Source organism: Engystomops pustulosus, chromosome 2 (assembly GCF_040894005.1).
Source record: "Engystomops pustulosus chromosome 2, aEngPut4.maternal, whole genome shotgun sequence".
In the NCBI taxonomy this organism is placed as follows: Eukaryota; Metazoa; Chordata; class Amphibia; order Anura; family Leptodactylidae; genus Engystomops; species Engystomops pustulosus.
In genome coordinates, this window is record NC_092412.1 from 47620386 (window position 1) to 47764564 (window position 144179).

The window sequence follows — 144179 nt, forward strand, 5'->3', positions numbered from 1 at the left end:
CAGTCTTGTGGTGCTATGAACTACAGAACCGCAGATACAGGCAGTTAATGAGAAAGGCAGGAATTGGAATTGCCATAGGTTCGCCACCACTGATATATGGTCACCTTAAAGGGGTGTTCCCATCTCATTGTTACATGATTGAGATCTGCATGCAGTGGCCTAGTTCATCATTTTCTAAATGCAATGATTGCGCAGATTGTGGTAGGTTTTCATTTGGAACCAAGAACACTGTTGACACTCCAATAAACAAATGTCTATATATTGTATTTTATAGAATAGCACATGATGTATTTTTGTATTATTTACTATGCACTTTAATAACAGAAGTGTATTATCTGCTGTTTATGAAAAGTTACAATAAATATGACCGCCAGGAAACGTGTCTGTGTTATTTCTCTTCAAGGTAAAAATATACAGTGTACAGTGTACAAGGTATACAATGTGCAGTGTATATAAAATTTCAATGCACACATTATATCTGCCATAAAATAATATTTGCTAACCTTAAAGTGGTTGGCCTTAATCCCAAACTTTAACAGGGTATGATTTGTTTTTACAAAAATGTCTCCACACAATTTAGTTTTTGAGCTCTACAGGTTTATGTTTCCTCCTCATGGCTTGGTTGTTGCTCCAATATGCATTGCCCGCTGTGAGACCTTAAAGGAAATCCTCTGCAGAGGGCGGCTCTGCAGAGGGGCATGGACAAGCCTAAGGGTGCTTTGAACCCGTTTTTGGGCCGTTTTTGAGCAGTCCATTTAAAAACGAATGCGTTAAAAACCAATTATCTTAATTCAAACTGGTCAAAAACGGCCTGCTCAAAAATGGGTTCAAAACGCCACGTGTGACATTTACACTGCCGCAAAGGGGACGTATAGACAGCAATGGGCGCTCCATACCCGGGAAAAAGATACATCCCTATGGAGAGGGGGTGGGGTGAGCAGCACTCACCCCCTCCTCCTCTCCCCGCACGCTGCCGTTGCCGGCCGTGCTACGGTACGGTGGGCAACGGCAGTGTGAATGTAGCCTAAGGGTGATGCCACACGTGGCATTTTTGGTCTGTTCAATAGCTAAATAACATAAAAGTAAAATAAAGTATTAAAACACAGGTTAGGTTTTAGAAAATCATTAGGGAAAATAATTAGGGATAATTTATATTTGGGAATTCAATATTGTGAGGATGTACAAAGTAAATAGATTTCTCACAGTAGATATAAGGGCAGATTGACTTACCTGGCCCATTCGCGATCCAGCGGCACGTTCTCTGCGGTGGATTCGGGTCTTCCAGCGATTCACTAAGGTAGTTCCTCCGATGTCCACCAGGTGGCGCTGCTGCGCTAAAGTTCCCCAAGGCCCGCCGGAATGCCCTGAAATTCACCGGCCTATTCCTAGTGAAGGTAAGCGCGAGTCCCGCGACACTTTTTTTTTTTTTAAATGCAGCGTTTTTTCCGAATCCGTCGGGTTTTCGCTCGGCCACGCCCCCCCATTTCCGTTATGTGCGCCCAAATCCCGGGGCAATACAGGGAAAATCGGCGCAAAACGGAAATATTCGGGTAACACGTCGGGAAAACGCAAATCGAGCCCTTAGTAAATGACCCCATAGACAGGGAGTTGTCTTTCCAGGTCATGCCCAATCCACTTAATTTATGGACTTTATTCAAAGTGTAGAAACATCTCAAAGTCTAAATACTTATGCCTAGGATTAATTGTAATATGTTTTAGTTATAAATAAGCACAGACTTATAAATAAGCACAAGCAGTTGGCTTTTACTTTATAATTTTGGAAAATTTTGAGCGGATTGATAGGGGGGTTAACAATTGGATTGAATGTATGAGGGGAAGGGTTGGAGGAGATGTTGAGGTCTATTATCTCATGTTTGGTATCAATCAGTGACTTGCTACATGTATCTGCTGAATGGCCGGCTTAATACTGTTTGAGTAACAGAGCCCAGCAACTAATTGACCCTTGACCTCATCCTTGTTGCCTAATATCTACAATTGCATCTATTCACCATTGCTTGCAAAATAGTTGTCTAGATAAGACCCAATGACTGTTATCTTCCATGTATCATATGAGGATACATAGAAGTGGATTTGTGCTTTGTAACATGCTCGGACTTGTTTTTAAATTGGGGGAGGACAATCATCACCAAATCTTCTGTTCCTGACAAGATCTTTATATGTCTGGGATCTCCCGAATCATTCCAATATGATGAAGAAAGATGCTGCATGCCAGTAGGACATTATATACAATCTACCCATCTCATCCTGTTCTATAAAATGCTTTCTACACATAAAAGAGTATAAACAGAATGATCAGTTCCTCCTGCTCTATAACATGTTGCCTGCATTATGTACGTTCTTCACAGCTCCTCCTGCTATATAACATGCTGCATGCCAATAGGACATTATATACAATCTACCCTGCTCATCCTGCTCTATAAAATGCTTTCTGGACATACAAGACTATAAACAGAATGATCAGTTCCTCCTGCTCTATAACATGTTGCCTGCACTATGTACATTCTTCACTGTTCCTCCTGCTCTATAACATGAACAAAGTGCACTTCCTGAGCCAGATTTATGAAGAGCGTGTAATCTGCCGCATGCAGCACACTACACAGGCAAACTGTGCATAGTACAGACTGCATTAGTTGTGATCAATGTGCGCCACTTGCACAAACTGCAATGGCCAACATTTATCAGAAAGTGCAAACTGTACTACCGTATGTGCAGTTTACCTGTGTAGTGTGCAGGGGGCGCCAGATTCATGAATTGTGGCGCCCATTCTTCATGAATCTGTCGCCCCTTGTTCTGCTCCGACAGAGTGCACCAACTTTATTGGTGCACCTTCAACATATATACACATTTCTGTCCGACTCTGCATGATAAATGTGTCACACGGTCTGACTGCACCGGAACACCCCTTTATGTGCAGAATTTTGTGTTGCATCAGGTGTAGTGCAGCCACATCAAAAGTGTGTTGTGGACACTTTATAAATACATGTGCAACCAGTTTGCACTGTAAAGAATGTGCAAAGTTAGACAAAAAATTGGTACATGGGCTTTAATAAATGTGGGCCACTATGTACAATCTGCACTTCCTTCTGCTGTATAACATGCTGTCTGCTAACAGTAGACTATAAACATTCTGCTCAGCTCAACCTGCTCTACAACATGCTGCCTGCAGATTGGACACTGTACAATCTGCCTAGCTCATCCTGCTCTATAACATGCTCCCTGCAGATAGGACACAACAGGCAGTCCCCGGGTTACATACAAGATAGGGTCTGTAGGTTTTTTCTCAAGTTGAATTTGTATGTAAGTCGGAACTGTATATTTTATCATTGTAATCCCAGCCAGAACTTTTTTGGTCTCTGTGACAATTGGATTTTAAAAATGTTGGGTTGTCATAAGAATCAGGATTAACAATAAATCTTCATTACAGACACAATTAATAACTGTTACAGCTGATCATTGTAGCCTAGGACTAAAGTACAATAAATTACCAATATCCAGTGGTCCGTTTGTAACTAGGGGTCATATGTAAGACGAGTGTTCTTAAGTAGGGGACCGCCTGTGTGCACAATCTGCTCAGCTCCTCCTGCTCTATAACATGCTGCGTGCAAGTTCAACGGCTTTTTCACATTGAAACCTTGTTCATAAACCATCTAGTGTGTAAAGCGTAATGCACATTTTGCATTGAAACCATTATGATATTGAAAAAGCTCTACAATTGCATTAATTGGAAATTATATTTTTAGGGGGGGGGTAGTCTGTAATAAAAAAAAGTCTTACAAAAGAAAACAGCTTTTCTGCAAATTAGCTTTAAAAGCCGTCGTATTAAAGTCACCAATGGCGGATCATGTACAAGAAGCTATAAATGTGCTCAGTCCTCAATAATTCCCCCTAATGATCAGGAGTCACATCTGCTCCTTGGCTCCGGACTGCAATGTGCCGCCCAGGTATAAATACAGGTTTGTCTTTCCCGGAGAACACCCTGTCCTGATTTCAGTTTGCTGTAATTTTATTAGCAAGAATCAGCTAGAACATTTCAGATACAGCAACCAATGTCTGATTACAGTGTTTGCTCAGCACTTGTATATACAAACCAGATCCTTCTAGTCTCTGGACCTGTGCGTTTTCCAGCCCAATGCTTAAGTCATATTCTGGGAGAACATTTAGTTCTGGCCTATTTGTGTACTGTAACATCAGTGACTGTATAAACACTACTCACCCAGAAGACACAGATATATCATAGATATCCTCCATTCATACAGTGAGTTCTTGGGTCCAGTCTGGTTCGGTTCCTTTCCTTTTCTCTGGTAGAAACTTATGTCTCCTCTCTACAGGCCATGTATACAACCAATATAATACATACTGCCTATGATGTTCAGCATGATGGACTCTCATTTTTTTAATTTCTAATTTCTACCCATTTTCATATAATTCAACAGCTACGGTGCCATAAGAACCAAAATGTGTTGTTGTTACAAAATTCTTAAAGTTTTACCCTTTGAACACTCTGGCGTTGTTTTTCACATCCGTGGTTCAGTGATTTTCACGGATACTTTACTGAGCCCTTGATTTCTATGGGTGTTTTTACATTGGCTTTTTTTTTCCATTGTCCGTGGAAAACATTTTGAAACCTGTACTATTTTTTTCAATAGAAGTCTATGGGCACGTTCACACGATGCATTGGGTCGCGTTTTTTTATGCGTTTTTGACACAATCAAAAGCCTTAATCACATGCTAAGGTTACATGGCGTTTAGCAAATGCAGTTGAAACGCAATGTAACCTTAGCATGTGATCAAGGCTAAAACCTTTTGAATGCGTCAAAAACGTGACGCATCATGTGAACGCGCACTATGGATCCGCACTGAGTCTGCACTAATGAGGCTGATGAGTTTGGTAAATATTTCGGCTGTTACACATGGCAGATAATTGGGTCAATTCCATGATTTCTTTATATACATGAACAAGCAGCCTGATCTATATTCCCCACAATACCTGCCATCGGACCAAACAGAGTTGTGAGTGGGCAATGGCTCAAACCCTGTGAAATTCAGTGGATATGGACTGATTTCATAAAATGTTAAAGGGTCTAACCCCACTCCTAGTGATTACGTAACTATTGCCATCATGTTACAGAGACCCCCCTCCTGCATTTCATTTACACCCACTTACATTTATCTTCATAAAGAATAAGTCCATTTTTTGAGTTGTATGCAAATTAACTACTTTCTACGTAAGGGACACTGATTTTGCTCCTAGTGTACTGCGTTGTAACCCCCATCACATCCATGTGTATTTGATGGAGTCCCCAGCCTTTAGGCTTCTTAACTTGTCCACAGCTAAGACATTATACACAAAGGACTGAAAAAGCTTAGTCACTTTGAGCAATTATCAACATTATCCAAATGTCCTGAAACTACAGATAGAAAGCAGGCAGAAGGGTCACATCCAGATCCTTCTAGTCTCTGGACCTGTGCGTTTTCCAGCCCAATGCTTAAGTCATATTCTGGGAGAACATTTAGTTCTGGCCTATTTGTGTACTGTAACATCAGTGACTGTATAAACACTACTCACCCAGAAGACACAGATATATCATAGATATCCTCCATTCATACAGTGAGTTCTTGGGTCCAGTCTGGTTCGGTTCCTTTCCTTTTCTCTGGTAGAAACTTATGTCTCCTCTCTACAGGCCATGTATACAACCAATATAATACATACTGCCTATGATGTTCAGCATGATGGACTCTCATTTTTTTAATTTCTAATTTCTACCCATTTTCATATAATTCAACAGCTACGGTGCCATAAGAACCAAAATGTGTTGTTGTTACAAAATTCTTAAAGTTTTACCCTTTGAACACTCTGGCGTTGTTTTTCACATCCGTGGTTCAGTGATTTTCACGGATACTTTACTGAGCCCTTGATTTCTATGGGTGTTTTTACATTGGCTTTTTTTTTCCATTGTCCGTGGAAAACATTTTGAAACCTGTACTATTTTTTTCAATAGAAGTCTATGGGCACGTTCACACGATGCATTGGGTCGCGTTTTTTTATGCGTTTTTGACACAATCAAAAGCCTTAATCACATGCTAAGGTTACATGGCGTTTAGCAAATGCAGTTGAAACGCAATGTAACCTTAGCATGTGATCAAGGCTAAAACCTTTTGAATGCGTCAAAAACGTGACGCATCATGTGAACGCGCACTATGGATCCGCACTGAGTCTGCACTAATGAGGCTGATGAGTTTGGTAAATATTTCGGCTGTTACACATGGCAGATAATTGGGTCAATTCCATGATTTCTTTATATACATGAACAAGCAGCCTGATCTATATTCCCCACAATACCTGCCATCGGACCAAACAGAGTTGTGAGTGGGCAATGGCTCAAACCCTGTGAAATTCAGTGGATATGGACTGATTTCATAAAATGTTAAAGGGTCTAACCCCACTCCTAGTGATTACGTAACTATTGCCATCATGTTACAGAGACCCCCCTCCTGCATTTCATTTACACCCACTTACATTTATCTTCATAAAGAATAAGTCCATTTTTTGAGTTGTATGCAAATTAACTACTTTCTACGTAAGGGACACTGATTTTGCTCCTAGTGTACTGCGTTGTAACCCCCATCACATCCATGTGTATTTGATGGAGTCCCCAGCCTTTAGGCTTCTTAACTTGTCCACAGCTAAGACATTATACACAAAGGACTGAAAAAGCTTAGTCACTTTGAGCAATTATCAACATTATCCAAATGTCCTGAAACTACAGATAGAAAGCAGGCAGAAGGGTCACATCCTCCATTCCCCAAGAAACCTGATTCTAGTACAGTGATGGCAAACCTTTTATACACCGGGTGCCCAAACTACAACCAAAACCCAGGTGCCAGTGCGACAATTTATGCAGTAACTTATTACTCGCTGCTCTTTCACAGGTTTAAATTGTATAGGCATCTGAGGACACCAATATGGTAGAAAGAAGGAGAAGTAGTTTGGATTACCAGTGTATCTTCCTTTTAGGGTCTTGGGCTGCCTGGGACTGCAAGAGGACTTGAGTCCTGTCTGGCGAACCCTGCCCTGGGGTGATGGCAAGGGTGCCCATATAGAGGGCTCTGAGTGCCACCTCTGGCACCTGTGCCATAGGTTCGCCACCACTGTCCTAGTATCATATGTAGGAAGTGAATTCCATACTTGGAGGGGCTATAATATTCATACAGCCCAGAGCCCATGGCGGTCTTCATCCGCCCCGGTTGTATTTTTGCAGGGCAGAGTGGACCCACCTCGCACCAGGCCTGGGTACCCCTGCTACATCTGCACTTTATACAGCATTATTACTGACTCACAATAGCCCATTATATGTACAGTCTCTGTTGTAGCTTGACATTTATAGAGCATTTGTCATATAGCGTGCTGCTTCATATGGAAACTGTAGACGATTATTGACGCCTCGCTGCTCCATTAGGTTCATAACATTACATAAATCAGCCTCATGCACATTGCACTGCCCTGGAGTCTTCTCACCAATAAACAAGAACAATTGCCTTGAGGAAGGTTGAGCCTTTGTCGGGCCTTGAAAAATGCTGTAACTAAGGTTTTTCACAAGACCTTGTCATGTTAGAATGCTTTGACGACAATCATATTTCCTGAAAAGATGACATATTGGAATTGTATGTGGAGACACAGATTATGACTTCTTCAAAGACCAAAACAAAATTCAGTTTTGCACAATTGATGAGAAATACACGAAGAATTCAACATAAACAGAACGTTTTACAGACACAGGTTTGGTGGTTGTAGTATGTGGGTGCAATAAGGGATCCGCATTAGTGTTCAATGCTGTTAAAAGTCATATATTTACCATTACTGGGGTTAGTCATGACCAGCCTTAGACCTGAAAGCCAAGACCTGACGGCAACGGTCGTAGTTTGCATACTCGGTCCCCTGTGTCTCCAAGCAAGTCTACATCCTTGACATCCATTATACCTATTCCTAAGATTCAGTTACCTATGATCCTGGCATCTGAATGGAGTTAGTATTTGGTTTCCTCCCACACACCAAAAATGAGACTAAGCCCTGTGAGAGTCAGTCAGAAATGCAATTTTTTTATTAAAGGATTTAATTATGTTGACAGGGCCAGCGATAGGGGGTGGCAAACTGGGCATTTGCCCAGGGCCCCTGTCCTAAACGGACCTCTTGCATGTGGACTTTTGTGGGCAGAGGATGCATTGCTCTTTTAATACCCCTTGGTTGAATGCCTGGTTGAAGATGCTTATCATCTATTTGTCTAGTTATCTATCTCCTATAATTTGTCTATTTCCTATCTATATATCTATCTACCTATCTCCTAGCTATTCTCTATCTATCTATCTATCAATCAATCAATCTCCTATCTCTCTTCTACTATATTTCTAATATCTATCCTCTATCTACCTATCTATATATAATCTACTTTATATTTCTGCATCTATAATTTATCTATAAATCTATATCATCTTTCATATTTATCTTCTATCTTCCATCTCTCTATCTCCTATAACATTCTCCTCCTACCAGTCCCATATTAGATGCTTACCTATTACTGTGTGTAACTACAAAGTGTTATTATTGTGCAGGGGTAAAGGAGCCCCTTACTGACTGTAACTGTTCATAAAATAGTTTTATTTTGGGGCCCCACATTTATTTTCGGAAAAACCGCCGCATTTAAAAAAAGAAATGTGTCGCTTGGGACGCGCTTACCTTCACTTGGTCCGGCCCGGTGAACTCCAGTCCGTTCAGATGCTTTTCAGCGTAGCAGCGCCACCTGGTGGACGGTGGAGTTACTACCTTGATGAATCCCGGCCGGACCCGAATCCAGCGCAGAGAACGCGCCGCTGGATCGTGAACGGACCGGGTAAGTAAATCTGCCCCAATGTGTATATTTCAAGCGGAATCCATCCAATCTGTGTTGACAGCGGTTTTCAGCTCTGTATTTGACATGGACAAAGTTCTGGTGAGTGACCCCTATTTTCCACCAAATACTGCCACGGGAACATACAATAAGATGGCATGTTTACTCCTATTTACTTCCATTTTCTTAACTTTGATTTATGCTTTTGGTCTTTTGGCTATTTTTTTGTTTGTCAGCCTTCCCCTTCCTCATGTAACTGGGTATAGGAGATAGTTAAATTTTAACAGCCATTATTAGTTATCTCGGCCGGAGCTAACATTTTGTCACAGGGTCACTCGGGCCTCTGCCCCTGCTGTTTTCTTATTTCTCTCTCTCTATGGCTCCATGGAGGAAATTATCACTTTTAGAACCATGCACCAGCGCTAGATGTAAACCATGCTCCTACTGCCGGCTGCAAATATATTTAGAGGCGCCAGCCTTCTGATATATCTGACGGGTGGCATTCATAGAGCCTTTTTTACGCCAGGTCCTGCACTATAACCTGTGCCAAAATTGCGCTTTAGCTTCACGTCCAGGACAGTCCATCCCACTCCCACTTTCCATAGATGTGGTGTAAGGGATGGAAAAAGTCACAATTCCTGGCTTTGTGCCAGGAATTGTAACTATTTCAAGGCTTGTCCAGCAGAAAACTGGTGGACAAGCAACCCCTCCTTCAGAACAATCAGGTAAGACTGCATTTCTACGGCAAATGATAGCATTTTAATATAGTTTCGAAAGATATATCACAAATTTCATATATTTCTGTACATGTGCTGTAACGAATAATAAATTAAATAAAAAGAGAAACTGGAGTGATTTATGGAACAGAACCTGTTCTTTAGTGTTACTGTCTATCAGGGGGATGCTTTATCTGGTTTTTAAGCAGTATTTGTGCTTTTCTTGCCACTACAATAATAAATTCCAGTACTTTCCACAAAAATGTCATGTAACTTTTTCAGAAGGCATCAGGTTAAAGGGAACCTGTCATCAGGAGACCTTTTTCTGGCTCCCCCATGTCCCCATAGAGAATTCTGTATGGGGACATGGGGGAGCCAGAAAAAAGGTTCCTGATGACCCTTTAAGGAAACTGAGGACAGCACATTTACTAAGGTGTTTGCACAATTTTTCTGTCGGACTTTGCAAGTTCTTTCATGTGCTAACTGCTTGCACAGGTATTTAAAAAGTGTCTCTGTGTCACGGCTGCATTATTCTTCTCGCAAAACAAATTTCGTCACTTAAATGGGCGTTCCAGTGCACAGTCGGACCGTGCAAAGCCCGAGAGAAATGTGTTGCATGCCCCATGTTAAACCAAAAAGAGTGGTGCACTCTGTCGGAGCAGTGCAGGGGGCGCCAGATTAATGAAGAATGTGCGCCACAAATCCTGAATCTGGCGCCCTCTGCACTCTACAAAGTGCAGTTTGCACTGTTTTTAGTAAATGTGTCCCATAATGTCTGAATACAGTCTAAACTCCCCTGACCTTACGTACGTACCTCTCAGATTGTTTTGCCTATTAACAAGTAGTGATCAACGACATAGTGTAAGGGTCTAACACTTCCGAGGCATTCTTACTACAAGAGTGACAAAAACACAGAGCAGTGTTAAAAAACTGCACTATACTGCATTGGCCTAGCTAAAAACAAATGCTATATGTGTACATCATCAACACAACCTCAATATAATATCTAACCAAAGTTCAAAAGACAAAATATCACACATGCAGCGATCAATACAATATTTGTACTATATACATATTAACAGCTGTATAAAAAGTTTTTAAAAAAATTATAAAAAATATGGCACTTCAATGCGCTTCAGACTCTCCAGTACATATCACAGTATGGTGCAGATGTCTGGAACGTGACAATTTGTCAAGATTCAAAGTTTAATTCCACGGCAAAAGCATCACTGTAGAGCTTTCCAGATTTGTCCTTGTGAGGGTTGTCCAACTCGTTTCTTGAAAGATAAAGCCTAAAAAAAAAGATAAGCAATAAGTGCAAAGACAACCCCAAAACTATGGAAGCATTGTGACAAGAAGTCTTAATTAGCAGACTACAGTATACTATTAGGAACACAACTGGATTTGGTCTTTGAGTCACAGATCATTTCGTGGCCGCATTACACGGACTGAACACCATCTCTGAGATGGGACTCCACACACCAAGTATGATGCTAGGAGTCCCTGCGTCGGCCTACCACAGGTAATTGTGTTTTCGGGACCGTGCTGTAGTCTCATGGAGATATAGGGAGTCCTAGCACGATACATAACTATGGTCCGTGGAGCTCTAACATACGATGTAGTATATGGGCCATGGTACAGAGGCAGTTCCCATATGACCACTTAATAATGTGATGTAAATCCACTAAATGATAGAGAAATAGGGGCACATTTACTTACCCGGGTCCTGCGCGATCCCCGAGGTGCATTGACCAAAGAGGATGAAGTTTACCTTCTTCCTGGTGTATGTGAGTGCATGTCTTGCGACACAATCCTGCGCTCAGTCCGAATCAGTCAGGTTATCCAACGGCCACGCCCCCGATTTGTGTTGCATGAAAGTCGTCAAGATTGCTCCAAAATCCGATTGCGCGCGCCAAAAACCCCTGTTGAATGTGGCGCAAATCGGAAAATCGCGGGAAACCCGATGGAAATGTGGTCCGCAGACCCTTAGTAAATGTGCCCCATAGTGTTTGGCCAATGGCAATCCCAGCAATCAGAAGAACAGTGAGAATTGTGATCGGGAGATTGGGGGATAGCTCCTGGGAAATGGAGCACCAGTAGGCATGACCAGTGCTACACTCACTACTGTGGGGATCTCTTCTTTGAGGTCACGCTGGTGCTTCATTCCCACAGAGGTTTCTGAGGGCCTTCCAGTCCCCAAATCTGGTGCTCACAGGACAGGGTATAAATGTCTTTAATAGGACAATACCTTTTAAATGTTGATCCTTCCTTACTTGGGAATTAGGCAATAGAGGTTTGTGATTGCAGCCAAAAACAATTTTGGTGTTACCAGTATTATAAAATAATGCACTTTCACTGTGAAACATCTCATGGTGGTAATGTGAAGGCTAACATAAATTCCTTACCTGTTACTTTCTATGAATGAAGTATTAAACCAGAAGTAAAATGGACAGTCATCATAGCCCTTTGGTAGACCCTAAAGAAAATAGAGCATGAATCAATAAAATGATGGAAGTTATTAGAGATGAGTGAGCATACTCGTCCGAGCTTGATGCTCGTTCGAGCATTAGCGTACTCGAAACGGCTCGTTGCTCGGACGAGTATTTTGCCTGTTCGAGAACGAGCTTTTACTTAAGGATCATTTATTGTCAATACACCATCAGTCAATGTCTTCTGATAAGTTAGCAGATGTATGGAAACATCTGCAATGTGTTCTTCACACATATTGTTCTTCACATACTATTGTGATGAACACCTTCATGGAACATGTTCCGTCTCCTTTTTGAAGTTCCACGAATATTCCATTGAATAAAAAAAACTAAGAAACAGGAGTGACTTCCTTATTTCTCAATAAAATAACACATTTTATTGGTCCCCTTGAAAAATGCTCGAGTCTCCCATTGACTTCAATGGGGTTCGTTATTCGAAACGAGCACTCTAGCATTGGAAAAAGTTTGATTCGAGTAACGAGTACCCGAGCATTTTAGTGCTCTCTCATCTCTAGAAGTTATCTAATAATGGATGCAGTAGTTATCCGTAATGATATCATCAACAGTTGGGATCAGAGGCTTCTCCAGTGCCATCCATTACAGTGTGAAACAAGCTGTGATCCCAAAGGTAGTCATACTGCATGTGATATAATATTGCACGTGTCATGCTGTAAAAAGTATTTGCCCCTCTAATTATTATTTTTATTCCCATGCACCTAACTCTGTTTCTTACCCCTTGATTTCCGTGACTTCCCTTCCCTCCCTTTGTGTAATTCTTTCTCCATACTCTATTGATTTAGTACATTTCTGATGCTTTTGGTTGATTATCTTTTTGATAACTACATGGATACCAGGGGGATATGTTTTAATGCCAAAATACCACATGATATAAAGTCATTAGGGCTTAACAACGTCCCTGGTATCCCGCAAGATACCTACTCAGTCCACAGTATGAGGAAAGGACACCCGACATCTGGACCCATCAAATCCACAGCCGACCTGGAATCCTTTCCTCAAACTTAATATACGGGTTTACCCTCCACTGCCCATTCACAAATCTGTTACCTCACGGTTTAGCTATGGGGTACACCTGACTCCATAGGGGGCAAGTATTCTTCCGTGATTCTAACTCATTCAGGACCATAAAATGGAGCTAAGGATGGAACATGTAGACCCTCCCTTAAATTACAACATCTACTACAGAATCGAAATTGTACTTATCTACCCTTGTGTATTGACATGTTTATGTTGTAATATTTTATACCTTTTTTGTCTATTTTGATCCAATAAACTTAATTGAAACATAATTATTATTTTTATTATGTATTTGTGACACTACCATAAAATGTTCATCTTCTGACAGATCTTGTCCTACAACCTTGTCCATACACGAAAAATATGCCGCCAGATCTGTTTTGTATATTGTATTGTATATTGGAAGTCATACATTTGTGTTTTGTATTGAAATATTTTCTCCAAACAGTCAAAGTCCTCTAAGTCAATCATAGAAAAGGCACATCATCATCACATCCTCCTGCTATAACGCAATATTAAAGTACTATCTCTTTGCGTGGGAAAGCAACACTTTTTAGGACCTCTTAGGGTCCTGGGCCTTGGTGTAACCACAGCCTTTTCCCCCTGTTATGCCTCTTGTGCACCTTCATTCACTGAAAGTGTTCAATGAAATTAAAAATTAGGGTGACAGCAGATAGAAGAGGTATATAAATAGGTTGTAGACTCGAAGCATCTGGTGCATAGGGGCAGGTGATATGTCCCCTCAAAATGAGCATCCAAATACATATAGCCGAGTCACACCGAGTGGAGGTGGCCTGAGATGAGATGTAGTTAGTTGTATCATCAATACGGTACAAAGAAGATGTATGGAAATAACTGTAGAGCAAAACAATCATTTTCATCTATATGGGATTTTCTGAGCTATATTTTTGCATTTGTAGGGGATCACCCACAACACAAATACAAAGAAACAAATCCATTACAAAGTAAAAGCTCTATAGCAAAGCCTACATGGTCTATGAGCCACATTTCATCATATTATATTAGTACAACGTATGTGTTTAAAGGGAACCTGCCACAAAGTACCTCATTTTCACTAAAGACATGCTGCATTTCAAGAACTGAACACTATCTCTGAGGTGGGACTCCACACACCACATATATGATGCTAGTAGTCCCTGCATTGGCCTACCGGTAATCATGTTTTCAGGACCGTGCTGTAGTCTTATAGGGAGTGCTAACATCATACATAACTATGTTGTGTGGAGCTCTATCCCCGATGTAGTGTATGGGCCATGGTACAGAGGCAATACCCATATGACCACTTAATAATGTGATATAAATTCACGAAATGATAGAGGATTAGTGTTTGACCGATGGCAGAAGCTCATTACAGAAGCTCATTACAGCTGGAGTGCAACTATGTTTTTTTGATTTCTCTAAGCATTTGCCTTAGAATATAATTGTGTGTTATAACTTACCTTGCACCCTGACAGAACCCTCTGTGTAGTCCCGGGGGTCTGGCTTTGGTTTGGATGCATTTCAGAAAAAACAACAAGTGCTAAGTCCTCAACTCTCAGCCCCTACCTTTGTGCTCCTGTACAGCTCCTCCCTCCCCCCACTCGGTTCACCAGGCTGTGACCTCTGTGAAGGAGCAGGGGGGAGGAGGTATAAAGGAGCACAGAGGTGGAGGCTGAGAGCAGAGAAGGGAGTAACACAGACAAGGCACATGTTGTTTTTTGAAACGCATCAAAACCAAAGCCCGACCCTATGACTATACAGAGGATTCTGTCAGGTTGGCAAGTAAGTTATTGCACACAATTATAATGTAATGCAAATGCTTACTGTAATGGGCTTCTGCAACCTGTCTTTAGTCAAAATGAGGTCTCTGGCAACAGGTTCCCTTTCATACGTGTATATATATATACATTTATATTGTATGTATATTTATATGTGTGTTTGTGTTATTGTAATGATAAGGAAGATTACTACAGTTAATCAATGCTAGTGTAAATGACACAAAATATAAGGTATACCGTATATACAGTATGTGTACATCTACTTACAGCACTAGATTCAAATCTGACTTTGACATCTCCGGAGATGAAGGGACAGTCCTCCAAGCTGATAACTACTGAATTGTTTCCAGCATCAGAAAACAACTGAGGAAGAAATAAAAATCCTAAATAAATCTTAATCATATTTTATTGCTGTGTACATAGACACATAACACCACCACCTCACCTCTCTCACTAATCTAGTATGCCACTCTCCAGGGCCGCCATCAGGGGGGGATACTGAGAATCTAGTCAGGGGCCGGCTTGTATTCATAATGAAGGAGGGACCCAGACCCTGGAGTGATCCTTCAGTGGGCCCTCCAAATACATATATTTTAGTACATCTTCTAAACAGAGAAAGGAGCCTTATCTATTAGAATTGAGGCCCTATCCACCAGTCCTGGCCTCCGGTGTAACAGTAATGAGCTTTATCCTCTTCCTCTGCCTGGGCCTCATGTGTGTGCTGTGTAATTTACCATATATCTAAAAGGGTCATTTGAGATTAATACATTTTGGAGCATTGACTAGAGGCTGATCTAATATACCAAATAAGTTCTACTTGTGTCTCCCCTGGGCTCTGTGGTGTATTCTATGTACACAGGACACATTGATGGTACATGACCATTACAGCCTGTCACTGGCCCATGCCGGGTTACTGCCAATGGGGTTGTGTCATCAATGTAACGTCACTGGCGCAGCATGTGTACAAACAGAGAACGCAGCAGATGAGAGAGGTAAGTAGATTTCCCCTGCTATTTTTGATCATATCCTGCTTTTTTTTTTTCAAACTGTATCAATCCCGAATAACGCCTGAAGTATCAATGCCGTTTTTTTTTAGCTCAGTGATAATTTTGTGATAATTATTATGTGATAGCCCATGGAACAATTATGGAGATATTCCAGCATTACTCAGCGGGTTTGCCTTATTTTGGTGGTTCTAGAGAAATATCATTTTGTGAATACTGGCACTGCAGACTATTACTGTGCATTTTATTTTGGAGAGTTATGCACAGACATTAGGGCACAGAATATTGTGGCCTTTGACCTGTGATGCGTATGTCCCTTCGATGGTTGCATCACGCTGCTGCAGGTCTGACGGCAGGATCAAGGATGAAGACACCTGCAGCAGAGAGATGAGTATTTACTTTTTTTTTGGCTACCATGGAGCACTGTGACTATTGGCTACTTTGTGGTCTTGTGACTATTAGCTACTGGGGGTACTTTGACTATTGGCTACAGGGGTGCTGTTTCTATTGGCTACTCTAGAACACTGTGACTACGGGCTACTCTGATGCACTGTGACTTTAGTGGCTACTGTGGGGGCACTGTGACTATATTGGCTACTGCGTGGGCACTGTTACTATATTGGCTACTGTTTTTCACTTTACTATTTTGGGCTATTAATAGAGATCTCTAAGGGAACAATAGAATAGTATTATACTTGTGATAAGAAGGTGGAGGAGATGATGATAAGTAAGGAACTTAAAATGTTGTGTTGCTAAATTTGCAGAGACATATTGTGGCTGGAAGAAGCTGACATGGCCAGATTGAAGAACGGAATAAAGAGACTCCTCCGATCAAAACCATGAGTTAGTGCTTGTACTACACATACAACTGTAGCATCTCTCTTTGTTGTGACTCTGTTATCTTCTCCTATGAGGGTTACCTACATGGAGACAGTATTATACTACATCCAGTTTATGATCCTGCATCAAACAGATAAAGCTTGTGCAGTATATAGCTGTCTGTCTCACCTTTGTCTTCTAACTAATGTACATGGGGGGCACACAAAATTTGCCAGTCGGGTGCCCTGACATTTCGGGTGGCAGCCCTGTCGCTGCCTTCCCATCTTGCACTCATCTGCCATACCCTTCCTCCACTTCATACCTTGCACTTTTGTTGAGTTTCACAAACACACTGGAAAACCAATTCTTTCTTCACTATTATCTGGACTTTCAGATCACTTCCATTGTTTTTTCCTATTCCTATAATAAAGTATAAAGTGTGGATAATTAAACATGAAGACTATTGTGAGGAATATGAGAACACATAGGATATAAATAACCTTATCATAATGATACTAATACTGTTACATGTTATATGTTTCATATTAACAAGCCATAAGGAGACTTATACAGAATGTATTTGACTTGTTTTATATAATATTTGTGGTTGAAGTTATATATGAAGAACATGTATGAATATGAAGTGGTTTGGCATATTAACTAATGAAGTAAACCTCTACCTATGAAAACGTCTTCCACTATGACATGTGAAATCTTTAATGAAATGACAGGTACATTGAGCATTTAATACATTGTTTTAGTGGGTCAAATCTCGCCACATACAGAACCTCTGCACAGTGTGCTTTCTTCACAGAGTTGTTTTATAATAATTTATTATCTATAATCTTATATATAAAGCTGAGATTACTTCTCCTTGTAACTTAGGGAAGGTCATAGAATCGGTTTTGAGTCAAAGTTTTCATATGCCATATACAGGAGCCATTGTCTGATGGCTGTTGTGGCTGTTGAGAACCAATCATAGCTTAGCTTCTATTTTGTCACAGGTCATTAACACAGATTATGTGAGAGGTAAGATGTATAGAGATAAAGAGAGAAACAGACAGACAGAGAGAGACAGAAAGAGAGACAGACTGACAGAGAGAGATAGATAGACATATAGATACATAGATATAAAATATTTTTGTTAACCCATTCTATTTTGTTATAGCTAAGAGTAGTTATTTACTATCTTGGGGCATGCCGGGGGCTACAGCTAGTAACATATAATAATGTACAGGCGGTCCCCTACTTAGGAACACCCGACTTACATACCACCCCTAGTTACAAACCTCTGAATTTGGTCATTTTGCCTTAGGCTACAATAAACAGCGGTAACATTATCTATGGTGTCTGTAATAAAGCTTTATTGTTAATCCTGGTTCTGATGACAAAAGACCAAAAACATTTAGACTGGGGTTACAATTGTAAAATATACAGTTCCTACTTACATACATATTCAACTTAAGAAAGAACAAACCTACAGACCCTTTCTTGTATGTAACCCTGGGACTGCCTGTATTCTAGTAGCCCATGGTTGATATTTATGGAAGCATATTGCATACTTATTTGAACCCTACATCATCATGTGGTTTGGTATTAATACTCTGACATACTAATGGAGGATTAGAGAGTAACAGAAAAACAGCTGGGAGGACTCCACATGATGATCCCTAATAACATGATGTCAGCTGTCATGGAGGTCATCTATCACATGATTTTACACAGTTACCTTCAATGGAGTGAATTCTAATACTTCGTATCCTGAGTGATTTCTCTGGTGGCATCTGTAAACCGTACTTGTTCTTCAAAATTTCATAGTAACATACATATCTACTCTGAAATACCAAGTAGGGACATGTCAGATCATGGTATTCATACGGAGGATAAGCTCTGGTACTTTTCCACTTCAGTCATATTAAACAAGTCTTTTCCTAACAGAAAAAGTAGTCACAAGCTACGTCCATACCTTCTTTTTGCCGTCCATTGTAAAGATATGTTGGGAGGATTCCTGACATATCTTTACAAAGGAGTTCAGCATCGTATCCCAGCATGTTGTGTGCTCATACAGTGGGATTCGTTGTCGGATTCTGCTGAAAGTAAGAGGAGGAGTGTATATTGTGTGACGTTTTTGGTCATATTTGGACAGTTACAGAGTGTACGATAAGCAAAGGATGGGGATGGGTGCCATACAGTAGCATCCGTCCCCATAGCCTCTTATGGTGTCCGCTGAGAGTGTACTGCACTCTCCACCAGGAAGCAGGATGATACAGTGCATTGTTTTTATCCAGTGTTTCCTTCTGGACAACACATATATTGAGATGAGAAAGGCAGAAATGCTGCCTCATCTGCAAGTACAAGTCTATGGACACATTCATCGCATATACCAGGAATTTTCCTGACGTATGAGCTGAACATGTCCAAAAATCAAGGTGTTCATGTAGCCAGATCTGGACATGTCTAGCGAAGAACAAAAGACACATCTCTTTGTTTAATACACAAGACTGGATGTAACAAGCCTTAGATGTACACTAATAATATCTTCCATACCACTCCTATAAAGTAACTAAGACCAGAAGACTCACCTGGGAGGGTGTTTCCACACCTTGAAACTTAGTGCTGACAGATGTGTCGGTCCTGCGTTCTCCAAAATAATCCAGACTTTCCTAAACAAACACATGACACGTCATTTGTGGCGCTGTCGGCAGAAATGTGTTTTAGTTCCTGAAAGTGAGATGATAATGTGTCCACGATGGATTCGGGGGAGTAATCAGTTTTTTGTAGGAAAGTGGTCTGGTTATGGCAAAGAAGGATTTCCTACATTTATTACCATCCACCACCCACCATGATAAACCTAGTATGTACCCAGGATAGTACAATGCACATTCACTCTATATACCTTTGCACTCTCAAACTGGTCTGAGTCAACAAGATATGTGCAAACCATGGTGCCGGTCCTCCCTATAATACAAAGGGTTAAATAATAAGTATATTATGACTTACATGCATGGATCTCCCACATGTCAAGGGATTGTCCAAAAGTTGAAAAACATGGCTGTTTACTACCAAAAACAGCTCCTTTCATTTATAAACTATTTATATACTACATTCATTTCTATACGGCTGAGGTCCAATACCAGAACAAACCATCATCCAGTTTTTGGAAGAAAGCAGCCATGTTTTTCCACCTCAGGACACCCTATTTAACTTACAAAGCCATAAAACACAACCGACCCCCAAAAAATGTAGAAGGAAGGATCTTTGATTAACACTTTTTACAAAGCTTAGTATATTTATGTACTACTAGTCATGTCCATATAAGAAAACATGACTATGTGCAAATGCTGGATATAAAAAGTATAAAACAGGATTCAGTACTCCTAATATGACAGATAATGTTACTTCTTACCTTTCCCTCCTTTACAGTGAATGGCTATAACATTCTTCGGGTCTTCAGCCATCCAGGAGCGTACACTGGCCGTGAACTTCAGCATGTCCCTAAATATGAAGGAAGGTGAATTTAGTTTGAGGAATATGTGTATATTCACAGCTGACTTCATCTGAGGGATATTCTTGCAGCAATGTGTGCTGGATGTATACACAGCCTTATCTGAGCACAGTACAGTACAGAAATCTGTTTACATGGGAGTAGATTTATCAGAAGTGATCTAATGTTCTAATTGCCCATGGAAACCAATCAGAGCTCAGCATTCATTTAATGAACAGCTGTGGAAAAATGAAAACTGATCTCTCATAGGGCCGATGTCGGCACTGGGCATACCTGGGCAAGTGCCGGGTCCCGGAGCTGCTGGGGGGCCCCACATAAGACTGTACATTAGGAATCTATGTTGGTAAGAGGGGCTTATATAAAATAATCATGAGGGGGCTGATTGTTATGATAAACTTGGGAATATTTTAGTTTCTGAATGTTTAATGCCGCCATGTGAGTTCACTGGTAAGGGGCCCAATGAAGCTCTGTCGCCCAGGGGCCTACTGAAACCTGGAGCCGACCCTGGCAACAAGAATAGTTCTGCTTTCAGACACTTCTGATAAAAAGGACTGAGAATAACACAGGTTATCCAAGGAAATAGCGTAAAGGTGCAAGAACACAAGATAAATGGTCTTAAAGGGGTCCTATCTTAACTATTTATGACATATCCACAGTATATGTCAATAATTGATGATATCTGTTGGCCCCACTCCTGGACTGACCTCCTTTCCACAGTTGGGCTGGATGTAGAGAGTGTCACTAATACGCAGCCACTCTCCATTGATCTCTATGGGAGCGCCAAGTGTATAGTCATGGCTCTTGAGTCAAAGTGAGAATGCCTGCGCATGCGCGGCATTGTCTCCAATCAGCCTAGCCACGGGAAGGAAGACCTCTGCCCTTGAGAGAGGTGTTGGTCCCACATAACCCATGTCATGAATTGAATTAAAGGACATCTACCATAGGATGATCAGGTCGATGTCCAGCATGCCTTGTTTCTTTATGCACTAATCAGAACTGTTTTAATTGCATAAAGAAAGGGCATATTTTCTCCTAAAATGACTTTTAGAAATATATAAATTACCCACAGTGGCTCAGGCTGACGTCTCCTGAGTGTTTCTTGGCTTCCCCGTCACCGGCTGGCTTCTAGCTCCTCCGCCGGGAGCAGGAGGTAGAATTACACCGGGCAGAGGGGGGGTGCATAAATTAAACTGGGGAAGCCGGGAGGTCCGGGTCATTTACATATTTTTTAAGTCATTTTAGAAGCAAATATGCTTTCTTTATGCACTAAAAATTGTTCAATTTAATGCATAAATTCTCTAATGCTGGACATTTACCATCCATCAAACTGATGTCCTTTAAGTGCTGTTAATCTCTGCTCATTATTAGGGATGAGCGGATATTTTTTTAATCTTGTGCTTGAATTTTGGCCTTGCATCCAACCAGAAATCTGTTTTGCATTAAAGCTGCTTTTTATCATAGTTCTAAGTATACATATACCCTTAATATATTTATATATACACTGATTTTGAGTCTCTCATATACAAAAAAATGGAGAGAAATGGAACATATGCAGCATTAAAAACTTGCAATCTTCTATTTATTGACATATGACTGAACAATCCCACTAATTTTCCATGAGTAGTAGACTTACGCTAGAGCTGGCACATTGTGATCATCGATAAAGAATCGCTCCACTCTGTAATGGAAGATCTCTGGATCATAGCCCTTTTCACCTGTAAAAAAGACCTGATGATCTAAAAACTGCAAAGCAGGTTAATTTCTGAAGGGGTTCGTGTTCTGTTTTCATAGTATTTTGGGGGTTGATTAAGAATCTTAATGAATAAAAAGCAAAAAAAAACATGAAATCTGAATTATGACAACTTAATGAAAAAAAACCCCCATAAAATCTGACCACATTGGTAATTCTGTAACCTTATGACATGTGCACTAGCCAAATGGGTGTGGGAATTGGATATTATTTAACTTAAAAGTAACCTTTCAACACATTTTCGACAAATGTAATTAGTTAATAGGGCTCTATGGTAGCCTGCCACTAACTTACACCCTGTTTTCAACTGAAAAGTGGTCTGGGGTTATGACAATCACAGCAGTCTGCATGGACTTCTACTCCTTTCCGTGCCTCCTTGCAGGCTGCTGTGATTTCATGTGATCAGATATATGCATGGTGTACAGTTTGCTAATGTTAGGAGGCAAAAGGACCTGAGGACCTGAGAGCTTCTGGATACAGCTCGAGGATGCCCCCTCGACTCGCAATAGATATCCCTAGATACCAGGTAAAGTTATAAAAATGATTTATGGGGATCTGAGGGGAAAAAATTTTAGCTAAAAGAAGGATCTCAGTTAGGTACTAGGGCTCTATAGGAAACTGCCACTAGCTGTATTTGTGAAAAATGTAGTGAAAGGTTCCCTTTACTTATATTTTGGGACAGGATTGGGAACCCACTTTCTGCATTCCATTCTCATCTAATATTATGACATATATATTATGAGCAACTTTCCTTAGAGCTTTGTATTTTGTCAGTGCTCTATTATTCTCCATGAATATTTAGGATTGAAATGAAAAAATAAGTGTTTACCAGAAGGAAACTTAGTCAAGGTGTAGTGTCCCTCTACAGTCTGGTGCTGTCAACTCAAAACGTGTTTCGCCAGGACAATTTTTTATACAAAAATTTCTATGAGGAATAACAGTACAACATATAGTTCCTAAAAAAGATGCTCCACATAATGTAGAAAACAGGCATTGAATAAACCAGACATGAAAGCAGATGCTCAATTTCCTGTTCCAGCACCAATGCTCTGGTGCTCCCTGACTGTTGACAAAAGCAGATTGTAGAGATCATTTACTAAGGGTCCGCAGACCGCATTTTCGTCGAGTTTCCTGACAATTTCCGTGTTGCGCCGCATTTAACTGGGGTTTTTTGTGCAAACGATCGGATTTTGGAACAATCGGGGCCGTGGCTGTCGGACAACCCGACTGATTCGGACTACGCGCGGGATTTAAAATTCCTATTTTGTCGCAAGACACGCACTTACAAGCACCGGAAAGAAGAAGGTGAACTCCGGCGGACCTCAGCGGGGAAGCGACACATGCAGCATATCGGGCGCACGAGCTAAGTGAATTGCTCCGGACTTCATCTTTGTCGGACCGTCCGGATCGCGACAGGACCAGGTAAGTAAATTTGCCCCAATATGTGTCATTGTCTCCTGCGTGCATTCACACCTCATATGCTGATAGTCTCCCATTACTTACTGCACAAGTTGTAAATCTTGTAATGGTCTTTGTGCTTGGAATCCAAAAACCGTGCAACTTCCTAAAGAAAAATGAAAAATTCCGACATAAACTTTTTGAAATCATTGGCATTAAAGGGGTTTGCCCATGAAAGAAAGTTCTCAAATTTGAATCCCTTAATGATGTGTACACAATAAAGATCATTGGGCGGGGACTCTATAAGCAGACAAAGGTCAGTATTAGTTTTTTGGGGTTTTGTTACACCAACTGAGACCATAAATTAAAAACCTTAAAGAGTTATTCCCAAGAAGACAAGATTCTTAACCGCTTATTGACCGCCATATCAGGTTTTCACGGCAGTCATTAAGGGTACTTCTTCTGACGTGCTGCCTTTCTATGTCGCTGTGTCAGAAGAATACTGCAGGTGATCGCATCCTGCAAGTGCCGCGACATGTAAGTGTATCCCCACGGGTCGGAGCTTACTGGGGGATCCAATCTAACCTGCTGCATTGGGATTCTCACCAATATTGGTTTTGCTCAGTAAAATTAAACAAAGATAAGAAAAACTATATAAATGAGGAATCACTGTAAGCAGTGAACTAGAGAATAAAGATAAAATCTTATTTTTATGTTACGGGGAGTGGCCAAAAAAATCCAAAATTAAAAAAATTGATGATTTAGTTTGTCTCCCCCTTGAAATAGTGATAAAATCCCATGAATAAGCTATAGACCCCCAAAATAGTGTATACATTGTATCTCATCCCACAAAAAATAAACCCTAATATGCTCGCATTAACAAAAAAAAAAAAACATTTTATAGCCTGTACAATGTGACAATACAAATCTACTCTGAATAGCGCTGCTTCCATTCCATGCCCGGCCGTGCGCCCATACAGCAGTTTACCACCACATATGGGGTATCAGTACAATCGGGAGAAATTGGGTAACAAACTTTGCAGAGCATTTTATCATTTAATTTATTGTGAAAGTGTAATTTTTGCTAATTGAATGTATTTTCCCCAAAAAATTCTGGAATTTTACACTGACAATCACTAAGTTGTAGGAGCTACAACAGTAATAAAACTGAGTAAAATTGTAAAGTTAGGGGTTAAAATGATCTCCATTGTGTAAATATCACTAGTGGAAAATAATTTGAGAACTTTCTTTCATTGGCAAACCCCTTTAAGATAGAAGATAAAAGAAAAGATCCGGATTTACCAGAAAAGAAGGCATCAAACAGTAAAGCAGAAGACCTTAGAAGAGTTCCCTATTGAAAAAGATAGACAGAGGATAGAAAATTGAGTAACTGGTTGAGGACAGCGTTTGTAAGAAATTAATTTGTATCAGCATTTGGTGATATGAACACAAAATCATCATTAAATGCGTACCTTTATAGGATTTCGATAAAATGACTGTTTTCCAGAGGATGGAAATGACATAGCAATGATCCTGTCTATAAAAATCAATGAGAAAATACACAATATTCATCAACAAAAGGTGAGTCAAATAAGATATTACTGCATGTACAGACGGTTATTGGGGCTCATTTACTAAGGGTCGCGGATCGCTCTTTTGTCAGACTGTGTCGTTTTTGGGGATTGCACGGCTTGGACAGGTATTTAGCAGGTGTCTGCACTGAGACTGTTTTGCACGCGATTGGATTTTGGTGCAGCTGTGCTGGCTTTCATGCAGCACAAATTGGGGGGGCGTGCCATCAGAAGATCCGACTGATTCGGACTGACCGCGGGATTTAACTTTCAAATTGTATCGCAAGAAAATGCACTTACATGCACCAGGAGGAAGAAGGTGAACTCTTAGTGAATCGTGGCACAGTGCATTATCATCGGACAATGCACTTTCGGTGAACTCCAGCGGCCGGGTAAGTAAATTTGCCCCATTATGTTAGGACAGGTTCATAGCTGCGGCAGAAGTTCTGTTAGGAGCCGCAATCACAGATTGACCAAGATTTATCACATTGCAGTTTGATTGAGTTTGAATGTGCAGTATGCCTTACGAATGTGCAGATTATTGAACACTGGGCATGGTCTTCATTAATCTGGTGCACCCTCAGTGCTTGGGGAGTATGCACCAGCTTTTTTTTGGTGCACCTTTTACATACAGCTTGCGACACAATGCTGTCAAGTCACTGTAATAAATGTGGCGCACGGTCTGAATTTTTGTATCTTTACCATGCGTTTGGTGTGTTTGAATCTATTTATCTTCATTTCTAGAAGTGTAGGCCGCCACCATAATCATGTAGAAAAATAGAGTAAAAAAATTCAAGAGTATGGGGGGACATTTATTATTGACTTTCAGATCTTTTTTTTGTTAGTGTTTTTTTAAATTTTGCCTTGCTGTGTCCTGTGTAAATTATCGCCTGCTTCGAATGCCAAAAACAGGGGCTTTGCACCAAAATTGATAAATGCCCCCTTCTGTTTCTATCTCTAGTATGTGTTTTATTGCATTCTGAAGGATAGATTGCTATTGACCAATTACCACTATAATTTCATTGGTTATGTATATCATTACATGACACCTACCTGTGACATAAGTAAGATCCAGGTCAAATCCATCCTTCTGATATCTTCTTTTGTTCTCAGAGACCTGCATAAAGAAATACTTTACTCTCATAACCCATGATTTTTTATTCTGTCAATTCATGACCTGATTCATGATCGGTCAACTAGGCAAATATCCAAATAGACAGTCACATTATACCATCTATCATCTATCCGAGTATTATTAATAGACTTGGTGTCCAACGCTGAGATCAGGCCCAAAAATTAATTTGACAAAGGGAGGCAAAACATTGGAAATACAGTATTTAATCCTAAACATCACATTTCCCGCTAACATTTATTTGCATACAGAATGCCTGCAGTAGTTGTATATTATAAACCAGTAACTGTTGATAGGTGACATAACTTTTTTTTGCTGTAGGCAATAAATTGTTATTTGGAGTTTCTGACGTTTACTGTTATATGTGGGTCAGTGAACTTGTATTCAGGGTTATTGCACAAACACTTTGTGAGAGTTTTTACAGTTTTTGCTTAAGTATTAAATAATCCACTATAACAACTTTTAGCTCGTGCCTCCTTAAAACAAAAGCAACATGGGAGGGACAACTGCTGGTTGTTGATTGCACAACATATATTGGCACATTAGATCAATGACACCTCAAGGCTGTATCCAGAGCCAGCGTTAGGGGGCGGCAAACTGGGCATTTGCCCAGGGACCCCTGTATATGGACTTTTGTGGGCAGAAGATGTATTGCTATTTTAATACCCCCTCGGCTGATATATAATCTACTTTATATTTCTGCATCTATAAATCTATGTCATCTTTTTTATATTTATTTTCTATCATCCATCCATCTATCTCCTATAACATTCTCCTACAGTCCCATATTACAGATTGCCTTACCTTACTGCTATTTGTAACTACAAAGTGTTATTATTGTGCAGAGATAAAGGAGCCGCTTACTGAATGTGACTGTTCACAAAATAGTTTTATTTTGGGTCCCTACTTTTAGTTTCACTCAGGGCCCCACTTTGTCTATAACCAGCCCTGGTTGTATCAAGTCCTGGCATAAAGGTGCCCAGACACTTTTGGGAGCATTTACTATGTGTCTTTACTGGCACCAGATTCCTTTCTTATTCTTTCTCCGTCACATGCACCAGATTTATTACATATCATGCTACAAAAATTAACCAAAAAAACTTATAATGCTCTTTATGAACGTGCTCTGTCATTTCTAACGCTCATTAGTTCTTCTTACGGTGCGCCAAATACATTAAGGCAGTGCGCCGATGTGCAAAACGGGCTCCAAATAACATCTAGCACCAAAAATAATAAATGAACCCCATTACATCTTGTCTAAAGTGACAGTGCATACCAATTACGGGACAAAAGGAATGGAGGAGCTAGTAGATTGGAGATATATGATCCCCTCAAGATCTACTTAGATCATAAAATCAAAGAGCAGACTACATAAATCAACAAAATAACAGCAAACTTGTACAACCAAATTACAACACTATAGCACCTGATAACAAGTAACTCAGAGCCAAAACTCACCATCCTACGAGTAACCTTCTCAAGTTGTTTTTTCTGAGATGCCAGGCGGAATATTCTGACCAGGATAATTATTCTCAAGGCTCGGAAGAAGTTTACAAGTCTAAAGAAGAAGTGTATTTGAATAGTTAATAGATGTATACTTGCATGCATATTGTATGGGGTTGTCCGTTACTCTAGATAATGGGGTTGTCTGTGACCCTAGATATAAAGTGGCACACTAAGTCAGTAGTTTCTTCCTCCTGTACTATACACTAAAACTATCAATAAGGTGTTGCCTACATATCTGCTCCTCCTGCTCTATAACATGCTGCCTGAAGATAGGACAATTCTGTCACAACACGTACACCGGGAAGAAGAAGGTGAACTCCGGCGGACCTGAGCGAGGAAGTGGCACATGCAGGATATCGGGCGCACAATCTTAGTGAATCGCGCCGGACTTCATCCTCGTCTGACAACGCACCTCGGGGATCGAGATCGGGCCGGATAAGTAACTGTGCCCCAATATGTAAAATCTGATCTGCTCATCCTGCTCTAAAACATGCTACCTGCAAATAGGACACTATGTACAATCTTTACAGCTCCTCCTGCTCTATAACATGCTGCATGCAGATTGCAGATATATGATTGCAGATCTATAACTAAAATGTAATAATACTAATAATATAATACAAAACAAAAATCTATGTATACTGCAGCTCCACGTAAGTTGACTGATGTCTTTTAAAAAGCCCTTTTGCATAAAAAACATAACAATTTAACCCTTTTGATAGTCCTTATTTTACTCTACATCTTGGAATATAACATTATACCTGGGAATATTGGTAGCGCCACTGAAATCTGTAAATGCGTATACCAGTGTGACTATAAAAGTGATCACAACTATTGCAGCATCAAAGATGTTCAGCTTATCACTAAAATACTTCTGAAATCTGTAAAAAAAAAAAAAAAAAAAAGAAATGATTAAAAAAAACAGATAAGTGCATGCTGTGCTTAAAAGAATTAGATCCCAAACAGAGTAGGAAGAAAGAAGCTCAGGACCATGAGTGACAACTAGAGATGAGCGAACACTAAAATGCTCGGGTACTCGTTATTCGAGACGAACTTTTCCCGATGCTCGAGTGCTCGTCTCGAATAACGAGCCCCATTGAAGTCAATGGGAGACTCGAGCATTTTTCAAGGGGACCAAGGCTCTGCACAGGGAAGCTTGGCCAAACACCTGGGAACCTCAGAAAAGGATGGAAACACCACGGAAATGGACAGGAAACAGCAGGGGCAGCATGCATGGATGCCTCTGAGGCTGCTTAATCGCACCATTATGCCAAAATTATGGGCAACAGCATGGCCATGACAGAGTGACAGAATGAAGCTAGATAGCATCTAAAACATCCAATAATTGACCCTGACACTATAGGGGACGGCATGCAGAGGCAGAGGCAGCGGCAGCAGGCTAGAGAGTGGCATGGCGACATACCCTAATTGGACTCAGGCTTCAAACCAATGGGTGTCAGAGAGGAACCAAAGGAGGTGAGCAAGAAGCGCTCAAATAATATCGGTACATGATAAAAGTTTGCCAGTATATTTTGTGGATTACACAGCAGGGTGGCGACAAAGTTAACATGGAAGCCATGAAAACAACCCAAAATTCTGCCTGACACAGCTCGTTTGATAAGGGGACCATGTATGCTTACAGTTCATGCCAGTCGCTGCACTGGCTGCCAGTCTCCTTTCGAATACAGTTTAAAATAATAATAACCCTCATCCATAAAGCTCTGTATAATGCTGCACCCCCTACCTCTCCTCTCTTATCTCAGTCTATCGCCCAACCCGTGCTCTTAGATCCGCCAGTGATCTTAGATTAACCTCTACCCTAGTGCGGACCTCCCACTCGCGTCTCCAAGACTTCTCTAGAGCTGCACCAATTCTATGGAATGCTCTGCCCCGGACTATCAGACTAATACCTAACCTCCAAAGTTTCAAACGTGCTCTTAAAACCCATTTTTTTAGGCAAGCCTATAACACTCATTAACTGCATGAAGTTTTAACTCTTCTACTAACCCGTCCTGTGTCGTCCTCCCATCTGTTATCCAGCAACCAACAGGCACCAGACTTCTCTGCAGTCCCATTCACCCTGGACCTGGTATATAAGATGACGGCTGAGTGGTTCAAGCGACAGCAATTCCATTTATTATATTTTTTTCTATTCCCTAAGAAGAATGGCTTGACCATTAAATATTCTTTTACCTCGTGTTACCCCATCATCTTCATAAACCGTAAGCTCTGGCGAGCAGGGACCTCACTCCTGTTGTTCCATACAAATGTTGTGCTCTGTTACATTACATTTGTATTTGTTTCCTATGATTTGTAAAGCGCTACAGAATATGATGACGCTATATAAATAAAGATTATTATTATTATTATTATGGAGGCAGTGAACTAGTAGTAGATTAAAGGTGCTGCAACTATGTTAGTTGGATCTTGGGATGGAGCTGGCGCTCTGCAGCCAGGCGAGCTTTTGCCAATCCAAGCCCCTGTCTCTAGGCTACTCCCCAAACAGCACTTCTAAGAACCTTTTGTATAAGATCAAGTGTAGTAGCGTTCTTATAAGTTTAGGATATGGCGGGTGAGGGGAATGTAAACAGATGCGCAAGAAGCGCTGAAATAATATCCCTAAATGGTAAAAGTTTGCAAGTATATTTTGTGGATTACACAGCAGGGTGGCGACAAAGTTAACAACTTTGATGTGGAATGCCCTGTAATAGCTCTTGGGCGGTGTGCCTTTTATCGCCTAGGCTCAGCAGTTTCAGCACCGCCTGCTGTCGCTTAGCGACGGCACTGCTGCTGTGCCTAGAGCTACCGACTGATGGCGCCATGCCCACGGATGGTAATTCGGAGGAGGAGGAGGTGGAGGAGGGGTGGGAGGAGGTATAGTAGGCCTTTGAGACCTGGACCGAGGTAGGCCCCGCAATTCTCTGCGTCGGCAGTATATGACCAGCCCCAGGGTCAGACTCGGTCCCAGCCTGCACCAAGTTAAGTGTAGTAGCGTTCTTATAAGTTTGGGATATGGCGGGTGAGGGGAATGTAAACAGATGCGCAAGAAGCGCATGATGCGCATGGAGCTGGCGCTCCGCTGCCAGGCGAGCTTTCGCCAATTCAAGCCCCTGTCTCTAGGCTACTCCCCAAACAGCACTTCTAAGAACCTTTTGTATAAGATCAAGTGTAGTAGCGTTCTTATAAGTTTAGGATATGCCGGGTGAGGGGAATGTAAACAGATGCGCAAGAAGCGCTGAAATAATATCCCTAAATGGTAAAAGTTTGCCAGTATATTTTGTGGATAATACAGCAGGGTGGCGACAAAGTTAACAACTTTGATGTGGAATCCATGAAAACAACCCAAATTTCTGCCTGACACACCTCGTTTGATAAAGGGACGATGTATGGAGGCAGCTATATGGACGACTTTTGGAGGTAGCAATGGAGACAACGTGTGGAGGCTGCTATGGAGACAATTTAATTTGGATAGTGCCTGTATGTGGCAGTCCCAAACATTTTTCAAACCAGAGGAGCAGGTAGGTGGCCCTGCAGTAAAATGGAATAGATTGAGTGCCTGTATGTGGCAGTCCCAAAAATGTTTCAAACCAGAGGAGCAGGTAGGTGGCCCTGCAGTAAAATGGAATAGATTGAGTGCCTGTATGTGGCAGTCCCAAAAATGTTTCAAACCAGAGGAGCAGGTAGGTGGCCCTCCAGTAAAATGGAATAGATTGAGTGCCTGTATGTGGCAGTCCCAAAAATGTTTCAAACCAGAGGAGCAGGTAGGTGGCCCTGCAGTAAAATGGAATAGATTGAGTGCCTGTATGTGGCAGTCCCAAAAATTTTTCAAACCAGAGGAGCAGGTAGGTGGCCCTCCAGTAAAATGGAATAGATTGAGTGCCTGTATGTGGCAGTCCCAAAAATGTTTCAAACCAGAGGAGCAGGTAGGTGGCCCTGCAGTAAAATGGAATAGATTGAGTGCCTGTATGTGGCAGTCCCAAAAATTTTTCAAACCAGAGGAGCAGGTAGGTGGCCCTCCAGTAAAATGGAATAGATTGAGTGCCTGTATGTGGCAGTCCCAAAAATGTTTCAAACCAGAGGAGCAGGTAGGTGGCCCTGCAGTAAAATGGAATAGATTGAGTGCCTGTATGTGGCAGTCCCAAAAATTTTTCAAACCAGAGGAGCAGGTAGGTGGCCCTCCAGTAAAATGGAATAGATTGAGTGCCTGTATGTGGCAGTCCCAAAAATGTTTCAAACCAGAGGAGCAGGTAGGTGGCCCTGCAGTAAAATGGAATAGATTGAGTGCCTGTATGTGGCACTCACAAAAATTGTTTCAAACAGAGGACCGGGTAGGTGGCCCTCCAGAAAAATTAAATGCATGAAGTACTATAGCAAGAGCCAGTGGGCCCTGTCAAAAAATAGCCATTTTCCTCTGCTTTACTGTACAAAGAGGAGGAGAAGGAGGAAAATGAGGAGGAGGAGGAGTGGATCAATTATTCAGGTTGAGCTTCCTTCACCTGGTGGAGATTGGAAATTCTGAGAAATCCAGCCTTTATTCATTTTAATAAGCGTCAGCCTGTCAGCGCTGTCAGTCGACAGGCGTGTACGCTTATCGGTGATGATGCCACCAGCTGCACTGAAAACCCGCTCGGACAAGACGCTAGCGGCAGGGCAGGCAAGAACCTCCAAGGCGTACAGCGCCAGTTCGTGCCACATGTCCAGCTTTGAAACCCAGTAGTTGTAGGGAGCTGTGTGATCATTTAGGACGATGGTATGGTCAGCTACGTACTCCCTCACCATCTTTCTGTAAAGATCAGCCCTACTCTGCCGAGACTGGGGACAGGTGACAGTGTCTTGCTGGGGTGACATAAAGCTGGCAAAAGCCTTGTAAAGCGTACCCTTGCCAGTGCTGGACAAGCTGCCTGCTCGCCTACTCTCCCTCGCTACTTGTCCCGCAGAACTACGCACTCTGCCGCTAGCGCTGTCAGAAGGGAAATACTGTTTCAGCTTGTGCACCAGGGCCTGCTGGTATTCATGCATTCTCACACTCCTTTCCTCTGCAGGGATGAGAGTGGAAAGATTTTGCTTGTACCGTGGGTCCAGGAGAGTGAACACCCAGTAATCGGTGCTGGAATAAATTCTTTGAACGCGAGGGTCACGGGATAGGCAGCCTAGCATGAAATCTGCCATATGCGCCAGAGTACCAACGCGTAAGAATTCACTCCCCTCACTGGCCTGACTGTCCATTTCCTCCTCCTCCAACTCCTCCAACTCCTCTTCTTCTGCCCATACACGCTGAACAGTAAAGGACTCAACAATGGTCCCCTCTTGTGTCTCGCCAACATTCTCCTCCTCTTCCTCCTCATCCTCCTCCACCTCCACCTCCTCCGATATGCGCTGAGAAACAGACCTGAGGGTGCTTTGGCTATCAACAAGGGAATATTCTTCCCCTGTCTCTTGTGACGAGCGCAAAGCTTCCGACTTCATGCTGACCAGAGAGTTTTTCAACAGGCCAAGCAGCGGGATGGTGAGGCTGATGATGGCGGCATCGCCACTGACCATCTGTGTTGACTCCTCAAAGTTACTCAGCACCTGACAGATATCAGACATCCACGTCCACTCCTCATTGTAGACTTGAGGAAGCTGACTGACCTGACTACCAGTTCTGGTGGAAGTTGACATCTGGCAGTCTACAATCGCTCTGCGCTGCTGGTAAACTCTGGATAACATGGTCAGTGTTGAATTCCACCTCGTGGGCACGTCGCACAACAGTCGGTGAGCGGGCAGTTGGAGGCGGCGCTGCGCTGCCCTGAGAGTGGCAGCATCTGGGCTGGACTTCCTGAAATGCGCACAGATGCGGCGCACCTTCGTGAGCAAATCAGACAGATTGGGGTATGTCTTGAGGAAACGCTGAACTATCAGATTTAACACATGGGCCAGGCATGGCACATGTGTCAGTCTGCCGAGTTGCAGAGCCGCCACCAGGTTACGGCCGTTGTCACACACAACCATTCCCGGCTTGAGGTTCAGCGGTGCCAGCCACAGATCAGTCTGCGCCGTGATGCCCTGTAATAGCTCTTGGGCGGTGTGCCTTTTGTCGCCTAGGCTCAGCAGTTTGAGCACCGCCTGCTGTCGCTTAGCGACGGCACTGCTGCTGTGCCTAGAGCTACCGACTAATGGCGCCGTGCCCACGGATGGTAGTTCGGAGGAGGAGGTGGAGGAGGGGTGGGAGGAGGAGGAGGCATAGTAGGCCTGAAACACCTGGACCGAGGTAGGCCCCGCAATCCTCGGCGTCGGCAGTATATGAGCAGCCCCAGGGTCAGACTCGGTCCCAGCCTCCACCAAGTTAACCCAATGTGCCGTCAGCGATATATAGTGGCCCTGCCCGGCAGCACTCGTCCACGTGTCCGTGGTCAGGTGGACCTTGTCAGAAACGGCGTTGGTCAGGGCACGGATGATGTTGTCTGACACGTGCTGGTGCAGGGCTGGGACGGCACATCGGGAAAAGTAGTGGCGGCTGGGGACCGAATACCGAGGGGCGGCCGCCGCCATGAGGTTGCGAAAGGCCTCGGTCTCTACTAGCCTATAGGGCAGCATCTCCAGGCTAAGCAATCTGGAGATGTGCACATTAAGGGCTTGGGCGTGCGGGTGGGTTGCACTATATTTGCGTTTCCGCTCCAGCGTCTGGGGTATGGAGAGCTGAACGCTGGTGGATGCTGTGGAGGATCGTGGAGGCGACGATGGGGTTTTTGTGGCAGGGTCCTGGGCAGGGGGCTGACTAGCAGCTGACACAGGGGAAGGAGCAGTGGTGTGCACGGCCGGAGGTGAACGGGCTTGTTGCCACTGAGTGGGGTGTTTAGCATTCATATGCCTGCGCATACTGGTGGTAGTTAAGCTAGTAGTGGTGGAACCCCTGCTGAGCCTGGTTTGACAAATGTTGCACACCACAGTCCGTCGGTCATCCGGTGTTTCCTTAAAGAACCTCCAGACTTCTGAAGATTTAGCCCTCGCCGCAAGAGCCCTCGCCACGGGAGCTTCACTAGTTGACACATTTGGCGCTGATGCACCAGCTCTGGCCCTGCCTCTCCGTCTGGCCCCACCACTGCCTCTTCCAACCTGTTCTGGTCGAGGACTCTCCTCCGTCTCAGAAGCACTGTGTTCACCCGGCCTCTCAACCCAGCTTGGGTCTGTCACCTCATCATCCTCCGATCCCTCAGTCTGCTCCCCCCTCGGACTTCCTGCCCTGACAACAACTTCCCCACTGTCTGACAACCGTGTCTCCTCATCGTCGGACACCTCTTTACACACTTCCACTACGTCAAGAAGGTCATCATCACCCACAGACTGTGACTGGTGGAAAACCTGGGCATCGGAAAATTGCTCAGCAGCAACCGGACAAGTGGTTTGTGACTGTGGGAAGGGTCCAGAAAACAGTTCCTCAGAGTATGCCGGTTCAAATGCCAAATTTTCCTGGGAGGGGGCAGACTGGGGGGGAGGAGGCTGAGGTGCAGGAGCTGGAGGAGTGGCGATTTCGGTGACATGGGTGGACTGCGTGGAAGACTGACTGGTGGTGGACAAATTGCTCGAAGCATTGTCAGCAATCCACGACACCACCTGTTCGCACTGTTCTGGCCTCAACAGTGCTCTACCACGAGTCCCAGTAACTTCAGACATGAACCTAGGGAGTGTAGCTCTGCGGCGTTCCCCTGCTCCCTCATCAGCAGGTGGTGTCTCACCCCGCCCAGGACCACGGCCTCTGACCCCTGCAGTAGTTGGACGCCCACGTCCCCGCCCTCGTCCTCTACCCCTAGCCCTCGGGTTAAACATTTTTAAAATGAGAGTTATAACTTTATTTTTTTTTTAACTTTTTTTTGTTTTTTTTTGTGTTTTTTGTTTTTTTTTGTGTTTTTTGTTTTTTTTTGAGTTTTTAAAACCAAACAATGCTATCCTATTGCTATGGCTATTTTCTAGCCAAGTATCAAAGCACACTACTATGCCAGATGAGATGACACTGAGTTAGTGCCTAATTGAAATCCAACCCCTACTAAATTTTCCCACTTCGGTCTTTGCTATGGATATGTGCGTCACTAAGCGCAGAACACAGCGGTCGCAAGTCTCACTACAAATTGCTCAGAATTGGCTAGTACATGCACTGCAGAAAGTACAGCCACCAGCAGATCAACCAGAAATCAAATATATAGAACGCTACTGTAGGCGTAAGTAAGCTCTTTGTATTCTCCTATGGCTATTTTCTAGCCAAGTATCAAAGCACACTACTATGCCAGATGAGATGACACTGAGTTAGTGCCTAATTGAAATCCAACCCCTACTAAATTTTCCCACTTCGGTCTATGCTATGGATATGTGCGTCACTAAGCGCAGAACACAGCGGTCGCAAGTCTCACTACAAATTGCTCAGAATTGGCTAGTACATGCACTGCAGAAAGTACAGCCACCAGCAGATCAACCAGAAATCAAATATATAGAACGCTACTGTAGGCGTAAGTAAGCTCTTTGTATTCTCCTATGGCTATTTTCTAGCCAAGTATCAAAGCACACTACTATGCCAGATGAGATGACACTGAGTTAGTGCCTAATTGAAATCCAACCCCTACTAAATTTTCCCACTTCGGTCTTTGCTATGGATATGTGCGTCACTAAGCGCAGAACACAGCGGTCGCAAGTCTCACTACAAATTGCTCAGAATTGGCTAGTACATGCACTGCAGAAAGTACAGCCACCAGCAGATCAACCAGAAATCAAATATATAGAACGCTACTGTATGCGTAAGTAAGCTCTTTGTATTCTCCTATGGCTATTTTCTAGCCAAGTATCAAAGCACACTACTATGCCAGATGAGATGACACTGAGTTAGTGCCTAATTGAAATCCAACCCCTACTAAATTTTCCCACTTCGGTCTTTGCTATGGATATGTGCGTCACTAAGCGCAGAACACAGCGGTCGCAAGTCTCACTACAAATTGCTCAGAATTGGCTTGTACATGCACTGCAGAAAGTACAGCCACCAGCAGATCAACCAGAAATCAAATATATAGAAAGGTACTGTATGCGTAAGTAAGCTCTTTGTATTCTCCTATGGCTATTTTCTAGCCAAGTATCAAAGCACACTACTATGCCAGATGAGATGACACTGAGTTAGTGCCTAATTGAAATCCAACCCCTACTAAATTTTCCCACTTCGGTCTTTGCTATGGATATGTGCGTCACTAAGCGCAGAACACAGCGGTCGCAAGTCTCACTACAAATTGCTCAGAATTGGCTAGTACATGCACTGCAGAAAGTACAGCCACCAGCAGATCAACCAGAAATCAAATATATAGAACGCTACTGTATGCGTAAGTAAGCTCTTTGTATTCTCCTATGGCTATTTTCTAGCCAAGTATCAAAGCACACTACTATGCCAGATGAGATGACACTGAGTTAGTGCCTAATTGAAATCCAACCCCTACTAAATTTTCCCACTTCGGTCTTTGCTATGGATATGTGCGTCACTAAGCGCAGAACACAGCGGTCGCAAGTCTCACTACAAATTGCTCAGAATTGGCTAGTACATGCACTGCAGAAAGTACAGCCACCAGCAGATCAACCAGAAATCAAATATATAGAACGCTACTGTATGCGTAAGTAAGCTCTTTGTATTCTCCTATGGCTATTTTCTAGCCAAGTATCAAAGCACACTACTATGCCAGATGAGATGACACTGAGTTAGTGCCTAATTGAAATCCAACCCCTACTAAATTTTCCCACTTCGGTCTTTGCTATGGATATGTGCGTCACTAAGCGCAGAACACAGCGGTCGCAAGTCTCACTACAAATTGCTCAGAATTGGCTAGTACATGCACTGCAGAAAGTACAGCCACCAGCAGATCAACCAGAAAACAAATATATAGAACGCTACTGTATGCGTAAGTAAGCTCTTTGTATTCTCCTATGGCTATTTTCTAGCCAAGTATCAAAGCACACTACTATGCCAGATGAGATGACACTGAGTTAGTGCCTAATTGAAATCCAACCCCTACTAAATTTTCCCACTTCGGTCTTTGCTATGGATATGTGCGTCACTAAGCGCAGAACACAGCGGTCGCAAGTCTCACTACAAATTGCTCAGAATTGGCTAGTACATGCACTGCAGAAAGTACAGCCACCAGCAGATCAACCAGAAATCAAATATATAGAACGCTACTGTATGCGTAAGTAAGCTCTTTGTATTCTCCTATGGCTATTTTCTAGCCAAGTATCAAAGCACACTACTATGCCAGATGAGATGACACTGAGTTAGTGCCTAATTGAAATCCAACCCCTACTAAATTTTCCCACTTCGGTCTTTGCTATGGATATGTGTGCCACTAAGAGCTAAACACAACGGTAGCAAGTCCCCCTGCTAATTCCTCACAAAATGGTACTAGATGCAAATTAAAATAAAAAAAGTAGAACGTTATTGTAGCCCTAAGAAGGGCTGTTGGGTTCTTTGAGAATCACTCCTGCCTAACAGTAAGCTAATAGAACACCCTAACGCTTTCCCTGACCAGCAGCAGCTCTCTCCCTAGCGGCATCCAGACACAGAATGATCCGAGCAGCGCGGGCAGCGGCTAGTCTATCCCAGGGTCACCTGATCTGGCCAGCCAACCACTGCTATCGACGTGTAAGGGTACCACGTCATGCTGGGTGGAGTGCAGAGTCTCCTGGCTTGTGATTGGCTCTGTTTCTGGCCGCCAAAAAGCAAAACGGCGGGAGCTGCCATTTTCTCGAGCGGGCGAAGTATTGTCCGAGCAACGAGCAGTTTCGAGTACCCTAATGCTCGACCGAGCATCAAGCTCGGACGAGCATGTTCGCTCATCTCTAGTGACAACCTGATACGTGATCACAGCGAGCCAGACACAATGAGGAAATTTGAGAAAATGGAAAAAGTCTCTGCAGGTCATCACCTAAATAATTCATAGTGATCTCATGACACCGGTCTGAGGATAAACTCTCCTGTCTTCCCTCCAATTTTTACATCTTGATTTTTAAGATACATTCAAAAGTAGTAATAGGTGCACATGTTGTTTTAACCACATTTTTTATTTTACTTAAATTGGCTTGAATTTTGAGGAGAGCATTGTGGCTGAAATGCACCAAAAGTGAAAAAAAATGTATTTATATTTTTATGTAAAATTCCACCCCAAGGCAAGAAAATGAATGGATGGTTTAAATTTACACTGGACGGTTTAAAGGTGTAAAGATATCTGGTAAATGTTGTTAATTTAATTAGCAACTGTAAAGGTTTATTTTATTTTTCACAAATGAATATCTCTTGGGATGTAAAACAACTTTACCTATTATCTTTATTACCTATATTCAGTAGTTTCCTTGATATAGCCCTCAGATTACCTTACTGCTGCAATGGCTGCCTCCTGTCCATGTGCTGATAAGCCCTGGAATCCGTCACAGAAACAAAGTGTAAACAAACTACGGATTCATGAGAGGGGAGGAGCTTCTGCACCCTGCTCACAGAGGTGGAGGCCATGTTTCAGTGAACTTAGCAGGGCTGAAGGTGTTCTGAACAGTGAATGCAGCAGAGCTGGATGTGTAAATGCAGATGTCTCCTGCTTAGAATAGTGAGGTACAAGATCTCCCTGATCCCTATCGGTCCCTCCATCCCAGTCTGTGATTCTACAGAAGTTTTTCTGTCTGTCTCTGCTCTTCTCACTTCCTCCACCTTGTCATCGGCAGTATCAGCTCTGTCCAGATAAGCTATTAACCCTTAGTGCTCACACAGAACACAGGCTATAGACTGCATGTAACTGGGTTACTTATGATTTCTCCCACGTATTACATATTCCCTGCTCCTCCATGTGATGGAAGCTGCCAGGCTGTAACCATATACATCCTGTATGTGCACTGTTCAGTGTTCAGGAGATTTACTTGTGGAAAACTAATTGGATTTAATGCTAAATTACTTTGAGAGAGAACATAGGCATCATGGGATCTCTGGGCAAGCTAACTGGCCTCAGCTTGAGGGCATAGACTGACAGATATTAGTCTCCGCCCACTTCACCTCTGGTGAGAAATATTCTTGTCAAACACTTTCAGAACAGAAAATGCCATAACTTTGGAAAGAAAAGGACGAGCAGCACAAAGTATGCATCTTTCTGTTCGTTTTCGAAGGGGGAACCATACATAATAATTCGGTAAGATCACTAAAGCTTTAGAATTACGCTTTAAATGGTCAATTTAAAGGATATGTATCATTAAAAACAATCATGATAAACCAGGGGCACCTACTCATAGATCCAGGCAGCATGACTGTGGTAATCGTCTTATATTTGTTATATATGGCTTCCTTCCTTTTAAAAGCAACTTTTAAAATTATGCCAATGAGCCAGAAATGCTCTAGGAGGAAGGGGCATTTCTAGAGTCCCTCAGTGCTATGGCATAACAGGCTGGTACACTGTGTAGGATCTATGAGTAAGTGCCCCTGGTTTATCCTGCTTGATTTTCATGGCAGATTTCCAAAGAGTCTCCATCTGGTAGTACAATTGTCCCACTCTCACCGTTATACAAATGCATACTCGACACTGAGCAGTAAGTACGTATCTATTCAGAAGGTGAGTTGTAAACTATTTGACCGCGCTTCATTCTGAAATCTCCAATTGAAGTGGGAAGAGCAGCTCTGAAGTACAAACTGCGGCTGCGACAGAAACACAAGTTGAGCTTCTTGCATTGATGCTTTAGCTAAATAATGAGAATCTATACATTATTCTCATCAAATTGCTACATGATCATTCTGTGATCTGAGTATAGTCACAACTGAACTGGTCAAGGTTAGGCATAACATTATTACTGACAGTTGTCACATACCCTTCCACAAAGACATGCAGCAGGACATCCACCAGGAAGAAGATGGAAATAGCTAAGGAAATGCCGGATACGATCGATGCTGTCTCTTTGCTCTTGTCCACAACAGAGAAATCCACAATTACAAACACAAAATCCACAAAGATAAGGATAACCCCAAACACCCTATAATAGAAAAAAAGATAGAATGTTAAGAACAGAGTCCTCAAATTCAGTCCACATACTATATACTGCTACGAGGTTCAAGCTTCTATTATCACTTTTGTGAACAAGGATTAAATGGATTGTCAGAGTTGGCTGTATAAATCTAAAGTTTCACATTTTCTTGATATATTTCCAATATATGGGCAGTTTATAGTCATAGTTCTAAAGTGAAAAAATCGCAGACAGTGATGTCAGTCAGTACTTTAAAAACATCAATATTGGCCATTTTATTGTCCTCTGATTACTGTTCTGACGTGGTGTCACGGAAATCCCTGCTCCGCCTAGGTCTACACTTATGTGTTTAGTAAATGGAAATGTCTCCCTCACCGGCAAAATGTTGTTCAGTGTGGCTGAAACTGAACACAGAATAAGGACAGACTCCTACTTGGTATTTGTCGGCATTGAACTTACTTGAGGGGAAATTATGATATGACTTATGTTAAATGTGTAACTCAACGTTTATGTTTGTCTTTTCTTCACTTATCAGATATAACTCAGATCAGAGAGAAACACAAATGTAGAATGAAGAGTTCAATGAAGAGGACAGAAATTTACATAATCCAAAACAGGTCAGAAATACAGGGGGAGATTCATCACAGCTTCTACACCAGTTTCTGGCATAGAAGAAGTGAAATAATCACTGCGCAGTGCAAAAATTTGTGATTAAAAAATGAATACGCCACCTCCATGCCATTTGGGTGTGAGGGGACGTAGAAGGGCATTGATTTATCCAAAATGTGCTCTTAAAGAGAACATGTGACCAGGTTTTACCCCACTAAACTACTAGTCCCCTCAAGTAGGGTATAAAATGTCCTTCCTTGTACCTAGAAATAAGCTTTTTGTGTCATATTAAAGGATCTCATTTTATGGCTGTATGAGTTATAGAACCAGAGATACAGGAAATTGAATACAATACATATCCTCTCCCCGACCCTGTGTTTGCCCGGTATCCATACCTTAATACTTGCATTCCGCCTCTTCTCCGATTTAGCTCAGTGCTCTCTGTCACCGGTGGCCTCTGTTGTCAAACAGATTCAATGATGACATTGGGGGTCATTTACTAAGGGCCCGATTCGCGTTTTTCCAACGTGTTACCCGAATATTTCCGATTTGCGCCGATTGTACCGGAATTGCCCCGGGTTTTTGGCGCACGAGATCGGAATTTGGCACATCGGCGCTGGTATGAACGCGACGGAAATCGGGGGGCGTGGCCGAACGAAAACCCGACGTATTCGGAAAAACTGCCGCATTTAAAAAAAAAATTGTGTCGCGAAAATTTCACTCACCTTCATCCTGGATAGGCCGGTGTATTTCGAGGCATTCCAGCGGACTTCAGCGCAGCAGCGCCACCTGGTGGACGGCGGAGGAACTGCTTTGATGAATCCCGGCCGGACCCGAATCCAGCGCAGAGAACACGGCGCTGGATCGCGAACGGACCGGGTAAGTAAATCTGCCCCATTGTATCCATAGTGCACACTTACTACAGCCTTCAGTCACGGCTTCTATAAGGCTGTTACGGGAGTACGTTGTCGATGGGATGTCACCGTTGAGCTTCTGTATACCAACAGAGACCGAACGTAGTAAAAGCAACCACAATGAACGGGGTGGAAGTGAAAGGTAAGTATTAGTTCTTCAATTCCTGATGGTTTTTAAGCTTTTTAATATGTTTCGGAACCTTGCTGCTTTAAATCCCTTTTAATGAATGTGAGGTTAGTTCCATAATCTCCTACCTGAATCCAAATGACATGACCAGGGGAGCGATCAATTTCCTCAACCTGCTGAAGATCAAGAAATGGTAAAGTCAGACATATCTATGATTTAACACTTTTTTATGTACTGTTTAACAGAGTTTTTACAGTTTGGATGTATCCCCAACCCACAATCTGATCGGTGGGATCCAACTGCTGGGACCCTTACCGATCACAAGAACATATCCCCGCCGATCACAAGAACAGTGGTCCCATTCTTAATAATTGAATGGAGCGGCAGGTCCAGTATGTGTCCTAATGCTCTTTTCAATACTATAGGAGCATCAGAAATGGGCAAGCACATCACTCATGCATCTCCAACACTCACAATTTACTATCTTTATAATAATATATAAAATTTGTGCTTTTAGATTTTAACCTGCCATTCACTATATCTCCTGTCTATAGAAATAATTACAAAAGCCTTTACCTGAGATGCTCTGAAATAGATATGTTTCTCATTCAGTTTGTTCCATGTATCACTTACTGGGCTTGTGTTACCCAGGACCTCTTATAATAATACATGTGAGTATGTAATATATAATGTATACTATAATGTCAAAGCTTCTTTGCCATCATTCGACACTTACTTGCTCCATGTTGGCGGCTCATCTGTTTCATTCTTCCCATCATCAATCTGCACTTTCTCTTCTGTTTTTGTAAACCTGTACAAGATGAAGGAAACATGCATTATTTATAGTAATATCTCTTGCTTTTTACATTATCAGTAGCCAGTAATGTCAATGACACATATGACATAATAGGACAATTTAACAAGACCCTCTTACTCCCATTCTGAAATCTGAAAGTGGAGGTGGACATATAGAAAAAGTTCTGTACGACTCTTGATTTGATATATGTATAGCTCCCGGGTTTATACCATGGGTATGTGTATGGTTTCCGTTTTTATAATGTTACTTTTCGCAGACCCGTTACTAACAACATACAGAAAGGTATTGTTACACTGATCTCCAGGACTGCTACCTACCACTGTATTTGTATTGTCAAATTAGCTGAAAGATACCAATGGACGCAAGGAGGAAGATTTATCACAAGTTGGCGGTTGTGCACTTGTGTAGAATGAAATCCCCGCCCCTCCGGCACCGATGAATACATCATTTAGGCCTCCTGATGTATCTGGAAGTCTGATCTCACAGCGTATATATTTCTAAGCCAGGTCCTACCTGGCGTAGAACTATGCGCAGGATGCAAACTTTCACACTCCCCTCCCCCGCCAGCCGCACCCCTTCACACCGCTCCTCACCCCCTTGGCTTGGAGATGGCATAAAGGGAATAATAATCGGTTTGCTAGCAAATGTGATTGTTTTAAAGTTTCTTCACCACGTTTCTGTCATAGAAGCCCTGATAAATCACCTCCAAGATGTGTACCAGCCTACAAAAGTGTCCATGTGGAATAGGTTTATGTTCCCTAAGTATGAAAGGATTTTCAAACAAGGAGGACCATTGATGGTGAAGGCTGCATTATAGAGATGTAAGTCTTAAAGGAAATCCAGCATCAAAATCCATCATGATAAACCAGGGACACGTACTCATAGACCCAGGCACCGTGACTGTGGTAATCTTCTTATATTTGTTATCCATTGCCTCCTTCCTTCTAAAATCAACTTTAAACATTATGCTAATGAGCCTGAAGAGCCCCTCAATGCTGCAGATTACATCAGGCAAAAGGAAAGGGAAAATGCTGAGGGATCAGAGGAGAATGAGGGAGACAGTCTAACAGCCCGTGAAGCTTCACCACGGAGGGACCTTCAGGCTCTACTAATAAACGTCCCTGGATTATCATGCTGGATTTTGCTGGTAGTTTTCCTTTAAGTAATACACAGACCTGATCACCCATATTATGTACAAGAAAACATATGGGGGTACATTTATAAGAACATTGCAAACAGCACCATATGTAGTTTGCCTGTGCAGAGGGCGCCAGATTCAAGATTTCTGGCACCTGGGATACCATGTCCCTGTCATTAAGCTAACACAATTAGGACTTTGTCTGAATGACTTGTCCATTGTTAATGCTTTTAACAAAGCTTAACTGACTGGTACCTTGCTCCCCGATGTATTACCACCTCATCCATATGGAAAGAGAATTTCCATGTTGTGTAGGGTACATTTGTAGCCTGTATAACTTGCCCTATGTAAGCACAAAGGAGAGCGGATCTGTCACTTTGCTAAAGGGTTTGTACCAAGTTTATAAGTGTTCGGGACCTTCGGAGGGCACGGAAGTCGTTCTCACTAATGGGCGGAGCAGCAGGATGAGCATGCGGCCTGCCGCACCATTTATTGACTATCCGAGTGTTGTAGATAACTGAGCACAGAACTCCGCTATCTCCGGCACTCCCATAGTATAGACTTCTCCACCCATAGGTAAGAATGGGAATCCCTGTTCTCTGGATTGCAGGGATCCCATCTCATTGATCACCTTGTTATAATTTAAAAACTTAGGACAAACCCTTTAAATGTCATCACTACCTAAAGATATGTCCACTTTAACAAAGGGGTTGTCACGGATTCCCCAATTTTTACAAACAGAATGGTGAGTTATAAAAATAATAATAATGAAAACTTTCTTCAATCTAGGATCAGTAACTTCTTTTTGTATAACGAGACTGCAGCACTTGACCGTGTGAAAACGGCCTTATATATGGATAGCATGCGGCCGTCCATTACAATAACCGTATTGCGCGCTCTACTGTACCATACCGTTTTTGAGAAAATATAGAGCATGTCCTATTTTCTTGTGTATTTCAGTTCCCTATGCCCCATAGAAGTCTATGGGAACTTATAAAATACGGATTGCATATGTGCTGAATACGGTTGTGCACCGGATGCTGCATATATATACGTGTAGTATCCAGAACCAGTGGGACACCAGAACCAGTGGGAGGGTCCGTGTTCCTATAGTTTCTTCTGACCATGTTATTACTCTGTAATGTCTTTTTGTCTGTATGTGTACCCTACAATTTGGGATTCGCTGCAGAATATTAAGATAATTATTATTATGTGTTGGGGACTTTGTTGGCAACAATTGGCTTCCAAGCTGTCTCAGACGGTGGCACCAAAGAGATTGGTGAGGAAGGTAAATTGTTTTCAATGTATGAACCATAGGTGACAATTAGAGATGAGCGAGCACTAAAATGCTCGGGTACTCGTTATTCGAGACGAACTTTTCCCGATGCTCGAGTGCTCGTTTCGAGTAACGAGCCCCATTGAAGTCAATGGGAGACTCGAGCATTTTTCAAGGGGACCAAGGCTCTGCACAGGGAAGCTTGGCCAAACACCTGGGAACCTCAGAAAAGGATGGAAACACCACGGAAATGGACAGGAAACAGCAGGGGCAGCATGCATGGATGCCTCTGAGGCTGCTTAATCGCACCATTATGCCAAAATTATGGGCAACAGCATGGCCATGACAGAGTGACCGAATGAGGCTAGATAGCATCTAAAACATCAAATAATTGACCCTGACACTATAGGGGACGGCATGCAGAGGCAGCGGCAGCGGCAGCAGCGGCAGGCTAGAGAGTGTCATGGCAACATACCCTAAATGGACTCAGGCTTCAAACCAATGGGTGGCAGAGAGGAACCAAAGGAGGTGAGCAAGAAGCGCTCAAATTATATCGGTACATGATAAAAGTTTGCCAGTATATTTTGTGGATTACACAGCAGGGTGGCGACAAAGTTAACATGGAAGCCATGAAAACAATCCAAAATTCTGCCTGACACAGCTCGTTTGATAAGGGGACCATGTATGGAGGCAGTGAACTAGTAGTAGATTAAAGGTGCTGCAGTTAAAACTATGTTAGTTGGATCTTGGCATGGAGCTGACGCTCCGCTGCCAGGCGAGCTTTCGCCAATCCAAGCCCCTGTCTCTAGGCTACTCCCCAAACAGCACTTCTAAGAACCTTTTGTATAAGATCAAGTGTAGTAGCGTTCTTATAAGTTTGGGATATGGCGGGTGAGGGGAATGTAAACATCTGTGCAAGAAGCGCTGAAATAATATCCGTAAATGAAAAAAGTTTTCCAGTATATTTTGTGGCTTACACAGCACGGTGGCGACAAAGTTAACAAGTTTGATGTGGAATGCCCTGTAATAGCTCTTGGGCGGTGTGCCTTTTATCACCTAGGCTCAGAAGTTTGAGCACCGCCTGCTGTCGCTTAGCGACGGCACTGCTGCTGTGCCTAGAGCTACCGACTGATGGCGCCATGCCCACGGATGGTAATTCGGAGGAGGAGGAGGTGGAGGAGGGGTGGGAGGAGGAGGAGGCATAGTAGGCCTGAAACACCTGGACCGAGGTAGGCCCCGCAATCCTCGGCGTCGGCAGTATATGACCAGCCGCAGGGTCAGACTCGGTCCCAGCCTCCACCAAGTTAACCCAATGTGCCGTCAGCGATATATAGTGGCCCTGCCCGGCAGCACTCGTCCACGTGTCCGTGGTCAGGTGGACCTTGTCAGAAACGGCGTTGGTCAGGGCACGGATTATGTTGTCTGACACGTGCTGGTGCAGGGCTGGGACGGCACATCGGGAAAAGTAGTGGCGGCTGGGTACCGAATACCGAGGGGCGGCCGCCGCCATGAGGCTGCGAAAGGCCTCGGTCTCTACTAGCCTATAGGGCAGCATCTCCAGGCTTAGCAATCTGGAGATGTGCACATTAAGGGCTTGGGCGTGCGGGTGGGTTGCACTATATTTGCGTTTCCGCTCCAGCGTCTGGGGTATGGAGAGCTGAACGCTGGTGGATGCTGTGGAGGATCGTGGAGGCGACGATGGGGTTTTTGTGGCAGGGTCCTGGGCAGGGGGCTGACTATCAGCTGACACAGGGGAAGGAGCAGTGGTGTGCACGGCCGGAGGTGAACGCGCTTGTTGCCACTGAGTGGGGTGTTTAGCATTCATATGCCTGCGCATACTGGTGGTAGTTAAGCTATTAGTGGTGGAACCCCTGCTGATCCTGGTTTGGCAAATGTGGCACACCACAGTCCGTCGGTCATCCGGTGTTTCCTTAAAGAACCTCCAGACTTCTGAAAATCTAGCCCTCGCCGCAGGAGCCCTCGCCACGGGAGCTTCACTAGTTGACACATTTGGCGCTGATGCACCAGCTCTGGCCCTGCCTCTCCGTCTGGCCCCACCACTGCCTCTTCCAACCTGTTCTGGTCGAGGACTCTCCTCCGTCTCAGAAGCACTGTGTTCACCCGGCCTCTCAACCCAGCTTGGGTCTGTCACCTCATCATCCTCCGATCCCTCAGTCTGCTCCCCCCTCGGACTTCCTGCCCTGACAACAACTTCCCCAGTGTCTGACAACCGTGTCTCCTCATCGTCGGACACCTCTTTACACACTTCTTCCAGTACGTCAACAAGGTCATCATCACCCACAGACTGCGACTGGTGGAAAACCTGGGCATCGGAAAATTGCTCATCAGCAACCGGACAAGTGGTTTGTGACTGTGGGAAGGGTCCAGAAAACAGTTCCTCAGAGTATGCCGGTTCAAATGGCAAATTTTGCTGGGAGGGGGCAGACTGGGGGGGAGGAGGCTGAGGTGCAGGAGCTGGAGGAGTGCCGATTTCGGTGACATGGGTGGACTGCGTGGAAGACTGACTGGTGGACAAATTGCTCGAAGCATTGTCGGCAATCCACGACATCACCTGTTCGCACTGTTCTGGCCTCAACAGTGCTCTACCACGAGTCCCAGTAACTTCAGACATGAACCTAGGGAGTGTAGCTCTGCGGCGTTCCCCTGCTCCCTCATAAGCAGGTGGTGTCTCACCCCGCCCAGGACCACGGCCTCTGACCCCTGCAGTAGTTGGACGCCCACGTCCCCGCCCTCGTCCTCTACCCCTAGGTTAAACATTTTGAAAATGAGAGTTATAACTTTAATTTTTTTTTTAACTTTTTTTTGTGTTTTTTTTTTTTTGTGTGTTTTTTAGTTTTTAAAACCAAACAATGCTATCCTATTGCTATGGCTATTTTCTAGCCAAGTATTAAAGCACACTACTATGCCAGATGAGATGACGCTGAGTTATGAAAAAAATAAACGTAAAATAAAAAAGGAAATGGCAGACTGTGCCTAATTGAAATCCAACCCCGGGCCCTAATAAATTTTCCCACTTCGGTCTTTGCGATGGATATGTGCGTCACTAAGCGCAAAACACAGTGGTCGCAAGTCTCACTCCAAATTGCTCACAATTTGCTAGTAGATGCACTGCAGCAACTACAGCCACCAGCAGATCAACCAGAAATCAAATATATATAACGCTACTGTAGGCGTAAGTAAGCCGTTTGGATTCTCCTATGGCTATTTTCTAGCCAAGTATTAAAGCACACTACTATGCCAGATGAGATGACGCTGAGTTATGAAAAAAATAAACGTAAAATAAAAAAGGAAATGGCAGACTGTGCCTAATTGAAATCCAACCCCGGGCCCTAATAAATTTTCCCACTTCCGTCTTTGCGATGGATATGTGCGTCACTAAGCGCAAAACACAGTGGTCGCAAGTCTCACTCCAAATAGCTCACAATTTGCTAGTAGATGCACTGCAGCAACTACAGCCACCAGCAGATCAACCAGAAATCAAATATATATAACGCTACTGTAGGCGTAAGTAAGCCGTTTGGATTCTCCTATGGCTATTTTCTAGCCAAGTATTAAAGCACACTACTATGCCAGATGAGATGACACTGAGTTATGAAAAAAATAAACGTAAAATAAAAAGAAACTGGCAGACTGTGCCTAATTGAAATCAAACCCCTAATAAATTTTCCCACTTTGGTGTTTGAGGTGGATATGTGTGTCACTAAGAGCTAAACACAACGGTAGCAAGTCCCCCTGCTAATTCCTCACAATATGGTACTAGCTGCACTACTAGTGCCAGCAAGCCCAGCCACAAGCAAATAAAAAAAAAAATATAACGTTATTGTAGCCCTAAGAAGGGCTGTTGGGTTCTTTGAGAATCACTCCTGCCTAACAGTAAGCTAATAGAACACCCTAACGCTTTCCCTGACCAGCAGCAGCTCTCTCCCTAGCGGCATCCAGACAGAGAATGATCCGAGCAGCGCGGGCAGCGGCTAGTCTATCCCAGGGTCACCTGATCTGGCCAGCCAACCACTGCTATCGACGTGTAAGGGTACCACGTCATGCTGGGTGGAGTGCAGAGTCTCCTGGCTTGTGATTGGCTCTGTTTCTGGCCGCCAAAAAGCAAAACGGCGGGAGCTGCCATTTTCTCGAGCGGGCGAAATACTCGTCCGAGCAACAAGCAGTTACGAGTACGCTAATGCTCGATCGAGCATCAAGCTCGGACGAGTATGTTCGCTCATCTCTAGTGACAATATGTAGCAGGGCTGACTTTGTAGGTGACAATATGTAGCAGAGCTGACTTTGTCATTTTACTTCCTTGTGCTGCATAACCAACGCCACTACACTGTTTCCTATGTTTGAATCCATCATGGGAAAGGTTGAATTGTATTATGAAACTGTCCCTATATGCTAATGAGTGTGCTGGAAATACATCTATTATTAAATGAGATAATAATAATGTTAATCCTTGAGTTGCTAAGCCGTTACAGCCACCCTGTGAGTCAATTACTATGAGAAATATGTCAGTAGAAATCCAGTGACTCATTTCACGTGAACATCTAACATAGTTAAGAAATCCAAAAGGTTAAACTTCCCTGGAATTTTACATCAGGTGATTGCTTTTTCTGAGCAGATTCCTAGGATAATAAGACATATTTCTCTATGGGCTTTTCTGCCTTTCTACACAATAAATAAAACATAACATTACAGCAAAAAATAAAAGATAGGAATCTACAAAGGGTAGAGGATTTTTTTTTTTTAAAATATTTTTCCCGCTCCATTTAGTGCTGACTGTGAATTGGTCACACCCACTTGACCAGCTATTCATAAATTACTGTGGACTGACAAAGGAACGGCACAACTAAGAAAAGGTAATCCAGAATTGTTATAATACAATTATTTACCAAAATATATGCAACATCCCCCACCGGGGCATATCCTTTTCTTGGGGCCTGGAGACAGCCGGGGCCCGGAATACCAGAGTGGCTAGTGGTTGCAGACTAGGCACGCTGTGGTCACGGTGCTTGGTATCGTGACCGGAGGGATGTCCTACAGCCTGGCAGGTCTCCAGCAGGTGGTGTGTGCAAGAAAGATGGAGGGAGAGGCTGAATCTCCCTGGGGCAACCCCTTAATGTCTGTAATATATGTCACTGGGTAATGAATGGGGTGCCCTTGGTGTTACAGCCGTATCCAGGGAAAAGACGGAGGCAACGTTGTGCAAAATAACTCACGGTTCTTTATTAGAACAACTGCAGGAAACGGGACAAACAATCTTGCTTACAGATGCCGGATTGTTGGAGATTCCGGAGCTTTGTCCAGATATGGAAGCTGCAGCTTTGTCCTGGGTGTTCTGTGTGTAGCACTAAAGGTGTGTGTCACACGGTATCTCTGGTCACTGACAATCAGCAAGGTGTGCTCTCTACGGAGAGCTGGGGCCTAAGAGCTGCTCATGTGGTGAGAGCATGTGCTCAGACGCAAGGCTCAGGCATAAGAGACCTTCCCCCTTCCTGTCAAGGGGTTTTGTTATTCCCTGGTCAGGTGGTGGCTCGCTCTCCAATCACACTCCATTTCACTTGAAGGAATATAATTGGATGATAACTTTAACATAGTTAACCCTTGCCTGCACAGGCAGGATCTACCGCTGTTAACCCCTGATGAGCAAGTCTAGAACCTTCCTGAAGGGTTCGCAACTCCCTCTGTCAGCTCCTTACCTGGAAAGGGCACTGTTCGCAACTACCGCTCTGACCATGTATTGGCAGGGGTGTTGCATATACAAGTCGAAGAGATGACAAGTCCTATATAAAGGGGTAGTCCAGCCACTCACATGAAAAAAAATGTTTTCCTCTTTCCACAGGATAGGGGATAACTTGCTGTTAAGTGGGGGTCCCAATGGAGGGATCCTTACGGATCCATAGAATGGAAGTCCGTTGTACCCCAAATTAAAAGAGCAGCCGGTCGCACCTGCTCCTTGCTGCTTTATTCAGTTCTTTGGTATTGGATAGTAGCACACATGTCTAACCTGCCGCTCCATTCGTTTGGGGTAGAACTGGGATAAAACAGACCCATATTCTTGTGATCCTTGGATGTTACACTACTGGAACCCCCTTGATATACAGGTTATCCCTTATTCTGTGGATAGGGATAACGTGTTGTGACTGGACAACCCCTGAAAGGAAACAAGTAATTATTCAATAGTGCACCTTTCACAACAGAAGGACTATTAGTGAAGGACTGCCTGACAGTGTGAAAGCATAAGTTCCCTTTATACAACCTAATGCAAGGGATAATGAGGATATCCAAAGTAAGAGACAATGGGGGAGATTTATCATACAATAAACATATGATGAAATCTTCGCCCCTCTGGCGCTAATAGTACATAGGCTTAGGACTCCTGAAATATCTGGCAGGGCATCTGCAAAGTGTATATTTCTACACCAGATTCTCCTTTCATAGGAAAACAAACCTAAGATTCTAGGTGCCAGGGATCCAATGTTAAGGCTCCTAGAATAGAGGAAATATCTCATATATCCCTGGCAACAGAAGTTCCACCCTGTATGGACATATGACAAATCTCCCTCATCCACAAGGCTCTGCAGAGTGCTGCACCTCCATATCTGAGTCTATCACATGCTATATCATGCTCTTCAATCTGCCACAGATCTAAGATTATTCTTTTCTTTAATTTGAACTTCCCACTCAGATCTCCAGGACTTCAGGGCTTATACAATGCTAAAGCATTCCTTCTACAGTAATATCTCTGTAATACAGCCCCAAGAGAAGGCAGTGGAGTGTGTATAGCTCCATAGTGACTTCATGTGTTTCCATTCCATAGCCCCTTTATGATTAAATGTTAATGCTTAGCAAAAATAATGTTTAATAATTATTGGAACGGATCACTCACCCATTGACTTCGATGACTTCTGCCCGGGGAGCAAATGTTACCGTGGACATCTTGTCAATGAATGCTGGAGCTACAAGGAAAAAGAAAAGAGTAACTAAACATGTGATACACTGTTATGTATTCAGTGTCATATGGGTGCACCATGCAAAAGCAGAGAATTCTTGGGTTTTATCAAGAATTTGAACCCATCCCTGAAAAATACACTGTAAAAAAACAAATGAAGAATACAGGGCTATTCTCAGTGTAGTTGCTTGCATTTATCTAGTCCGCTTCATTTCCCATTCTGCGGAGAACAGTTGCTCTGTGGTGCTGCTGGTTGTTGGACCCCCCCCCCCCCCAATTGAGGACCTATTCTATGGATTTTTTAATCTAGATTTTTAGTTCACAAAACCTGTTTAAAGGAAACCTACCATTTCAAATGGTCGGTGTAAGCTGTAAACACCGAGCACCAGCTCAGGGTGAGCTGGTGCCGGTGCTTAGTTTCGTTAGTGTTATAAACCGCGGTATCGCGGTTTTAACACTTTTTAAACTTTATAGCAGAAACTGCTTCGGCGCTGCGTGCGCACGATCGTGTGCGCGCCTACATAGGAAATGCCGCAGGCGTTGCGCGCGCATGGTCACGCGCAGCGCCGAAGCAGCTTCTGCTATAAAGTTTAAAAAGTGTTAACACTAACGAAACTAAGCTCGGTAGCTCGGTGTTTACAGCTCGGTGTTTACAGCTTACACCGACCATTTGAAATGGTTTCCTTTAAGGCTATATTCACACTAACGTGTGACCACAACGGCGCACAGGAGAGGAGGAGGGTTGCTCACCCCCGCCCCTCTCCATAGAGATACATGGCGCACGGCACTGTAATAAGGGGGAAAGATAGGACATGTCCTATTTTTTCCCCGGGTACGGAGCGGTATGGTGCCGCACGTGTGCGGCAGCGTACCGCTCCATACTGCTCCGTGCACTTATTTCCGGCCTACAGGGGACATATATACAGCCACAATTTGTAGGCCACAGAATGTAGCCTTATATCCCCCAACAGAACTAATTGTCAGGGGGAACATATTAACCCTCTTACTCCTCCAGTTTATATAGCTATGTACTAATTAAAACCCATTTTTCACATGTATGTTCTGCATGTGTTTCTGACATGCATGATCGGCATTAAACACTGATTTTTTTGGAGGGGCGGTCCCATGCTTGAAAAGCACCTGTTAAGGTCTAAGGAGATGGATCGAAAACACACCAGTCTGCTTTCACACACATTTTATGTACGTTGTCTGTGCAGGACAAACCCAGATTGAGTTCTGATGAAATTCTGTAACGCTCATGTGAAAGTGGCCGAACTGTGGACCAGGCATCAAGGGTCCGTAAATCAAAATTTCTCACTTTAAGGCCTCATGCACATGAACGAATGAAAATGGCCCCGTATATACTGCTGTATTTACATGTAGCATACGGCCCCATTCATTACAATAGGCAATATTGCAGGGCGTGTGATAGGACCACACAATTTGCGTTTATATCAAGGCCCATAAAATTTATAGCACCCAGTTACAGTGTGTTGAGCAAGCAATGTCTTACCGCACTGCAACCGAGCTGGGCAGCTGCCCCTAGGGTTCTTTCATGCCCCCATTTTGATGAGTTTTTACTGTGTTTACCAAGCACATGCAATGTGTGTAAAAAGAAATCATGTGGGTACAGAAATCATTCAGACCCCTTTAAATTTTCACTCTTTGATTCATTGCAGCAATTGGTAAGATCAAAAAAGTTTTATTTGCTCATTAATGTACACTCTGCACCTGGATTTAGGATCTTCTGCCATTCTTGCTTGCAGATCCTCTCCAGGCAGGTTGGATGGTGAACGTTGGCGGAAGCCATTTTAAGTCTCTCCAGAGATGCTCCATTGGGTTTAGATCTGGGCTCTGGCCAGTCAGGAATGGTCATAGAGATGTTCTGAAGCCTCTGCTTTGTTATTTTATCTGTGTGCTTAGGGTCATTATATTGTTGGAAGGTGAACCTTCGACCCAGTCTGAGGTCCAGAGCTCTAGAAGAGGTTTTCATCCAGGATATCTCTGTACTTGGCCACACTCATCTTTCCTTCAATTATAACCAGTTGTCCTGTTCCAGCCCCCATAGCATGATTCTGCCACCACCATGTGTCACTGTTGGGATTGTATTTGGCAGGTGATGAGTGGCGCCTGGTTTTCTCCACACATAACGCTTAGAATTAACACCAAAAAGTTCAATTCTCATCTCATCAGACCAGAGAATCTTATTTCTCATAGTCCGGGAGGGACTTATGTGTTTTTTTGCACATTGTATGCAGCTTTCATATGTCTTGCACTGAGGAGAGGCCTTTGTCTGCACATTTTGCCATAAAGCCCCAAATGGTGGAGGGCTGCAGTGAGTTGACTCTTACCAAGACTATTCTCGATCTATTGCTTAGTTTAAGTGGACGGACAGGTCAAGGAAGAGTTGTGGTAATCCCAAACTTCTTTCATTTAAGCATTATGGAGGCACTGGGCTCTTAAGAACCTTGAGTTCTGCAGGAATTCTTTTGTAACCTTGGACAGATCTGTGCCTTACCACTATTCTGTCTCTGAACTCCTTGGGCAGTTCCTTAGACCTCATGATTTTCATGTACTCTGACATTTACTGTGAGCTGTGAGGTCTTATATAGGTGTATGCCTTTCCTAATCAAAACCAGTCAGTTTGATTAAACACAGCTGAACTCCAACAGAGGAGTAGAGCCATCTCAAGGAGGATCAGAAGGAAATGGACAAAAATGTGAGTTAAATTTGAGTGTCACAGCAAAGGGGCTAAATACTTATGACCATGTGATATTAATTTTGTTTCGTTTAATAAATTAGCAAAAATATTCACATTTCTGTTATTGTTCTTCAAGATGGGGTGCTGTGTGTACATTAATGAGCAAAAAAATTACTTTTTTTATCTTACCAATTGGCTGCAATGAAACAAATATTGAAGGGGTCTGAATACTTTCCGTACCCACTGTGAAATGTTTTTTTGATGTGTCCTCGTGGGCGCTTGTATGGGCGTTTTTTCACACATGAGATAAAATGCATGTCTGACAAAACCCATTGAATACAATGGGGCAGATTTACTTACCCGGTCCGTTCGCGATCCAGCGGCGCGTTCTCTGCGGTGGATTCGGGTCCGGCCGGGATTCATCAAGGTAATTCCTCTGCCGCCCACCAGGTGGCGCTGCTGCGCTGAAAAGCATTTGAACGTATTTGAATACACCGAGCTGGACCAAGTGAAGGTAAGCGTGTCCCAAGCGACACATTTTCGGTTTTTAAATGCGGCGGGTTTTCCGAATACGTCGGGTTTTTGTTCGGCCATGCCCCCCCCCCGATTTCCGTTGGCGCATGCCGGCGCCGATGCGCCACAACCCGATCGCGTGCGCCAAAATCCGGGGGCAATTCAGGGGAAATCGGCCCAAATCGGAAATATTTGGGTAACATGTCGGGAAAACGCAAATCGGGCCCTTAGTAAATGACCCCCAATGAATTTAAAGTCAAAAGCCAGTCCCACGCATTAGAAACATGTGTAGAAGTGTAAGTGGCTTAACATCAGACAGTCCTACATAGGAATGTGGCATCCAAGAGGTTACAGTTGCAAACTATTGGTCCAAGTCTCCTGCAATCTGGACAACTAAAATTATCAGCCCTTTGTCAAAAAATAAATCATAGCCCACAAAATGTATCCTTGGAATGATGCATTGGAAGTAGAGTAGGACTTCAGAAGAACCACCCACTGGACTCCTAAGCAAAGAAAGAACACTTTACAACTGATAGAATAAGTGTATCTGCCAGTGCTGGAGGCATCTAGGAAAAAATTTGGATTATGGAGTAGCTGCAAAGTGATCTTGCCGTGTTGATTCAGGTCTCTTATCATATAATCTGTGTTGCATAAAGCAACAATCATCTCTTTGCAGTTCTAGGTCACAAGTGACTTGTGCCTTACTTCCCCATACTTGTGTGTACATACAATGAACACCGCGTCCTGCGACAATAATAGTTACTCTAATAATACAACAACTCATAGTTAATGATGAATCTTGTGACGTTACTCTCAGCTTAATAGTATAATAATACCTGTAAGTTTAATAAAAACTTATTTGGGGGTTAAAATAAACTTATATTATTGTATTGCCAATAAAATCAAAGCAGTCTTCCTAAAATCACATAGTCAGACATTCACTGGAGGTCAAAATTAGAGAACGATGTATAATCACTTGATTTTTTCAGGAAATAATGTAATCACCATTGATCAACATTTGATGTTCAGCAATGACTGAAGCACAAAGAAGAATTATAATTTTTTAAGGAACTGCTTTACCCGTTTCGCTGTGTGACAGGGGGCATTGTCCTGCAAGAAAATTTCTGGCTGATTGAGCGGTGAATACAAGGAAGGAACCACGTGTTAGTTGAAGAAGGTTCTGATTGACACTTTCACTCTGCCATGTAGCTTTAGGAGAAGTCCAACGCATGCTGCAGAAAACATTCCCAAACCATGACACTTCCTCCATCACCTTTCACTATAATAATAATCTTTATTTATGTGAGAAAAGGAGCCTGGCGAGGACGCACTGGGTTGTGGAGTAGCCGCTTGTGGAGTGGCTACTCCATGCCCCAGTAGCTACAACCGATAATTTGCAAAATATAAGTTTTGCAAACCTCTGACGGTAGGTTTACTTTAAATGTTCTGACACTATATGATGAGACAAATCCTCAGACCGGTTCAGTGCTGAACTGGAGAGCAATTCCAGCTGTAGTGTTCAAACAATTACCCATGGAGATTCTCTGCATTATCTTACATTTGTCTTTAGGGGACAATCAGCCTTCTTGGGGGAGTTGAATGAGTATGTGATCATGTAAAGATCCAATATTCTAGATATCACAGATTTGGAACAACCAACTTCTCATGCTATAGCTGATAGGGTTACCCATTTGGCCTTCATCTGGACACCCTGCTGCCATAGGGTTTCAGTCACTTTGGAATGGCGCACCGTTTTTGCAAAACTGGAAAGTTAGGCTGCCAGTTAAATAGGGTTCTTCAGATAAATAAGGAAATTAGCAACATGTGCTTCAATAACACCAATAATTTGCAAATATCTGAAAGCGTTCACTCATTTACAATTAATGAAAATAAGCTTAACATATGGATATATCTACATAGGACTACACAATGACCTTGACATTTAAGAAATTGTTCTCTAATTTTGATCTCTCGTGTAGGAGGCAGGGACACCATAGAAGCAAAGGCCGCTGGTTAGCTGCATCAGAAGCGCTTTCACATGCTGTAAATTTAAGGACCCTTAAATTTATGGTCCCTACAGTTGAGATAAGTTGTAGGCCTCGCCGATTTGCGCCACATCTAACAGGGGTTTTTGGTGTACGCGATCAGATTTTGGCGCAATCACGCCGACTTTCATGTGAGATAAATCGGGGCGTGGCCGTCGGACAACCTGACTTATTCGGACTAAACGCCAGATTTAAAATTCAAATTGTGTCGCAAAAAAATGCACTTACATACACCGGGAAGAAGATGGTGAACTCCGGCGCACCTGCAGGGAAGGGACACATGCAGGATATCATCGTCGGACAGTCCAGATCAGGGATCGCGACAGGACCGGGTAAGTAAATGTGCCCCTATATATGTGATACATGTGCATCTTCCTATGTGAAGGGGATCAGCAGAATGTTTTTTTTTTCAGACTGTACTCACTTATGGGCAAGCGGCTGTGGTTTTGTGGGGACACCCCAACATCCCTAGTCCCTATGAATATGGACATAAAAAAGTAGGTAATGAGCAGTAGCGTTGTCTGGTATCAATAGCTGTAAATTGGCACAGTCTGGTATCTGTGTCCTGTAATCTAATGATCGGATGTAATTGACTTAACAACTCTGTACACACACACTAGCAAACAGACAGACAATGAACTTTATGGTTGCTCTGTGTTAATCTATTTGAGTTCAGTGTAGAGTTACAGGGATCCTGAGCTAATACTTGTGGCCACATGCATATCAATATATGTTATGGCACACAACCTATAGGTGTGACGCTACAGCTATAATTCTCTTATCTTGAATGACCCATCAAAGGACTATGTTTGTCTAGTCCATTTATGTCCTAAGAGATATATGGCTCCAGAGGAGTCCAACAACTATGGTTATAGCAGAACTCGCATTGGGGTCTCTGGTTGTACATGATGGACCTGATATTTTTATTCAACCTTCTCTACTATGATACTGTGTTCAGTGGAGAAGAGCAGCCACCAACTCATCGTCCATGTTGCCTAAAATACTAAATCATTAAGGTTCCCCTATATAGAGTCCATCAACAATCAGTATCATTTGCCACATACTGTAGGTTCCAGTTATGCTACATTCATACACATGGGGGCTGTTCATAATAAAAACCACAATGTACTAATGGTTCTTTTCTAAGATGTTTGCCAACAGCCTAGCAACCAGTTGTTGCACTTCTTTAAAGGAGAAGCAGCAGATTATGTATCCCACAGGAGCCCCTTCAGGGATGTATCTAGAAAAACCCCTTTATATGACATCTACCACCAGCATAAAGGATTGTAAACCAAGCACACCGACATACTGGTGCGTGCCCCCTCTGGCACAATCTGTTCTTATTTTAGCTTCTTGTGCCCTGGTTTGTATGCAAATAAGCCTGGGGGGCTCTGGGCTCAATTAACAGCTATGAAGCATGGAGCCCATCAGGCTAATTTGCATAATGTTTTTGTAACATAAACAAGGGCATTAGAAGCTAATAGAAGAGCAGATCCTGCCAGAGGGAGCACGCCCCAGTATGTCAGTGTGCATGGTTTACAAGCCTTCATCCTGGTGGAAGATTTTCCTTAATTTTGTAAGAGTACCATAATAGAGCTGCAGACTTCCTTCCTCTGGTGGCAACTACAGTTGTTCCAATTTTATGAAACTTTATCTCTCATCTAAAAAATCTGACACAATAAAAAGTGACTGCAAATTGTCTAAGGTGTCACCAAACAGTTATGTGACATTGTGCACGTGATATTTATGTGTGTTTTGTATGAAGTCTGTTGTGTGTGTATATAGTAAATGTCTGTGCAAACACAATCAGACATAACTGTGTGAAATGGCCCTTTATGTGTGTGCAGTGACAGCCGGACCCACAGAGTACTAGAGGATCCTATGGTGGGCCTAGGCTCTAACCCAATACTGGAGGCCAGACGTAGAGCAGAAGACAATGGAATTTGGAGGAGCTTCGGGTCTATCTCCTACATGTTAGTGGAGGCTGAGCACAAGCCTGACATTGTCATTGACATATGAATGTTATGTGTCTGTAAAATAGTGATGGGTCATTCGTGAACGAGCCGGTACAAAGAGCCAGCTCTTGTTTATGAACGACCTGAGCCACCTCCAATCATTGAGCCAATGGCTCTCTAAACCCTGCCCCTAACCGGCTCACCACACCCCCTTTAACTGGATAAAATCGTGCTAAAAGTGGTGTGGTTTTCCGGTGACTGACTGTATATATACTTATATATTTAATAGGGAGCTGTTTAAGATTCAGAAGAGCTGGCTCTTCTTAGGGAGCGGAGCCTAATGACCCAGCTCACTAAGAAGAGACGGAATTCCCATCACTACTGTATAAGCTAATGGTCACCTCAATCTAATGTATTGCTTATTCTTCTGTTCTCTTCATACAGGGACCAGACAACCTATAAGCACCCAGTGTACCCCCTAAAGTTATCCCCCTATATAATGTGTGTGTAATGTGTATAATGTGTTGTGTTGCGTGTGTTTCGTATTTACTCCAACTTACAATGTTGTCATTTGCAAGTCCTATATTACAAATTACAAATCTGTAAAGATCAAACCTGAGATATGACTGAATATTTGCATAAAGAGTGTTTACGCGCAGTGATTGCTCAATGGGATTAAGATATTAATAACCCTGTGACATTGAGAGACCAGTCCTTCCTACTATGAAAAAGACACAGTCACCATTATTCATCTCCTCACATCATTTGTGATAGTTACATATATAGCGATGGGACTGCATTTACAAAATGAGTGGATTTGGATAAAATGGCGCAGTATATGTCCATTACATGTTCTTCTTGGTTTGGCATTCGAAAGTGCATCAAAAACCGTTAGGATGGTGACACATGTGGTGTTTTTGGTGCCTTTTTTTCATTGCGTTTTTGCATCATTGTACAACGCATGAGTTTTGCATATTGGCTTTTTTAATGAGTTTTTGGATAAAGTGGCACATTTATCGTGGCACATCGTGCACCATAAATCATGAATCTGGCGTTTCCCTGCATTGGCCTGACTGGCACCAACTTTTTTGTGGTGCACCTTTAACATATGGCGTGCAACACAATTTGCATGTTAAATACAGTGCTTGGTCCAACTGAGCACCTGAATGCCCCCTAATTTGTGTTGCATGGTACCTAGCACAGCTGCAACACAAAAGGGTCAAGTGCAACACAATAGCGGTGCAGACACTTCGTAAATACCTGTGCAAGCCGGTGAAAGTCCAACAGAAATGCGTTGCAAAGCCCTTAGTAAATGTGCCTCAAAGTGTCTTAACTTTGCGTTTTCTCCCTTGCTTTTTTGGGATGCGTTTTCATTGCGTTTTTCAAAGCAGTTGCGTTTTTGAAATCGCATGAGTTTGTGGTCTGCGTTTTGAAACATGCGCAAACAGCAGGGAGAAGATCACTGCATTTTTATAAATTCCAAGAGACACAGCTGCGTGTAATTACGGGGGTAACGTGTAAGAAATTATTAACTATCTTTATATGTGTCCTAGGAAAAGGGAATTACTTTTTTAATTCTTTTAGATTGTTTTTTTTTTCAAATAACTTTATGTCAATAACTTAATTTTATAGAAATTATTCTACTGAGCATTTACATGTATGTACTGTATATATGTTCATTGGGGTTCATATGTGAAATAAGTGCATATGGATGATGTACTGAGAGTGTATTGACCCTATAAGTGTATGAGATTGTATATGCTGCAGAATATGTTGGCGCTATATATATATCAAAGGAATTATTATTATTTGGGATATACAGGCAGTCCCCTACTTAAGGACACCCGACTTACAGACAACCCATAGTTACAGACAGACCCCTCTGACCTCTGGTGAAGCTCTCTGGATGCTTTACTATAGTCCCAGGGTGCAATAATCAGCTGTAAGGTGTCTGTAATGAAGCTTTATGGATAATCTTTGGTCCCATTACAGCAAAAAATGTTTAAACTCCAATTGTCACTGGGGCCAAAATTTTTTTTGTCTGGATCTACAATTATAAAATATACAATTTCGACTTACATACAAATTCAACTTAAGAACAAACCTCCGGACCCTATCTTGTACGTAACCCGGGGACTGCCTGTACATTGTATATGTATAATATGTGTACAACGTAAAGTTTTTTTTAATAAGTGCATTGGATTCTGTATATACATGAAGTAAGTGTACATGTATGTCAGATTCTGTATGTGACTGAAGTAAATTCTGGGAATGTTTATACATTAGGTGTGCATTGCATTCTGTATGTGAAATATGTATATGTACAAACTCAGGATATTGTATTTGTGTATGTCTATCGTATACATAATGTCATGATGTTCTGAATTCTATACTGTATGTGACAAGATTTAATATAAGTAATATGTAGTATGTTAACTTTTACAAACAAGTGACTAGTCTCTTCTTCAGATATCACATAGTGTACATTTCTGTGCTGACCACTGTCTACAATGTACATGAAGATCCTGGATAACATCTGCCTCATCTCTCTAACTTTCCAGCATAGCAGAGAATCCTTCCCAGAGCCATCTGCAATTGTTATCATATGGACATGAAGTTGTGCATCCAGTTCCCGGCCCCTTGCGTAGAGGCCATTCTGTGAGGGCTAATGGTTGTAATTGTATCTTTCTGTAGAATGAGTGTAATGTAGTCTTACCTCAGCCACCGGCTCCTCGTTGCTGTTACACAGCTCATCTATAAAGTGACAATGTGGTAATGCCAAACCCAGATGTCTCCAGATCCATGTCACCTCCTCACATTTCTTGAATGAACTTGATTTAGGAGGAAGGACTTAGGGACTGGGAAGGGGAGGGAGAATGTGTAGGAGAAACCAAAACATTAGTACAAGTCTCCGCTCACCTCTATGCGCCTCTTCTGCAGCTTCTCCTTTTTACTTGTTTTCCATCACAGTGACTTTGGTTCTGTTGTTCTGTGTCTTCCTCGCTTTCCTGCTGTCTCCCTCTTCCTCTGCCCTCCTCCTGCGAGTGCAGAGCCAGCACTTTCCACTTCCTCTGCTGACTTCTGCTGACTCTTGTCTTGTGTTATTTTCTGACCCTCCTTATCCCAGATTTTTTTTGTTACTATGTAACATCAATGTAGTGACTAAGCACATTATCCATTATAAAGTGAACTTTAACCCTTTTGGTGCGGTCATATATTTAAAACCTGGAAGTTTTAGTCATGAGATTATTAGGAAGATTTTTTCCCCGGAATAATACTTGGAAAACATGTAACTCTGCTGGAATCAGCACTTCCCAGTATATCCGGCTAGGACTATTCTGCTTGTCACTAGCCGTATGACTAAAAAAAAAAAAAATCTTTTACGCTACGTAAAAATGCCTCTCCTGTCCCTATTCCCTCTGGTATGACAATGTCATTGAATTCGTTTCTATATCCTTCTCTTTCATTTGATTACAAGAATCACTAAAGGAGACAAATTTAGTATCATAGTATCATAGTTTATACGGTTGAAAAAAAGACACTTGTCCATCAAATTCAACCAAGGAAGGGAAGGGATTAAATGAGGAAGGGATTTAGGGGAAACAATTCTATATAACATAACCATCAATGTTATTTAGGTGTAAAAAGACCCTTCTTGAAGCTCTCTGCTGTCCCTACTGTGACCAGCGCTTGAGGCAGGCTATTCCACAGATAGACAGTTCTCATAGTAAAAAACCTTGTTGGCTCTTGTGATTAAACCTTGTTTTCTCTGGAGGGAGACAGTGGCCCCTTGTTTTTTGATTTGATTTAATCTGGAACAACTTTCCACCATATTTTTCTATTCATATATTTATATAAATTACCTTATATTCCGGCGTATAAGACGACCTGGTGTATAAGAAGACCCCCCTACTTTCCTGTTTAAAATATAAAGTTTAAGATATATTCGCCGTATAAGACTACCCCTTTTCCAACGCATACAAAACACCGGTAAAAATTTTTAAAAAAAAACAGATTTGAATTTAACATGGTTCTTTTTTTAATTTAAATTCTTATGACATGCAGGTATATAGCAGGAAAACTGTCGCTCATAAACATAAGGCATACAACAACAACATTACCATCGTCCATTTTACTGTAAATGTTACCATACTGTACCTTAAATTTTTATTTTATTAAATATTCCATGCCATGTACTCAAAAGCAGGAAAAAAATTCCAAATGCAATGAAAATGGTGAAAAAACGCATTTGCGCCATTTTCTTGTAGGCTTGGATATTACGTCTTTCACTGAGCGCCCCAAATGACATGTCTACTTTATTCTTTGGGTCGGTACGATTAAGGGGATACCAAATTTGTATAGGTTTTATAATGTTTTCATACATTTACAAAAATGAAAACCTCCTGTACAAAAATTATTTTTTTGATTTTGCCAACTTCTGGCGCTAATAACTTTTTTATACTTTGGTGTACGGAGCTGTGGGTGATGTCATTTTTTGCGAAATTTGATAATATTTTCAATGATATCATTTTTAGGACTGTACGACCTTTTGATCACTTTTTATAGATTTTTTTATATTTTTCAAAATGGCAAAAAAGTGCCATTTTCGACTTTGGGCGCTATTTTCCATTACGGGGTTAAACACATTGAAAAACCGTTATCATATTTTGATAGATCGGGCATTTTCGGACGCGTCGATACCTGATGTGTTTATGATTTTTACTGTTTATTTATATTTATGTCAATTCTAGGGAAAGGGGGGTGATTTGAAATTTTAGGTTTTTTTATTATAATTTTTTTTTTAATTTTTTTTATTTTTATTTATACTATTTTTAAGACTCCCTAGGGTACTTTAACCCTAGGTTGTCTGATTGATCCTACCATATACTGCCATACTACAGTATGGCAGTATATGGGGATTTTCCTCCTCATTCATTACAATGTGCTATCAGCACATTGTAATGAAGGGGTTAAAACGAAATAGCCTCGGGTCTTCGGAAGACCCGAGGCTACCATGGAGACGGATCGCCGCCCCCGATGACGTCACGGGGAGCGGCGATCCCAGGTAAGATGGCGGCGCCCAAGCGCCGCTATCTTTTTGAGGCTACTGGCAGCTTTGCCGGCAGCCCACGCTGTGAAAACATGCTAGCACCGATCGCGGGTGTTACCGGTAAGCCTTTGCTGCAATATGCAGCAAAGACTTACCGGCTATGGAGAGGGCTCAGCCCGTGAGCCCTCTCCATGCAGCACGGCGGGCGGTCGGGATTACCGGCGTATAAGACGACCCCAGAGAAGACACAAGATTTTTCTGTCTTCAAAAGTCGTCTTATATGCCGGAATATATGGTAATCATGTCCCCTCATAGTCGTCTCTTTTCCAGATTAAATAAATCAAGTTGTTTTAATCTTTCCTCATAACTAAGACCCTCCATACCCCTTATCATTTTTGTGGCTCTACTTTGAACCCTCTCCAGCTCCAGGGCTTCCTTTTTATGGACCGGTGCCCAGAACTGGACAGCATATTCCAGGTGAGGCCGAACCAATGCCTTGTACATCCCTATCCCAAGAGTCCAAACCACTTTTGAAATAAGAAAAGTCCCACATTCTAGATTGAGTGTGTCCTACTTTTTTCTAATGAATTGGTCAGAAAATATGAATTACTAGAAGCTAAAAAATGATATATGGCATACTGGAATATGTAAAGTAGTCAAATACACAGTGTTGGATTAGGCCAAGAACACACATGGTGTAATCACTGCAAACTAGCCGCCAGTAGCTACCCCGCACAAATACATTTTATAATCTGCCTCAGATCAATTGCTAAAGCGAATGCTAGGTGCGGAATTCAAGCTTCACAATGCAAAGGTTGAGCTCCATCCCACTGCAGCAGTAAGATCGCACCTGAAAGACACAATCAGGGGTGTAACTACAGCGGTAGCAGCCATAGCAGCCGCTATGGGGCCCGCAGTGTCAGGGGGCCCCGTCATCCAACCTGACACAATAAAGAATGGAGGATGTGCACCATTATATCTTGTACTGCATATTGTCCAGCATAATATGTATATGACATATACTGTGATGTATACATACAGTATCTGTGATGTGTATATGGTGTCTGTATACATTGTATGTGAGTATGTTGCATATGGCACTGCATGGACACGCTGTGTGTGCACATGAGTGTATTTATATTTGACTGTAACTCGCATGTGTGAGTATACTAATATGTATATTTTTTAAGTGGGAAGGGGGGCCCCATGCAGTAGCCTGCGAGGGGGCCCTGTATCTCCTAGTTACACCACTGGACATCAAGGAAGATACTGTACATCACTGGGCAGAGGCCCTGGAACAATAACAGGCCCTAAATGTGCAGGTGTAGGAGACACCATTTGTTGTCAACCTTTAATTCTGTCCACAGAATCATCACTATGTAATCACAATAGTTTACCTGACTGACACATGAAACACTCATGATACCACAGACACTTAAAGAGTAACTAAACCTTTAATGCAATTTTTTTTATTTCAGGAAATAAGAGCAGGTGATAATAGTGAACCTTGTAATATAGTTCATTAAGCAGTTTCTCTGTGCTTTGTTTCTGTGCTTTCTCCTGTAGTGAGCAGTGTATCTGAAATACTTCAGAGGTCCATCTACTTCAGGGAGATACGGAGGCTCATGATAGACATGCCTGTAGGGTTTTTCCATTGATGATTCAGCTCACTAAGGAGATTAGACGATCCAGTGGCTTTCAGTCAAGAGATAGATCATTAGACACTTTATAATGTTCATTTGTCTCTCAGCTGTAGATATAGGACAGAAAGGTAATTTACACAAACTGCTGAAAAATAAAGAAAAAAAGAGGAAAATACTGTAAAAGACACATAACGTAATAAAGTTTAATATTATCGTCTGCACTAATCATTTATAAAGTTTTATTGAAAGTTTAGTTATGCTTGAAATGACTGAAACTCACAGAAGCTTCCTGGAATGACACACTTCTTATATTGCTGTAACTTTATTACCATTATTGAAGTGCTGTGTGACCCCTGCTTTACAGCAGCAGAGATATTGCAGTGTGAATGCTGTGACTTTGTTATCTAGGTTTTGTATACACTTTATTGGAGAATGCTATTTGGACTATTATGTAGCAATTGTGTTACAATAGGTATCTGGATGTTGTTTGCAGATGTTATCTGGATTCAGTATGATACTTATGTGCAATTACTATTATAGTATTATATTATTAATCACAAGAGAGACCTATCAGCTTGCCAGTGCAGTCTCATTGACAGGGATATCTGTGTATGACAGATTAGGGCACAAACACAGGATACAGTATGGAATCCTACATAATCATCAACTTCCTTTCCATTTCTGCTGATGTGGTCATGATAGAGCATAGCCCCATACCAAAGCAATGTATATGCTGAACATATCCATAGACTTCTACTGGCAGGTGGGGGCATCCTTTTTGTCTTAGTCTGCACAGTTTCGGCCGTATACCAGTGATAGTGAACCTTTTAGAGTCTAAGTGCCCAAAGTAGTCCCAAAAACCCACTTATTTATCAGAAAGTGTCGACAAGGAAATTTAATCAGCAACTTATTGCTTCCTGCTCTGCCACAGCTTTCGATTATATTGGTCTCCTGAGAAAACCAATACGGTAGAAGATAAATTTGGATTATCACTGTAGCTTCCCTCAAGAGTCCCATGAATAGGAAGAATCGTAGGGAAGGGGCACCGTTGATGATCCAGTCTGTCCACACCACCTTGGTCCTTCTGCAGTCCCAGGAATTGTTGCTTTAAATAGCACTAAGCGTGGCACATCCTGAGCTAGCCAGGACAGCCAGAGGAGGTCTGCAGTCACTCAACTTGTTTTTCAAGGTCTGTGTTAGGGGAAATGGCCTGGGTGCCCACAGAGATGGCTCTAAGTGCCACCTCTGGCACCTGTGCCTTAGATTCGCCACCACTGCCATATATTCGGGTACTTTGGTACGTCTTTCCATTCAGCATACTTTTGAAGAGCGGCGTATATACTTGGTGAAGGCCATTGGAGCCAATTGGGGATGGATGATAGTATGGCATTTGGAAACATGGAGGTTTTTCTGTAATGTAAATGTGACATAATTTGGATTAACACCCTAAACACGTGCAACATCCCCCACCAGGGCCTAGCCTTTTCTTGGGGCCTGGAGCAGCCGGGCCCAAAATACCGGAGTGGCTGGCGGTTGCGGCCTAGGGTGCTTGGTATGGAGACCAGAGGGCTGTCCTACAGCCTGGCAGGTCTCAAGCAGGTGGTGTGGCAGGTCTCCTTGAGTGTCTATAAGATAGATCCCTGGTTAATGGATGGGGACGGTTCAACTCACGGTTCTTTATTGAATAACAGGTAGCAGGCAATGGGCCTAAACGGTCTAACCAAAGATTTGGATTCTGGTACTGGAGTGGTCGTGGAACAGGCAATGGCCCTAAACGTCCTCATGAATAAAGCACCTGCGTGGTAGTAGATGCAGGCCGGGATGGAGCTGTGTCCAAACTGTGGAAGCGGCAGCTCTGGATTCGAGTCTCCTGGTTCTCGGGATTGGGTTCAGTGGCAGCACTGAAGGTGGGCTCCACACTTTAACTCTCTGGTCACTCTGTGGTAAGACAAAGACAGACTCCTGACAAGGAGCATGAGGTCTGGACAGACCAGCGAAGACTGGATTAACACCATGTGCTCCCCCTGCACAGGGGTTTTATACTCCCCCTGGTCAGGTGGTAGCACCTCTCCAATCACACTCCAGTGTACAATACAGCCACATAATTGGATAACATCTTACACCCATTTAATTATTGCTTTTCCAGGCTGAGGCTACAGCTGCAGATTACCTGAGATCTCACTGCATTATCCCTTGGGGGAGTTGTGCAGTCTCACCAGATGGATCCTGACAGGTAGAGGGCCCTATTCGCAACTACCCCCAGGGGTGTTACACATTGGCAGTAGCCGAATCCCTAATTCTGCCGCTGTTCACTCTTCCTCCTGCTTTCATGGCAGAGAGGAGGAACAGGATGATGTATCCCACTCTGTCCATACTGTCTTCACCCTCCATCCCTAGTGTACATCAGGAATCCTCCCAATGTACGCTTACAAAGGAGGTACTAAAGCCTTACTCCCTTGTTCCTAACTAATATACAATCCTCATCTTATATCATGTATTCTCTCCTGGCATGGCTGCAGCAATACTCTCATTCACAACTATGTGATAAACGATAGCAGGAAATGTAGCAATACAAAATATAAAATTCCTTGGAAAAATGTGTGTAAAGATTCCCTCCTCTGGCTCCAGATTTTCAGTAATAGAAAACATGTGGCTGCATACTGATGCAATCTGGCTGTTGTTACCACACAAATATGCTGTAAGCGTTGCTGTTTTTATTGATTTTATCCTATTTCTAGGTGCTGATTCTTCAGGATCTTAGGCTACACAAGGTAAGTGCTTTCAGGAGCCCTTGCAGTCATGTTTTGCCATATTTGCAGCTTTGGTGCTGACCAGTTTTCTCTTGAGGATCCTCTTATTACAGTTTCTTACTCACAGACGTGTAAGATGAGCCATAGTTCTCCTCTTTTACAGGGTGTGAAAGTCCCTATAGGGAATCTAGGGTTATGACTTTTCTGTACAACAACTGCACACAACAAGTTTCCAACTGTTAATCCTATAGTTAGAATTTACCATTTGTTGGGTTGTTTAGTTTTGTATGACTTGCGTTGATACTAATAGGATTATCATCAGATTAGACATGAAGGTCCCTGTGATGATGAGCTCTGTCTCGTTCCTCCTGCACGGGAAGGTTTATGAGCTTGGATATGTGTCCATATATTACGACAGCAAATCCTATGCAAGTTTCTTAATGTTTTTTTCGCAATAGCCATAACCAACGATTACATGACAAATGCTATGTAAATAAATGTAACACTATTATATGCAACAGTGCATAACTAAAGGTAGGATATAACAAAGTAGGTCTGTTTCAGGGATTAGTACAACAGTTGTCAAAAAGTTACACCATCAACAGAAAACATGAAGAATTTGGGATAAATGGAGCCCATTTCTGAAACTATAGGAAATAAGGAAATATGATAGTCACTCCAACTTCGATAAAATGTCGGCTTGATGCTTAATTCAGAGCATTTTATTGTCTACCATCAAAATCATCATGATAATCCAGGGACACTTACTTATAGATCCAGTCACCAGGACTGTTGTAATTATCTTATATTTGTTATCCATGGTTTCCTTCCTTCTGAACTATGCTAATGAGCCTGTGGGGCTCTGTGGGTGTTTCCAGGGCCCTTCAGTGTTGTCTTTTCACTCGTTATTACAATGAGCAGCAGTGCAGGGGAAGGGGAGTCCTTCTCTTCTCATTGTAGCAGCCTGTGAAGCTACAGTACTGAGGGGCTCTGGAAACACCCCCGGAGAGTCCTTCAGGCTTATTAGCATCATTTTAAATGTTCATTTTAAAAGCAGTGATAGAAATACATAAGTGCAAAAAAACGCACACATTTCCGACCTAAGAGGTCTTAGTGATAGTACACCATTCTTCTGTTCTTTGAGGATATGCTGAAGACTATCTTCCTAAATGGCCTTTCACCCAGGAGGTGAGCTTGATACTTCCTTCAATTACCACAGCAATTTACCAAACCCTGCATGGAAAGGTTTTGGTTAAAAAGTTTAAATTTTAAGTTTAAATAGGTTAATGTGCAAACAAATAGTGACTTTTTTTCTTTTTTTTTTCACTGCTTAATCCACTTTATATAATGTGGTAGATCTGGTGAGTTGATGTATCCAAAAGTCAAGCAAACCTTTTTAAAAGTTGTAAACATTTTTGACTTTGCAGTAGATGGTTGGCATAAAAAGTGAAGTAACATCTCAGAACATACACTCAGCGGCCACTTTATTAGGTACACCATGCTAGTAACGGGTTGGACCCCCTTTTGCCTTCAGAACAGCCTCAATTCTTCGTGGCATAGATTCAACAAGGTGCTGGAAGCATTCCTCAGAGATTTTGGTCCATATTGACATGATGGCATCACACAGTTGCCGCAGATTTGTCGGCTGCACATCCATGATGCGAATCTCCCGTTCCACCACATCCCAAAGATGCTCTATTGGATTGAGATCTGGTGACTGTGGAGGCCATTTGAGTACAGTGACCTCATTGTCATGTTCAAGAAACCAGTCTGAGATGATTCCAGCTTTATGACATGGCGCATTATCCTGCTGAAAGTAGCCATCAGATGTTGGGTACATTGTGGTCATAAAGGGATGGACACGGTCAGCAACAATACTCAGGTAGGCTGTGGCGTTGCAACGATGCTCAATTGGTACCAAGGGGCCCAAAGAATGCCAAGAAAATATTCCCCACACCATGACACCACCACCACCAGCCTGAACCGTTGATACAAGGCAGGATGGATCCATGCTTTCATGTTGTTGACGCCAAATTCTGACCCTACCATCCGAATGTCGCAGCAGAAATCGAGACTCATCAGACCAGGCAACGTTTTTTTCCAATCTTCTACTGTCCAATTTCGATGAGCTTGTGCAAATTGTAGCCTCAGTTTCCTGTTCTTAGCTGAAAGGAGTGGCACCCGGTGTGGTCTTCTGCTGCTGTAGCCCATCTGCCTCAAAGTTCGACGTACTGTGCGTTCAGAGATGCTCTTCAGCCTACCTTGGTTGTAACAGGTGGCGATTTGAGTCACTGTTGCCTTTCTATCAGCTCGAACCAGTCTGCCCATTCTCCTCTGAGCTCTGGCATCAACAAGGCATTTCCGCCCACAGAACTGCCGCTCACTGGATGTTTTTTTCTTTTTCGGACCATTCTCTGTAAACCCTAGAGATGGCTGTGCGTGAAAATCCCAGTAGATCAGCAGTTTCTGAAATACTCAGACCAGCCCTTCTGGCACCAACAATCTGCCACGTTCAAAGGCACTCAAATCGCCTTTCTTCCCCATACTGATGCTCGGTTTGAACTGCAGGAGATTGTCTTGACCATGTCTACATGCCTAAATGCACTGAGTTGCCGCCATGTGATTGGCTGATTAGAAATTAAGTGTTAACGAGCAGTTGGACAGGTGTACCTAATAAAGTGGCCGGTTAGTGTAAGTGTTAGACCATGACCTTGGGCAATCTGTAAATGCCGGGAGAGGACTGACTACATTATAGAGATTTATGGGTCCCTGCCACCCTGCAGAGAATTATTGATACAAGGACTCACTCTACCACTCTACATGATTACAACGGGGAAGAATGGACTCTATACATCAGTGGTCCCCAACCTTTTCTTGCCCAGGGACCGGCAGCGGACATACATTTTTTCCAGGAACCAGTGGCCATGGGTAGGTGGTCTGGTGCCTAGCCAAAAATGTATGGCTTACATTGTCCAAAGAAGCTTCCCCTTCCCCACACTTTTATTGGTACCTTTTCTGTTCAATGCCTCCCCTGCTTCCATTGTCCATTGAATTTTAAATTTTTTTTACAGAGTTCAGCTGTGGCCCGGTGCCAGGTGCTCCACGGCCCAGTCTTGGGCTGTGGCCTGGTGGTTGAGGAACACTGCTATTCATCATATGTAGCTATAATCCAAGGGGTCCTTTCCCCACCTCTGTGGTCAACCCGTGAAACCCAGCCAGTGTATTTTCATGAACCCACTACAGTCGTGTGCCCCTGGCTTCAGTCTTAGAGGAAACCTACCATCAGAAATCTACCTATTATGGTAGAACTAATGATAAGTTCCTATTAGCCTACTAAAATCTTTAGCTAACCCTATAATGCTTTCTAAACTAAGCTAAACTAAATTTCCAGAGAGACTACTGTGGCATGGAGTAGCCTATCCAGGAAGCTCCTCACACTGCTCCTGCTGTTCCTGGCACCATCTGAGCTCTGCGCATGCGCACCCGAATAGCAGCCCTCCCGTACTGCACATGTGTATAGCTCCGATGGGGCAGAGAACAGTATGGAGCAGGAGCGCGCCGAGGACGCGCAGGTAGGAAGGGAGCGCAGAGGCTACTGGGGTGTGGCGAAGCCTTTTCTCCCACTGCCCGGAGAGCATACTCCACACCCATTTAGATAAAGTTTAGCTTAGATTAGAAAGCATATAGGGTTAGCTAAAGACAGTTTAGATTTTAGAAGGTTAATAGGAAGCTACCTCAATAGGTAGATTTCTGATGGTAGATACAGATGCAACAAAGAAGAGAAAGAAATATATTTTCTTTAAAACTACAGATTGCTGTGAAACAGGAAAGGTCTTTCTGGAGAGATGTATTTACTTTTGGGATGATTTGGGGGACTGGTAGACTCCCTTTGAAATGCTAAGTCCATATGACTTGCTATTTAAACTGAAGCCCATGGATTTCATTTAATGAATATGTATGCACATCTTTTCTTAAACCATAAAGAATCTAAGTCTTTCAGGTCTTCCTCAGCACTTTACAATAATTTCCATTGGTTGTCATTTTACATTATTGATTTATTATGTCAATGATATAGTAGTAGTATCCAGAACCAAATACAACCCCTATCCCAAATACAATTCACATTGCTATAATATTGTCCTTTAACAGTGACCACATGAAATATATGACAATGATGTGGCTGATTTTCGCTCTCCTTCTCCCACACTATGGACTGTCTGCACCAAGACTGACGGTGAGTGAAATTTTCCTGAACAATTACCGTATATATTCTTTGCCCTCTTCTGGATTAATTCTCTAAAATATGGAATATGATGATCTGGCTGCTTTCTTCCTGCCTTATAAGAGCATTGAATATTAGTAGCCATAGGCTTCCTCAATGACAGACAAATGTCAACAGACAGAGACGTGCGTCCGCAGTCACCACAATCATCAAGAAGGCCTCTTATGTTTTATTGGCTTCTTCACCTATGACCCTGTTTGCCAAGAAGAGAGGAACTAATCCAGCAAAATCCTGATGTCAACTGGCCTTGAAATGCACATCATTGATTTCTAAGCAATACTTGCCATAGACAAACATCGCTGTGACATCTCTCTGAGACAAAGAGAAGTCATAGAACAGTAAATAGTTATGGGCTATTCCTCCATACTCTACTATCATATCATAAGTGATCAGAAATCTGAACAGTAAATAGCATAATTGTTTACCATGAATTTGTTCATATTAAATCTATGGTAATCTTGCAACCTGTATGTAGCAGTCAAAGGGATTAAAGGGGTATTCCCATTTCAGCAAATAAATGTTATTGTTTCTGTAAGGACAAGTTGTACAATTTTCCAATATACTTTCTATATCAATTCCTCACAGTTTTCTAGATCTCTGCTTTCTATAGAAAGCCAATGTTTACCGCCAATGGACAAAAATCTAACCATGGTCACACAAGTGCAATGTTTGTATAAGTGGGGCCCTGGGTTAAACTAAAAATGGGTCCCCAAAATAAAACTATTTTATGAATTTTTACATTCAGTAAGAGGCTCCTTTAGCCCTGCACAATAATAACACTTCGTAGTTACAAACAGTATCTGTAATATGGGACTGCAGAAGAATGTTATAGGACAGTGATGGCGAACCTTTTAGAGACGGAGTGCCCAAAATACAACCAAGACCCACTTATTTATCGCAAAGTGCAACACAGAAATTTTACTTTTGATTTACTCCCTGCTCTGTCACATCTTTCATTCATACCAGCACCCTGAGGACACCAATAAAGCAGAAAATAGAAGAAATTTGGATGATCATTGTATATTCCCTCCAGGGTTCCATAAACCGGAAGAGTTGTCAGGGGTGGAGCAGGAGGTACAATGATAATCCAGATCTATCCACACCTTTCCACTCCTCCAGTAGTCACAGGTAGCGCTGTCACTTTAAAATAGCTCTGTGCACAGCAAGTCCTGGGCTGTCCGGGACTGCAGGAAGGTACCTGGAGTCCTCTCTGGTGATTGCCTGGGTGCCCACTGAAAGGACTCTGAGTGCCACCTCTGGCACCCGTGCCATAGGTTCGCCACCACTGTTATAGGAGATAGACAGATGATAGGTAGATTGATGATAAATATGATATAGATTTTTAAATAGATGATAGGTTTATAGATGCATAAATATAAAGTAGATTATATAAAGACATAGCTAGATAGCTGATAGATGATAGATATGAGAGATAGGTATATACAGTAGAAGAGAAATAGAAGATTGATTGATAGATGGGTAGATAGATAGATAGATAGATAGATAGATAGATAGATAGATAGATAGATAGATAGATAGATAGGTAGATATAGGCTATATATAAATACATAGACAAAAAGCTAGATAGATAAGGGTTTAGACAGACAGATATATAAATAGGAAATAGACAAATTTATAGGAGATAGATAACTAGACAGATAGATGATAGACAGGAGATAGATGATAAGCATTTTTACCCAGGTATTCAACCAAGGAGTATTAACAGAGCAATGCATCCTCTGCCCACAAATGTCCACATGCAAGGGCCCATATAGGACACGGGGCCCTAGGCAAATGCCTAGTTTTCCGCCCCCTAACGCCGGACCTGCCGACAGCTCTGATTACTCTCCTTCCTATAGAATGACAGCAAGCAGAGATCTAGAAAACTGTGACAAATTGATACAGAAAATATATTGGAATATTGTATAATTTTTCATCATACAAACAATAACATTAATATGCTGACATGAAAATACAATGGTGAGGCTGATTGGTGGTGTCTGCAAGTGATGATCTTTATGGCTAGTGATGCTGACTGTAAGGACACAGTAGCAAGTGGGCAATACCCAGGGGCGTAGGGGAGGCTGGGCCCCACAGCAGACTTCTAAGTGGGGTCTCCTACCCATTAAATAAAATATACATATTTGTACATTCACACATGTTTATACAATCACACACATTTATACTTTCATACACACACATTTATAAACTTTTACACACAGACACATTTATGCACATATATTTATATACTTTGGCAGCAATCCCTCCACATCTGTTAGGGCCTAACATTATGCTCTTCTTTCTAAGATTTGACAATTCAGTGACAGCAGCAGGTAAAATCTAGAGAGACAGCAGCATCCAGTGGACGGTGCTCTAACTGCATGTTGAATATTTTCTGGTCACAGGCTGTTCTTATATTAGTATTTAATCTTGCAGTATAATATATAAAAATAAAGATGATAACTGAAGAAAAGAAGCAGAGCTATGTGTTAGGGTTAAGCAGGAATAACTTAGCTTGAGGCTCCAGGAATACCAAACCGTCCCTGTGTAACAATGCCTTCGGTCACAGAAACATTCAAAGATTGTAGGTTTTTACACTGTACATAAATATTACCGGAAAATCATTTAATTCACTTTTTGGAGACTGTTAAAGATCGTCATCTTTGTACACATAATGTGATGGTTGCAAACGGGCATTTGACAAAACATGCAGGTCCCTATTCACCTGATTGATAAGGGTCCTAGTGATTAGATCATCAGGAATAAAACACTTATTCCCTTTACTTTGGATAAGGCAAAAGGATATTTTAACTTACTGCCTGGGCCCCTTGGGGGCCTACCAAAATATAGTAGATTTTCAAAACTTATTTTTGTGATGAAGTCTACTGGATCCCCGCTGAGATCACGTGACGTATACCAGGTGGCCATGCGTGGCATAGGACTTTCTCTATCCATCCTTTCCCTTCTCACTCTCCCTCTCTCTTTTTCTTCTCTGTTGTTGGTTATGATGTGTAACCCAAGCATAGGATTTAACAATTTCTCGTGGGGGTCTTTTACGAAGCTATTGCCTGTGTTGATGTGTAGGTATTACATGTCCTTCATTCTCCTTTGCCCCTCTCAGGCTAAAAATGTCTTGTAAGCAGTTTATGACTTTTTCAATCAGGAGCTGTGTGACCAGTACCTCGGGTGAAACTTTGTTGGTTCTAAGTATGTATAATTCTAGTAAACATTGATTATACATATGTTGTGCAGAACAAAGTTTTCTAAAAAACTTTGCATAAGCAATAGTGAACAAGGGAACTTTAGGATATGTATCCCATTAGGGAAAAGTTCCAGTTCCTTCAATTACCTGGCTACTCTCAAGCTTTCTCCTTTCCTGATAAAATAAATTTTAATCTGAAAAATCTCCTGAATTCCTTGTGCTAATTATGCAGACAGAAGCTCACTCAGGCTTTAGATCACAGGTCCTATGGAGAGGGAAAGGGGAGGACTGAGTCGCAGCAGTGAGATCTCTTCTCAGTATCTTAGGAAAAGCTGAAAATCACAGATAAAGCCCAAAATATGAAAATCCACTAGAAAATGCTGAATACATGTAACCCAATTATCATATATAATGGGGCTCATTTACTAAGGGTCCGAATCGCGCACTTTCGCCGGGTTTCCCTACGATTTCCGATTTGCCCCGGGATCTTGGAGCACGCGATTGGATTTTGGCGCATCAGCACTGGTTTGCACGCGACAGAAATCGGGGGACGTGGCCGGCAGACAACCCGACGGATTCGGAAAAACCGCAGAATTTAGAAAAGAAAATTTGTGTCGCAAGATCAGCACTCACATGCACCACGACGAAGAAGGTGATCTCCAGAGGACTTCAGCGCAGCAACGACACCTGGTGGATATCGGGCGCACGGACCTTAGTGAATCCCGGCAGAACGCGGCGCTGGAACACGACTGGACCGGGTAAGTAAATGTGCCCCAATGTGTTTTTTTGGGGGAGTGGGGGGGGGGGTTATAAGTGAGTTTAAAGTTGTGTTTAAGGTTATGAGAGGACTTATATTTCTATAAAATAGCACTAGGCATTATTTGGGGAAATAAGATAATACTCTTGATGTGTCATGTATTATAACTTCTCTTTCTTTGGAAAGGACATAGACATCTGCCGTATGGACAATGCAAAACTCCTCCATCGCATCCAGGTCCTGGAAAACAAGCTGGAATTAGGGAGACTACAGCTGAAAGATCTCAGCGAAAACAATTATCATTCAGTCAAGAGTAAATATTATAAGAGCAACTTGGCTAAAAGTAGAAGTGACGTCCTGATTCCTCCAACTAGCGGTAATCTCATAGTTTATGATGAAGGTAAGTATAGAGCTCCTGGAGTTATCACCTACAGTAATTATCAGTTTATATTTGCCCACTGTTGGGGGATGGATGACTGTAGTTCATTCCTATACAATACAAGACCTGCTCCCCTTGTTGTGTTTGGTTGACAGGGTTCACACCGGTTTTTATTTCCAGTTTCACAGTTCAGTACTGCCATAGCCCTGGGCTGTATGAAAATTGTGGACCCAGACAAGTCAATTTTCTTTTAATGGTTTGCCAGTTACTGTCTACATGCAATACCAGAACCAACCTCCGAAATAGGGTCCCGTCTATTGGCTTTTAGTTCTGCCGTTTAGAAATGGTGTCTAGTTCACGGTCCCCATTGAGGTTTATTGTGCAGTGGGCACACTGTCTTTCAACGCACAGCGACTGAGGTGAGCGGCCAAAGCGCAAATTATAGAGGAGGCGCGTCAGACCCTTTTTTATACTGCACTATGTACAGGCTCTTTGTCGAGAGTCTGCACACATGCAATAGGATTTCAGGGCAATAGGCCCATTTCATTATTGTCTCTTCATTGCAGTTTTATATTTGTTGAGTGCTCCATACTATAATTTGCTACTGGGGAAGTGATACCTTATGAGCCTCTAACGCAGAATCTTTCCCTAAGAAGCAGCGATAAAGCACTTCTAGGGAGTAGATTACAGTAAAAGGCAGCATTGGGGCGGCAGTTTTAATAACATGCGCCATCCAAGGGACATTAGTCCCAGGAAGAAAGGAAAGATGACAAAAGTAGACTCCGTAATTAAGGTCATCAGAAAGATAGGAGGTCTATCCGGAGAAATGACTGTAAAGCTACTCTCATGTGGAGATCCCAACAGGTGTTCATGTTATAGCTTACCTCCAAACTTTTGTGATGGTCAAAAAGGTATATTACATTGAATTCAGAGGATGCAAATATATAGGTGAAGCCAAAATCAGATCTGAAAATCATGAGCATTTGGGAGCTATAGAAGACCTCAATTGTGTGGACTTGGATTGGGACTGCTATCATCACAATATGCATATGACTATTTCAAGTCACAATGTCAATATTACATTACACAGTTGTCCCCTACAAATTGAAAAGGGAACATATACAGTACAGACTCTTAGTCTTCCTTTCCTGGGGCAGTCCTCATGTCAGCCAGTTTCTTTGCAGCACTTGATGGTTTTTGCAAATGCACTTGGGGACACTTTCAAAGTTTTCCCAATTTTTCAAACTGACTGACCTTCATTTCTTACAGTAATGATGGCCACTCGTTTTTCCTTACTTAGACGCTTTTTTCTAACCATAATACAAATTCTAACAGTCTATTCAGTAGGACTATCAGCTGTGTATCAACCTGACTTCTGCCCAACACAACTGATGCTCCCAACCCCATTTATAAGGCAAGAAATCCCACTTATTACACCTGAGAGGGCACTTGTGATGTGAAAACCTTTTCAGGTGACTACCTCTTGAAGCTCATCAAGAGAAGCCAAGAGTGTGCAAAGCAGTAATCAAAGCAAAAAGAACCTAGAATATAAGACATATTTTCAGTTGTTTCACACTTTTTTGTTAAGTATAATTCCACATGTCTTAATTCATAGTTTTCATGCCTTCAATGTGAATCTACAATTTTTATAGTCATGATAATACAGAAAACTCTTTGAATGAGAAGGTGTTCAAACTTTTGGTCTGTACTGTAGATTGGGGTAAAGTAGCCTCCCGGAGAGTGACTATATTACAGTAAGGCAGGCTGCATAGTCTACAATATGTATCCTTGATCTGATAACCCATGTAACATAATATTATTGCATTACTGGAAATATGATTTCTATTTTCTACAGATTGTTCAGCAGTTTTTGAAAGTGGTAGAAAGCAAAGCGGCTACTATCGTGTCCGGCCAGCCCCCCAAACGGAGCCATTCACAGTGTATTGTGACATGTCTGATGGAGGAGGATGGACAGTGATTCAGAGACGCTCCAATGGAAAAGTTAGTTTTAACAGGTATAGAGTAAAGTCTATGGTAATGTTACATATATCGGACTGTGACACAAAATTAACGGTGTCTAGTGGCTTACAGGATAAGCTCTGCTCCATCAGGAAAAGGACTTTATTATGACTTCTTCCTGCTATGACGTATCATTGTTGAAATCGCTGCCAAATATCTTCAGCTCCATGCAGCACATCTCCACACTGAGCTCCTAAAAATACCAGTCACTTATAGTGTAATGTCACCTGGTTAACACTGTCCCACACATGTTTGTCTCCTATAACATTAGTAATCATTCTAAATAATGCAAAACACATTACTTCTTACAACACTTATATGTGTTTGCAATCTGTATATATATATATATATATATATATATATATATATAATATTATATATATATATGGAGATTTGGCCCAGTAGAGACCGTGGTAGCGGAGATTCATGATGCAGTTCAAGACAGTGACACCAAGGTACAGTGCAAAACAGGTTTCGCGTGTGTTTATTCCAGCAGTAGGTACAAAATAAAACAGCCTTCACATACAGGCATTAAACGCAAAACAAAATCCTACCCGTCTGGGTGCTAACTAAACAGAGTTCCCCTAACTCACCACTAAAACATAAAGGATGTCGCTGCTTCAGGCACAGGGGACAGGGCTGTGTGCGCTCTCCAGCCTCCTTTCAGAGCTCTGCTCAGCAGCTTTATATATATATAATATTATTATTATCTCATTAGTATATTGTGTCATCTAATTATTTTACCCCCTTTTAATATTCATTTAAGTACAGGTCCCTACTAATTTGTATCCAAACCCCTGATTTTATAAACAGCTCCCTCTAATTTATATACCAGCCTCTAATTTTTCCAACAGTGTTAATATACCTTCCATAAATTTGTATACAGTACCCCATATACAGCCCATTTAGTTTAGCCATAGCCATACATATAAACACACAGCCCCCATAGATTTCACATATACACTGCCCCCATAGCATTTACATATATACACTGCCCCCAAAGCATTCACTCTGGTCTCCCATGCTGATGCAGTCTCCTCTTAAAGACACCATTGCAAATGATGTTTCTTATAGTACAGACAACTGGCAACTGCCAACATTTGGCATGTCTGTACTTCAAGTAGTCTGCCGCCCCTTCAAGGGTCCATCATCCGCCGCCTGAGTCAGGATTTCATCCCGCCTCATGGCAGATGCGGCTCTGCATGTGTTATAAAGGTAAATTGGAGTCAGTTGGCAACATGACTTAATGTTTTACAGTGCAGAGTTAGGCTCCTTTCACACTAGCGCTGCAGAGTCTGACCAGAATGCAATCAGAGTGTGGTCAGTGAAAAACTCACATTTTTCATCAGAGTTCAATCAGTTGTTCAGTATCTCAGTTTTTCATGCACATGTTTAATCAGTTTATTCAGCGTTTTCACACACAGACAACACACATGTAACGTCCGTCGCATGACTGTGGTCTATCCAGGGGTCTAACTAGGAGAAGCAGGGCCCCATAACAGACTAAACACATACAGCATATACACATTGCATGTATGTACCTACATATAGGTCGGTTGACGTGGCCCCCTGACAATGCGGGCTGCTATGGCCGCTCCCACTGTAGTTATGTTTGTGGGTCCATCTTTTCTATGGCAATTGATTAGTGAAAACTGCACTGCAACTGCATGTGTCTCAGAGTGCAAGGTGTTTGTAATGCAACCTCATAGTTTTATATGGGACGTATGACAATAGTATGTGCACGTGATGGGGTGAAAAGAAATGCATGTCTGACAAAACCCATTGAGTACAAAAGGTCAGAGTGCAATACAAATTCTGCACATCAAAAACATGTGTTAGTGTCAAAGAGGCCTCAGGCTAGACAAGAATCAGTCTCTGTGTAGTTCTCATGGGCTTATTCACTTCAATGTGTATTGGTATGTAAGACGTTTCAGCTCATGAGCCACACATGGCCTAAAAAACAGGGTCGGCTCCAGGTTTCAGTAGGCCTCTTGGCGACAAAGCCTCAGTAGGCCCCTTTACAGTGAACTCACATGGCAGCATAAGAAACTAAAACAGTCTCCTGTCCTAAATTATTCCGTAGTTTATCATCCCAAACAGCCCCCTCATGGATATATTATATACAGACCCTCATGGTTATATTATATACAGACCCTCATGGTTATATTATATACAGACCCTCATGGTTATATTATATACAAACCCTCATGGTTATATTATATACAAACCCTCATGGTTATATTATATACAGACCCTCATGGTTATATTATATACAGACCCTCATGGTTATTTTATATAAAGCCTATTTTCCCCTATGGATTCATTAGATACAGCCCCCCTCACCTCAATGGTTTCCTTATGAACAGCTTTATGTGGGCCCCGCCAGGAGCCCTGGGCCCCGGCACTTTCCCAGGTATACCCAGTGCTGGTGTCAGACCTGCCTAAAAATATGGCCATGTGCATGTGGCCTAGTGTGCTTTGTAAATAGTTGTCATTTTAAAATAATTTGTTTGTTGATTCTTAGGAATTGGAAGGAGTATAAAGAAGGCTTTGGTTTGTTCAAGAAAAGGAGTGACGAACACTGGTTGGGTAACGATCACATCTATCACCTGCTCAACAACCGTAAGTTTTTATAGATATTGATTGTGATATAGATAATAAATACTTTTTCAACATACTTTATGTAAACTTCAATGACAACAAAAAGATCATAGATATCCAAAACCCATATCACCCACATGAGAAAGTAATCGCCCCCTTAACTGGACGCACCATCAACATTTATTGCAACCAAGCACCTCCTACAATTTAGCATTTGACTCTAACATCACTGTACATATAAGGCTATATTCACACTAACGTGTGCCCGCCCTGCCGTAGTAGGGTGGGCACACATAGGCGCCGGGGAGAGGAGGAGGGGGTGAGCGCCGCTCTCCATAGAGAAACTTGGGGAACGGCGCCGTATTCCGGGGAAACATAAGATATAACCTGTCTGTCTCCCGGCTACGGAATGGTGCAGTGCCGCACTTGTGTATATACGTCCCCCATACGGCAGTGTGAATATAGCCTAACATTGTACCGGGAGCGTGTGATTATAGTTCCTCTCCATCCATCTCTGTGCAGGAGAAATGTCTCTGAAGATAGATCTCATGGATTGGAATGGCAACACCAGATATGCCATCTATGACAGCTTCCGAATTACCAATGAAGAGGTAAGATCTGAATGAACAATAGATTTACCCTCTCCACAGAACAGGGGATACATGTAGATAATGGGTAACCATTAAAGGAAATCTACCATCGAAATCATCAAGCATGAGAAACCAGGGACACTTAGTCACAGTGCCTGGATCTATGAGTAGGTTCTAATTTTTGTTATCTATAGCCTAAACGTTCAAAATTATGCTAATGAGCCTGAAGGGCCCTGGGATTACACCAGAGCTGCACCGTGCTGGAGATACACAGGCTGTTACACTCCCTGCCCCTCCTTTGTCTGCAATCCCGCTCACTCCCTAGTTTATCATTCTTGATTTTTATGTTAGATTTCCTTTAAGAATGCGTCCACACGTTCAGTTTTCCAGATTCAGTTTCCGGAGCCAAAAGCAGGTGTGGATGATAATGGGTGAGACAAATACTTGAAAGGTGCAGCTCCACCTCCTACTTTTACTCCATTCCAGGTTTGGGCATCAAAAACTGCATCTGAAAAACTCAACGTGTGTGGTCGCACCCTAAGGGCTCCCATTTCTTGTGAAACCAATGCAAACACACATTACAACCACTGGGTGGCAACACAGGCACATCTTGTGTACTGCTTTGTGAAACAAAATCCTGGAACTATGTATGGTAGTCTAATGAATCTCGAAATATATTGAAAGATTTGTGAGATCGAGCCAAGAAGAAAGCTAAGGAAGGACACATTTGTATTGTAGTCTAAAGTTATTATGTCCTTAAAGGACATTTTACTGTATCACAACATACCTAAAAAGGAAATTAATCATTAAAAAGATTAAAAAACACCTAGAATTACTCACCTCGGCTCCTATTGATATTGATCCCGGCGCTATCCGTCACTAGTCTTGACACGCCAAGGTCACCTAGAAAAGAAACTTATAATTATCAGCACAGAGCACAGGGACAAGATGTCTAGCTTTCCGGGTTGCTAATTATGCACGCCTCCGACACTTCAATGAATTCACGGCTCTCATGTGACATCACTTCCATCTCCTTTAAATCACAGAAATGTAGCTATTTATATTGGTTAGTTTGACTTATTTTTAGTCAGCCTTACCATCAGGTTACATTTTTGTAATTTTTCACAAAAATAACAACACCTGTTGGATAAGTAGTTGAAATGTTGTTATAGTAAACCTGCCAGCAACTTTTACACAAGTAAAATAAGAGACCCCTTAGGTAGGGTATGAAATATCCTTTCAAGAATTCCTAGAGTTAAAACTCACTAATGTTGTTTAGAAAACAACTACAACATGATATGCAAATCAGCTGTGAAGAGCTGAAAAGAACCTGAGATGAGTCATTTTAAGAGGCTGAAGTTTCATTGTTCAAATCAATGATATCAAAAATATAGACCTGTATCTCCCAAGCACACAGAACCAACAAATTAATATTTCTATTGCTGAATAGGTAAGATTTAACTTAAAAGAGAGAATGCTAGAAAGGGTATGGTATATTACTACCTGATGGGGTGAGTAGTTTAGTGGTTTAAAACTGGTGACAGGTTTGGTGATGGATCTCAGATTACCATGAACTATGCTGCTTCATGTTATACATTGCGTTCTTCCCCAGGATAAGTACAAGCTATGGTTGGGATTTTACTCTGGTGACGCTGGAGATGCCCTGGATGGAGGAAGTAACTTTGCAGAGCAGTGGTCCGCGTCACTCAAGGGGATGTCCTTCAGCACAGCAGACAATGATAATGACAGGTTTAACAAGGGAAACTGTGCGAGAGAAAACAAGTGTGGCTGGTGGTTTAACAGGTAAATATAGCATGTCAGAAACAGCTACTACAAGGGTGGACTGTATGCAAATGAGCCTGAGGGGCTCCAGGCTTCATAGGTGTTAATGAAGCCCAGAGCCCCTCAGAAGTGTGGAGAAGTGTCCATTAGGTGGCGTTCCCTTACCAATATGGGTTGATTGACAGGTCTCTTCCTATCTATTTATCAGACCTGCAGGAAGTAGCAGGACAGGAGCTGCCCCGTCGTCACTTTTTCAGGCAGCAAGTGTAATTAATGGGGATGTCAATATCAATAATATTAGAACTCAGATTCATCATTCACATACAATATGTATGTCTAAAAATGAAGCCTACAAAGTAAGAACACACATCTGATATGTTTGCAGATCGTCAAAGAGGAGGAGCTGCAGCACCATCCAATCACGATATCACGCTGTGTTCCATGTGCCAAGGGGAGCCAAGCAGTGCAGAGCGAATATGCAGAGAGCATGCAAAGTGTTTTCTGACACCGCGCGCCACCGATTGGATGGTGAGAGAAGATTAGCATATTGACACACCCCCACCCATGCTGCAGCTCCTGCTCTCTGACGATACCGAAGAATGAATAGTCAGACACCGGGGCTCATATCTCAGGAATGGAGGGGGTAAGTTGAAAAATTCTAATTGCCCCTGAACCAGAGTGCAAGCCACTACATTTTGGTACATTAGATTTAATAAGTTTGGGGTGGTGAAAGGTCCTCTTTAATGATGATTCTCCTCCAGACACTGTATTACCATTAGTATTAGTTATACATACAATCACTCATACTTGTAATCATACCTTTTCTTGTCTTTCCAGGTGCCATACAGCAAATTTAAATGGATTGTATTTTAAAAATGGCAATTATACAGGAGAATATGACAATGGCATTGTTTGGTCCACCTGGCATGGCCTATGGTACTCCCTAAAATTCACCACCATGAAGATCAGACGGCCATCGTTTCTCAATGTTGGGAGTGGGGATGGGATGAATGTGTAAAATCCTCTATGTCATTTAAAAGGTTAAGAAGGAGCTGGGGAGGACAGCGCAAGTCACTCCATGGTATATTTTTGTATAGATGTATTATGTATGTATATTAATCCAATGTTTACAAAATATTAAGTAGATTGTAACATTAGAAACCTCCTAGGAATTGGATTACATTCACACAAACAATTGCCCACGTGGCTGTAGCCGGGCAAGCACACATCGGGCACGCTGTAGAGGAGGAGAAGCGCTGCTCACCCCTCCCTTCTCCATAGAAAATAAGGCCACATGTCTGTTCTTGCGGCCAAAGGCAGAGCATGGTCTATCATTTTTTCGGCCACAGCACGGTACGGTGAGCATACGTTGGCTACAGTGTTCTAATACTTCCAAGCAATCAGCAATAGGTTCTGCAGTATTCACTTAAAGGAAACCTACCACTTCTGAAGGTAGGTATGAGATACAAACACCGGGCACCAGCTCAGGGTGAGCTGGTGCCGGTGCTTAGTCTCGTTAGTGTTAAAACCGCGGTATCGCGGTTTTAACACTTTTGAAACTTTCTAGCAGAAACTGCTTCGGCGCTGCGCGCGACCGTGCGCGCGCAACGCCTGCGGCGTTTCCAATGTAGGCGCGCGCACGATCGTGTGCACGAAGCGCCGAAGCAGTGCCTGCTAGAAAGTTTCAAAAGTGTTAAAACCGCGATACCGCGGTTTTAACACTAACGAGACTAAGCACCGGCACCAGCTCACCCTGAGCTGGTGCCCGGTGTTTGTATCTCATACCTACCTTCAGAAGTGGTAGGTTTCCTTTAAATGTTGGGAAGATGCAATACCAAACTTAGCCTGTGGGTAACAGTGGTGCTATTTCTGGAAGATAAAACAAAATTACCTTCAGCATTAAAAGGGTTGTCCAGGAATTGGCTGTCCTCAGCCAAAACATAATGGGGCATTTTTACTTACCTTGTCCAGTCGCGATCCCACGGTGCGTTGTCCGACGAGGGTTCGGGTTTCACTAAGGTCGTGCGCCCGATATCCATCAGGTGTCGCTGCTGCGCCAAGGTCCGCTGGAGTTCACCTTCTTCTTCCTGGTGCATTTGAGTGCTGATCTTGCGACACAAATAGTTTTTTAAATTCCTTGTTTTCTCCGAATCCGTCGGGTTGTCCGACAGCCACGCCCCCGATTTCTTACGCTTGAAAGCCGATGCGCCACTATCCAATCGCATGCACCAAAATACCGGGGCAATTCAGCGCAAAACAGAATTATTCGGGAAACCGGACGAAAATGTGGCATTCGGACCCTTTGTATATGAGCCCAATTGTTTCCATGCACCTGTTACAGCAAGGGGATGAGTCCGCCTTTCCCTTTCAATGGGAGCACTGGATGCAGTCACCGCAGCAGCTGCAACAGTGTAATGGTATCATGTGTCTATGTACTTATGTAGCTCAGACCAGCGGATGGATGCAGGAACTGGATGTGACCCTCCTACGATCAATCTCTGACGACCTACCTTGGGACATAATTATTCTTGGCTAAACCTTTTAATCTCTTAAGGCAGATTTCATCTGTGAAGCCACTAGTTTTATAAACGCCAATATGGGTGCGTTTGGCCAATCAGCTACTGATACTTTGCGGCTCTTCCTTTGCTTAGTTCCGATGGCAAATATCTGGGGAGATTTCGGATCAGACGCTTTGTTCTCAGAAAATAAGCTGTTGGCAGAAGACATTTTGTAAGACAGTGGGGGTCATTCATTATTTTTCTTGCGGGGTCCTTTTTTTGGTGCATGAATTGTGTGGTTTATTATACTGTCGCCAATGCTTAATAAATTGGTGCACGACAGAAAAGTGTCTGAAATGACTTCACTTGGTGAAGGTGAAGTAGAACTTGGAAGACATGCTGATGCTGGTAGACTTCTGTAGGTCTAATTTTGCGCCAAAAATTGCATCAAAAAAGTATTGGGAAACTAGAAGTGCAGGGAAAGTGTCAGGAATCTAAAATTTTTTGTTACGGCATCCATAGTGAAGGTATAATAATGATTTTGTTTCATTGCACGGGTCATTACGGATGTGGTGATACTACATGCAGGGTTTTAGCACTGTCAAACTATGCTGATGCATCGGCTGAAACACTTCCTGTAAGGTCCTGTATTAACAGAACTTTACAGGCATTTACTATGGACAGCCCTTACTTCGGAGTTGCCATAGCAGAGATCGGAACCCCCCGAAAACGCTGCATGGGGGGCTGCCCCTATTTAAAAGCCGAAGTCATGCTGATCGTGGCATTTAAGCGGTTAACACCAGCAATTGGAGCAAGCTCCGACCACGGGTGTTACACGGGGATGTCAGCGGTAGATTACCGCTAACATCCCGTGATTCACGATGCTGGCTACGCTCCGATACAGAGCAGAATCGGCATCGGCTCTGCTATCCACAAAAGCCAGAACAGCAGTTAATATGACACCAACAGCAAGTTTCTAGGTGCTGTGCATCTGAAGATAGAGGCTTCTTATGAGACATCTCCCCCTTCAACCACTAAACTTGACACATCTAAGGCAAATATTACTCTATGCTCATTTCCACATAACTTTAGAGGACAATTTTATATGCAAATGGGTGACATTTCACATAAAAGAGGGAATTCCAGAAACGACATTTCATATCCCTGAGGAGGATAGCATTTCAAACCTGAGGAGGATAGCAGTTTAATGGGGTATAAATGGATACAACACGCTCATACTTTTTGTTCTTGTTGTATAGAGAAAAATGATAGATATCTCTAGGCTGAAGAAGGGTCCAGCAGACAGAAATTTCATGTGTGTGGGTCACTGGATAAGGAATATGCAACTATGTTTCCCAGTTTAGAAAACGGAAAACTATGCCTCAGTGATAACTTAAAAGGCAGCTGCCTCTCCACCAAAAGGAAAATAGAACCAAATGTAGGCAGCGATTTTTTGATATTATTACGGTACATCTTGTTACAACAGTACTGCAAAATGCTTTGGCTAGGTAAGAGGCCACAGACCTAGATCTTTGCAGGCCACTTTTCATAAATACTGGAGCACATGTAGCAAATTTCTGGCTTGCGCCATTTTCCTGCACTCTGTTTTTGTGCACCAATCTCCATTCAGTTTGCCATGGTCACGTTTTCTGTAGTGTTCCCTGAGTTATCACTTAATTCCACATGTGAAAGTGTGAACTTTTTGAAAAATTTGGGCACAAAACCAGACCTGCCTCCTTACCAGGCGTAGGAAATAGCATACCTTTTTGAGGAGTTTTTTTTTTGTTTAAAAAAAGTGCAAATTCACTAAAGACTTTAACTCATCAAACGCCACATGTATAAATAAGGAAATACAATCAAGAAGAAAGCCAGACTTAAGATACATGACCATACAAAAAGAAAAAAGAATCATGTGCTGGTGCTTACTCTTATGTATGATTAAAGACTATAATATGTTTTTGTCTGATGATGTTACTTTTTACGCATTTTAGATCAAATAAAATTTTCTAATTTTTACTTCCATTGCCAGTGCGAATTTTTATGTATTTTTTTTCTTAAAGGAAATCTACCATTTGATTTTATGCATTGTGAAGCTAACATTCATTGAGAATGCTTTAGCAATACTTATGCAGAAACATATCTTGTTTAATCCCGGAATCGAGTGGTTTTGGTGAATAGACAATTATAAAATTATGATATTGAGGCTCTTACCCTTATTATGCACTCCTCCAGCATTCATAAGGCTGCCTCATCCCACCCCCATAAGCCTTCCCAAAAGCCTATGATGTCATCCAGCTTTCTCAGTATCCTGTAGATAATTATGCTGCAACGTCATTCAGGACCTTTAGAAAGCTGGGTGCAGGCTGGCTGGTGTACATAAACACATTACTTCCACATACACAGAGCTGCCTGTAGTATCCAGGCAAGACTAATCAACCTGAGCTGGGTGACTCATACATAGCAACTGGAGAATGGTGCAGCAATCGATTACTTCTGCCTGTCATGGACAACACAATGATTACATATTCTTGGTTTATGCTGGCCAGGACAAGGCTGGAGCAGTCCAAGGGAGAAGTGCAGGGCAGCCACAGGAGCGACAGAGCCTCATTATCATAATTGTATAATAGTTTTTTCAGCAAAACCACTAAATAATATTTGTTACATGCAGTGTAGCTACAGCATTTTTAATGTATGTTTGGTTCATAATGCATAAAAGCAAATGGTAGATTTCCTTTAAGACACTTATGGCCCACTGAGTCTTAAAGGCCATGCATGCTCCCCTAAGGATCTAAGACAGTTAGCTGTGTTGGCATCTCCTCACCCAAAAAAGGGGGCCATCAGTGTAAACTGTCCACTTTAACTAACTCTCTGTCCCTAGCAGCAAATATTTATCTTCTTGACTACCTGCCAAATGAAAAGGAAGGTTAAAAGAAGGAATTCTGTGCAAGATCCCACAGAAAAATAGGAATATGCAGAAAATCCTGCTGATCAACAAGGAGTGTGAGACATACTCTATATACTCTAAGAAGAGGCTCTTGTTACTGTTGAAGATTTAATATTTTTGGCATCGTCACCAAAGTATAACATAATGACATAATCTATGCAAAATTTACAAAAATTACAATGTCTAGGTCATGACTGTCATCAGAGGACCAGTCTTTCAATGCTTAGAGTACTTGTCTCGTCCTCTTCGTTGGAGGCAAAATATCCAGGTAGGTCAAGCATCTGCTGCTCAGCTTCTGTGAGTCCAAATGTGGAATTGTCATAGTAGGAATACTCATTACCCCAAGGAAAACTCTGACATTTCTCTCTCCGGAAATGTGACGGACTGTGGACAGTCTTACGTTGGTAGTGTTCTTTAGGCGACGGTGAAGCATCCTGACCCCGGTTCCAAGATTTCTCTACTGGTGAAGGACCTTTGCGTATTCGGTTTGGGTCTGATCTTTCTGGTTTCAGTTTACCACCAGGATACCTGCTATATAGTAAATCAGGTTTACTCTCAATTGATTGTAGATATGGACTTTGTGGAGAATGTCTAGTGGCATCAAGAGGGAAAGAGATACCTCTTGTAAGGCTTTCTGGGCTCTTCTCTAGTCTTACTGGTTTATGTTTAAGTCTCTCTGTAGTGGAATATTCCCACATCTTGGTCCTCGAATTATAGAACATGGTTTGTCTAGGAGATAAGGACGTCAGGCTTCTTTCACGATAAGGTTTAATGTGTTTGGTTTCATGAAAACTAGAAGTTCTTCGGAAGTTGTTATTTTTTTGATAGCCTCTGTCATACCTTCCCTTAGCATCGTTGTTCCTAACATGAGATATTTTAGGTAAAGTTTGACTTGGGCCATGTGTTGGCGGTAACAGAGACTTTGAGTTATGCCGTTCACTGGTATTTCGGATATGGCTGTTCTTTGTTTCCAAGAATGGAGACTGGATCCTAAACTTATTAGCTGCAGTTTCCTCTAGGTTTTCGGTGGCCAAAGGAGGAGCCAGTGAAACATCTACTGCAGTATCTGCCATTGGGTTCGGAGAGACATGATAAACTTTGGTGGCCTCCGTCAAACCTTTTTGCTTCATCTCTTTTAGTTGTTGTTGGGCAAGACGATAGCTGAAGATGGGTGGTATTAACTTCTGAGTATTAGCTTGGGAACAGTCATTTTCTGCCATGGCTTGTTCCTCGGTCACACATGTGCTTTGCCTATAGTTTAAAGGTATATTGACTTGATCCTCCATACTTTCCTGTTGACCATCTCCTGCATCTGAGAAGCTCTCCCTCACTTGGTAGATATTCTCTTCGTCAGAGTTTTTACGACAATTGGCTGAATGAGACGAGCTATGTCTGGTCGTCATACTGCACTTGCCCGCCTTAGTGAGCCTCCTCCAGACGGTGATCACAATGGTGATGAAGATGATACAAAGACAGAGGGAAATACCTGTGATGGTTACTGTATTACTTGTTCGGGAATCATCTTTGGTATTTGTAGTAGATTTGCTTGAAGGTTTCACAGCTATACCAAAAAAAAGACACCTTATGAGTCTCCATACACAAGGTAGAATGTATTATATCGGCAATCTAACAATATATCCTCTTTGAGGTGACCACCCAAATTGGTATTAAAAAGAGATCTTAATAATGAAAATGGCCAGTGTGCATAAATTACAGGGGTTGTATCACTAATGACACTTAATCCTTCTTCTGCAAATCAGCAGAATGTGGGATCACAAGTCTTTTCCTATCTGCTCCATAGTACAAATGTTGGCAATACCATGAGATTATCTGGAAGTCTCCTAGAAGTCAATTGAGCACAAGCTCCATCTTTTACTCCATTGACTTCGATAAGACTTCCGGAATCGCTAACAGGACTGGAAAAATCTGTAAGTCCGGGGCGGCTCGGGGACAAGGCAAAACTCTGAATCTTGGCAAGCATAGAATAAGCATTGTCCTTATGCAGGAGATTTTTGTTGTCAACTTTGTCCTGATACAACCTGAATAAAAATGATAATATATAGAGCATACAACCAGTGACGTACTCATGCAGTCCTCTAGTGAGCATGGGGAGGTCTCCTTTGTGTTTCCATTGCATTGAGCAGTCCCAGGTGACGATGAAAGGCAAGTTCTGGACCGTTCTCTGCGGCCTTCACCACAAGTGACACTGCAGGAGCTCCACGCCTGCCACAAGCCCAACATCTCTGAAAAAAAAATCAGAATAAGAATATTCGTTTGTCCCCAGAATCAATCATTCAAAATGCCAATTTATTTAGGGATACATTAATGCAAAACCTAAACATTGACTTAAAAGGATTATCTTGTACTAAGGGGGTACATGCTGCCTGCAGATAGGACACTATGTATAATCTGCTCACCTCCCCCGGCTCTATAACATGCTGCCTGCAGATAGGACACTATGTATAATCTGCTCACCTCCCCCTGCTCTATAACATGCTGCCTGCATATAGGACACTATGTATAATCTGCTCACCCCCCCCTGCTCTATAACATGCTGCCTGCAGATAGGACACTATGTATAATCTGCTCACCCCCCCCCCCTGCTCTATAACATGCTGCCTGCAGATAGGACACTATGTATAATCTGCTCACCCCCCCACCCCTGCTCTATAACATGCTGCCTGCAGATAGGACACTATGTATAATCTGCTCACCTCCCCCTGCTCTATAACATGCTGCCTGCATATAGGACACTATGTATAATCTGCTCACCCCCCCCTGCTCTATAACATGCTGCCTGCAGATAGGACACTATGTATAATCTGCTCACCCCCCCCCCCTGCTCTATAACATGCTGCCTGCAGATAGGACACTATGTATAATCTGCTCACCTCCCCCTGCTCTATAACATGCTGCCTGCAGATAGGACATTGTACAATCAGCTCAGGCCCTCCTGCTCTATAACATGCTGCCTGCAGAGAGGACACTATGTATAATCTGCTCACCTCCCCCTGCTCTATAACATGCTGCCTGCAGATAGGACATTGTACAATCAGCTCAGGCCCTCCTGCTCTATAACATGCTGCCTGCAGAGAGGACACTATGTACAATCTGCTCAACCCCTTCTACTCTATAACATGCTGCCTGCAGATACAACACTACGTACAAACTCCTCAGTTCCTCCTGCTGTGTAACATGACACATTCACATTAAACGTTTTAAAGAAGACGGCTATTACTACTAGTGGGGATATGATGACGATGGATCTATTGCATTACGCCAAATGATAATTGACTATTGACCAAGCTTCTTAGGTGCCATTAATCGTACTACTTTATTGTTAAAGGAGTTGTCCACAACTCAGTTGCTTTCTTCCAAAAACAGTACCAAATCTGACCATGGTCTGTATAGTTGTGAGCTGCATAGAGATTAATGGACTGCTTTGCATTACCATGGTCAGATGAGGCAATGTTTTTGAAAGAAATCAGTCATGTTTTTCAAACCCTATAAACTTATGAATTGAAAAGCACCGAACTCCATGAGGCTGTTCACTATTAGTATGGACCATACACTAACACTGTCCTTCTTCTAACACTAATTATTTTAGTAATCCCTTTCTATGTGCCTTGAAAATTGGATCTAAAATGTAACTTCCAAAAAGCTTTATAAAGGCCGACATTACACATACCGATTTCTCGCCGAATCTCCACACACTGCTTGGCTCGCGGAGCCGAGAAGCTTGAAGTGCCACTAGGAGCCATGAAAAACTCAAAGCAATATTTGTTTTTGCCAATCTCAAACAAGGTGCAGTTAAAGTGAGACATCTTCTCTCCTCTCTGGAAAGTTCTTTCGGTTAACGTGGTGACAATTTCTCCAGGGCTCCTGGGCAACTCTTTGTATACAATTATTTTCCCTTCGGCGTAGTTACATGGTGGGGCTATAATAGAAATAGCCATTGAGGTATCACATTTTTTGTCCATCGTGGTGACAAGTTTATATTTAAAGGTCTTGACAAGGTCAACAGGCCCCATATAGGCGATGACGGACTCGGAAAGCATGGGCTTGAGGGACACTGTAATGAAGGCTTCAGGTCGTACAGATGCACACTCAAAGTCTACCCATTGAGATGAGGTCAATGGCACCTCCTTGTATGTCTTATACAGCATAAACCTGTCAGGACTTGGTTCCTCCACCTCCTGAAAGCTGTGCGTGTGCTCAACCTCCAGTAGAAGTTTGGGTTCTTGATCAGGAAATCCGGAACATAACTGTTCATTGGTGAAGACCCCAACCTGGAAAGATCTTAGCGTATCTTTTATTGTCCTATTCAAGTCAATGTGAAAAATTGGCCAGGTGACATTTAGGAGGTTGCTCGTAAAAGAAACGGCGCTATAGTTTTCTGTCTGGAGGCTTATTTGAAACTGATAGAGTCCAGCTGAAATGAAATGCACACACTCAAATTCCAGGTCACCCAAAGACTGGTTGGCCGGGAGCACTTTACTCGTAATGATTTGGTTGTTCTTTACATCCAGAAGATTTACTGAAATATTGGTGGATAAACTGTAGTTTCCTTGTATGCTGAAGTCCACGTAGACAGGAGATCTACTTAAAGCTTTGTGGTGGGATTGTTTCAGGAGAAGATAACCAGGATCACCGAATACTAAAGGAAATATAGGGTTAAAAAATAAAGATATAATATAATCTATGGCAGTGATATACGGTATACAGCAGGATATAAGATATATGTCTATTACAACTTATGTAACAATGGTAAGTTTTTCTCAAGACAATACAAAGTATTAACCCCTTAACCACATGACCCTTTTTTTGCTTATGTGTTTTAGTTTTTTTGCTCCTCACCTTCAAAGATCTGTACATGAGACAGGAAAAAAAATTCTAAATACAGTGAAATTGACAAAAATTTGTGGCGGGCTCTGTTTTTTTTTTAATTTAAAACACTAAAAGTATATTGGAAATTTGTAAAAGTTTTCATTACACAAACTATTTCAGCTATTTGCTGAAAGTGGACAACTCCTAAAAAGGGAACCTGTCATCAGAAATTGGCCTAATAAACCACTACCAGTGTGTAGCACTAACAGCTGAGCAGCTTCTAGATCACATTTCTTTCATGGCCTGGTGTGGTGGCATCATCCAGAAAATCTACTTTGAAGTGGGATGTAAATTGGTTTATGAAGTCATAGAGGCAGAGAGTTTAAGTCAAGCGCTGCCGATCTCAGAACCTTCACCTTCACTGTAATTGTTGGTCGTGCGTCCAGGGACATCGTCTGACCAGATCTGAAGTGTGGCGCATGATGTCAATCACAGGGGAGAAGGTCTTCAGAGGCAGAGAGAACTAGACTTCGGTGCTAAACTCTCCACCTCCGTGACTCCTCGATGAACCAATAAACATCTGACTTCAAACATGATTTTCTGGATGATACCACCAAGTTGGGTCATGAAAAAAACATGATGTAGCAGCTGTTCGGCTGCTTGACAACATTTATTAGGCCAATTACTGATAACAGGTTCCCTTTAAGTATTTAGGGGGAACCTGTTAGGTGATAATTGCTGCTCTATTTGAGAGCAAAGCTTTATGATATATTGGGTAAATATCCTGACAGGACTCCTAGGAGAGATATTTTGAGTCCTGGTAACTGATTGACCGATCTCACTGTACACTGTCAATCACTATGTGTGGGTGGGTGGATTAATCTGGACTCTCAATGTCTCTTCAAAGAGTCTGATCAGTGACTTTGATTTTCTCCAATTTTTACAGCCCATTCATGGATGAAATTCAAAAATTATTGGTTTCTTGGAGCTCTGTTTTTAGAAACTTTAGAACTTTTGTTAAAAATTGACAATTTTGTATAATATTTAAAGATGGAACCAGTTACAATTAGGGTCTATTAGAATCTATTAAGTTGATCATTCATATTAAAAGTCAACCAAACATTACACTAGATAACTACCTGGCAGAGATGGGGGCCATCAAATTCTAAAATGCCATATGTCAATGGAATAATGGATAATAATGGGTGAGATTGTTAGATATCAAAATTTACATGATCCTCTTGTTATAGCAATGAGGTATGGTTGTAGGCAGAGCCAGCGCCAGAACTGGGCATACCCCTGCAAATGCCGGGGCCCAGAGCTGCTGTGGGGGCCCACATACGGCTGTATCTAATGAATCCATAGGGTAGGAGGGGGTTGTATATAATATAACCATGAGGGGGGATGTATATAATATAACCACGAAGGGGCTGTATATAAAATAACCATGAGGGGGCTGTATATAAAATAACCATAAGGGGGCTGTATATAAAATAACCATGAGGGGGCTGTATATAAAATAACCATGAGGGGGCTGTATATAAAATAACCATGAGGGGGGGGCTGTATATAAAATAACCATGAGGGGGCTGTAAATAAAATAACCATGAGGGGGCTGTAAATAAAATAACCATGAGGGGGCTGTATATAAAATAAGCATGAGGGGGCTGTATATAAAATAACCATGAGGGGGCTGTATATAAAATAAGCATGAGGGGGCTGTATATAAAATAACCATGAGGGGGCTGTAAATAAAATAACCATGAGGGGGGGCTGTATATAAAATAAGCATGAGGGGGCTGTATATAAAATAAGCATGAGGGGGCTGTATATAAAATAACCATGAGGGGGCTGTAAATAAAATAACCATGAGGGGGCTGTAAATAAAATAACCATGAGGGGGCTGTAAATAAAATAACCATGAGGGGGCTGTAAATAAAATAACCATGAGGGGGCTCTATATAAAATAACCATGAGGGGGCTGTATATAAAATAACCATGAGGGGGGGGGGGTGTATATAAAATAACCATGAGGGGGATGTATATAATATAACCACGAAGGGGCTGTATATAAAATAACCATAAGGGGGCTGTATATAAAATAACCATGAAGGCACTGTATATAAAATAACCATTAGGGGCTGTATAGAAAAGAACCATAAGGGGGCTGTTTGGGATGATAAACTAGGGAATATTTTAGGGAACAGGAGACTGTTTTAGTTTCTGAATTTTTAATGCCACCACGTGAGTTCACTGCAAAGAGGCCCAATGAGACTCTGTCGCCCAGGGGCCTACTGAAACCTGGTGCTGACCCTGGTAGTGGGCTACTCTCCTCTCCCCAATTAGGAAAACATGTATTTTCTAATGAGTTGAAAACAAACGTGTATGGAGGGTTAGCAAGAATAGCTGTTGGACAAATATTATATAATCTAAAGCATTAAGGGCAGCATTCAACCTCATTGGTGGTTGGATAATATCAGATGTAACAATTGGACAACTTACCCCAGTCCCAGAGAAGAAGTAGAGATAGACAGGAGAAGCTGCTCAGTGTCTGTCTCATTCTGTTACTCTCTGTGTCTATCACTCCATCACTTGTTACCTGCACAAAGACAAGCGATTTATAGCCAAAACCATCCACTACCAACAATGCCCCATAATATGCAGCAATACATCACTATAAGGTTACAGTAATTTGTTCACTTTGACATTTTTACATGTTTTATGGGTTACAGGATTTCTGTAGTAGGAATCAGATTTCAGTTGTGAATTCAACACGACACCTCAGTAGACGGATCAAATTTTGCAGACGAGGATAGAATTTTATGATGGGGGTTGGAATTCTGTGTAAATGATATGTTAAATATTCTACAAATCTCATTATTTGCCATCGGGAACTCATAAGAACATGCTACATGGCACCTGGAGGGGTTGTGTCTGAAAAGAGTATTCTCCCAAATCTAGATAATGTTATAAGTGACAACTGCACCACCATCGTCACACAGGTAACTATCTGGTGAAAAGATCTGGTCAAGATGCAAACATTTTGATACAACTAAAGAACATAACAGTTTAAAATAACATTATATTTAAATGACTATTGCAATATTTTTTTTATTGATTACTGGTCCTTAAAGAGCATCCACCACCAGGATGAAGGACTGTATGCAAATGAGCCTGAGAGGCTCCAGGCTCTATAGGTGTTAACCACCCTTCATCCTGGTGGTAGATGTCCTTTAAGCTTTCATTCCTTTTGGATTATAAACTCTTTTGGTGATGGTTTCATTTCCCTTCAACTAGTTGACAGTATTTTTGTCTTAATCATGCTCTTTTTACTTCTATGGGACACCCATCTTCAACAGACCCATATAAATGAATTGGTTGCATATGCAAATGTACACTTAACTTTCTAGCAGGTCCATTGGGGTCCAACTTGTGTCAGAGATAAGACACTTACCACCTTCTCCCATAAACAGGGTAAGTATCTTATGTGGTCCAACCCTAATAAAAATCTATTTTGCAATAGTCCATGGCCCACATTTACTTAGGGCCTTGCGCCAGTTTTCTGTCAGACTTTGCATGTTCTTTTCAGTGCAACCTGCTTGCACACGCATTTAGCCTCCTAACGCCAAGGCCCTTATTCGTTTTTGCTATTTTGCTATATTTTTCACTACCACCTTCAAAAATCTATAACTTTTTTATTTTTCCACGTAAAGAGCTGTGTGATGGCTTGTTTTCTGCAGTTGCAGTTCGTAGTGACGGTATTTTATATTCCATGCCATGTACTAGGAAGTGGGAAATAAATTCCAAATGCAGTGAAATTGGTGAAAAAAAAATGCATCTGCACCGTTTTCTTGAGGGCTTGGATTTTACGGCTTTCACTGATTGCCCCAAATGACAGGTCTACTTTTTCTTTGGGTCGGTGCAATCACAGGGATACCAAATTTGTAATTATAATGTTTGCATTCATTTACAAAAATTAAAAGCTCCTGTACAAAAAAATGTAAAAAATATTTTGGCATCTTCTGGCGCTAATAACTTTTATTATACTTTGGTGTACGGAGCTGTGGGTGGTGTAATTTTTTGCGACTTTTGATGACGTTTTCAATGCTTCTATTTTTAGGACTGTTCAGCCTTTTATTCACTTTTTATTGAATTTTTTATATTTTTCAAAATGGCAAAAAAAAGTGCCATTTTCAACTTTGGACGTTATTTTCCATTACAGGGTTAAACGCCGGAAATAACATCATAGAAGAAACAGGAAAGCGGCACTCACCGGATTCGTGCAGGAAGGTTTATTTTGACACACAGAGTATAGACGTGGACATAAATGCAGACCGCGGCAAGCGACGGGCCGTTTCGCGCCTGTGTGGCGCTTTCTCAAGCCTACAAAACACGCCGGAAATAACCACTATTATACTTTGAGCATTTTGGGAAGTGACAAAACCCAACTTGCTACTTTTTACTATTTATATTTTTTTTATTTTTCTACTATTTTCTACTATTTTTCAGACCCCCTATGGTACTTTAACCCTAGGGTGTCTGATTGCTCCTACCATACACTGCCATACTACAGCATGGCAGTATATGGGGATTTTCTTACTCCTTTATTACAATGTTCAAATGGCACATTGTAATGAATAGATTAAAACCAGACAGCCTGTCATGGCAAATGATCGTGCACCAGAAATCATGAATCTGGCGCCCAGTTTGCACTGTTCTTAGTAAATGTGCCCCTTAAGTTTAAACCAATATAATATACATGTAACATCCAAACCAACACGAAAAGAAATGGGGGGTATATTTCAGTTTTGGGCATCGATATTTGTTTATTACATGAAGTTTTATTCTCCATAAAGAAGATCTGTTTGAATATATCCCATGTGACATACCAGTGTGCCGGACAAACTTTGATTGATATATTTCAAGCCTTGCAGTCACAATTTTGGTGTAAAAAAGTTATTAAAAATAAATAATTGAGACAGAACTTGAGGTACCTATTTTGTCAGATAAGAGCCATAAATAGAAAGCTTGGTCTAGTGTCTAGTACAGTTATACATTGGGCAGAACCATCTGTTCCCTATGGCACCAGCTGATCATTGTGGGGTGCTGGTTGTTGGACCCAGTGATCTCCTTTATAGATGCACCAAATGGATCAAACTATGTTCAATATTGATAAAATCAACCTCATCAGGTCCATTTCATACAAATCACATTATTACTTTATTATAAGGCAGCACACGTTATATACAGGAAAATGGTAATAAATCCCCCTCCCAGGTTCTGACAAGTGAGCAAGTCTTTGCTTGTGTCTATGTACTAGTTGTTAAGACTCTTACCTCCAATGTGCAGATATCAGCCAATGAGGTATCCCTCTGCTGTCAGATATGCCCGGGAGCCTGGAATCACTACCCCTCACCATGCCATGCCATACTATTGCACTATGCCAGGGGCACTGCACAGCTACAGGCATCTCCCTGGCACTGGCGCGGCTGCAGCTTTTCTCCAGTAAATAGATTTTGTTCACCAGACAAGTTGCAGCTAATACAATCTCCTCCCTGAAGGAAGGGTGGAGAGGGAAAAGGATGGACTCCTCCCCTTGCTGCTTCTATCATAAACTAAGTCAAAGGGGAAGCCAAAGGAGAGATATTACAGTAGAGCCGCGTTCTCATTGTGCCATGGGATAATGTCACATCAGAGCGGAGTAATCCCACCAGGAAGAGTAGTCAGGAAATGAATGGGCATAGCTAATAGTTCTCAAAACTATGCAAGTCTTGTGAAAATGCATACTTACTATACTGGAAGTGTAAAGCAATGGGGACAGCAGCACCTGCAACAAATAGTAGCATATCCCTCTACACAGGGCTCAAGGGCGTAACTAGAAATGAAAAGCCCCATAGCCAACTTTTAACTGGCTTCCCCCCTTCTTTGCCAAATGGCATATACATGAAGCACTGCCAAATGTAATACACGTAGTGCCTCCAAATGATATTGATATACAGACCTTTTTGCTGCAGCTCCCCCCCCCTAAAATCCGATGATGCTACCTCACACACTAGCAGTCAGTAAATGACGCAGACATTAGTGACATCTTATTCCTTAGAGGTGACAATCTGTTACATCAGGAAGAGGACTTCTTTAGGATTTCTCTACTGAATTCACAGTCAAATGTCTTCAGATCCAAGCAGCACAACTCCACACGGCGCCCCTAAAAATACAACAGTCACTTACATTATAATGGATCATGTTCCTAAATATATATATCACATTCACAATACAACTATACAACACACTATTCCCCCATGTAAAACATCCTTTATATATTCCAGCACCCACAATTATATATACCACATCCCCAGAACTTCCACCAGCTAATTTATATACATTATACCAGTTGTGTTAATATACAGTTCCCCTAATTTATAACACCCCCCCCATATAAATACTACCAAATTAAATGATACAGTACTCCATAAAAGGCCAACCAGAATTATTATATTCCTGCCCTACATACAGTATATAACGCCACACTGCACACAGTATACACAGCCTCCCCAAGTAATACAGTATATAGAGACATGACACAAAATACAAAACGCCTTGTATTTACCTGAAGGCTCCAGCCCCGATGCTCCCCCGCAACTCCTTGTCCTCTGTAAATAATATATATGCATGTACAGCTTCCAAATTATATAAGCAATTTCTGTAGCTAACCTGCCATGTGTGAATATAGCCTAAAGCTGCAGTATTCTGCATAAGTTTTCATAAGCCAAACCCAGTAATAGTGTAATTTATACAGAAATTATATAATGGAAAGATCTGAAGCATCTGTGTTTTCAGCACGCTCCTGGTTTTGGGTTACAGCTACCTCTAAAATCTAACACCACACATCTAAATGCAAAAGCTTCTATAGGTCAATGTGCACAGGGCCTAAGGGATAAAATGCCAATACAAAAATAACAAAAAAAAAAAACTATAGAAGAAAACAAAAGTAGAAGAGACCTAGCAGAAAATCCTGTTCTCCCAGCATAGAACTGGTTCTCCTGGTGGTACCACATGGTTTGAACATTTTTGGATGGTTGGGAAAACTTTTGTTCACTAGAAGTAATTCTCATTCGTATTGTACAGCATCAATGTAGGACGGAAACAAAAAGACCCAAAACAGATGGCTTAAATATTGCTTTATTACATAGCACTATGAAAATAGGATTTATAGACATGAATATCAGGAAATGACAAAGAAACAGATCAAACCCTGTTATATACATCATGTAGTAAATATAACACATTGGGGCTTATTTACTAAGGGTTGCGGATTGCACTTTCGTAGGACTCTTCGCCGGTTTTGGGATTTGCGCAGCTTTGACAGGTGTCTGCGCTGGGATTATGGCGCACGCAATCGGATTGTGGCGCAGCTGCGCTTGCTTTCATGCGACAGAAAGGGTCGGACGATATGACTGATTCGATCTGAGGGCGGGATTTAAGATTCAAACTTACATACACTGGGAAGAAGGTGAACTCCGGCGGACCTGAGCGGGGAAGCCACACATGTAGGATATCGGACGCACGATCGCGGCAGAATGCATTATTGTCGGACAATGCACTTTAGGTGAACTCCAGAGAACAGGTAAGTAAATTGTTCAGCACGGCACCCTCCCTATTCAGATCTAATACTCGTCCATGTGGTTCATATAGAAATTCTAGAGCCAGCTAAATCACATTTGCTCAGATTTGAAGGATTTAACATTGTCTGTCCTGTACACTGAACCTATCCGTTATAATATCCCGCTCATCCTGTGACGTTATAAAGTTTGTGACTACAGGTGTAATTTGGTTCAACTCCTCTTGATCCAGGATTTCATCACTACAAAATTAGTCCTATACAGACAATCCCTGGGTTGCGTACAGGATAGGGTCTGTAGGTTTGTCCTTACGTTTACTTTGTAGGCAAGTCGGAACTTTATATTTTGTAAGTGAAACTCCAGACAGTGGGTTTATTTTGCCCCTGTGACAATAAGATTTTCATAATTTTGAAGGAACAAGGTTTAAGAATAAATATCCATTGCAGACAACTTTGTTAAAAATATTGATGACCTATAGAGATTGTTGGAGATTAAGCAGACCCCCCCACAACAGATTGGCAATTCATAGCACCTAATAAATAATAATAATCTTTATAAAGGCAGGGAACAGGAAGCAGACGGCGCAGTTCTCTGTGTTGTGGTTGAAAAAAGAAATTCCAGATTAGCTCCCATTTAAATGGATATGAGCTGATCCAAATCTGCAGTATCCTGATCTGACCACTACACAGGAAACGGTGCTGTCCGCTTCCCATTTCATACTCTGTTAATCAGCTACTCGGAACTGCTAACCCTTTGGACCCCTATCTATCTCATATTGATGACCTATCATATGGAAAAGTTATTAATATTGTCAGCCTGGAAACCCCATTTAAAGGGCATCTACCACCAGGATGAGACTGTAGGCAAAAAAGCCTGAGGGGCTCCAGGTTCCATTAACACCTATAGAGTCTGGAGACCCTCAGGCTCATTTGCATACAATCCTTCATCCTGGTGTAGATGCCCTTTAATAATTAACATTAGACGAAGTGGAAATATACGGAATATGATCCCTATACTCGTTTTCAGTTCACATTCACTGACAACAAACAGATCTGGAATACACTGAGGAACTGAGAGTGTATTACAAGTATATAGAGAATAGGATAAAAACAGTATACGCAATGCTTAGTGCTACAGTCCTGAATGACAAATGTTTTGGAGTCACCTGTTCTGCCAGTCCGTCAGGTAGCCTCAACACTGTGAATGGAGGGGAGCGCCTCAAAGTTGATGAGGAAGTGACAACCCCAGCCTAAGGCTTGTCAACAACACAGGAGCCGAAAAATGTCAAGTATGTTTATCAATCTCTCCGGATGAACCAGGAGAAAGCAGATACAATGTTATGAATGTCTAATGCTGTCCATTCACATCTAAAGTTCATCTCTAATCAGGTTGAAAGTCACTTGAGAAATTCTCCTGGTGTACAACATTATGCAGAGAGCTCCCCCTAGTGGTAACAACTAATTTGTAATTATTATGCATTTTCTTTTAGGTCATTTCCAATTTTTTTATATTGAAAACATATCCCCAGGGATGTGGGGGGAAAGAGGGGGTCCTACAATATGCACTGTTTAGGGACTGCTTTGGGGAACTGCACCTGTGCTTAAATAGATCTAATTTACTGTGTATTTTCTATAATGCCATCATTTGTGTGGTTTAAAGGGCATCTACCTACCAGGATGAATGCCTGTATGCAAATGAGCCTGAGGGGCTCAAGGCTGTATTAACACCTATAGAGCCTGAAGCCCTCAGACTCATTTGCATACAGTCCTTCATCCTGGTGGTAGATTCCCTTTAAATAATGATATAATTGAGCGTCATAATGCAATCATGTATTGTCTGTGTACAGGGATGAGCTGCTGTTGACAATGATCCACATTTTATGTGCACTCATTTGCAATAAAACATTTCCTTTGAGATATATACATTACAAAACAAAGTAATTTTTTGTAAGAAATCTGTTTCCTGCTGTCCTGTTAAGTTTAAAGCCAACATCATTCTTATATATCCAGTCTCTGTCTCCTGCGCTGTGTGATCTGTACAGGTATCTCCAATGGACACTTAACTCTGCGTCAGGAAGAGGTTTGGATAGAAGCGCAAGCCCTCCACTGAATCATCCCTGCAGAGATGTCCCATGTTTTCAGCAAGAAGCAATCTGCCAAAGACAAGAGTACAGTTAGATACCGTACAACAGCACAGAATGGGAGCAGCCATTAAAGCCAAGGGAAATACCTTTCTTTGGCCAACAGGACGGACATTCCCACAATCTTGGCAAACTCCTCAGAAGTCAGCGAGCCTCTTTCAGATACCTGGGAAATAAGAGTGGGAATGTATGAATAGTTGTGAAATGTGATGACAATGTCCCCTCCGCTTTCTGTTGCAACATTGTCAATCATGGATCCAATCACGGAACCATCAGTACGTAAACCTATGGCCAGTGATTTGCTGCTCGTAAACCAAGAGGTAAGGTCTGTGCTGGAATTGGTAGTATACTCAGAAGGAGACCATTTCCTTTAAAGGAAATCTTCCAATCATGAAAACCCGGGTCACTTACTCATTACCACAGTTATGGTGCCTGAGGCTATCTTCTTATATGTGTTATCTATGACCACCTTCTTTCTAAAATCAACTTGTAAAATTATGCAAATGAGCCTGAAAGGCTCTGGGGGTGTTACCAAAGCTGCTGCAGATACACAGGCTGTTTCAATGAACAGAACATGTCTCTCCCCATCCCCTCTGTAAACCATCAGTAGCAGGAAGTGCAGGTACAGGGGAGAATTGCTCATTGTAACGACAGGTGAACCTACAGCACTGAGTGGCTCTGGAAACACTCCCCAGAGACCTTCAGGTTCATGAGCAAAATTATAAAAGTTTATTTTAGAACTTAGATGGTCATAGATAACAAATATAAGAATATTATCACAGTCCAGTCCACTGCCCCTGGTTTATCATACTTGATTTTGATGGTAGGTTTCCTTTAACAGCAGCAGCTGCTGATTTAATATTGTACATTGGAGATGTTAGGCTGAACATACCGTCTCTAAAGCAGAAGCCACCATTTCTTCTTCATTGTGAGACTGATGTTCGATCACCATGACCCCACTATCAAAAATACGAAGCCTAAAGAAAGGGAAGATGAGAATGAAGATGATGGATGCTGCAGATGGTGAACAGGTTTCTACAGCCCCGCACAGGCTCCTAGAGTCAATTCATGTAGTCATAAAGCATATTGTTGTGTATCCTGCATAGCAAAGTGCAAGCATTGTTACATTAGCTCCATTGTATAGGCTGGAGACATAGCAGCCACCTTTGTCCTATTGTTCAGTGCAGGTCAAAAGGTACATGAATGGGAAACTAGACAGGAAGTTTATCCTAGGCCGTTGCTCAGTGTTTCATACAGGAGGCTGCCAAACCCTTATATCTGAGCAGGGAAGGAAAGTCTTGTGAGTCAGAGGAACTGAAGGGCTACAGGCCACCGATGTGTTCAGAAAGAAAGCGAACAACTCACCGCAGAGGAAGCTTCAGAGATTCAAACGTTTTACAGGCGTTTACCAGATCCTCCGGAGAAAGCAGCTGTGAAAAGAGCACGTCCATCAAATATGCAAAAAACGACTAAATGTTCCTAGTATTATAGGATTGCACATCTGCTTTAATGGTTTAGGTCTGGTATTACAGCTCATGAAATGTGCAGAGCTGTAGTACCACTTCTGACCTGTGGGCTGGTATCATAGTATCATAGTATATAAGGCTGGAAGGAGACGCAAGTCCATCAAGTCCAACCTTCAAGAATTAAATAAATGTTTTATCCCCATAACCCGTGATATTTTTTCTCTCCAGAAAGTCATCCAGGCCTCTCTTGAACATGTACATAGAGTCGGCCATAACAACCTCCTGCGGCAGAGAGTTCCACAGTCTCACTGCTCTTACAGTAAAGAACCTTTGTCTATGGTGATGGTAAAATCGCCTCTCCTCTAGGCGTAGAGGATGTCCCCTTGTCCTGGTCACAGGCCTAGGTATAAAAAGATCTTTGGAGAGATCCTTGTACTGTCCGTTCAGGTATTTGTACATTGTAATGAGGTCTCCCCTCAGTCGTCTTTTTTCTAAACTGAATAATCCCAAATTTTGTAATCTGTCAGTGTATTCTAATCCCCCCATTCCCCTAATAATCCTGGTTGCTCTCCTCTGCACCCGTTCCAGCTCTATTATATCCTTTTTATACACTGGTGCCCAAAACTGTACACAATATTCCATGTGTGGTCTGACCAGGGATTTGTATAAGGGCAAAACTATGTCTTTATCATGAGAATCTATTCCTCTCTTGATACATCCCATTATTTTATTTGCTTTAGCAGCAGCCGCCTGGCTCTGGTCACTAAAATTAAGTTTACCATCCACCAATACGCCCAAGTCCTTTTCAGCTTCAGTTTTACTAAGTAATTGACCGTTTAGAACATAATTATACTTTTTGTTTCCATGGCCCAAGTGCATAACTTTACATTTATCTACATTAAACCTCATCAACCATTTCTCTGCCCATCCCTCAAGCTTCCACAAATCCCTCTGTAATGCTAAACTATCGACCTCAGTATTTATTACTTTACACAGCTTAGTATCATCTGCAAATATTGAAACTTGACTGTGTAAACCCACTACAAGGTCATTAATAAAAATATTAAAAAGAAGTGGCCCCAATACTGACCCCTGTGGCACTCCACTGGTAACATCAACCCAATCTGAGAATGTGCCATTAATGACCACCCTCTGTTTTCTATCACTAAGCCAATTACTTACCCAGATACACAGATTTTCTCCTATTCCCAGCAGTCTCATTTTATATACCAACCTTTTATGTGGCACGGTGTCAAATGCCTTTGAGAAGTCCAGATATACAACATCCACAGCGTCCCCCAGATCCAGTCTTGAACTTACCTCCTCGTAGAAACCAATCAGATTAGTCTGACAGGACCGATCTCTCATAAACCCATGCTGACGCTGGGTTATAAGGTTGTGCACAGTGAGATACTCCAGGATAGCATCTCTAATAAACCCCTCAAATATTTTCCCCACCACAGCAGTTAGACTTACGGGTCTGTAGTTTCCAGGATCGCTATTTGATCCTTTTTTGTATATTGGTACCACATTTGCTATGCGCCATTCCTGTGGAACATAACCAGTCCTCAGTGAATCTTCAAATATTAAAAATAACGGTCTGTCTATCACCGTACATAATTCATGCAGAACCCGGGGGTGTATGCCATCTGGCCCCGGTGATTTATCTATCTTAGTGGTTGCGAGGCGGCGCCGTACCTCTTCCTGGGTTAAACTGTTGACATTATAAAAAGAATTAACATTATTCCTCATTGTGTCTTCCACCAGGGGATTTTCCTGGGTAAAGACAGTTGAGAAGGCGACATTCAGTAGATTGGCCCTTTCCTCATCTCCTTCCACCATGACCCCCATGTTATTTCTAAGGGGACCCACACTCTCTGTTTTTAGTTTCTTATCATTTATATACTTGAAAAATAATTTGGGATTATTTTTGCTCTCCCTGGCAATATTTCTCTCAGTCTCTATTTTTGCGGCCTTTATCTGCTTTTTACAGGATTTATTTTTCTCTCTATAATCCTGTAATGCCTCATCGCTACCTTCACGTTTTAGCACCTTAAACGCTTTATCTTTCTCGCTTATTGCTTTCCTTACAAGACTAGTTAGCCACATAGGGTTTTTCTTGTTCCTTTTATGCTTTTTCCCATAAGGTATGTGTTTCTCACAGGACTTTTTCAGAATATATGAGAAAAAGTCCCATTTTTGGGGGGGGCTTTTGTCCTTGAGAGCATTATCCCAGTCTATGCCTTTAAGGTCTTCCCTTAGTTGCTGAAAATTTGCCCTCCTGAAGTTTAGAGTGTTGGTTGCCCCTTCACTAACGCTCTTAGTAAAGCGTAATACAAAATCAATGATATTATGATCACTATTCCCCAGGTTCCCCCCAACCTGTAGTTTTGATATCCTATCAGGTCTGTTGGTAAGGATAAGGTCCAGCAGTGCCCCCCCTCTTGTTGGCTCCAGGACTAGTTGCGACAGGTAATTGTCTTTTGTTGTTGACAAGAACCTGCTACCTTTGAAGGACCTGCATGTTTCTGCCCCCCAGTCAATATCTGGGTAATTGAAGTCCCCCATGATAAGTACTTCACCATGCTTTGAAGCCGCATCCATTTCACTTATCAGCATTTCCTCTGCTGCCTCCATTATATTTGGAGCCTTATAACAAACCCCTAGTAATATTTTATTTTTATTTTTCCCTCCTCTTATCTCCACCCATAGGGACTCCACATTTGCGTTACTGATGTCATCTCGCAGGACGGGCTTGAGGCAAGAATTCACATATAAACAAACCCCTCCCCCTTTTTTATTTATACGATCCTTTCTAAAAAGACTATAACCATCTATAGTAACAGCCCAGTCATAGCTACTGTCCAGCCATGTCTCGCTGATACCCACTATATCATATTTCCGTTCCAACATCAAGAGTTCCAGTTCCTCCATTTTGTTTGTGAGGCTTCTGGCATTTGTGTACATACACTTTATATGGTTTTCCCTGTCCGTATTCCTTTTGTCCTTATTCCCCAATCTCATTCCAGCCCCCCTTCCTCCCCCATGGACTATGACCCTTCCCAGCTCTCTATGTACACCGTCTATTTGCCCTGCACAAGTGTAATTGCCCTCCCCCCAGGTCTCTAGTTTAAACACTCCTCCAACCTTCTAGCCATTTTTTCCCCTAAAACAGCGGCCCCCTCCCCATTTAGGTGCAGCCCATCCCTACTGTAGAGCCTGTAGCCCACAGAAAAGTCATCCCAGTTCTCCATGAACCCAAAACCCTCCTTCCTACACCAACTTTTGAGCCACTTATTTACCTCCTTGATCTCCCGCTGCCTTTCTGGTGTGGCACGTGGTACAGGCAGTATTTCGGAGAAAATTACCTTTGAGGTCCTTGCCCTGAGCTTATGGCCTAAATCTCTGAAATCATTTTTAAGGACCTTCCACCTACCTGTTACTTTGTCATTAGTGCCAATGTGGACCATGACCGCTGGTTCCTCACCAGCCCCTCCCAGTAATCCGTCAACCCGATCCGCAACATGCCGAACCCGAGCACCCGGCAAACAACACACTGTTCGGTATGCACGGTCTTTGTGACAGATTGCCCTGTGTGTTCCCCTAATAATCGAATCTCCCACTACCAGCACCTGTCTGACCTTGCCTGTGCTCCCATTACCCTTCTTACTGGAGCAGACATTCCCCTGGTTGCTAGCGGCCATGTCTTTCTGCAGCATTGCTACCCCAGAGCTGATATCCCCCTCATCCACCAGCCTGGCAAACTTATTGGGGTGCACCAGATCAGGACTAGACTCTCTACAACTCTTCCCTCTACCCCGCCTTCTACATGTTACCCAACTAGCTGCCCCCTCATTCTGCACCTCCATACTTCCCTCCCCACAACCATCTTCCCCAGAGAGTTTGTGCTCCAGGAGCAGCAAACTTCGTTCCATATTATCAATTGCCCGCAGCCTTGAAACTTGCTCATTTAGATCCAGAATCTGGGCTTCCAGATGAGCAATTTTCACACACCCCACACAGCAGTATTCCCCCTCGAACGGCTGTTCAAGGAAAGCATACATGGCACAGGATGTACACCGTGTAGCAATGCCACTTATGGAGTCCATAATTCTAATGGGGATTACAATATAAATATGCACAGAAAGAATTTACAGTCAAAGTAACACAAAACACAGAAGTTACCTGCTAAAGCCCCTCAAACTTAAGTCCCTTAAACCTAAGTCACACTTATGACACTGCACACACTTAGGATCAGTGCACACTCGCTGCCAAGCTCATACACTCGCTTTGCTAATGCTTTTTTTTTAAAGTTATCGGCCACAAAAATCTGCAGAGCTCACTGCACAAGATCTGGCTGCAAACCACCAAACAAACTGACCACAGAAGTATATAAAGGCTGCTAATTAGATAGCCACACCCCACTATTAATTAGGCAGCACCTGTGACTATACTGTCTAGATAAGCAAGGTGAATGCCTCCCTATACCCCCCACACAATATACAGATTATGCAAGTAAAATACCTTTAGATCTACTTGGTTGCAATAAAAAACACACAATGAATATCAGGAAATAAAAATGTAGATGCACTTATCTATTTGTTGCAGGATCCAAAACGTACTCCTTCCCTTAAACCTAAGTCACACTTATGACACTGCACACACTTAGGATCAGTGCACACTCGCTGCCAAGCTCATACACTCGCTTTGCTAATGCTTTTTTTTTAAAGTTATCGGCCACAAAAATCTGCAGAGCTCACTGCACAAGATCTGGCTGCAAACAGTGGTGAGGCACTGTTTTACATAACTGTTTAACATTAAAACGTTAGTATGGAAGTATGTAATAATAGGGATTGATTGGATGTTGCCATGGAAAAAAAATTAACAGCACTTACCTCCATGCCCCTAGCTCGATTTACTAAGCAGTATACTTCTGTAAGAGACATTATGCCCCCTCGTTCCTGAAAAAAAATAAAAAGGCAGAACAAAAGAAATATTAAATCATTTACACAAAATCAAACATGGACAAGAGTGATATCATAAAGAGTTGCTAGAGGAGCCCTTCTTATATAAAGAGTAAAAATTCCCACTGGACCCACTGCAAACAGGACACCATGTACATTCTACTCGGCTCCTGCTGCTCTATAACATGCTGCCTGCAGATAGGACACTATGTATATTGTACTGATCTCCTCCTCCTCTATAACATGCTGCCTGCAGATTGTACATCGTGTCCTATCTATTCAGCTCCTCCTGCTCTATAACCTGCTGTCTCCAGATAGGACACTATATACAATCTACACAGAGCCTTGGACTCTATAGCATGCAGTCTTCAGATAGCACACCATGTACATTCTACTCAGCTCCTCTTGCTCTATAACATGCTGCCTACAGATAAGACACTATACAATCTACACAGATCCTTCCACTCTATAAAATGCAGACTGAAGATACAGACTGTCCTATTTACTCTGTTCCTCCTGCCCCATAACATGCTGTCTCCACATTGTACTTCATTTCCACTGTGTAGACTGGTTTACATTTTATTCAGGTTCCCTTTAATCCAAGGGCACGGATATGATCAGAGAGGTGTCCTCCCTCTATCGTATTCACTTACCTCCAATGGGGTCAGTAACATTGTGGCAAGCTGCTTTGCCAGCTGCATGTGGTAGTGTGTGCCAGAACCGTGCGTTTCCCGCGTCACTGGATTGGCAATTCCCATACTCAGCAGGTAAGATTTAAACTTTATTGTCTAGAAAAAAAATTTCCCACATTTTACAAAGCTGTAAGTACACAACAATGGCAACATACAGATATCGTATAGCATCAGTCACAAGTTAGGGCTTTCTAGTTTTCTCATATACGTTATACTAGATATTGTGGCATTCACCAACACTTTGTCTATGGTTAGCCTATAGGGATAGTCCAGTATTACATATTTATGGCATAACCAGTGGATAAATCCCTGGTATTTTCGCTTGGCGATTCACTTCCTCTATTCAAATTAATTTGTGGAGAGCTGTGTACTTTTACCTTTCAGTATGTTGTTAGTAGGGAAAGGACAGTGCAATGTGAAGTTATAATCTTTCAGCCTGAAGAGCTTTCTGCTCCCTGCTGCTCCACATTCCCTTCCCTCTGTTAGAAGTACGATCGGTCTCAGGATTTTGGTTGGATACTTACAGCAGTCACTCAGAGCAGAGGGGTGGGGCTATGGAACAGTTCATTGCAAAGAGCAGAAAGCTCTTCAGTCTGGAAGACTTGCCCAGAGCACTTACAGGAGCTGCGAACCTGGATTGACTGATGGTAGACAAGTCCTACTTACAAACCCCTTAGGATTTTTTCTGCAAGGAACTTTTTTTATTATAATCAACCCATGATCCTGGTGGTAGATTTCGTTTAAGTTCACAGTCCTGCTGCTACTAACTACACACGCAAAGGTATAGTAACACAGCTCTCCAAAGTCTTCAGGTTATTATGGTCAAAACTGATAACAGATAGCATGATGCCATATATCCAGTGACAACTTTAGGAAGATTTTTAAAAGGACCCACATGACCCGTGTGAACAATTTTTTATTTCTGCATGTGCTTTTTGCAGTTCTGTACACTCCTGTTTTCACTCTCCAAGGAGGATGCAGAACGCCTGACATGAAGGAGAACAACGCTTCTGAAACTTTTACTTAGTGATCAGTAAGGGTCTTATGACCTGTACAACGATTATCAGTAGTTTTATAGAGAAATTGATTGTTTTTTTTTACTATAATTTTGTTTTTCTGTTCTAGACCTCTATATACATCCCTCACCACAGTGACAAGAATTCCATATACTTCCAGGTATGGATCATCCTTAGTACAGCATTAAAAAGAAGTAAATACAATACAGGCAGTCCCCGGGTTATGTACAAGATAGGATCTGTAGGTTTGTTCTTAAGTTGATTTTGTATGCAAGTCAGAACTGTATATTTTATAATTGTAACCCCAGCCAGTATTTTTTTGGTCTCTGTGACAATTGGATTTCAAAAATGTTGGGCAAGAACCAGGGTTAGCAATAAAGTTTCATTGCAGACACCTGTGATAACTGTTATAGCTGTTTATTGTAGCCTAAGGCTAAAGTATAGTAAATTACCAATTACCAGAGGTCCGTCTGTAACTAGGGGTCGTCTGTAAGTCGGGTGTTCTTAAGTAGGGGACCGCCTGTATATGGCATTCTTAATACGATGGGCAGCAGAGACTTATGTTTATTTTAATAATGATCCGGAAATGATGTTTGTATGGAAGAGATGACACAGTATGCTGAATAATCTATAAAATATAGACATGTTAGCGGATATTTACAATGGACAGGGAAGTGACAGATGTTTCGATCCCAGACACAACTTCTCATCATGTTATTCCTGGAGCGTGTCCTTCTTGCAAAATATTGTGGCATTATTGTTCCCATGTACCCTGACAACCTGCGCGCAGATGTGTTTTCATACCTCATCTTCTGTGATGTCCCCTTGTTTGTCTTTGATTTTGTTCGCTATCGATTTGGACAGTTCCACCATTTCCTTGGCCTGTAAAAATAACGGAGACGACCGTCTTTCATTGCTCTGCTGACAGGAAATGGCAGCGCTGAACCCCGGCCCATATTAATATCACTGTACCTTTTCCATAAGCTTACTGAGATCTTCAAAGGCCTGGAAAATAGATTATGAAAGGAGCAGATGGTTATATTGTATCAATGCAAATTTTTCTAAAATGTGCACAGCACGAGACACTGAGCAAAACCTAAGTGAATTTTTTCATCTCATCTCAGCTCTCATACAGCTTTACTGCACTGTCAAGGTGGCCACCATTGTACAAGGTTATCGTGGGCTGTACCAAATAGGCTCTCTGTAGGGGAAAAGCTAGAACAAAATGCTATCACATCTGTTTGCATTGGTTATATGGCTCCAGTCACACAATTAAGATGAGCACACAGCCTCCCTGACTGTATGCTTATGGGCTAAGAAGAGAGTCCCTGCACGGCTTTGCCAGCAGGCAGCAATAGAACGGTCTGTAGCTGCCCATGTGATTCTATGCTGAGGCATCATGGGATTGATAGATTCTCTTTCTCTGTGATCTTCTAATAGTCAATGTGGCATCAGATCAGAGCTGACAGGAGGCTGCACAACGGGGAAATAAGTGCGACATACACAAAAAGAGGTTGGGCTTGAAAAATAAAGTTTATATAGGAGTAGTACAACCCCCTAACAGGCTCATCTATATTGTTCTCACCCTGGTAAACCTTCCCCTTCTGCCTATGACCCGCCGGCAGCCACTTTGGGGACATCCTCTGATATCCCACCTGTGGCACTTCCAGTGTGTCAGGGAGCAGTCTGCACATTCGTTTTTTTTTCCCTCCAATGTAAGGAAACATATGGAGAATTCCTTATATATCTTTACAATGGAGGGCAGCAGCATATCCCACTGAAAGTGAACTTCTCCTCTCTCATATTCTGCCATCAGTCAGGGAAGAAAAAATAGATTAACATTAAGGGGCACTTAGCACTGAACTGCTTTGTATGACTTGATTCATTCTCTACAAGAAGCGTTGTCGCCCCCATAAAAGGGTCTTGCTATCAGGTCCTGGGCTTCCCAACCCTAATTAATAACATACTACAACTCATCGCTCACAAAGAGGCAGAGAAGTGAGGACAAAGGGGAACAGGCACACACCTAACAGGAACTTCCTCACATAAACACAATACAACATGGCTGAGGTCTTATCAGCGGGCAGCAGCAGGCGCAGGAAGCCGGGAGAGCTCTGTACATTCTCCTATTAATTACACTACAGCCGGACGTCCCCCGATTTATCTGCCCAACAAATAGCCCTCCGCATTTTACTTCAATTTGCCCCTTGTAAATAAACAGTGGACTTGAACAAGGAACGTGATCGGCCGAAAAATAACTCAAGACAGCCAAATATACAGTCCTTATATCCATCATATCCCTTGTATGTATGGATTTACATTTACTACTAGCCAGAAATCTATAGAAAACTATAAATTTGCAATTTTAGTGTTTCGTTTCTACCCCCACCGATCTGATACGTACTCAATTTTTTAAAAATGCAGTGAAACTAAACTTTCCCTCATAGACTGTAAGCTCTTGTGTCACCCCCTCATCGTCATAGACTGTAAGCTCTTGTGTCACCCCTTCATCCTCATAGACTGTAAGCTCTTGTGTCACCCCCCTCATCCTCATAGACTGTAAGCTCTTGTGTCACCCCCTCATCCTCATAGACTGTAAGCTCTTGTGTCACCCCCCTCATCCTCATAGACTGTAAGCTCTTGTGTTACCCCCTCATCCTCATAGACTGTAAGCTCTTGTGTTACCCCCTTCATCCTCATAGACTGTAAGCTCTTGTGTCACCCCCTCATCCTCCTACTGTAAGCTCTTGTGTCACCCCCTTCATCCTCATAGACTAAGTTCTTCCGAGCAGGGCCCTCACTCCTATTGCTCCATATGACTGTTTGTACTCTGTAATGTAGAATTTTATTTGTTTTTGAACAACGTCTCCTCCTTATAGGATGGAAGTTAACAAAAGTAAAAACAAGAAAGTTATTAGTTTGTGGTGACTTCTTGCATCATTATGATACATAGGGGGACATGTATCAGGGCTTGTAAACCTGTTTTCAAGCCTTGAAATGAAATGACTTTGCACCACCAGTAATTGTGATTATTTCCGCTACATGCCTCCGTCACACAGAGTTCACCAATGGGTAGCACTCTCTATAGCGTGCGACCATTCAAGCTGAAGGGTTGCTGGTTAATAGTGCAATTCTATGCCAGGCAGGGAAGTGTATACCAGTGTAGCCCGGCATTATGATAACTCTCTGCCTGGCACAGTGATTGATATGAGAAATGCAAAATGTGACGTTACACCCCCTACAATGTTTGATCCTGCACTGTTTAAGAAGTACCAGACTATAAAAGGACTCTCCCCAAAAAGTAACATCTAGTTGTCAATTTATTATCAAAAATCCAGATTTACTCCATCGCTTTGGATCTGAAAAACAATGCACAGTATAGCCTCTGATCTGCATCTAGAGATTCTAGACAGGAACAATACAGAAGCTGCAGGAAGAAAGCGGGAAGTGAATCAGACCTCAACATTAAAGTTACCCTCCAGATCTTCATATAGATATCACATACTGTAGGTATTTTGGAACAGACACTTATAACATCTTAGTCACCACCGTTGGCATCTGTGTACATAGTAGCTACCTAGCTCTTTAAAGAAAATCTACCACCATAATACTTCATGATAGACCAGGGACACTTACTCATATATCCAGGCAGTGTGACTGTGGTAATAGTCTTATATGTGTTATCCGTGGCCTCCTACCTTCTAAAATAGACTTTTGAAATGATACTAATGAGCCAGAATGGCTCTGGTGGGTGTTTCCTTATACCCTCAGTCCTGTAGCTTCACAGGCTGTTACAAGGAGCAAAGCAGGTCTCTCCTCCCCTTGCACTTCCTGCTGCTGTTAGATGACACAAGCAAAGGTGGGGCAAAGAGAGCAGGGGGTTTGGTCAGACATGTTCTGCTCATTGTTGCAGCCTGTGAAGCTACCGCGCTGAAAGCTCTGGCAATGCCCCCAGAGCACTTGAGACTTATTAGCATAATTTTAAAAGTGGATTTTAGAAGGAAGAAAGGTCATGGATAACAAATATAAGAAGATTACCACAGTCACCATGTGTCCCTGGATTAGCAGACTTAATTGTAGATGGTAGATTTCCTTTAAACTTTTTGGGACGGTTCCCCTGATTTCCAGTCCCCTCTTCATTTCTGTAACTTGAAGACTGCTCTATGTGCTCTACGCTCCACTAGCCTGTCGGATACTCTCAGGCTGAGCAGCGCTGCTCAAAAGGAACTAACTAGCAGATTTCTGCTATAGCTCGTAATGAGGGTCTGGGGAGGGTGATCCCCTATATTGTCTGCACGTACGAGGGACGCATGTATGGCCCCAATCTTGGCCATCATTCCCTGTGTTAAGGGCTATGCACAATGGATAGATATGGAGAGTGGAGGGGTCACTCTGCCTCCTCTCCATCGTGGCTGACGTATGCCCGTTCGGCCGTAGCCGTGCGGGCATACATCAGTGTAAATGTAGCCTTAATGAGATACAATAACCACTACAGTCTGTTCTATTGGTACACATAAGGAACTAAGAAACACAACCACTGGTTAATAAAATCCCATGTCTTGTACATCACAAACAACAAGACAAAGGAGGAATGAAGCGAGTCATGTCAGGCTCCGGCAATGTATGATGCAGGTAATGTAGCTTGTTGTCTGCTCCCAGTAAAAATGACACCTGAATAAAAGATCCTGAATAACAAAATCCCCAGAATGACAGAAATCACAAGTAAAAGATGCATAAGAAACATGAAGTCATCACGAAGCTTAGCTGGAGAGCAAAGCAGGAATGTAAGGTAAACCCTTCCTGAGAAGCGCTGCAGTGAAGGGATGCCTCGTGTAAGGCTAGCACAATGCCACAACTTGTCTACAGGTAAAGGTGAGAGTCCACTGCATGACAACAAAGATTAGAAGAAAATCCGAGAGGAATATAAATTAATGTCATTCACCATCAGATGCAATAACGCTAGAAATGTGAACAACTCTAATAGACTTTCAGTATCATCCTCAAAGGATATCTACCACCAGGCTGAAGGATGGTAAACCAAGCACAAGGACATACTGGTGTGTGCCCCCTCTGGCAGCATCTGCTCTTCTTTCAGCCTCTAAGGACCTTGTTTTTACGGAAAAAGGCTTTAAACATTAAATAAATGAGCCACAGAGGCTCCGGGCTCAGTTAGTATCTACGGAGCCCAAAGCCCCTCATCATTTGCATAAACCGTAAAGTTTTTTTTGTAAAAACAAAGGCATAAGAAGCTAAAAGAAGAACAAATCCTGCCAGAGAGAGCACACACCAGCATGCAAGTGTTCTTGGTTTATAATCCTTCATCCTGGTGAGAGATTTCCTTCAAAATAAACAAAACAGTCTAAATAATCCTAAAGGGGTTTTCCTTTTTTTTTTTTTTTGCAAACATCCCTGAAGGGGCTCCTGTGGGTTACATAATCTGTTGCTTCAGGCCTTGTTATACAGAAAATGCAGAAATCCCATTCATTGTGCACCTAACAATAGAGCATAGTCCCTGCTAGCTACACAGTGAGCAGACTCGCATAGTCTGCCCCTTCTTCCAGATTGAGCAAGAATTTGCAGCCCATCTCCCACAGCAGATAGACTATTTTCTTGTCTATGGTTTCAGAGATAATCAGCTAAGAGTGAGTAAGTTATACGTGAAAGCAGCTACAGTGACAGGCTAACCTGAGAAGGATTGCAAAGAAAATGAAAGCTAATCCACACAAAGTCTAGCCACGATTTAAAGGGAACCTGAAATCAGAAATTGGCCTAATAAACCACTACCAGTATGTTGTTAAGCAGTTGAACAGATGTATAAAGTCAGGGAGGCGGAGAGTTTAACACTGAAGTCAATCCTCTCCATGACTCCATGCCACCTCATGCACCGGACTTCAGATCAGATCAATGATTTCCCTGGATGCAGGACCATCAATTACAGTGAAGCAGTGTTCTAAGGCAGGGAAAGCTTGAATTTAGTGTTAAACTCTCGGCCTCCTTGACTTCATAAAACCAACTTACATCTCACTTCAAAGTTGATTTTCTGGATGATGCCACCACACTGGACCATAAAAGAAACATCATCTAGATCTTGCAGAGCTGCTTGACAACATACTGTTATGTTTATTAGGCCAATTTCTGATGACAGGTTCCCTTTAACCCCTAGGCGCACCAGGACGTTATAGTACGTCCCCGGGGCTAGATGCTTAGCGCACGGGGACGTTCTATAACGTCCTGCTTCTGGCACCGGCTCACGAACGGAGCCGGTACCAGAAGCAGCGGCTGTCAGCTGTCTAGTACAGCTGACAGCCTGCGCTAACACCCGCGATCGGAGCCGGCTCCGATCGCGGGTGTTAACCCCTTACACGCCGCGGTCAAACATGACCGCGGCGTGTAAGTGTGTTTGAGCTGTGGATCGGATCCCCCGTGCCGCTTACCGGGGGATCCGATCCACTTCTGGGCAGCTCCGAGGACTGGCATGTGCCCCGGAGCTGCCCGGTCTCCATGGCAGCCAGACCCCTTCCGGGTCTGGCTGTAAACTGTCTGAGCATGCGCAAGCTTGCTCAGACAGTTTACACTGCTCTACAATAAAATAGTATTGTAGAGCAGTGTATTGAACTTAAACCAGTGATCAGAGCATCACTGGTTTAAGTTCAAGTATGTATAATTAAAAAAAAGTCAAAAACACTAAAGTTAACACATTAGAATAAATAAAAAATAAATACATAAAAATATAAGCCCCTAAAATGTCACTTTCCCATAAAAAAACTTAATAAAGTATAAAAAACATAAAAACACAAAAAAAACCCGCATATTTGGTATTGCCGCGTCCGTAACAATCTGCATAATAAAACAGAATTGTTACTGGACCCGCACGGTAAACGCCGGAGGAAAAAAACGCAAAAAACATTCCGAAAAAAGATAATTTTTAATTAATACCCTATAAAAAATGCTCTAAAAAGTGATTTAAAAAATGTTATGCACTCCAAAATAAGCCCACTAAAAAGAACAACTGTTCTCGCAAAAAATAAGCCCCTAACAAGATTTATCTGCCAAAAAATAAAAAGTTATGCATATAAAAAGATGGTGATGCTAAAATGAATAAGATTTTCCCCAAATTAGTTTTTATTCAGTACAATTGAATAAAATACACAAAACCCCCACATATTTGGTATCCCTGCGTCCGTAACAATCTGTATAATAAAACAGAATCGTTATTAGATCCGCAAAGTGAACCCCGTAAAAAACAACCTAAAAAAACTCTCTCTGATAAAGATGATTTTTTGTTAATGCCCTTTAAAAATGCTCTAAAAAAGTGATTTTAAAAAGTTACGCAATCTAAAATAAGACCACTAAAAAGAGCTATCATTCTTGCAAAAAATAAGCCCTTAAACAGATTTGTTAGGTGAAAAATAAAAAAGTTATGCATATGAAAGACGGTGATGCTAAAATTAACAACAATTTTGCCAAATTACTTTTTATTCAGTAAAAATGGGAAAAAATAAAAAAAATATATATAAATGAAGTATTTTCATAAACGTGGCGACCCATAGAATAAAAATAATATACTATTTTCATGCTATGGTTAACGGCCAAAAAAAAAAAACACATAAAAATTTTCCTAAAAATTGATGATTTTCATTTCCTCCACCAACAAAGAGTTAATTAAATCTCACCAATTAGCTATAGATGCCCCAAAATTATGTATTAGAAAAGTGCATCTCATGTGGCAAAAGAAATAAGCCCCTATAGGTCCTCAATAAAAAAAAGAAAAAAATTATAGCCTGTACAATGTGACATAGCAAATCTGACTTGAATGGCGCCTCCTTCCCTTCTATGCCCGGCCGTGCGCCCATACAGCAGGTCACCACCACATATAGGGTATCGGTGTACTCGGGAGAAATTGCGTATCAAACTTTGTGGAGCCTTTTTTCATTTTATCCATTACAAATGTTTAATTTTCCACCCAAAATGAGTGTATTGTGAAAAAATATTACAATTTGCAGACTCCACCTCCATTTTGTTTTAACCCCTATAAAACACCTAAAGGGTTAACAAACTTCTTAAAAGTGGTTTTTCATACGTTGAGGGGTGTAGTTTCCACAATGGGGTAATTTACGAGTCTCGCTATTATTTAGGCCTCTCAGTTTCAATTAGAAACTGAGCAGGTCCATCTAAATACAGGTTTTGGCGATTTTACAAAAAATGTGAAAAATGGCACCCAAATTCTGAGCCTCATAACATTCTAGTAAAATATGTGGAATCTGAAAAACCCATGCCAACATAAAGCAGACATTTGGGAAATGTAAGTTATGAATTTATTTGGGTGCTATGACTTTCTGAATCAAAAGTAGAGAATTTAGAACATTGAAAATAAAGAATTTTTCAAAATTTTTGCCAAATTTTGTTTTTTTTCATAACTAAACGCAAAAGATTTCATCCAAATTTTTAAACTAATTTGAAGTACAATGTGTCACGAGAAAACAATCTCAAAATCCCCTGGATATCTCATAGCGTTCCCACGCTATAACCACTTATAGTGACACAGGCCAGATTTGAAAAATGGGGCCGCGTCCTTTAGGCCAAAAGATGCTGTGTCCCGTAGGGGTTAAAGGTTTAGAACATACTCTTTATGATGATTAACACTATAACTGGTTATTATATGGCTGGCTGCTACGTTACCTCCTGCACACACAAAGAGAATTCGGGGATCAGAATCTCTCCTATCTCAGATGTAGCAGCATTTAAAATGTTATATCATTATTAAGTGTTGTAGCCGTAATGCCAGCACTTACCACCACCTTCAGCACCATCTATGTGTTTCTATAGCTTCCTACTCCTCTCTCTCCATAGGCTTCATATGGCATTTTGTAACATAAACAATCACTCCATACTGACTTGCACAATAAATTAAGAATTCAGATTGAAGCAGTGTAATAGCTTAAGAAGCAGGATGGAGGAGGAAAAGAGAATGATAAGTAAAGAGAAGGATTTTGCTTGAATAAGAAATATTACAAAGTTTGTTATATCCATTTGTACCTAAAGAGAACCTTTCACCAGGGAGCAGCTCCACAACCCACAAACAGTACCATTTAGATGTCTTTATACATGTTCCACTGATACCTCTTCTAAAAAAAAAAAAATGACTTTTATTGACGTTCCAGTCATGGAGGCGGGGAGCTGCAGTATACAGTCAAGCCACCTTACCCTCCTCACTGATACAGACACTGCTATTGGCTGAAGAAAATTCCTTAGGGAGGGGTGAGGAGCAAGCGGATTTCTCTTCACACAGTCAGTGTCACACTCACCCTCTCCTTCGTGAGGAAGTGGTAAATGATACAACAGAGCGGAGTAACACTTTCTCAGGAATTTTCTGCAGTCAGGTTAGCTGTGTCCGCATCAGTGAGGAGGCGGAGTACCTTGACTGTATACTGCAGCTCTCCGCCTCCATGGGAGGAAGAGAGGACATGAATAAAAGTCTTTTTTAAAAGAATGGTGGCTCTAATCCTGCAGATAGAGGCATCACTGAAACATGTCTAAAGACATCTAACTGTGTAAGGTTTGTGCGGGGGCATCACTCGTGACAGGTTCTCTTCAACTGTACTATGTCTTCATGAGGCGCAACGGCAGGTGTGTAATAGTCTGACCACCTCTTTTATGCAAAGGTGCTTGATCTATGTATGAAATACAAAAAAGTTTCTACAGGAGAAGTATTTTCCGTTTACACTTTTACACGTGCCGAAGGGCTGGAAAGCCGCAGAACAGTAATGTACAAGTCCATGACTGGCCCAAATATCTGAAACACCATCAGATTTCCACTAACCTCGGAAATGTTTTTGTCCGTCTCTTTTCTTTTCTCTTCCAGCTTCCGCTCGATGCCTACAATCCCGACAGCTTTTATTCTCCCTGCCTTTGTAAGGGATAAAAAAGAAAAAGGGAAGGAAGCATAAAAAAAGTTCTCACCATGTAGATGATTTATAGAAGAGAAATCTTTGTATGCTGCAGGATGTAAACTGTAAATGTCCAAAGCCAGAGAGGAGAAAACACTGGCAATGCCAATATCCGCTGTAAGCAACCAAACTAATTAACTGCTTATTCCCATCAATATTTTACAATGAACTAAAGTAATAAAAAAGAAATCATAAAACAAGTTCACACCTGACTGTCAGCCACCCATCTGTCCGTGAAGTATGAGCTCTATGTTGGCCATAATCCCTGAATTGAACAACTGACCCAGAAGTCATACAATATGATATGTGCCGCCGCCCCAAGAATCACCATGACCATACTGGGTTACATGGGGAGTGACCCAGGGCATCTTAGACTATAAACCTGCGATTTTGGGTACTGGGGCAGTTTGAAAGGAAATTTACCATCAAAATCCATCATGATAAACCAGGGACACTTACTTATAGATCCAGGCACCATGACTGTGGTAATCTTCTTATATTTATTATACATGGTCTCCCTCCTTCTAAAATCAAATTTTATAATTATGCTAAAGAGCCTCATGAGCTCTAAAAGAGGTTACCAGAGCCCCTCCATGCTCTGTCTTCACAGGCTGTTATACTTTGCAGGAGCACCACTCCCACTTTCTGAGATTACAGCAAGCAGAGGGAGGGGCTCAGGTAACGTCACCTAGAGCAAGAATAACTCATTTGCATAATTTAAAAGGTTGATTTTAGAAGAAGGAAGGTGGCCATGGATAACATATACAGGCTGTCCCCGGGTTACGTACAAGATAGGTTCTGCAGGTTTGTTCTTAAGTTGAATTTGTATGTAAGTCAAAACTGTATATTTTATAATTGTAACTCCAGGCAAAAAAAATTTTTGGTGTCTATGACAATTGGGTTTTAAAAATGTTGGGTTGTCATAAGAACCAGGATGAACAATAAAGCTTCATTACAGACACCTGTGATAACTGTTATATCTGTTTTTTGTAACCTGGGACTAAAGTACAGAAAATTACCAAAATCCAGAGGTCCGTTTGTAACTAGGGGTCGTCTGTAAGTCAAGTGTTCTTAAGTAGGGGACCTCCTGTATAAGAAGATTAGGCTAGAACACCCCTTTAAGCCTGGATTGGAACTTGGAAATGGTCTATTTTATCTGTGGCGATTCCCTGAACAGTCAATGTAGTTTATTTTTTAGTAAGTCTATAGAATTTATTAGGTAGAACATATTAAAGGATATCCTTGTTGTATTCAATTCAGCATGATGAAGACAATACTTTTCAAAATTATCTTGAGTCAGTTATTATCAGCAATGTATATCTATTTCTAAGACAAAGTAAAACCCTTCCTAAACATCTGGTAGATCAAAGCGATGGTAGTTCATTAAGATTTCATTATGTCCTGGAGTCTAATGATGAAGATGAATCAGGTAAATATGACAAGCCAACTATGTGCAGCCTCAGGCACAGTGATCATCCAAGCAGGAGAGGAACCAGCAGCGCTGAGGCCTGTACAGGCAAAGGGTGCGCAATAGTCTGCAGGGACTTGTACAGAACATCTGCCTGGTTATACAATGATGTAGAGAGGGGCAGGGTACAGAAGAACATAAGACGCTTCTAAGAGTTACCTGAGGACCTTTGCTCATCTGAATAGGAGGAGGCATCCTGGTCCACCTCTTCTGCGTCAGCTCCTCCGATAGTCGCCGATTGAACTGCAAGTTTCAAGTACACAGGAGAAATGTGTTTGCAAATATTCACTTACCATATTATTCGATCTCCCCCCCCCCCCCATAATAATGACCTATCCGAAGGTTACTCAGGACACATTCTAAACACACATCATTTACATATGCAAATAAGGTAAGTACTGCTACCTTTTTCCTGTCTGTGCAATAACTCCTACCATATAAAACACTTCAATTTTCATACATTGAATATGAAAAGATAATGTGAAATACTAATAGTGTTGATGGTCACTGACCTCAATCTGGCCATGCTCTCTAAAGGACAGCTTGACATAGGAGTAGCGGCTGGTTTGGTACGGTCCAGGTTCTTTGTTTGGAGATGGAGGATGCAGATGAACAACAATTTTTGCACTAAAAAAATAAAATAAATAAAACTTATTTAATTTTTATTTAATCATTAGAACTATGGCTCTTAGAATACTAAAATCTATTTTACATCTCTGCATAATTTCTAAGCATGTCGCACTTTGTACCCTGTCCATCCACATCGCTGTACGTGTATACACATTGTCATACAAGATAACTGAAACGCACCTATTGATGTAAATGGCGTTCTGGATCTACACAAGCTTTCCATATTAAAAGGGTTGTCCGGAGGTTGAAAAACACAGCTGCTTTCTTCTAAAAACCGCAACAGACCTCACCATTGTTTGTTTCAGCATTGCAACTCAGCTGCATAGAGATGAATGAAGACGAGTAGCAAAAAGGGCACAAACCATGCTCCGGTGTGTCGCTGTTTTTGGAAGAAAGCACCAATGGTTTTTTTTAACCTACGGACAACTTCTTTCAGAGTACACAAACATAATTGAGATAAATCTATCTTCAGACAGTGTAAGTAGTACAGCCACAAATCGTGTAATCACAACCCAACATAGTGGGGCAACGTACACCTTAAAGGGAACCCGTCACCAGAGTGCTATTTTTACCAGGGAACAGATTGCTATAGACAAAGTACTGTATAGGCCAAATATGTTTCTAAAAAATGTCTGTGTTGTATGGTGTTTGAATTACAGTAAGTGAAACTTTACCTGCCCCTTCCAGATGCTTCAGCAGAGTCCCAGAAAATTTTAAATGAAAATTTAAATGTCTGCTTTATAATATATTCACTGCTCTGCTTGTCACTCCCGGCTCATGCCAGCCCCCACGCCGATGATGTGTCCACTCACGCACAATCTCTCGCTCCAGCATCTCAGTGCAAGGAGCGTATGTGGTAGGGGGAGGGAGAGACAAGAGCCAGAAGAGCAGTGAATATATTACAGAGCAGACGGAAGTTGTCACTTGAAATTTTCCTCTCTGGGACTCAGGCTGAAGCATCCAACAGGGAGCAAGGTAAAGTTTCATATACTTTATTTCACACATCAAATAACACAGTCATTTTTTAAAAACATATTTGGCATAAACAGTACTTTGTCTATAGCAACCTGTCCCCTGATAAAAAAAACAGCTCAGTGGTGACAGGTTCCCTTTAAAGGGAACTTATCAGGGGGATCGGGAGACTAACAATCAAAAGTTCCTGATGGAACCAATGTAGCACACCCTGGCTCCACTACACATGTGCTGTAAGTTCCAGGGTGTACAACTCCAGCTTCATTGAAGCAACGAGCAGGCACAGTCAGAACGAGAGGCCTTATTGGACTCGTCTCTAGGTAAATATAAGGGTTTGTTTGTATTCTTAGTGATATATATGTAACAGAAACCTATATCCAAACCATCACATCAAAAAAAATATAAAGTCTATTATTTAACTTTAGGGTCTCTGCAAATACAATGGATTTTGAACACAGATTGGCGTGTGGAAAATCCACTGAAGATCTTTGTAAAGACATAATATAGTTACTGTGCACACCATGCAGAATATCTGGCATCATTATATACCAATCTAAATCACTCACCTCTTTCCTATTCCTCCTGCTTGTTCTTCTGAGAAAACAATCTGAGAGAGCGGAACCGCAACACAGAAATCCTGCACAGATATAGAAGAAATGAGCAGAAAGCAAAATATCATGTATATACAGACCACTAGAGCTCTGCCAAAATAATTATTCATACTAAATATACATTTATAAAGGGGGGCAGTTTTTATAGTATGTAAACGGAACTGAAAACCATCACCAAAACTTGGACGAAGGATAGTCTTTAGTCTACAAGAGAGGTTACCACAGTGCATCATGAACCATCACAAGATTGGTCCTGGAATATATCACTGGTCAGATTAATCCGGATGTCCAGTATTGGAAGCAGCACAGAAAATGATAAAAGAACAGTTCCATTCTCCGTCATCACTGAACTGTAACAGTGCAGCTTAGCTACAATTCCACGGCATAGGGCCTAACTTGCTGATCAGTGGGGGTCTCAGTGCCGAGACCCCCACAGATCGTGAAAAACGAGGGGTCCGTCAGACCCCTCGCCGCTCTGTCAGATTAATGGAGCAGACGGCACATGACCGTTCTGCTCCATTAATCTCTATGGAGCTGACGGAAATTGCACAGTGCTGCGCTCCCCAATCTCCGTCAGTTGCACCGAGATCAATGGAGCAGAACGGTCATGCACGGCCATCTGCGCCATTAGTCTGACACAGCGGCCCCTCCGTCTGACCCCTAATTTTCGCGATCTGTGGGGGTCTCAGCACTGAGACCCCCACTGATCAGCAAGTTAGACCCTATCCAAGGGATAGGGCCTAACTTTAGTTCGTGGGAAAACCCCTTTAAAAAGGTTGTCTGCTCAAACAAGTTATCCTTGATTCACAGGATGGTGGATAACTTACTGATCGGCGTTGGTCCCACTAGTGAGACCGACACAGATACATCCAGATGCGTCAGCACCATAGACAGTGCATGGAGTGTTTCTCTTGATCCATAGGGGTCCCATGGCTGGTTCTGCCACAAAACAGCAAGTTATTTCATATCCTTGTGACTGAACAGCTCCTTTAATTGTACGGTCATCAAAATCAGACGGGTTGGGGCGCAACACCTGACAACCCAATGACAATTGCACGTGTGCTGCACCGTCCCATACGGTGCCGTGAGCCCACAGAAGGGGACGTATATCGGCCCGCATATACGTCGGCTGTATATACGTCCCCCATACATGTGTGTGAATGCAGCCTAACACATATAGGAGTAAATGGTAAGGCTTACATGGTTTTTCTGGTCTCTCCATATTAGTCTGTGAGTGGTCAGGAGAAGCGTGCCACTTTCAAATTTGCTCTGTTAGAAAAGAAATAAAAATCCATAAATTAATACATTCAATTAACAGTAAGTATTAAGTTTAGACAAGTAATACAAAAAACTATTTATGCCCCCAAATAAGACTTGGATTACATGATTGTATGACAAATCATTGCATCAGTAACAAACAGATGATTCTTTTACTTATGCAACATATTTCTGAGCAGGTCGTTTATGCTGTGATATCAATTTGGAAAATGATCAACTAATGTCATATACCATAAGACAAATGCTGCCACCTAGGGGATTTATGGTGGAACAACACAACACCAAGCTTCAAGGAATTTTACAAATTTCCTGATGATTAACTATAAATGCTGCTAGTATCTCCGAGCAGTGTGGTCAGAACACAGTGTTTATCATGAGCTTGGCCCCTTAAATTCACTCAGAAAAAGTACTTTATTTTTATGCTAATGACGCACAAGTGCTTCAGGGTCTCTGGCTATTACACACCCCCTGCAGCACTTCTCCCCTGCTCCTTCTGCCAAAAATCTCACAGCAACACAGAGAATTAACGCTGCGCTGCCACAATATGTCCAACACAGAGCAGTAGGGGGAGCGCCCAGGGAGAAAAATGATCCGGGGGGGGGGGGGTACGTGTAATAGCACAAGACCCCAGCACGGCTCTAGGGACGACTTGAAGCACTTGGGCTTTATTTGCATAAAAATAAAGTTAGTTGTCTAGATAAACAAAAGGAGCACAGCTACTACTAAACTTAGTGATCTACCCAGCAGCATTAATAGTTAATAATCAGGAAATCTGATGGTAATTTTCGTTAAGAAAGAATAGGTGATTAGTTTCAGAATGACAGGGGTCAGCATCGACCAGAGCCCAGGACTTTAATAAGCTCCACTTTCTATTCCAAGGCCTGGGATGTCTCATCCATCAGTCACATGGCTTTGTTGCAGCTCAGTACTAGTAAAGTGAATGGGGTTTAGCTGCAATACCAGAAATAGCCACTATACAACCATCGCAACCCCACAATGATCATTGCCACAAGTATCTGACACACGTTAAATTTACTAAGGGGACATTCCAGTTACATCCCCTATAGTCCATTCATTCTAAAACAGAAGTCATTATCTCATATCTAGGGCCTAACGTGCTGATAAGTGGGGGGTCTTGCCCCCACTGATCACAAGAACAAGGGGTCCACAGCACCTCCGTTGAATCCCTCATCGCTCCTTGAGATTAATGGAGCAGATGCCGTGCATGTCCGTTCTGCTCCAGTCATCTCGGAGGTAGCTTAGACCCCATTGGAAAAGTCTGGCCCTATCCTGTGGATAGCTTATTTCTATAAAAATTGCGACTTTTCCCTGCAATTGTGTAAAAATTTGCAACTTTTCAAGACATCCACACCTGGAAACTTATGACAAATCAGGCGCTCCACTGAAAAAAATAACAACATGATGAACTCTGAAATGGCAACTAAAGTCGTAAATAGAAAGAGTAAAAACGGTCATTTTTACTGATCGTGTAACCACCCAGCAAAGAGTAAAGTAAGTTCTAGTCAGAACCTTTTTTCACAGATCACTCAGACTATAGCTTACAAGGATCCATGAAAAACAGATGCTAGACTGAAGTGATCTCACACCTTCACCTGCAGGAATGCTAAAACCTGCTGCTGATTTACCTAAAAATCAGAAGCAGAAATTTCAAGTCTTCTTGACCTGCTATGGGTCCCAATTCCAATGTTGCAACGTTTTCCTGTGTTTTAAAGCATATCCATCTTTTCACTAAATTTTCTTATTTGTGTAGGGAGACATTTTTCTAATTTAGTTTATTTGGAGGGGGGGTTTGATGTTAATAAAGAAAAAATTTTCCTTGAAAATTTCCCTTGCCCTGTTCTGTAAATGACCATTGCTATGCAAAAGTCGTCTTCATCCTGTGCTATAGAGAATGAAGAGGGCTCACTGATACAGTATAATGTCTGCACTCTCCCGGATGCTGCCTACATAGATATCTCCTTGCACTTAGAAAACTATTTATTCTTAATTTAGACTTTATTTAGTCAGCTCTGATAGCCGACATCGTCTCGTCACACACTAGCAATCTGCCGGGAGGGAGGAGAGATGGACAGTGAGTCACCAGAGGTCACTGTGTGTTACAGTCAGACAATGACATTTTATAGTAAATCTGAAGTTTTCCACTGACTGACACAGTGACCTCTAATGACTCACTGTCCATCTCTCCCGGAAGATCGCTAGTGTGTGAAGGGACGAGGTCGGCTAATGTATAGCACAGGATGGCTTTTCCATAGCAACGGACATTTACATAACAGGGAAGGAGAAGCTTTCAAGGGAGATTTTGAATAACAGCTGACAAAATCCCCTAATAAATTAGAAAATTGTTTTAAAGCACATTCCCTATACATATATACAAAAACTAAGTGAAATTATGTTTACGCTTTAAATCCTGGGGGTTGCGGTACCCACTTCAAACTACCACAGGCCTCAGTGGCATGACTGATTGGTAGAAGCAGACCCCCAAAACTTCTGGCGCACTTGTTAGTACCAGAGAAATGAAGAAGCTGCGACAGAAGGGGAACAGGGTAAGTGCATTTTTTATTATGATACCCCTGCCCCAGCTATCAGGGGGTTATGCATGATTACCAGTAGACCCTCTGCCATTCGCAGCAATCCTTTGTCACTGATTTCACTACTGAAAACCTAAATAGCACAAATCTGTACAATCATGTAATTATATCACAGTAAACATTCACTGCACACAGGAACAGCTGGTTTCTAGCAGGGCTAGCTGGGTGGAAGTTGCTGCAGGGCACTGTACACACGGTGCGGTTGCTAAGTCGTAGTGTCCCCACCTTGTCCTCCCCATCTGACAGGCGCACCCCCCGCTGCTGGATCACCAGGGTCTCATCGATCTCTAACAGCCCCGAACACCACGAGAAGCGGTCCATGTCCTGCCGCTGGTGACACCCGGAAGCCGCAGGAACCAGCTGATGACGTCAGAGTCACATGATCAGTCACCTGAGCGGGCGGAGCCAATCGCCGGCTAGTTTGGCGATAGCTTCTACTTGTATCACCTAAATGGGGACTGTGTTGTGCTGTGTCGCCGTCTTAAGGCCATACTATAGGTTGATTTCTGTGTCAACCAATCAGCATGTCACGTCGCATAAAACCGCACCCTGTGAAAGAACAATTTCTAATCATTTACATAACCCGCGTGTCACTACCTTCATTACCCTTTTGAAAATAAAAATTTAAATTACATTTTAAATTAAATTACATAAATTACGGTGCAGCTCGCAGTGCGCATGCTCAGAAAACAAAATCGCCACACGCCCGGACTTGTGGTCAGTGTGGGCTCTGCTTAGGCGGTTATGTACGTCACGTGATGTCAACTTTGAACTGATTCGCCGACTGGCGACAACAAACATGGTCTGTGAGGTTTCAAGGAGCCTATCACAGGCCTGGACGTCCTCCGGGGAGAGCTGTGATTGGCCAGTACGCGAGACGCTAACTCAGTGCGGGGCGGTCACTGAGGGGCTGGCGGCTGCGCTGTGCTGCGGGGACAATTCAAAAAGTGAAGGCGGATAAAGAACAGACATGAGCGCGGTACCGCATAACCAGCGTCTGAAGCCCGGACACCGAGGTGAGCCAGGGGCACCAGAGGGGGCAATAACATCTGCCCTATGGAGGGTGAACGCTCAGTGCTACCTTGTCGTTGTATTGTCTCCTATGTATATGTGCGGCTGCTGTGTTAACCATACGTGTGTGTATTGAGCACAATCCTATATGTATACAGTGCTGGGGGTAGTCCTTGTTATTAGCATGCACCCCCAGCACATGTCATGTTATGTTATGGCCTCACATGGAGGGATCCAGCACTTTTTCTCAAGGGAAAAGAAAAATTGTATTTTAGATGGTTGTACTAATACCCTGACAGATCTGTCCCTGTGTCTGGAAGATGGATGCATCCTTCTACAACACAGTAGACTGCATACAACTACCTACCACCACCTGAACCAGGGGTGTTCCCATCTGGGACACTTATAGTAGATCCTAAAGATGGGGAAAGAAAAATAAAGCGGCTGTCTGCCATAAAGGGAACCTGTGAGAGTAATTCGGGACACTAAACCACCCACAGGTCCTTATGGATCGGTGGTTTAGTGTCCCAATACGGTCACACAAAAATCATTTCTACTTGCCAGCATCTGTGTGTTGCGGCTAGTGAGGGCGGCATAGTACACCCCAGCCTCTCTGTGCATGCGCCAGCATTTATTACATTGAGGCCCCCCAATTATGATAGACTGATCCATTTCCATACAGACTCTTACTTGGTTTAGTTTCCTATATCGACCTGACCGGTACTCTTTAAATCGGTTGTCCAAGAGTAAGAAAAATTTCTGAGGAGGCAGGGGAGAGGGCTTCACAAAAAAATTAATTTGTACTTGCCTTTTCCAGCGCCTCCCGCTCAGTGTCCCCAGTGCTGTGCTCCAAGAACTTCCATGCCCGGAGTTCTTGGAGCGGGTCTCCCTGTAAACTGACAGGGGCACAGCACGGAGGAACCGCAGCCCCCGACAAGTTACGTAAAAATGTTTTGGTGTTTTTTTTTTGTTTTTGCAGCCCTAACAACTAACTTTGTTTCTTTATTTTCTATATCAGAGGAAAGAAAAAAGAAACCAGAGGTTTTTGTAGCCAGGAAAACCAGCGTTCAGAAGCAAAGTGACAGACGGCCTGACGTGAGGTGAGAGATTGTATTATACAGCCTGTTCATCCCCTGCTGGCTGTCATTATGTGGTGACTAGTGCCCTAGGGCTTTGCATGCGCCAACCAGACACAACCAAGGAAATCTTTTTACACGACTGCTATGGCACAATGTCCACCTATTGTTTTTATTGTCTAGCTTCTCCTGTGCCAAAACTTCACTTTAACCTGTTAACGCTCAGTGTCCGATATATCGGACGCTGAGCATGTTGACTTAGCATCAGTATTGCAGAGTATTATCATGAACAAGCAATCATTCTGAAAATACGGAAAATCGATGTTCGATTTGTAAGCCAAGTGACATCAAAATAAATTATCCAGACATTTCAAAAATGATGAAAATGTAAAGTAGACATATGGGAAATGTTATTCAGCAAATTATTTAGGTGGTAAATCGGTCTGCCTGAAAACGCAATGATTTCGACAATGGCAAATTTTTCAAAAACAAACATAATTTTTTTTCTTCTTTTTTTTTTTTTTTTTTGGAAAATAAATGCAAAACTTATCAGCCAAAATTTACCACTAAAATGAAGTACATAATGTGAGTAAAAAACAATATCAGAATCACTTTGATAAGTAACAGCGTTCAAAAGTTATAACCATATAAAGCAACGCAAGTCAGAATCCAAAAAAACGGGCTGAGCCTTAAAGGGGTTATCCGGGTTGAAAAATTTTTTTATGGCCGGGCTGGGGAGGGCTATTTAAACATGTACTTACCTCCTCTGGCGCCGCTGATGTCCCGCGGCCGGTCTTCTCTGTGCGCCGGTTTCATTACACCGGCGCACAGGGAGCTGCCGGCCGGATGCTCCCATGTGCACCATCTCCCAGCGCTTACAACGCTGAGAGATAGGGACGGATGGGAGGAGCCGTCCACAGCGCGGACCGGAAGCTCCCTGTGCGCGGCTTCCGTGCCCCTGTTTGTTTACAGGGGCACGGATCGGAGTGACCGCGGCGCGGGACATCGGCGGCGCCGGAGGAGGTAAGTCCATGTTTATTATGTTTAACTATCCCTCCCCAGCCCGGCCATAAAAAAATTTTTAAACCCGGATAACCCCTTTAAGCTACAAAATGGCTGCGTCCTTAAGGAGTTAACCTTATGTAAATTTGGCCGAAGTGTTTTGGCAGAGCACCTCAAGGCTCCGGCTCCATGGACCCAAGAGTGATGTAACTGAAGAAGAAAGGATGAGAAAAGGCAGTGGAAGTGTACAGGGGTAATTGTTACTGTTATGGTACTGGAGCCCACACAGGTTCTGCTAATATCCTCTCAAATCATTTCAGTCTAATTTCCATATTTCCAAAGTTTGCTTTTGGCACAGAAGAAGTGGCTGTAAAATAAAAACAAAAAAATGTGTGGGCAGATAAATCAGGGTGATGGATTCCCTTTTACAACTGACATGATCAGTAGTATCTCACTAATGACTAATGTCTTCTTGTGACATGTAAGTTGGGTTGTGGTGGATTTCTTATTTACAGCCTCCACCATCTAACCGTAGGATCTGTAGCTCCCTGTACGCACATGCAGCCCTTTTCTTGGATGTGTTTGTATTCTATTTCTATCCAGGGTGCTCCACACACCAATAAAAGGGAATCTTTAGTGAACAGACTCTATGTAAACCCCTAGTCGCACTCTTAATCTGGGGCTTATAATATTAACAAACCTTTCAATACCCCCTGTTTCTTGTCTGCAGCATTTTTGCCCTTCAGTGTCCCATCTGATAAATAATTGTGAGGAACTTTGGAATTGGTGGGAAGTTTACCAGCAGGGTTTTTCGACCCATCTTTATCTTTTTGTCAAGACCGCCAGATAGCCCCTTAAAGGTTGCCAGTATGTCCCTGACATGTGATTCACCAACTCTTCTTTCTTTTTGTAACTCAGGTCCCCATTAATGGAAAGGTCCAACAGGGACCTTCAAAAGAAGTCGGAGCAAATCAAGACACTGAAGAAGAAAATGGTAAGATGAAAGGCCTGAAATTATATCAAAGTGTTTTGCTGTAAATGGTATCCAGTGTGACCAAACCTAAATGTCATATGGTAACTACAGTATTGCTAAAACTTTTATCTGGCTATATCAAAATTTCTCATTGGTGTTTGTTCTGACAGCCATATCCCCCAACTCCTCCCCCCATCAGTTGACATCAACTTGTAAAATTACCATGAATGTATGCTTCATAGCTTGCTATAGTACAAGCCTTTTCCAGAAGTCTGCAATACAGGACAGCTAAGGGAGCTGTGACCCTGTTCTGGAGGGCCCTCACATTCATACCTTAGGATCACAGATTTAAAGGGAACCTGTCATCAGAAATTGACCTAATAAATCACTAGTAGTATGTTGTCAAGCAGCGGAGCAGATTCTAGATGCTGTTGCTTTTATGGCCTTCTGTGGTGACATCATCCAGAAAAACAACTTTGAAGTAAGATGTAAATTAGTTTTCTGAAGTCGAGAAGGCGGAGAGTTTAACACTGAAGTCAAACATTCCCTACCTTAGAACACCCCTGTCACTGTTATTGATCTGAAGTCCGTGCTTGAGGAGGTGTTCAGAGGCAGAGAGAGCTTGACTTCAGTGTTAAAGGGAACCTGTCACCAGGGACCTCATTTTCATTAAAGACACATTGTAAAAGCCCATGACACCTCCAGTACAAAAATGCCTCTCTGCCTTTTCTAAGCACTTGCAGTACAATATGATTGTGTGTTATAACTTACTCTTGCATCCTGACAAAATCCTGGGGTAGTCACAGGGGTTGGGCATTGGTTTGGATGCATTTCAAAAAACAACATGTGACTTGTCTGAGCTGCAGGCTGTCCTCCATCTTTGTGCTCCTGTACAGCTTGTCCCTCCCTCACTGATGTCAGGCTGACCAGGCTGTGACCTCCTGAGAAGGAGCAGGAGGAGTGAGTAACACAGACAAGTCACATGTTGTTTTTTGAAATGCATCCAAACCAAAGTCCAATCCCTGTGACCACCCCAGGATTTTGTCAGTGTGCAAGGTAAGTTATGACTCGCCATTATATTGTAATGCAAATGCTTAGAAAAGGCAGAAAAGCATCTAACTTCAAAGTTGAATTTCTAGATGATGCTTTTACACTGAGGCATGAGAGAAATATGATCTAGGAGCTATTCAACTGATCGAAGATATACTGCCATTGGTTTATTAGGCTGATTTCTAATGACGGATTCCCTTTAAGTTACCTTGATGGGAAAGCCTCTTTAAATTCTGTGTACTTTATACCTTGTAATATTGAATTTTGCAGATATACAAGAATTGTTTTATATTCTATCTTTTATTACCTTCAAGGCTGAACCTGTAAATAAAGAAAACATCCGGCCTCCTGTAAATAAAGATGGGAAAAGTGTGACTTTAACCCAGTCATTCCTGAAAACAAAAACTCTCAAGGAGAAGCAATTGAAAGATGACAAGACAAAATTGGAAACTGCAAATGAACCACCAAAACCAACTAAACCTGTTCTTGGTGCTTATCGGGGAAAAATCATCCAGTCTAAAATTAATTCCTTCCGGACGAATTCTGAAAATAATAATCTACCTGAAAAAAATAAAACTATGGATAAAAGGCAAGTGAAGAGGCCTCTGTCTAATGTATCTGTTCCTTCTAAGATGACGATGAGACCACCTGCCAATGATGTTAGACCAAAGAGGCCGATTATTCCTCCAGTCTCTTCTCAGACAAGACCATCCACTACTCTCCCCAAGAGCAAGGTGGAGCCGGCAGCTGTGCGGAGGACCACACTAATTCTTACCCAACGTGGACCAATTCATCAGAGGCCACAGCAGGCACAGCCAGATAAACCTCCATTGAAAACTGCGGCTGTGAAGAATAATACAGTAGTGGCGAGTACAAAAAAGTCTTCTGGAGCTGTGAAAACCCTGCCAGAACCTCAGAATACCAAGACTGCCCCTAAAGTGCCAACAGACTGCAAATTCCCAAAAGTTAAAGAGTCCGCTGAAGAACGGAGGTATGTTTGCTTTATATAAAATTTTTGTTTTTTTAGTGGAAGGAATTTGAATTTGTAAAATGGACTCTGCCAGCTCCTAAATTGCCCCAAAAAGCACTTTGTAAGCTATCAAGACACACTATTTCGGTTACCCATGGATTGTTAATTTATAGAAAATTCTGTCTATCTTTACACTCTGTGCATCAGGAGAGGGGCCATGTCTGCTGTTGGACACTAGTATCGCCTCCTTGCACAATAAATTAAATCCTCCTTTAAAAATAGACATAAGTTCAGGCATGATGCTAGTACATTGAAAATCTAGTTTATGTAAGGGTAATGATGTCAGATTGGAAGTGGGTAAAATATTTCTAGAAAATTTAGAACGTGCCGGTCACGATGCTTCCTATACTTGTGGGTGACTTAGGAGCTGTGCATCCGTCATACAGGTGCTGCTTGCTTTCCCCTGCAGTGAGCAGTGCCTGTTCTTCAGTCTGTACACAAACAAAAGAAAGACCGTGAGCCAATGAGTCAATTGCTATATCTTCAAAGAGGTGTCCTTCTGTTAGGTTAGGTTTTGCTGGTGGCCAGACTTCAATAAGCTCCTCCTCCTGTGTCGAGAAGTAGGTGTATACCTCTGCCACAGATCACAATGAATTCTATACTCTCTGGCATTACGCTTGGTGTGAAGTCTTCTCTGCGCTAAATGTAATACTAGAGCATATATAATCCATTGTACAAATATGTCTGTAACTGCTGTTGAACTGAACCTGTCTCAGTCTTGAAATGCGTTTTCATATCAGCTTGTTTAATGAAATGAAAGAAAATTCTCCTATGAGGAGATGTTCAGTCTTGTGATCTGTGCCTGTGTAAGGCGTTATTCCCATATACACCTACTAAGGGTGGATTCAGACAAACATATGTATGTGTCCAGCACATTGGAGAGGAGGAGGGGTGACCCTCTCTACAGAGATGCACAGCCGTGCACACTGGGAAAGATAGAACATGTCCCATCTTTTCCCTGTGTACGGAGTGGTACATGCACCACCGCATCAATCCGTGCGCCTTTTGCCGTCTAAGGCCTAGGTCTGTACACAACAGATGGATAGGGAGCAAAGGCCCAAACGTTGCTCATTAGATACTTGGAGAAGAGGCTAAAATGTAACTCATTATATACAGTTCATCTCTGTAAGAAGATAAAGTTTCCTTTGTATTTGTAACTACTCCGTCACTGTTAATATAAATAGCTTTTCCCTGTTTTCTTTCTGTTGTCTGTGTACAGAAGGAGTTTTGATTATTTAGGTTTGTTGTCTATTTTATAGGGCACGTCTGGCACAATGGAGACAATCTAAAGGAATATTCATAAAACGCCCGTCAATGGCTGTTGTCCAACCTTCAACGCACAAACAGAAGCCAGAGATTAAAAGTGAACCGGAGGAGCCAAAGCGAGAAACTCGTCAGCTGTACTGGGCCGCCCTGGCAGAAGAAGATGAGCAGATGCATTTCACTCGAAAAGTGAATCAGATCTTTAAAGAATGCCAGAAGTTAATAGATGAGGTAAAAGCAATTTACCTTATATACTCGAGTATAAGCCTAGTTTTTCAGCACAAAATTTGTGCTCAAAAACCCTAACTCGGCTTATACTCGAGTCAACTAAAAACATAAAGACAAAACTCACCTTTCTGACGTCACCCATAGGTCCTCTTCTGTCTCAGACTATGGGGGACGTCGGAAAGATGAGTACAGTGTTATTTTTTTTCCTACTACAGGGGCTGGGAAGGTTGTATGCTACAGGGGTTGGGCAGGCTGTATGCTACAGGGGCTGGCAGACTATATACTGGGAGGCTGTAACCAATGCATTTCCCACCCTCGGTTTATACTCGACTCAATACGTTTTCCCAGTTTTTTTCATGTTGAAATTATGGGTCTCGGCTTATACTCTGGTCGGCTTATACTCGAGTATATACGGTAACCTGTTTTCTCATTAAACACACTTATCCGTTTTTGCTTGGAACCAAACGCTTGGCACAAGTCTCCTTGAGTAGCGCTCACCCCTCCTCCTCCTCCCGGCCACGTGCTCCGATCTGGGCAAGCTCAACGTACCCTAACCCCTGGGATAAGACATTGGTCTTTTATCATGCAGATAGGAAATAAAACATTTAATAAACTCCATGTCCAACAAAGGCTAAAGTAGTAAAATGTCATATGTTTAGGTTTTTATTAGAATAAATTGCACTATTTTTACCAGAATAAATCTTTTATTAGGATTGTTCCTTATAACAACAATAGTGCTACACAAATCTGTATTATGTCTCAATATAACATTATGTTCTGTGTGAATTCTGAACAGGGTTGTCCAAGGGATGAAGTTCTCTCACTACTTGAGAAGCAAATGCAAACCCTTCCAGAAGCCAAGAAGCTTTCTGGATATTGGGAATGTCTTGTGCGTCTTGAGAAACGGGATGGGGACCTCGATAAAGTAATTGAAGTGTGCGAGCAGGGCGTGGCTACTTGTGCTCAGGTAAGTTCAGGCAAAATTCTGGGAATTCAACCCATGAACTAATAGTCAGTAAAAGGCTCATATTGTGTTTTATGAATTTATAAAATTTTCCCATTTTAGCCTTCTTCAGAGCTTAAAGTCATTCTTGCTGAAGCCATGGAGCAGCTGAAGCCTGGCCCAGGTATGTTTTCTTTTTCTTGTCAAATTCCCAATACGCTGTAACTGAATGCTTTTACAAGTGTCTTTCATAGTATCAGAGTAGATTAGGTTAAATAAAGATGCAGGTTCATCGATTCCACCTTTATAGTCCTTCAAGGAAGTCCACCATCAAAATCAAGTGACATAAACCTTGGGAAGCTCTCCAAAGAAGTTTATTCACCAACAGTGAGAAGCTTAAATGTTGGTGAATAAACCCATCCTACTTAGTTGGAGTATTATGTACCTTTTTAGGGTTGCACAATGCATCAAAATCTTGGTACTTATACGTATGGTTCAGTACCAGGTTTCTATTACCTGCTGCATTTTTTTTCTTCTTTTTTTTCACATTGTTTTTCTTTCTACTTCTTGCCCTGCCCAGTTGGTTGTCTAGCAACATTTGAAAAAATAAAACTCTGCATACGGATATCATGCATGTGCCATTCATTTTTTTTTTCATTGACTTCTACGGATGTACATGGTGCGCATGCGAGACAAAATAACGCATACTGCTTTTTTTTTTTTTTTCTTGCTAGCTGCACATCTGTGAAAAAATGGACATGTGAACAGACCCATAGGAACCAGTGGGTTCTCTTTGCCATTTGCAAAAAAAAGGATAGCACACTGACATCAAAAACACCCATCTTAGATGAACTCTCAATGATACTGTTTTAACTATTTTATATTAACATTACCAGGATAACCTTTACAACACGTATATTACACTGTCATAAAACACTAAAACCTCCTGGCAAATCACTGGTGACCATTACTGATTGCAAATGTGATCAGGCTGACCGCCGTCCCCAGGGTGGGGGGGGGGGACTGCTCCTTTCCAGTCCCTCCCATTTGGCAACTGCCTAGTCACACAGCAGATGCTAATGAAAGGTACAATATAACATATCTTTTTTTTCTGTAAAACCAATTTTGAATACAAAAACACTTTGGCAGTGTATGTACTATGCTCTGTGGGGACTGGGGGAGTGCTAGAAATGGGTCTCCTGGTGACAGGTTCCCTTAAATAAAGTGTTCAAGTTCACCGACGCAACAGTCAATGTCCATGAGGTGCCTAAGCACCGTGTGCAGTTAAACGTTCAGCAGATTAGTAATGTGGATAGGGGATGGTGTAGTGTTCAATGGACAACCCCTTTAACTAAAAAAAAAAAAAAAAGAGATCAAGCGTGTTCTGTGATCTGCATGTAATTCTATTTATCTGTAACTACAGGGGAAAGTGTGAAAAAAGAAAATGAGGATGATCTGAAAAGCGAGGAGATAAATACTGAAGTAAAGGATGAACCTGAGGAAAAGCCTGTAAAAGGGAAGAGAAGGAGAGGCAAAGCTCGAGCTGTGAAACATGAACCAACAAGCCCATCCACATCTGACAAGCCGCCCCGGCCAGAATGTACACCAGAAAATGGAACCACAACATCATCAGTCATAAGATTTAACATTCGTGCAACGCCACAGTTGGAAAAGTAAGAGCAGTGCTGTTATTAAAAAATGAATTTATTTGCTGTATGTGATATGTCCATGTATTTTGCGCCTCCATTGAGTTGGTCTAGTTTGCTGCACCACATCATTGAATTTTATTGCGCAAGGCTATTTTCTGGTGCGCCTTTGTCCTTTTACCGATGACACTCCATTTTAGGAGGAGTCACAAACTGAACAGGTGAATCATACTTGGGGTGCGATCACATGTCGCATTAACTCGTGCATTTTTAAACAACTTGAAGCAGCTAAGAAGATGAGATTTGCTTAGTTACATTGCTGTCAAAGTTGCTTTTGCAAAATGCATGCTGTAATGCGATGTTAACACACATTTTGTTACCGCTATGTTTACATACACATTAACATTGTTGTAATGCATGTGTATTGAAAACACAATGGTGACAGTAATGTTATTGGGCAAATCTCCTGTTCTCAGCTGTTGTGATGCATTTTTAAAAATGCAAGCTTAAACCCAACGTGTGAACAATTTATGTAGCAGGTTTCCCCATGAAAATCAAATTCACATGTTCGGTTAATGTCTTTCACCTGTTGGGGTACAATTACACGGGGCGTTCACATTCCATTTTTAAACAGAATGCAAAGACCGTTCCGAGGTAATTTTCCTCATTGCATTAAGGGTGCAGTCACATGTGGCGTTTGGCTGTTGAAATGCGTTTTGAAACGAATGCATTAAAGAGAGATTTGCTAATTTAATTGATGTTAACGTTTATAAAACGCATCCCTTAGCGCAATTTTGCCATGTGCATTATCAGTTGCATTTTGTAAATACAAATGTTAACATCAATTTAATTTGGCAAAACTTCAGCTGTTTCAATGTGTTTTGAAACGCACGCGTTAAACGCCACATGTAACAGCGCCCTGACATTACGATTTAGGTTAACGCCTCCTACAAACAGTTTTTGCATTCCGTTTTAAAACGCAATGCCATGTGTGAGCAAAGCTTTAAATTTAGAAACTGTGCCTCAAACTGATATCAGTGCTCTTGTGATCCAGTTTAAACTGCAAGGTGTGAACGCACCCTGATTTATACTCCAACCTGTGGTACGAGTTGCAGAAGTATCCCTCCAGTTTCAGATGAAATGTGCATTGCCACTACTTGTTACTAGTATTTGTATAGCCATGCTCCTATGATCTTACGGTTTTAACCTGTTTCTGTTCAGAATGAAGCAACAACACATAAATGAAGGAGAATCCAGTATCCAGAGCTACAAATTTCTCACCCCTGTCAGACGCTCAAGTCGCCTGGAACGGAAATCTCACAGATTACCGGACATGCTGAAGGACCATGATCCCTGTGTCGCTGGCATTGATCAATTGCAAGAGCTGGAGGACTCTGACACCTGTGCCAACGCCTACATCTTACGGAAAAACCGGGCACTAGATGAAGTTTCTGCAAAAAGTGCTAGTAAAAAAGGAGTAACCCCTGAAGACTAACACTTTTTTTTTTTTTAACGCCTCTCTCTATAGCCAAGATGCTCCTCTGCACAATACACTAAATCATCTTTGTTTTTATATGTGGTATTGTCCATCCTCCATCTGTCTGATGCTTTTTAAGTCTATCATCTCTAAACCGTGAGTTTAAAAGCTTTTATGCAATCAGATCCATCAGTCCAACAATGGCTGCCTTCCCTTTGGACCAATACCGAGCAGACGTTGATGAAAATAATAATCCTCACATATATGCTGGTTGCCTACTGCGGAGGCGGCCATCTTTTTTTTTTCTTCACTTGCACAGCAGTTTTACCAGTTTCTTAGGCATAATTGGCTGCACATAAGATGACATTTGGATAAGTATTCATCTGTTGGCGCTCCAATGACGCCCAAAAATGGCATGATCAGCCATACATTGCTGCAGCTTCTGTCATTTTAAAGGGACTTTACTACTCAACCCTGCAAAAGAATTCAATGTAAATTGTGCACAATTTGGGTTCATTACAAAAAGTCTCTCAAAGTGCCTTTTTATCTGGAGAAAAAAAAATATATTGTATACTGTAATTTATGAAATATTTATCAAATCTTAAAGGCTACAATTGGGCCAGTTCCATTTTTAATATTTTTAACTTCATAGATAAAGCCAAGTCTCAATATTTCAGAGTTGTTCGGTGACACTGACTTTAGAAGAAGGCGGCCATGTTTTTCTTATTCCCGACAGCTCAGCAAAGGTAGTGTGCCATAAATGACCAAACCACTCACACGGATACAGTACATGATTGTGGGCCAGACTTTACAGGAGTGTGCATAGGGTCATTTTTAGCACTAATACACAGATTTTGCTGTTTTTAAATGGAGTTTCACACCCTTATTTTGCTTGTAACCCGTTCCATGTACTACCCAGAAAAACTTTCTTTTAATGTGTATATTTCTAAATATTAAACTGTACATTATCCTGCGTTTTTGTGTTTTTTTTGTTTGTTAGTAGACCTAAACCCTTTGACTGCTTTATAAAAAATTCTTCATTTGGACAAATCCATTTTTACTGGAATCTCTGTTGCCAAGTATGTGATCTCTAGGTTTTATCGTGGAACGGTTTTGGATTGCACACTAAAACCTGTGTGCCACGCTAAATGTATTGATCTCTGCTCCAAATTGGATATTAATATATAAATATATTTATGTGTATGCAAAGAATCACACAGACAAAGCCAAAGGACATGATAAAGGACAATTATCATATGCTGGTGCTTCCGCCTCTTGATGTATCAGGACCAGTGGTGGATTGGGACAAACAATCGCAAGTGCTAGCAATAAGATAGCATTTGCGATAATTTCAGGGCCTCGTGATAAATAAGCCCCAATGTCTCTAAGTTTCTCTAATTTATTATTGAACTACAGCGTATTTATCTAGCAGAAGAGGGAGGAGCCTTCTTAGGTACTGTGCTTGGTTGTGATTGGCTTATCCTAACTTGGTCATGTTTCCGCATATGCACAGATACAGAGATATAATGAACAACATATCATGAGATATTGATATAAATGAGGCTCCGATCTTCCTTGCAGTGTATGGAGGAGAAAAGCTATGTACCCCCTTCAAGGCCGTGTTAAAGATGTTGTTGTCTTGAAGGTCATAGCACTCAGACACCATCCTGCATAGCTTCAGTATAGGAAGCTGAGTTTCTCTCTTGAATAACTTCAACCAGAAGATATAGTCATATCCATAACAATTCCACAGTGTAAACACATGCCTGATTTATCTCTGTGGTTGATATATGAGGCATGAGAGTGTTGGGTTTTTTTGAGAAAGGGCTCACAGGCATATTGCATACAGGCAAACGCCCACCGATATTAACCCTGTAAATCCCACCAGCAAAGCTGCTGGAGGCATTTAAATCCACATGCCGCCATAATGGATTTGATCGCTGCCCCCTGTAAAGTCATCAAGGGGCAGCAATCGGTTACTATGACAGTTTTGGGTCATGGAAAGAGCTGTAGTATATGATATGATCAATCGGACAACCTAGGGTTAAAGTCTTGACTTGTGGTAACATTGTGTTTCCGTTGTGGA

The 144179-nt window shown here is 42.1% G+C and overlaps 5 protein-coding genes across 13 annotated transcripts; 2 read left to right on the plus strand and 3 right to left on the minus strand.

Moving 5' to 3' along the window:
* Positions 1-9645: 9645 nt before the first annotated feature.
* LOC140117597 (phosphatidylinositol 3,4,5-trisphosphate 3-phosphatase TPTE2-like) lies at positions 9646-62725 on the minus strand. Of its 3 annotated transcripts, none has more exons than XM_072134472.1 (20): positions 62578-62725; positions 52382-52451; positions 42986-43060; positions 42378-42425; positions 40447-40608; positions 28368-28487; positions 27559-27658; positions 26022-26085; positions 24870-24934; positions 23503-23563; positions 21883-21964; positions 20151-20239; positions 19641-19702; positions 19327-19407; positions 18474-18579; positions 17067-17164; positions 16225-16299; positions 15189-15284; positions 12025-12095; positions 9646-10911 (listed from the first exon to the last, which is right to left on the minus strand). In XM_072134472.1, exons 2-20 carry the CDS (start codon positions 52429-52431, stop codon positions 10812-10814), a joined length of 1605 nt encoding a protein of 534 aa, XP_071990573.1. In that variant the 5' UTR covers positions 52432-52451; positions 62578-62725; the 3' UTR covers positions 9646-10811. The 3 variants fall into 3 exon arrangements, with proteins under 3 accessions (XP_071990573.1, XP_071990572.1, XP_071990574.1); XM_072134471.1 differs by lacking the exon at positions 62578-62725 and adding an exon at positions 62375-62518; XM_072134473.1 differs by lacking the exons at positions 16225-16299; positions 62578-62725 and adding an exon at positions 62375-62518.
* Positions 62726-68997: 6272 nt separating this feature from the next.
* On the plus strand, positions 68998-86125 carry LOC140116475 (fibrinogen-like protein 1). 2 transcript variants are annotated; one of them, XM_072132990.1, is made up of 8 exons: positions 68998-69122; positions 73251-73335; positions 77529-77742; positions 79577-79736; positions 82265-82362; positions 82864-82952; positions 84544-84734; positions 85551-86124. In XM_072132990.1, the coding sequence occupies exons 2-8, from the start codon at positions 73258-73260 to the stop codon at positions 85729-85731; spliced, it is 1011 nt and encodes a 336-aa protein (XP_071989091.1). In that variant the 5' UTR covers positions 68998-69122; positions 73251-73257; the 3' UTR covers positions 85732-86124. The 2 variants fall into 2 exon arrangements, with proteins under 2 accessions (XP_071989091.1, XP_071989090.1); XM_072132989.1 differs by having other exon boundaries at positions 69011-69049; positions 85551-86125.
* Positions 86126-90277: 4152 nt separating this feature from the next.
* THSD1 (thrombospondin type 1 domain containing 1) lies at positions 90278-101291 on the minus strand. 5 transcript variants are annotated; one of them, XM_072134476.1, is made up of 6 exons: positions 100319-100807; positions 99256-99365; positions 97485-97581; positions 93844-94812; positions 92240-92398; positions 90279-91716 (listed from the first exon to the last, which is right to left on the minus strand). In XM_072134476.1, the coding sequence occupies exons 3-6, from the start codon at positions 97540-97542 to the stop codon at positions 90356-90358; spliced, it is 2547 nt and encodes an 848-aa protein (XP_071990577.1). In that variant the 5' UTR covers positions 97543-97581; positions 99256-99365; positions 100319-100807; the 3' UTR covers positions 90279-90355. The 5 variants fall into 5 exon arrangements, with proteins under 5 accessions (XP_071990580.1, XP_071990577.1, XP_071990579.1 ...); XM_072134479.1 differs by lacking the exon at positions 100319-100807 and having other exon boundaries at positions 90278-91716; positions 99256-99348; XM_072134478.1 differs by lacking the exons at positions 99256-99365; positions 100319-100807 and adding an exon at positions 101027-101291.
* An 854-nt stretch (positions 101292-102145) lies between these two features.
* VPS36 (vacuolar protein sorting 36 homolog) lies at positions 102146-131117 on the minus strand. Of its 2 annotated transcripts, none has more exons than XM_072134482.1 (14): positions 131045-131117; positions 127708-127776; positions 126463-126533; positions 124807-124921; positions 124454-124537; positions 122700-122786; positions 113852-113884; positions 113684-113761; positions 111825-111959; positions 111103-111168; positions 106107-106171; positions 105634-105718; positions 104831-104907; positions 102146-104753 (listed from the first exon to the last, which is right to left on the minus strand). In XM_072134482.1, exons 1-14 carry the CDS (start codon positions 131072-131074, stop codon positions 104660-104662), a joined length of 1089 nt encoding a protein of 362 aa, XP_071990583.1. In that variant the 5' UTR covers positions 131075-131117; the 3' UTR covers positions 102146-104659. The 2 variants fall into 2 exon arrangements, with proteins under 2 accessions (XP_071990583.1, XP_071990582.1); XM_072134481.1 differs by lacking the exon at positions 131045-131117 and adding an exon at positions 130620-130829.
* CKAP2 (cytoskeleton associated protein 2) lies at positions 131089-143066 on the plus strand. The gene is made up of 9 exons (XM_072134480.1): positions 131089-131410; positions 132424-132505; positions 134402-134477; positions 135821-136497; positions 137796-138030; positions 138824-138994; positions 139094-139154; positions 140394-140643; positions 141838-143066. Exons 1-9 carry the CDS (start codon positions 131365-131367, stop codon positions 142109-142111), a joined length of 1872 nt encoding a protein of 623 aa, XP_071990581.1. The 5' UTR covers positions 131089-131364; the 3' UTR covers positions 142112-143066.
* The last annotated feature ends 1113 nt before the right edge of the window (positions 143067-144179 follow it).

Coding starts and splice junctions, on each gene's coding strand:
- LOC140117597 (XM_072134472.1), bottom strand. CDS start 52,431: ATGTCCACGGTAACATTTGCTCCCCGGGCAGAAGTCATCGAAGTCAAT. Junction 24,935..26,021: donor GGATCTTACTTATGTCACAG/GTAGGTGTCATG, acceptor TGATTTTTATAG/ACAGGATCATTGCTATGTCA. Junction 16,300..17,066: donor AAACTCAACAAAAGTGCAAG/GTATGAAGTGGA, acceptor TCTCTGCTGCAG/GTGTCTTCATCCTTGATCCT.
- LOC140116475 (XM_072132989.1), top strand. CDS start 69,015: ATGCAATCTGGCTGTTGTTACCACACAAATATGCT. Junction 79,737..82,264: donor GGAAAAGTTAGTTTTAACAG/GTATAGAGTAAA, acceptor GTTGATTCTTAG/GAATTGGAAGGAGTATAAAG. Junction 82,363..82,863: donor CTATCACCTGCTCAACAACC/GTAAGTTTTTAT, acceptor ATCTCTGTGCAG/GAGAAATGTCTCTGAAGATA.
- THSD1 (XM_072134479.1), bottom strand. CDS start 97,542: ATGAGACAGACACTGAGCAGCTTCTCCTGTCTATCTCTACTTCTTCTC. Junction 94,813..97,484: donor ACTTCTTCTCTGGGACTGGG/GTAAGTTGTCCA, acceptor TATTTCCTTTAG/TATTCGGTGATCCTGGTTAT. Junction 92,399..93,843: donor GGAGATTCGGCGAGAAATCG/GTATGTGTAATG, acceptor TTTTTTTTTCAG/AGATGTTGGGCTTGTGGCAG.
- VPS36 (XM_072134481.1), bottom strand. CDS start 130,715: ATGGACCGCTTCTCGTGGTGTTCGGGGCTGTTAGAGATCGATGAGACC. Junction 124,922..126,462: donor GCAGGAGGAATAGGAAAGAG/GTGAGTGATTTA, acceptor TTATTTTTTTAG/TGCAAAAATTGTTGTTCATC. Junction 111,169..111,824: donor TGTTACTGACCCCATTGGAG/GTAAGTGAATAC, acceptor ATTTTTTTTCAG/GAACGAGGGGGCATAATGTC.
- CKAP2 (XM_072134480.1), top strand. CDS start 131,365: ATGAGCGCGGTACCGCATAACCAGCGTCTGAAGCCCGGACACCGAG. Junction 131,411..132,423: donor TCTGAAGCCCGGACACCGAG/GTGAGCCAGGGG, acceptor TTTCTATATCAG/AGGAAAGAAAAAAGAAACCA. Junction 132,506..134,401: donor GACAGACGGCCTGACGTGAG/GTGAGAGATTGT, acceptor TTTGTAACTCAG/GTCCCCATTAATGGAAAGGT.